Source organism: Heterocephalus glaber, unplaced genomic scaffold (assembly GCF_053883595.1).
Source record: "Heterocephalus glaber isolate CG9 unplaced genomic scaffold, H.glaber_assembly_v1.0 deba00001067, whole genome shotgun sequence".
Taxonomy (NCBI): domain Eukaryota; kingdom Metazoa; phylum Chordata; class Mammalia; order Rodentia; family Bathyergidae; genus Heterocephalus; species Heterocephalus glaber.
In genome coordinates, this window is record NW_028258187.1 from 64,387 (window position 1) to 206,018 (window position 141,632).

Below are 141,632 nucleotides of genomic sequence, written 5' to 3' on the forward strand. Positions count from 1 at the left end.
CATGCACAGAGAGGCCTGGTGTATTAATGAAGTTTAGGGGCAAATATTTTCTTATTATGTGAAGAGACAGATGTGGCTGATCTTTTCTGTCATAGGGTTTGTCTGTAACAAGTATGTCACACAAGACAGAAAAGAACATTTTATATATTTATTCCTTTCTAATGTGGCTACCAACTCATTTTTTTTTTAAATGCTGGGGATTGAACTCAGGGCCTTGCACAAACTAGGCAAGCACTGTGCTACATCCCAGCCCTTTTCTTTTTAAAAATTTTGAGGCAGGGTCTGACTAAGTTGCCCAGGCAGGCCTCAAGTGTGTGCTCGTCCTGCCTCAGCCTTCTGAGTAGCTGAGATCGCAAGTGGGTGCCACCATGGCTGCCCAACTAGTGCCCCATGAAGTAGTTCACTGGGTCGCACTCATGGGTTGTCCAGAATGCCCTTCTCTGGTGTATGTGTGAGCAGATGGAAGAAACTGCATTCACCAAATTCCCACGGCACAGGGGGTGTGCACGTGGGTACTCCCTGGGGAGACCACTGAGGTCAGGTGGGGACATGAAAGCTTGGCACGCAGGTGTCCCTGGACCCTCTAAGGAGCCAGGTCCCATCGCTTCTCGGCCTTTTGGCTAAGATCAAGTGTAGGAGCCAGGTCCCGCTCTGACCAGGCTCTGGAGCACCAAGAGCCCATTTTCCCTCAACAATAGAGAAGCAGAACCCACCCTCTGTTCATTTTCCTGCTCATCATTCCAGACCACATTACCGAGTCCTCTGTCAGCCGCATGACGTCCTGGGGGCACACATTGTGAGCTGGGTGACAGCAGCCTCGGGCCACAGGTGGCAGGATTTCCCAGGCAGGACTGGGCTCTGCAGATAGAGGCCGCATATGGCTCAGGACACTGCTCTGGCTCCCACCCCCTCCCTCTCCCGCACTCACTGTCCCCAGGCACCTGGTGCTGTGAGAGCCCCAAGGACGAGGACATGAGGATGTCTCACAGGTCGGGTTGGGCACAGCCGAGGGAGCTCCATGCTCACAGCTTGAGTCTCACAGGACAGGGGTCTGTGCTGGTCGCAAGGACGCAGATGTGTGTGGGGGAGCACAGAGAAGGGGGCTGTGCATCCTCCCACCAGGCAGAAACATCCACTCCTGGGTGAGCCACAGGTGGGAGATGGGAGTAAGATCGGAATGGTGTGCAGGGTCCGGGTGTGGGGAGTAGTTTGTGACTGGGATTTCAGACACATGGAGAGGTCTAGGGAGGGTGTGCAGGGCAGCTGCAGCCCTGGCGTGAGCGGACACCAGACGCCTGCTCTAGGGTCGCCACTCCACCTCTGGGACCCCACACTGAAGAGTGGGGCCCTGAGGTCCTGTGTGGAGCCGAGTCACAGCCTGGAAAGCTCAGAGCTGGTTCTGCTCCCTTCCTTGGCTCCACACGAGATGCAGGCAACTGCAGCAGCCACTTTTCCAGGTGTAGGGCTTGGACTCAAGGTGGCGACCATGGGGGGACGCGGAGTGGGGTGGGAGACAGAGCCGTGCAGGCAGCAGGGCTCCCTGGCCCCGACAGGATCTTAGGGAGTGGGTGCCAGGCCCCTCGGGGCCCTGCGGACAGCAGCCCCGGAGAACTCCAGAGGTGATTTCACGGTGGGGGCTTGTGCACATCGCTGAGTCCACCATTGTTTTGCTTTTTTGTTTTTTGGTACCGGGGATGGAACTCGGGTCCTTGCGCTTGCGAGGCAGGTGGTGGAACCACTGAGCTACATCCCCGGCCCTGAACCCACCATAGTTGATGATTTGTGGCTTCACTTTTGTTCAGCTCTCACTCTCCAGAGACTGTTAAAGCGTGCAAAGCGGAGGATCTGCAGAACTCCTCAAGTTTCGCTGCATGGAGGGAGGTGCACGGCCCCGGAAGCAGCGCAGGTCTCTGGCTCTGAACATCCCGAAGATGGTGGGGCTCAGGGATGCTTCCGCGCCCGGCGACGCTTCGTCTGGGGACAAGAAAAAAGAAACGATGGGTCCACCACAGACTTTTACGTGGGAGCAGACAGCGTCTCATTAAAAAGCACAGGGAAAAGTGCTGATGCAAATCCTTCCTTTTGGGGAAGCTGATTCTGTCACAGAGCAAAGACCGGCAAAGGTCGGCACACAGGCGGTTATCGGGAAGACTGCGCGCGAGTGTGACGCGCCTGAGCATTGTCAGGCCCAGGACTCGGCGTTTGATCCCCCTGACCATTCTGGACAAGTGGCCCATTTCCCGTTTGTGAAGTGACTCGTTTCACGGGAACACTCCCGGTTTGAGGCCTTGACGGTTCGGCCTCTCCCAAGGCGTGGGGTGAACAGGAAGGTGGGGTGCTCAGGCCACGACGGCCCGGCTCGGGTCTCTGAGGACAGGACCGACCGAGGCAACCGCAGGACCCAGGTGCTTGAGCACAGTCTCCCCTGCCTGCGTGGCCTCCCCGATCTGCTCCTCCCTCTGAGGCTCCCCGCAGCCCCGGGGACGGCGTTCGCTGTCCAGGGCCCCTCCCGACGGCCCTGGACTCGCGCCGAGGTCCTCTCCCCTTTGCCTCTCCTAACCGCCCCCTCCCTGCCCCTTCCTGCCGCGCCATCCGCACAAACCCCGCCCTCCCATCCGTCACAGCCTCTGTCACCGGCCTCCAGGGGGCGCTCGTCAGCACAAGGTGATGCTTGCCGCCGACACCCAGTGTGGGTCCAGGATCTTCCACAGAGAGCGGGGAGCTGGACAGGCAGGCCCAGGCCAGCAGTGGACCCAGACGCAGGGGGACCTCGGTGGGATGGCAGCCCCCAATGAGCCCAGGACCGCCCCACGTGACTTCACCCAAGGGAAAGAGATGCGTCCGACCTAGGACAACCTGAGCTAATATTTTGTTTGTTTTTTGGTACAGGGGATTGAACTCAGGACCTTGTGTTTTTTGTTTGTTGTTTTTTTTTTTTTTGTACCAGGGATCGAGATCATGTCCTTGTGCTTGCGCAGCAGGCGGCAAAATCACTGAGCTACATCCCCGGCCCTCTGAGCTAATATTTTGATTGGAAAATTTAAGGGGTGTGTATGCACGGTTGCAAGTGCGTGTGTGCACGTGTGTGTGTGGCATTAGGGAGTGCACACAGGGTGGGGACAGAGTCAAAGCACACATGTGGTTTTTCCTCTGTGTTAGGCTGTGCGCACATACTTTGGCCATCTGCGTGCTCAGCACACGTGGTGCGAGTCCACTGAAGGTTTGGTGAGTGAATGGAAGAACTCAAAGGCGTAAACAGTGTCTCCTTTTATTTGTCCTCAATGTCTTTTGGGGTCTGGATTTCCTGGTCCTCACCAGCGAGGTTCGGCGCGCAGGCTCGGGCTGGGCTCTGGTGGGTCTGGGTGAGAATCCCAGTGGGGGCCCTGCCTGCCCAGAGCCGGGCCTGCAGCAGGGTCTCCGTGCTGTGAGTTGGCCTGGGCTGAAGGAGAGGAAGTTTCCAGAACAGCACAGTGCCTGCTAGGATCTTTGCTTCTTAGGAAAAGTTCCTAAAACTCCCACAGTGTAAATTCAGAGTCTCACAGTGTGAATGAACTCAGATGTCAGTAACACCCGGACAGCCGGGGATCCGAGAGCCGCGCTGTCGGCCCAGGTGCCCTGGATAATCAGCGGGGGCGTGCGCCTCCTCCTGCAGCTGGCGGCGCCTGGCGCCTCTGCCTTCCTCCTCTGCTCTGACTCAGGGGCGCTGACTCTGGGAGCTGAGAAAGGACCTCTGGGGTCGTTGCCGCCTCTCAGCCAGGAAGCACAGCTGCCCAGCCCAGGGAAGGGCTCGGGGCTGCCAGGCACCCGCGCCAGGGGAGAGGGGCAGAGGAGGCAGAGATGGGGTGCGCCTGAGCGCCTGTGGCACCTGTGTGCGGGTGCACGTGTGGTGTGCGTATCTGGACCTCTGGGCTGAGCACAAGCCTGGCGCTGGGTCCTCTACAAAGCACGACATCTGCTCCCTGCTGTTCTGGAGGCCGTGAACTCCAAGCACACCGCGGGGCGGGGCTGCTTGCTGGGTCCACACCTGGCAGAAGACAGGCAGGAGGGCGAGAGGCCAAACTGCAGTCTCCGCTCCATGTGGCTGTCGTGGCCCCTGCGTGAGCGGGAGGCCTGGAGACCTGCAGCTTCTAGCACATGCGTTTTGGGGCACACGTTGAAACCCAGCACCCGACCTGTGGTCCTGGCTCCATCTGTGAGGTTAGCTGTGTCCGGGCCGGTGAGGCCGTGGGGGCTTCATTTTCCTGCCCGATTTCTAGGGCTCCTGCCCCAAAGCACCTCCACCCCAGGGCTCATGCCTGCAAGTGTGAGATGAGGGGGCAGCAGAGGGGCCCAGGGCCCCAGGAGCCGCTCTCTGCTCAGCCACCTCGCTGCGCCATCGCTGCCCTCCCTGTCTGTGCCCCTGCTCCCCTGGTGTCTGGGCAGCCGGCACCCCACGCCTCCTGCACCCCAGCCCTGCATGCTGCACTGTGAACGCCATGTGCCCTGTGCTGCCCTGGGCAATGCTCTGTGAAGCGTGGGGTTGGGAGCTGGTGGTGCCCAGGTTTGAGTCTGGCCCCAGTGTGAACCGCGTGTGCTCCCGGCCAGGTCTCCTCACTTCTCCGGCCTGGCACATGGTCTGTGGGAGGGCACGTACCTGGGGCCTTGTGCACGATCAGAGACAGCTCCCCGCCACATGCAGACAGCAGCTAGGAGCAGTCCCACCAGAGGATCCCTGGTCTCCCGACCCCAGATGCTGTAGGATGCCACTGTCATCCCAATCTGGCCAGCTTCTCCCCTCTGTCCAGGATACCTCGTCCCCAGGCCACCACCTCTGGGCCCCGGGAGGGGTTTTAGCCATAGGCTGCATGCAAAGCTTCAGAGCTGTGAATCCCTGGCTCTTCACTGTGTGACCTGTGGCAGGCACAGTCTGTTTCCTCCCTGGTCAAATGGACACAAGGACGCCCTCATCCGGGAGTTGGCAGCTAATGTAGGTCATGCCCAGCAGTGCTTGGGCAGGAAATCGTCGGACTGACTGATAGCCACAGTCCACGAACCGCCCCCATGGGATGCCTGCCCGTGCTGGGGTTTAGCTCAGAATGGCCCAGTCTCTCCTGTGCGCAGAGGCATGGAGGTGATGGGATCAGCAGGGCTCTGTCCTCAGCGGTGCATTTATCCACTAGAGCTCATGGCCCAGTTGCGGGTGGGAGTGAGGGCTCAGTGAGAGCTGTCACTACCAGCATGATGCCCCAGCTCCCGCCAGGTGGCTCCTGGGCCTTGTTTTGGTGCCGTGTGGAAGCCTCATTCTTCGGGTGCATGGCCCACACCAGCTCCAGGCGTCTCTCTGTGAGCTGGGGAAAGGGGTGGAGTGCCTCACGGGCAGCCTGAGCTCAGGGCAGGCAGACTGGAAGGACAGGAGACCAGGTGATGCCATCCAGAGCAGGTAGGAGAGGCCCAGCGTCAGCTGTATGAGTCGCAGATGGTCAAGGGTGAGACAGTAGCTCAGATTCTCCATGGCGCCAGAGGTGCTGGAAGAACGGGCCACATCACTTGTGCCTCCGGAGGTGCAGGGTGGGTCCTCGAGGATGGCAAGGCTCAGGCTTCTCCTCAGAGTTTGCACATCAGGAAGAAGCGACACCACAGGATGGCACGTTGGCGACCACTCCAGGCCTGCCGTGGCTGCCCTCGCTGTAGATGTGAGCTTGGGGTTCACATTCCCAGCATGCACCTCGCCCCTCTTCTTGCCAGTGGGTGACAGCTCCCTGACCACACCAGTGGTGAGGTAGGCAGTGCATCTCCAGGTGGGGATGAAACCGAGCGTGTGTGGCAGTGGCTCACTGTTGGGAACCTGCTTTCAGCGCCTGCCTAGAGCACTAACAACAGCAAAGTCCCCTCACTTCCTGGGAAGGTGGTATTCAGAAGTGTGGGGAGCCAGGCACAAAGCTGCTCTGCCCCTCCCTGCCAGAGACTTGTGACCCTGGCTCTGGTTCCAGCCCTCCTGTCCCCTCCCTGCTGCTCCTGTGGCTGAGCCGGCTAGACTGGTGCTCAGTGGGCACTGATGTCCTCCTCCTCTGCAGAGCCCAGAGCCCAGGCCTTGTGGGCGCCTGGCCTGGGCTCTCCTCTGCATCAGCAAAGCAGCAGGTGGTGGTGGGGCAGGTGGACTGGCTGCTGCTCATGGTGCCCGCAGGGCGGCGAGGGAGGGGGTGAAGGTGACCGTGGTCCCAGCTGAAGGCTGCTCGTCACCAGGGCGGACACGTCACTCACTCCGGTCCTCAGCGCTGCCAGGGTACTGGGTTGGGAGTGGGGGCAGACTCCGCCCACAAGGCCCCCTGTTCACAGGGGATGGCGTGGGAGGAGCTGTGTCCTGGGCACATCCCACGAGAGCAGCGCTCTCAGGTTTGAGCAGACGCTCCAGGTGCTGGGCGGTCTGACTGTGTGAACTCTGCCGCTGTGCCACACACCCAGCTGTCAGCTCACGAGGAGGAGGAGTTTGCTGCCTCCCGGTCCATCACCATGGCGAGTGTGTGGCAAAGCCGCTCACCCCAGGGCAGCTGGGAAGGAGAAAGACAGGAAGGGCTGAGATGCCCACGCCCGACGAAAGGACATGGCCCAGTGAGCAGCTTGCTCCCCCAGGCCCCACCCCAAGGCTATCGCCAGTGCGGGTCACCAAGCCCTGGCACAGAGGCCATGGACACCCAGGCCCAAGGGCAGTGGGATCACGCGAAGCACCAAGAAAAGCATAGGAACTGCAGAGCTGAGCCCTGAAAATGACGAGCTCTGTCTTCTCCTCTGCACTTTGCAGTGGGAGGGACTGGACGAAGGGCTCCGTGGCCCCGGCACTTCTGAGCCCATCTTGAGGCAGTGCCCTGCCTCCCTGCCCAGCCTGGCCTCTGGAGAGCGTCATCACAGGTGTGGGCCACCATGCCCAGCTCCAGCTCCCTGCTGCACAGCTGTAACCAAGCATCGGGACAGGAGGTGGTGAGTGAGCAGTGCTCTGCAAGCCCAGGCCTGGGGCCAGAGCCTGAGCAGAGGGAGGGAGCAGCCCTGTTCCTGCTTGTGTGAAGGGCGAGGGCAGGGTGGGTTAGAGGCCACGGGCAGGGTCTGAGGAGCGTCTGATGGTCTCCAGGCCCCGACCTCTTCAGTAAACAGTGGAGACAGTGCCTGGGGCCTGGCCACAGGGGTCTCTAGTCACCTGTGCCAGCCTGGCTGTGGGCTGCTGAGCCAGGGCATTGACGGCAATGGAGTGGCCAGTGTAGACGGCGGCTCTTGTGCCAGGAGTTTAAAATATGGAAAATCAAAAAAGCCAGGAAATAAAGATATAATGAGCACAGACACCACACCGGAAGGTCAGCCAGTGCCTAGAGAATCACCGCTGCTGTTGCCCGTAGCTGCAGGGCAAACAAGCCTGGGCTGGGTGCTGGCACCAGGGCCTTCTTCGGTGGGTGCTCTGCTCGTGGGCTTGGTGTGGCCATGCAGTGGCCACCTGACCACTGCCTGGGGCCAGCTGGAGCTTGAGGCCAGAGGGCCAACGAGGCTGCCTCCTGCACAGCACCCTGGCACCCCGCCCCAGACAGCTGGGGCTGGAGCAGCAGGCCCAATGGATCTCATTCATTTTTATTAATGCTTTTTCTTTCTAGGAATTCTGGGGACTGGCTTCCAGCCCCTAGAGCTATGTGAAATAATTCCCATTGTCTAAGCCACCCTAAGCTATGTGAAATAATTCCCATGTCTAAGCCATGGTGTTGTGTTAGGGCAGCCGCAGCAGACCCACACCAGAGCAGAGAGAAGTGTGCCCAGCCACTGCAGGACTTCCCAGATCAACAGCCTCCACTGACTTCATCACCAGGGTGAACTGAACACAGGGACCTAGCATCAGATTAAAGCATTCAGGGACGCGCCTACAATTTGGGCTGAAACGCTAGGCTTCCTCTCTAGTGTACAGGGAATATCTGAACAAAAGTTTTCCACGAAAGTGCTTCTCACTGGTATTGACAATGAAGTTTAGTACATTATTTCAGATATTATCCCACAAGATCAAAAAACTTAACTATTAAAATGCTTTTATGTGAGACACTAACACAGAACATGGATATTGTACTGTCTTGATGTATAACATGTCAGCAAGTTGCTTTCTCATTTCAGCCAATTTGTTCCTAACATGTAGGATGATAATTTAGAACACAATGTATGCTTACATAGACATGATTAGTTTTTAATGGTATTGAACATTGCATGTTTGAAAAATCTTGATTATATTAAGTACATGCTGGAGTTTTAATGCTTCATGGGTACTTTCTTCATCCTTTAAATTATTTCATCTACATTTTGTTAAGTCTTTAGGATTTTGTTCTTCAAATGCATTATTGTATAAAGCTGATGTTTTGAATGTTTTTCTCATTATTTTGATTGATAATTGGAATTTTAAAAATTAAACCATGAACTTTGACAGAATTTGATTGCCATCCCATGAAAATTATGGGGGATGACTAGTAATTTCGGACTCGTAATTAGGGGGGAAGACTAGTAATTTCTTCCTCAACTAAGTTCTTAGTTGGAAGGAACTTCTGATCAGGAGTCTGGACTTTCAGCTTCTCCAGGCTAGAAAGCCATGCAAGGGACTTGGGGTCAGTCTGTGCCTTTCAGGCCTGCACATTTTGGCGAATTCTTTTTCAAGAAAAATACCTTGCATTTCCTGGGCTTGCCAAGAACCATGCTGAGTTTATTGCCTCCTGCAGGAAGGGCCCTCTTCTGTGACTAGGCTTGGGGTTCACTGGGAACCTGAAGTGCAGCTCAGGGAGCGGGGAGGCAACTGCTGATGAGATTTTAAATCTTCATTTGCTTCTGACATGCTGAACGCAAACGTGAGGTTTCTGGTCTAGAGGAAGAAAAACAACCACAGGTTTTAGTTAGAAGAGACCCTACTTCAAAGACAGATTTGCAAGGAGAAGCAAAGGGAAGTTTATGAACGCTGAGGCGTGGGAGACGCCCAGGGAGGGAGAAGCTCTCAGGAGGTGGCTTTGAGCTCCTGCTCCCACCTGGGTAACATCTGCAAGAAGAGATGGGCTTGGAGAGGGGAACGAGACCACGGAGAGGATGCTGGGGCTCCAGGTGGAGCCCGAGGACGGCTGTAAACAGCAGGTGGAGGCCGCTCAGCACAGCTTGTTGTGGGGACCCCTGGCTCCTGGCTGTGAGGCTCCAAGTGGTCCTCCCTGCAGTCTGGGTTCCTGGGGGTGGGTGGGGAGGTGGGGCGCCTCTGACTTGCTAAGTCTGCAGAGAGCTCCCTGCCTCTGCGTCTTCTTAATCACTTTCTGCTCAGCGACTGTTCCCGCTGCAGGTGACAAATCCCACAGGTCTCAACACGAATGAAGAACGATCTGCATCCAGTATTCACATCAGTAGCACTGGTGGAAAAAGCATATTTTTGTTAAACTAATGAAGTTATTTGGTTTTGAAGGCATAGCAAGTGTTGTCTGAGTTCGTGTGCCTGAGTGTACAAGGGTCGGGCTGCTGGAAGATCCCAGGGCTCTGCTTCCGGCTGACTTTGCCACTTCTCTCTGTGGACTCAGAGATGAGGGCGGATGTTCAATGCAACCTTAGTAGAGGTATCCACTATTGGTGTCTCTTTACTCTAAATTTCTTTCAAATATTTTATTGGTAAATTCTTAAATTTGTTAATATTGAGGCATAGCATTTGCGACATGTCGAGGAACACAGTGCACCAACCATGCACGCCCATGGAGAACCATCCAGAACCCACGGCGGGCGTGTTTCAGGGTGGCCGCAGGAGCGCCCCATACCTGTGGGCGCTGTGTGAGCGAGCGTGCAGAGGCCTCTGTGAGCTGTCCTCGTGACATCCTGGGCATTGGCCTGGATGAACGAGTTTAATTTCAAGGTTAATTGTTGATTGACTTTCAAGGTTAATTGTTGATTGACTTTACTCATTAGCCTGTTACCAATCAGAGCAGAATTCACTCAGCAGCGTGAGAGCCGCCACAATTATACAAAGGACACTGGCTGAGTGTGCTGTAGGCGGAAACAGAGGTCTTAAGACAAAGTCTGGGGAAGGTGCAGCTTTTAGAAGGGCATGGGGCTGTGTCTGGGGTGGGCAGGAGAGTGGAGGGAACCGAAGTGATTTCCTGCAGACCGGGGCTGGGAGATGGGGCCTTGATCAGCGGCACAGCCCAGTGCTGAGCAAGCCCAGCGCAGTGCTGGCCCACCCGCCCACCCTCAGGCCTTCAGCTTCCTGCAAGTCACAGCTTCCCCTGGGAAGGTCGCCAGGAGAGCCAGGGCAGCGCCACTGCTCGGGCTCGGGCTCGGGCTCGGGCCACAGCCTGTTCCCGGGAGCGCGGTCTGTCCTCCACACACAGCCACCCCCGCAGGCAAGCAGCTCTTCGAAGACTCGTGCAATAAATCATACACAGGAACAACAACATCCGGGTGAGAGGGGAAGAAAAAGCCTTTAGATCCGAGTTTGAATGAAGCAGGGGTAAAGTGCGGTTCTGGGAGAAGTGGGAGCCTGTGTGGCCAAGGCTGCTGCTGTGGACTGGGAGGAGGAGATCCCCAAGTCCCCCTCTGCTCTGTGTCCATTAGGGTTTATGAAGGAGGCCATTTAAATGCCCCAGTCCTTAGGACTCAGCCCTGGCAGAGGCCTGGCGGCGGCACAGCGGGGCACAATCCCTTCCTGGGTGGGGCTGGGGGCTTGGAGTGCTGAGGACCTCGTGTGGGGAGACAGACAGGGACCAGGTGGGGCTGGAGGGAGCTGGGCACGGGAGGCCTTCTGGTCTTCTGAGCAGGTGAGGCTGGGGAGCAGGGAGGGGAGGGCTGTGTTCAGCAGCACTGAGGAGCCGAGGTGGGTCGCTTACGGGGTGCCCTGGACACCTGGTGCTCTGCGCTGGAGGAAGTGGGTGGGGTGGGCCATTCCGGGCCACAGGAGGCCTGCAGCCCTCGGTGCTCAGCTTCACACACAGTCAGACGTGTTTCCCTTCAGGCACTGCACATGTCCTGAGGTCTTTGTTGTGGCAGGTGGAGGCAGGTGTATGGGGAGAGCCGGAATGGGGTGGGAGAGGCTTCATTAGCTGGGTGGGGACACTCTGCCTTCACCTGGGATGAACTGAGGTGCTACTGCACACAAGACAGGGAAGGGCTGAAAACTAAAGCCCACCTTCCTCTAAAAGCTCAGGGGGAAAGCCAGCTGTGGTGGTGTGCACTTGTGATCCCAGCGGCTCTGGAGGCTGAGGCAAGAGGACTGCAAGTTTGAGGACAGCCTGGGCAACTTAGTGAGACCCTGTCACAAACAACAGCAACAAAGACACAAAACAGCCAAACAGGGCCAAGAACAGGCAAAGTCGGTGGCAGGGCAGTGGACCAGTCAGACCCACAACCCGCTGGTAACTCCCTACCCACTTCCAGGCACTTCCTCCCGCCCTCCTCTGCTTCCTGGCAGGCTCATCTTAGGAGTGCTGTCTTAGGAGTGCTGTCTTGTGAAGGGGCTGCTGTCTTACCTGACAGACTGGAGCCTGTGGGTCCTCAAAGTGCTGGTGTACGGGGGCATCAACTACAGCTTTTGATTAATGAGCACTAGCCGGGGTTCTTAGGTTCTGCAATCTCAGTCTCCTTTACCCAGATGTTTGTTGTTCTAGACACCAGAAGGTGACACAGGGCTGGGGGAGGGCGGGACAGCAGAGCCCTGACCTGCAGGAGGATTGGAAGTCACAAAGGAGAAAAGTGGATTAATTTTTGTCCTTTGAAACTTCCTTTTGATTCCTGGTAATGCTGAAGTGCTTCAGATCAGTCCTCCCAATGAACCACTTAGAAAGCTGAGTGGAATAGAAGAAACCTTCCTGACAGCATCAACGGGCCAACAAGAGAGGAAGGAGTTGCTGGGGCCGAGCTCAGGAAGTGGCTAGGAGCCCAGAGAAGCGGGCCTGGCCCCCTGGAGTTTGCTAATCCACAGCAGGGCAGGGCAAACTGGGCTTTGAGTGCTTCATGGGGTGGGAGCGAAAGCCAGAGTCTAGGGACCCTGGGCACAGAGCTTGACCAGCTGCCTGCTCTGGCCAGACCTAGAAGGACCTCACCGCACAAAGACGGGGGAAACAAAGGCCTTGAGTGTGGATCAAGGGAATTTCCGAAGCATCAGGTTCCCCAGACACCTGGCAAAGAGGAAGAAAGCCCTCCTCGGGAAAGAGAATATCCTCCCAGCCTCACCAGTCTGGAGACACCTTTGCAAACAATGCTTGGCACACAGCAAAAAATGACCAGACAGGTGGGGAGCTGGCTCCAAAAGGGACCAATCAGAGCCACCGAACCAAAGGCATGCAAATTACCGGAATTCTTGAATTTTCCTCAAATGGGAGCTTATTGTTTTGGTGTGAGTATAACTACACCCATGAAAGGAAATGACCTATGGAAAATACAAAGCACAAACCACAGAGCTAGAAAGAAGCCACTGCTTCGTGGGCAGTGTCTGGCAGTGGCAAGGTAGGAAGTTGAACACTTTTATTTCTGAATTTTCTAACTTTTCTTTAAGGATCATCTATCCTGGAAGAAATACTTTGCGTTCCAGAACCACTGGGCCCAAGAGGTGAGAACAGCCCCAGCTGCCCCAGGAGCCTGCATAGGCAGATACACCGGGGACAGCGGAAGCGCCGGGACCTGCTGACCGGCTGGAGCTGGGCCCTGAGGTTCGGCAGAGCCGGCTGGGACCTAAGTGTCCTGCAGGATGCACGTGGTTTACTGCAAGCTGCTGTCGGAGGGTCCGGCCTCTCCCGCCGGCCCATCTTCCTGTCCACCTAGTGGGCTGGCCGTGCGGGCCGGGTAAGAGTGAGTGACAGGGTGGCGGCCGGCTCGGCCAGGCTCCGCTGCTGGGGCTGTTTGGAAGCCTTTACTCTGGGCTCCGGCCCGGTCTCCCGAAAGGCCGGCTTTCCAAGCTGGGGGTGTTGGACCCGTCCGGTCCTGTAGGACCGGTCTCCCGGCTGGCGCGGGCAGAGGTCGGGCTGGACCCGGGGACCTCGGGATCCACGGCTGTCCGGGCCGGTCGCCCGAACCCGGGCTCGGCCTGGAGCGACCCGGGCTCCGTCTCCGACTCCGAGAAAGCCAGGAGGGCGGCCCAGACCGGCGCCTGGGGGGAAGCGGGCTGCGGCGGGCGAGGAGCGGGCTGGGTGCGGGGCGGGGCAGGGCCGTGGGGTGCGGCTTCCCTCCGGCCGCCCCGGCCACTTGCCCTCCCCACCCAAGGGGAGGGAAGGAGCGGAGAGGGGCGGGGCGGGGCGGCCCCGGGGGGGAGCAGCGGCGCTGGGCGGAGACCCGGCCCCGCCCCAGCCCCGCCCCCTCGGCTGCCTGCCGGGCTGCGCACCTGGGCGCGCGGCGCTGGAAGCCTCGCGGGTCGCCGCGCCATGGCCTTCACCTTCGCCGCCTTCTGCTACATGCTGGCCCTCGTGCTGTGCGCCGCGCTCATCTTCTTCGCCATCTGGCACGTGAGTGGCCCGGGTCGCCGCCCCGGGCAGCTGCAGGTGGAGGCGCCGGGCGGGACAGCGGGGAGGAGAGCTCTGCCCTGCGGGACAGCAGCGATCCCAGGGCCCTCGGGGCAGACAGTTAGGGCCGGGCAGCCTGGGTCCCGGTGGCCAGCGGGGGCCGGAGGCGCAGGACGCCGGGCTCTGAGATCCGCGCACTGGGGAGCTCGGCCAGAGGCCCTTGGCCAGCGCTGGGGGGCACCGTCCCAGGCGTGGCCCCCTGACCGGCCTGCCTTGCCGCGGTGCCCGGGGACCCCGAGGCCAGACCCGGCACCCCGGCCTCTATGCCTCGGACCCCAGGCAGTGAGAAGGACCCGAGCTGGAGACGCGGGGTGATAGCGGGGCGGGCGCCCTGGCGGGGTCGAGTGTCTGTGGAGTGAGAGGGCTTTCTTAAAGTAGAGCTGCGGGCTCCGTGACAGGCGCTGTGACCGCGGGTGGGGGAAGGCGGGGAAGGCTTTGCCAGGCTCCCGCTCCCCCGCCGGCCTCTGCGGTGAGCAGGCAGTGACCCCGGTGCCCCCACCTTCCCGGGGTCTAAGGTCCACAAACGCACGCAGCAGCAGCCGATCCAGGGAGGCGGCCGGGGTCTGGGCTCGCAATGGCTCGTCCCGAAGCAGCAGGGGTTGTGCATCCTCCTCTGCCAGCAGGGAAGCCGGGCCAGGCCGTGTAGGGAATCGAGCCTTGACGTTGGCTGCTGTTGAGGAGAAGTGGAACTTTACCCACTTTAGAATAAAAGGGTTGCAGGTAGGTCGTGCGGAACAGCGCCCGAACCTCTGCCCTGCTCTAAAGGAGCCTCCCCGCTTCACCGGTGCGGGTGCCTTTCGCAGGCTGAGATGTCGCGGCTGTGGGGGGGGGGGGGGGCACGCAGCTCATCGCATCCTGTGGCTCGGCTCTCCAAGGCAGCCCCGAGCAGGCAGGGCCCGGGACCTCTCCCTCCCCACGGGGAGGCAATGCCTAATTCAGGAGCAGGCTGACTGAGTGGGTGGCTGGGGCAGCTGAGCGGCTGAGCGAGCGACACCGGAGAGGCCGTCAGGGGCTCCGCGGTCCGCGCCTCGTCCTCCATCTGAACGCAGCCAACCCCAGTCGGTTCCATGTCTCATCGTAAAATGCGCTTGTGTTCTTCGAATTCAGGTCACAGTCCAGTTCCCCAGGCTTAGTCCTGCTTCCCTCGCCCGGCCGCGCTTTCGCTCAGAAACAGCCAGACTCACGGCACTGATTTGCCTCCTGAGCCTTGAGAAGGGAAATTGCAGTCGTACGGACTTCCGAGTGCACGTGTGTGTGGGTGTTGGCTGCACGGTGGTAATTATCTCAACCAAAACGTGGGAGAGCTGTTCCGTGTCAGCCGCGTGCCGTCTTTGCCCAGCCTCCGTACCCTGGGCCCGCTGGCTGCGCAGCATAAACACATTGGCGCCAGGGCATGCGTGGCCCCGGCCCTGGCCCTCCCCCGCCTGCCCGGCCTCACTGGGCTGGCCGACAGGAGATGCCCGCTCCTGTGCTGCTTCCCGCTCAGCAGGAAGGGCGGAGGTTGCTGCTGATCAGCGCCCCTGTGGGTCAGCCTCTGCCACCCACGCCCACGGGGACTCCCAGGAGCTCCTCGGGGGTCACTTCCTCCCCCGGGTTTAGCAGCAAGGAGGGATGTGGCCGCTGTGACACATCTCCTTTAGGGCTCATTTTTTATATTGGAAATTTGTCTCTTTGTTTTCAACTGAAATCATTTGAAATCAGCGACCACCTTTGAGTGCATTTGTCACGCTTGGAAGGAGCAGAATAACACTGCGTTTCTCACCGGTGGCTCCGCACACCTTCTGTGCCTGGGCTCTTACCTCCATGTGGCAATTTGGTCCTCAGAACGGATGTTTTTCAGAAGAGGAAGTTGCGGATCACAGAGGTTATAACACGAGCACAGCAGCACAGCGCCTGGCATGTGAGACTCCCGCCCCAGCCCCTCTTCCAGCAGCAGTCGCTGTTTCTGGATTCTTTGACTTTGATGATGGTCTCTATCCAAAGGGTTACTTATTTTCTATATATTTTTGTGTTGGAATTTCTGATTGGAGTTATATGACTAATCAGACTGGAAACATTGCATATTCTTTTTAAAAAGAGGGATTTCTGTTTCTTTTTTAAAAGTAGGCTTCTGTTTGTAAAATGATGCAGGTTCATTGCTATGCTTTTGGAAAATGCAATGCCACATAATGAAAGGAAATCAGTCTTACCTTCCGGAGGGTCTGGGTGCCTGGGTGCACTTTAGAACATGGAGCGTGGCTGTGCATGAGGAGAGGAGAGGGCTGCAGAGGTCTGACTCGATTCAGGGCCGGTGTGCAGGAGCAGCGTCTGCTCTGCTGGGAGCTGCGGCCGGAGTGGACCTGGTGCCACCATCTCCTTAGCAGCTGGGACCAGCCCATGCTGTGGAAGATCAAACTCAGGCTGTTCATATTTAAGGGGCTGGGTTTTTAAGGTTTTTGTATCTAGAGTCACACTGAGTTCTGGCAGTTTACAAATAAAACTCATGTCCAGTTAAAGATTCCATGTGCACCTCCTCTTGAAATTGCCTTGGACAGCAGCGTTTGCCACTGGGGCAGTCTTCATGGTGAGGAATCTGTCTCACAGAGGGCTGCTGGGAACCTGGGGAGCATGCAGGTCCTCAGGGAGCCCCCGAGGAGACCAGTGTCAGGCTTGTGTGGAACGAGGGTGCCTGGCTGACGGGAGCCCCCTTTGCAGAGGCCCTCTGCCCCCCATGAGAGCCCCGCGCCCTGTGCTGGCCTCTCCGGTCCCCACGCTCTGTGCCCTGGCCCTTGGCTCCCCACTGGCCCGTGTGGGGGCCTCAGCCCTGCCCGCCCTGCCTGCCGCTCCCACCTTGGCCTCCCGTCACTGCTGGGCAGGAGGGTGCTGCAGGGCACGGGGGCAGGGCCCGTCTGGTCCCCATGTTCTCCTGGGCCTGGCTGGAGCTGGACAAGGCAGTGCTTGGTCAGTCCTCACAGAAGCCACCCCTGTGCTCCGGGGCTGACATGGCGACTCACACCTGATCTGGCCCTGTTGGTGTCTGGGGCACCACTCCCCGGGCAGCCTGGGCACAGATTTCCCTTGGAACCTGACACTGTGTCTGCCACGGAGAAGCCTGGGTGTCACGGTGCAGCCCTTCTGAGCGTGGCTCCACTGCACAGCCAGCCCCCTCTCAGGGACACTGCCCTTGCTGGCGTCCAGGTGCTGTTCCTGGAACGGCCACTAGGGGCACAGAGGGATGAGAGAGGTACGGAGTTCAAGGACCACACAGGGTGCTGTGTGGCCTGGCCTCGAGGCCGATGCTGGGGACCTTGGCGTTGGCTGTGGGCAGCTTTTCTCTGACGTGTGGGGATGGGCGCTGCAGCTCTGGCCAGGTGTTTGCAGCCCTCTGCCAACCTGGGAGGCGTGTTCGGCACCACCTGCCTCCTCTTCGGTTGCCCACAGGGCTCTGCGCCTTCTACTCTGTCCCTGCTTCCGCCAAGGTCTGCAAGTCACTTCCTCAGGCTCCTGCCCCCTGGGGTTGTGCTGTCTTTGGAGGATGCCCGCTGCCCTTCCACCCACCACCTCTGGCTTCAGTGTGCCAGTCCTGCCTCCTTCTTGGTGCGTCCTGACCCTTCTGTGTTGTCCTCCAGGGTCACCTGTGTGGCCTTGGGGCTCTGAAGCCCTGGCCTGGGCACCCTGTGAGTCCCCTCTGCCCCACCGTTCACTCTTGGCCCTGTGTCTGCGGGCGCTCTGTGTGGAGCCCGAGGGCCCTCGACAGCCTGCCCCTCCCCTGGGGCTGGTGGTATCAGCAGCTCTCCGTCACTGTGACCGAGTGCCCGAGACAGGAGCTTGCAGGGAAAGGTTCCCTCAGCTCCCAGTTCTGAAGGTTCCTGTTGGATGCAGCGGCCCGAGGGCTCTGGGGTCACACATTGCGGAGGGAGAGTGTGGCAGAGCAAACAGAGGAAGAGGAGGGTTCCAGGCCCCGCAGCCCCCTTGCAGCCGAGCCCCATGACCCCCAAAGGCTGCAGCAGCTCTGGGGACTCAGACCGTGGCCCCTGTGGCCCCTGCCCCTCGGCCCCAGGCCTCACAGTCCCACTGTGGCTCAGTCTGGCCTGCGCCCCTCCGAGCACTGTGACCGCTCCAGCCTGGCCATGGTCATGGACCCAGCCATAGTCAGACCCAGCCACAGAGGGGCTCTGACGCCTGTCAGAGCGGCTGTCCGAGGGCCATTCCCACATCTGGCGTTCTGCTCTGTCCCTGCAGGACCAGGCCTGGCTCTGCCTCGAGGATGCCCTGCCTCCAGGGTGCATGAAGGGGCCTGCTCTGGCTTCTGGGGTGGCCCTGCCCAGGCCACATCCCCTGGGAAGCACTGTCCGTGTCTCTGTCTCCTGGTTTGTCTCTTCCATGGCCCTTTCCCATGTGGGGCCCCTGTCCAGCGCCCTGACAGGCTCAGTGGCTGCAGGATAAACAAATCGGGCAGTGCTGCTTTCCCATGGCTGCCCAGGTTCGGCACACGGTGCCCAGCAGTGCCCCAGGTGTTTGGGCAACAGCAGTGCCCAGCAGTGGCTCCGTGGGGGAGGCTGGCTGGTTCGGTGTCCAGGCAGGGTCAGCTCTGCTGGGTGGAGGCTGGGTGGCTCAGCAAGCACTCAGCGATGCCTGTCAGTGGCAGCATGGTACCCGGGCTCCCTGGCGTCTGAGGGCTGGCTCTGTGCTGCGGAGTCACAGTCTCCCGCGTCTGGGCGCCAGTGTAGGTGGTGTGCTGTGGCTCAGGTGAGGCTGACACCCACCTCGCACTCGGGCTGGCGGGTAACGGCTCTGAGCCACTTCCCTTCTGTGTCCCGCGTCCCGGGAGAGGCAGCTGAGAGCGCTGGGTGGGCACTGCTCTGTGGCCTGACCGTGGCCACGCCAGTGTCTGTGTCCCGCAAAAGCCCGAGACCTGCCTGCCTGCGCTGCGGGGCCGGGGTGCATTAACTCCGAGAGGTCACCCACAGTCCAAACGCACAGTTAAATCCCAGTGTGGAGCCTGGTGATGAGGTGGAAGATGTTTTTAATTTGGCAGAGAAAGACAAAACACAAGGCTCTCTGCACATGCTGCGCAAAGCCACACTGCAAAGCTCTAGAAAAGGCACCCAGCAACGAGCAGGCTGACCACGGTCAGGGGCCCTGGCACCACGTGCTCAGGTGGGATCCTCACCCTGGAGGCTCTGAGTACCTGGCAGAGAGCCCTGCTGCCTGTGCCCGAGCCTCCTGGGCTCCCTGCCTGGCTCTGGCACCTGGGAAGGCTGCGGTGACCCTGGAGATGCTGGCCCTGGCCCTCGTGCACTTCCGGAGCCCCTGCTCTCGCCAGCCCCTGCCCGGCCCCACTGCCCTCGGCCCCCAGGTCTGGGCGTGCAGCACATGCGCCATTTGTGCCCTGACAGCATCCCCGCTCCCACACTCATGACCCCACACACGCACACGTCCAGGCTGCCAGCAGCCCTGTGGCCTGGTCTGTGCCCTCGTGGGCCTCGGACACGGCGGAGCATGCAGGGCTCATGCTCCACGTTGCTGGCTCTGAGTGTGCAGCACACACAGCCCTCTCTGGCGGTTCGTGGGTGGTAACCCCAGAAGCCCGAGCTCTGGGACAGGGGCTGTGTGCTGAGAGCGGTGAGGACTTGGTCTCAGCCCAGGCTCCCAGCCACCTCCAGGCTCTGAGGCTGACGCCGCTGCCAGCGGCAGTGGCCTCCTTCTCCCACCCAGGCCCTGGCTCCTGCCTGCTCCCAGGCCCGGGTCTGGAAAGAACAGTGACGGTGCTGCAGCGGGCCAGGCGGCCTCCGCCATGTGTGGGCTCAGGCACTCAGGCTGGAGCCAAGCAAAGCCTCCGACAGCTTTCGGCACGGTCCACCCCGCCGCATCTGCGCCCGCCTTGCCTGTCTCCAGCTCCAGCCCATGGAGCCCTTCGCCGAGTTTTTCAGCTGCCTGAGAAACAGACCTCGCTTAGCCCTGAGGTTTCGGCTATGGGCTCTGTCTGGCTCGTCTCATTTTAATTAATTTTTCTACGGTGCTAAGATATATATAACATTGCCTCCTCACCTCAGCTGCTCCTCCGTGTCCACTGGTGGTGTGAAGGACCTCACAGGCGAGTGACCAGCACCACCATTCACCTCCAGGTGGAGAGCTGCTCCCTGTGCGGGTAGCTGAAGCCCCTCTGCTGGGCCGGGCAGGCACACAGGGCACAGGAGCAGTGGGGATGCCGCCCTGCAGGTGGGGGCACCGTCCACAAGGCTGGGGCCCAGATGGGAGGAGAGGAGAATGGGCGCTGGTGCCCGGGCCTTCTGGAGCCAGTGGACGAAGAAGTATGCGGGGTGAGGGTGGACGGACGACAGGACAGCGGGTGGGTGCCTGGGGACAAGGAAGGGTGACGGGGGGGCAGGGCGCCCTTCGCAAGGTTGTCTGGTTACCGGGAGGTCTGCGGGGGCAGCGTTCCAGCCGGCGAAGCAGGTGAGACAGAGAGAGATGCCGAACGCCAAGAGTGCTGCGGTTTCTGCTTGGCCAGGGACCAGGACAGTGGACTCAGAGCCCCCAGTGGCTGCCCGGCCTTCGTCCTTGGCCCAGGCTGGCCGCTGCCCCCAGCCTGAAGTTTCCAGCTCCCGGGGCCGGGCAGCCGCTGGTTCTCACCTGTCCAGCCTGCGCCCCGCTTCTGGCTGTGTGGTGCAGCCGGCAAAGCCCTCTGCCAGCATCACGCCCCTGGTCCTGCTGCCCTGGAGGCCCTGCTTGGCACGCCACGAGAGCAGGGATGCATTCCCGTGGCAGTGCTCTTCCGTTCCTCATGTGGGTGCTCGGGCATGGGCTGCAGGGTCAGGGTTGTCCCACGCGGAGCAGCACCTCAGTCCTCAGCCCCGCCCCTTCGCAAGCCCTGCCCGGGGTGGCCGTGACCCCAGCCTTCCTCTCTGGATGCCCCAGACTTCCAGGTTTGCACATTTGCTCTGGCGTCCGCTCTGTCTTCTATGTGAGCAACACAGTTACCACCTCTCCGTCCGAGGAAATTAGAAGTGGTCCTTAAAGGAGGATCTACCAGCGATGACTCGGGCATCGCCAGGGCTTGCTGGTGACAGCACCCTCCCTTCCGAGGGTCCCTCAGGAAGGTGGCCGTTCCTCCCGCCCTGGGGGTTGAGGACAGAGCCGTCCCCAGACACCACTGCTGCTGGCGCAAGGCTCTCGGCCTTCTGCCCTCAGCTCAGTGTGGGGCCTGCCGTCCGGTGGGCACTGAGTCGCTGCTGCCCTTGCCCTTTCCCTTGTCCCGGGCTGGGACTGCGGTTGTCACCTCACTGGGACAGCTTCGAGGGTGACTTCACTTCTGCGTTCTTTCAGCTGCCTTAAGTCACAAAAGTGGTTTAAAAGCTGACCAGATTTGTAAGAAAGTAATGTTCTCTCTCTCTCTCTCTCTCTCTCTCTCTCTCTCTCTCTCTCTCTCTCACACACACACGCACACGCACACGCACACATTTCTTCAGTGCTGCGAACCGCACACGCCCTGTTTTGAGGGCCAGAGCTTGCTCTCTCCTCTCTCCGGCTGTCGCTGCGTGGGCAGCTCGTGTGCACACAGGTTTGGGTGGAACCCAGTGAGCCACACAGGCCCGGCCACCTGGAGGCCACGCCATGGGCTCCTCTGTTCGAGAGTCGGTCCTTTCGGGGCAGCGTGGAGCCGTGGTGGCTGTGGAGCCTGAGGTCTACCTCGGGGCCTGGGTCTGACTGAGTGGCCCCTCTCCTCCTGCCCCAGAGCAGGGCCCCTCCCTCATCGCTCGAGTCCTTCCCAGGTTTGTCTCATTTCCTTCCTGTCTCGTGGAGCAGCGCCGAGGGCTCCACCCCTCCCCGCCTGGCTCTGGGTCTGGGACGCGATGGTCCCGGCTCGAGGGCTCTCCCTCTCCTGGGCTTCCCCACTCCTCTCCTGTGCACGTGTCGTGGGTGTGGGGCGGCTCCGCGGCACTCAGCACGGCTGTGGGCTCAGGGCTGCTGCCACCCCGCCCCGCGGCGTCTACCCCACAGGCTGACATTTCCAGAGCTGCAGTCCTAAGTATCTTTTCTGTTTTGTGTTCACATGGTCCTTTTGACTGTGGCATCCAGTTTTCCTGCTGAGGAAAAGTGCAGAGGAGGAAGGCAGTCTTGGCAATAACTTCTTCTTTTCTTTTTTGGCAACTGATTCATGAACTCTAAAAAAAGAGTTGACGGCAACATAGCCAGCTAGCAGTGGCAGCCCAGATGGCCCTTATGGAATAGAGATATTTGCATCTTGGATAAAACATATTCAAATGTATTCTGTGAGCCCTATTAGGGTAAGGGATTAGCAGCTGCACTCAGGGCTTCGGGTTTGAAAATAGTGGACTGATGAGCCAAGAGGCAGGAGCAGCACGGGGCCAGGGACAGGAGTCCTTTGGGGGAGGTGGCTTTCCAGGCCACGGCCTGCATGGGGAGGACACAGCTGGCACCCTTGAGCATGTCGCAGCATGCAGCCCCGTGTGGACATGGAGCACCTGTTCTGCTTTTGCATCCTCTTTGCAGCTCACCAGGCCCACGAGCAGCCATTTGTGATCTGGCTCCAATCTGCCCTAATCAGACAGCAGATGACCCAGCTTCCCAGTCCTGTCCTTTTTCCGTGGTCCACAGGAAGTGACCCAGGCCACATTCGTAGGCAAACCTGTGTCTGCCTGACGTCTTCTCAGACTTTCGCTGCTCTCATTGCCACAGGGTGGGTGCGGATGTCCTCCCAGGACTGGGTTCTGAATGGCTCCGGCAGCAAGTGGTGTCAGGAGGAGCAGGCAGGGGGCCGGGATGGATTCACAGGATCCACAAGAGGAGCCGCACGGGGTGGCAGGAGCTGCTGTCCCTGGGAGCATGGGGAGTTGTCAGCCAGATGCACTGCTCGAGGCCACCCCTGCCACCACGGCTGCTCCATTCCGGCGCTAGTTGTTCTTGGTGGCTCTGGAGGGTGACAGGCAGTTGGGCCGAGGCCAGCAAAGCGTGTGTGCTGACTGGAGGGAAATGTGCCAGTCCTGGCATCCTTTTATTTCACTGGCTGGCAGATTGGAACCGAAAGCCATGGCCTAGAAACGCCCTGGTGGGGCTGGGGCTGCGGGAGTGGTGTTCTCGGCAGGCTTCTTTAGCGGTCCTGGCAGCTCCCTGGCCCCTGTGTCTCTTGTGTGTGAGACAGAGGACACCGGAGCTGTCACTGGGACCCCATGCAGGGCCATCTCCCTCCCTGCCATGCCCCCACGGCAGAAGGACAAGCCCTTGGCCTCTGCTGGCAGACTGTAGCCCGAGGGGAGAAGGAATTCTCCAGGGCAAACTGGACCGGAAGGTGCCAGGCCTCCAGGCCAGGACCCTTCGATCTAACTTTCTCCTGTCACCGCACCTGAGCTGGGGAAGCAAGCTCCCCTCTAAAGTCAAGGTAGCCTTGCTGTCCGGAGGCGGGCAGGTGGAAGAGCCAGTCACTGGGCTGTGACCTGGGGAAGGCTGTCTCCCTGCCTAGCTCCCCTTCTCCCTTCTTCCCGGCCACCATGATGTGAGCGGTGCTCCTCCGCTCGGCCCCTCTGCCCACCCTTCCTGCCTTGGAGCCAGCCAAGCACAGACTGTAACAGGAGCCCAGATGAATGTTCCCATAAGTGGTGGCTGCTGGTTATTGTGTCCCAGTGATGGGGAGGTGTCTGAAACAGCAGCTCGTGCTCCATGGAGCACCCCAGCCCTAGCCCCGTTGCCACTCCCCACACAGGCCTTGCTGCAACCAGGGCTGGGCCCAGTTTGTTGCTCCACGCAGTAGGGGATGGGACGTTGGCCCCTCTGTTAAAATGAATTCCTCTTCCCCACCCTAGGAAAGCAGCAAGGAGCCCCAGGAGCACTGGTGTGCTGGGGATCCAGGCTGGAAGGCAGGCAGGGGGTGCATAGCCTTGTCCAGAAATGAGCATGCAGGGCTGTCGGGGACAGAGGTGCTAGGCCTGAGAGGGGCTGACCCCATCATGGGCACACAGCCCATGCCCTAGCCCCAGGCATCAGTGGCCTGTGCGCTGCACAAATATGGGTCCTGCAGGGAGCCGGAGCTGGTTTCCTCCCAGGTTTCCTGCTCTCATAGCTGGAGCCCAAGCAGAACATTTTGCACAAGAAAGGAAATCATAATTCCTGTGGTGAAGCTGGTGAAGCCAGGGCTCGAGGCAGGGCTCCGCCAGCAGTGGCTGTGGCTGCTCCCTGTGAGGCACTGCAGCCCCTGGCTGGGTGGGCTCCTTTGCTCTTAATTTATCTAATACCCGAGGGAGGGGTCCAGGCACGTCCCCCCACAATCCCAGCATCTGAACTCCTGGGCTCAGCTGGGCACTGCCTTCTCACTTGGAAATGGGGGTCCTAGGCCCCAAGGGTGCTGGGACTGGCCAGGGCCACACAGCCGCAAGGCCAGGGTCCCCTCCGGCCCAGGAGCTTCGGGGATGACCCTGCTGTTCACGCCTGGGAAGCACACGTGTGCCTGCCGTGTCTGCGGCTCTGCCTCCCCAGCTCGCTGTGGGACTTGGTGACGTTGGGGTGTTTTCTAGAGGCCAAAGCCAGCTGTCGACTGAATTCAGAACAGAGCACAGCTACAGTGTTCACCAGGCCCCACAGGTGCGGTGCTGCATGCCTCGAGGGAGTGGTGGGAGGGCTGCGTTAAAGGTGTGCTCTATCGTCCGTCCGTCCGTCCATCTGTCTGTCAACCTTTCATTTGCCTGTCACTCTCTGTCCATCCACCTGTCCATCATCTTCCTGTTAGTTTTGAGGTGCCCCTCTCTGGTCAGTTGCTTCTGCTGAACCCCCGGTGAGCACCCCTCACTCGGTACCTGGGTCGGGCTGCATGGCCTCCTGGATTTGGGCTCTGGAGCCCCAGCTTTGCCTCTGCCAGCTTCCTAGGTCCCGCTTCCTGCCATGGGCCCCTGCTCAGTGGTGAAAGGAGGGTGGGAGAGTGGCCGGGCCCCACCGCTGCTCCTCCTGGTTCCCAGGGCCCGGGCATGAGGGTATGATGAGCATCTGAAAGGACTGGCTGGTGTCGCTGGGTCTCAGATCCCCTCATTCGCTCCAGGACCGCAGTGCGGTTCACCACCTCCACTCTGTTGCGCTCCTCGGTCCCACACCTGTCCCTTCAGCCGGTCAGGGTTCCCTTGTTTGCACTTCTGCTTTCTAACCCTCTGTGCTTCGGAGTTCCCTGCTCCCCCAGGAATTTCCCCAAGATTTGCTCAGGCGCTGTCCCTTCTGACAGGGACCCGTCTCTCCTGGGTGATATTATCTCAGGGGGAGCGAATCTCACTGTGCTGCTGGGAAATGACTCTGCCGGGTGCCTGGGCTGAGCTCTTTGCAGCAGGAAGGTGGCCCCAAGGAGCTCCCCTCCTGCTGGAGCCACGGTCCTGGGTGGCTTTGCCAGGCTTTCTGGGCCTCAGCTCCGTCTTTGAGGTAGACGATGCCGGGTGCCTGGTGCCCCCTCAGAAGCCCACTCTGATGACACCAATGTGGGCTGGACGCACACCCCTCGGGAGCCACCCTTCGGCCCACCTCGAGACCTGTTTTCTTGGGGTGCTCTGTGTGCAACATGGGTCCCTTGTGTGACCTGGCGTGGCTCTCCATGACTCCCGTGTATGCCACGCTCTCCTCTGTGAAGCCAGGCGGGGCCAGAACTTTGCTTCGAGTCTGGAGGCCCTGGGTGCCAGGGTGCTCAGGCTTTCAGTGTCTGTGGTTGCTGATTGACTTATTGACCCAAAGCCTCCTGCCTGTGGGTGTCTGCCCAGGATAGGATGAGAATCCCTCCAGGGCTTCCTGGAAGCTGGTGTGGTGGCGGGCAGTCCACACCCATGGCCGGGGTCCCGGTGTGTGTTGCCACCTTTGAGGGGGCTGCAGTGACCTGGTTCTGTGAATGAGTCGATGTCCAGCGTGGTGACCCCGGACTCCGAGGCCTGTTTTCAGTGGAAGAGGGACACAGAGGCTGCGACCTGAGCCGCTGAGCGGTGTGGGCGCCTGTGGGATGGGGCTTCGTTCCCGGGACACACGCCACGTGACTCCTGGCTGGGCCCTGGGGTCCCCGCTGTCACGCGCAGATGCTGCTCTCACTGGCGAGCCGGGGTCTCACAGTCCCTCCTGACCTCGCCTCCAGAACCAGCCAGGGCCCCGGGGCCGCCGGACGCCACAGCCCTGAGACAGAGGGACGGAGACTGCGGGAGCGCACAGGGCCCGGCGAAGCCTCTGGCGCCAGTCTCGGGGCCTGCGTTGAGCCTGGGCTGCCCTCCACCCCAGGGCCTCTCGCTCTGTGCTCTTCCCCCTTCCTGCTGCAGCTCCGAGCCTGTCACAGGGTGGCCGCTGCCCACGCCCAGAGCTGCCTGTGGCCTGGCTCCCACCCGGGCTGCAGGCTTCACTCCGTGGTTGGTCAGGAAAGGAAGAGGAGGTGACAGCCTCTCCCTGCCTTGCCCTGCTGCCTCCTCTGCCTCTCTTCATCTCTGGCCTTGGGGCGCTGAAGAAGGAGGTGAGAGGTGCTGAGCAGCAGGGGCCCGCAGGGGCAGGGAAGGTGCCCTGGACACTCGCTGTCCCTGGTACCTCAGGCCCTGTGCTTCTGCAGGCTGCTTTGAAGAGTGGCAGCATGGAGGCCAAGCTCACAGCAGGTGGATCCCCGGCAGAGGTGCATTGCCATGGTGAGAGGAGGCGGAGACTCGGGGAGCCCGGCAGCTGGGTGTGCAGGGTGCCCACTCGGCAGCCTGGCCAGCCTGGTCCATGCAGGGTGTGCCCACAGAGCAGGGGTCCCCGGGGCCTGGGATGGCCAAGGCGGGTGGAGCCACTGGCAGGGGTTCTCTCCAGGACGGAAGGTTTTAACCCAACTGAAGCAGTGTGTGTGCTGCGTCCTGGAGGGGAAGTGATTCCCAGGCACAGACAGCACCTGCACTGGGCCCCGGCGGAGCAAGCGGGTGTCGGGAGATGAGGACAGAGTCGCAGAGCACCCAGCGCTGGAAGCCTCCTTCCTGTGGGCTCCGGAGGCGGCTGGGCGTCAGGAGAGGTTTCCCAGAGGCTCGGTGCTGGGCACGTGGGGCTCAGGTTCTGGAGATCCGGACGGAAACGACCTGGCCTCAGTGACAGGACAGTGACGGTGTCAGCTGGGAGCTGTGCAGTTGGATGTGGAAGGGCAGGGCCACAACCCTGCTCCACTGCTCTCCGTGGAGGCCTCTTTCACTCCAGGCCCTGGTGTTCTTCCGCCCGTCCTGAGCACAGATGCGCACGGCGGGGAGGAGTTTGCTGCGGGAGATGCAGGTGCACCGCCTCGGGTGGTCCCGGCTCAGTGATTTCCCCTGTGGACTCCTGTCCTCCTGTCATGCACACGGGCCCTGCCCACAGGAGGCGGGCTGCTCAGCTGCAGGCAGACCTTCACTTCTGTCCTGCACATGCCCCTTGGGGAGAAACGGGAAGATGCAGGATTCTGATTTACCCCGTCGTGCACGGCTGCCAGCCCTTGGGCCTGGCGTTTCTTCTTTCTGGATCCTGGGCTGCGACTGTTGGTTCTTTCCTTATTTATGGTGCTCACCAGTTGCCCAACTGTGGAAAGCTGAGTCGTGGTCCCTAAAGCATCCCCGTCCTAGTCCCCAGAACCGGTGACTGTGTGGCCTTGCAGATGTGACTCAGCTAGGGATCTTGGCAGAGATTGTCCTGGGACAGGGTGACTCAAGGGTCTTCCTCAGTGACCGAGGGCAGTGGGGCCTGTTGGAATCAAGGTGGCTTCATTTGGGTCTCTGGAAACTTGGGGAAACTTTGTCCAAACAGAGAAACTGCAGCAGCTCCTCCCCTTCCTGCATGCAAGATGATTGACTGCAGCCCAGGACCACGCTGTGCTCACACACGTCACACTTGTCTCTCTGGCTCTGGTGTGCATGGTCCCTAGCCAGGAGGCATGACAGCTGAATACGACCGTCGCTCTGTGGGACCTTAGACGCCTTGGCGCTGTAGAGGCCACGGTAGGTGCAGGTGACTGCTGCTGTCCCAGGGACTGGCAGGACAGGTGCAGCTCCCTGCGAGAGGCTGTTCTCAGCCCAAAGTGGTGAGTGGCGGCAGCAGGGGGCTCTGCTTCACACACAGCCCGAGTATCCTGCACACCAGGCCCATGGCCAGGGTTGCACCTGGGGTCGGGGTGCCTGGGTGGGCTGCTCCAGGCCACAGGGAGCCACGCCAGGTGGACCAAGTTACACGGCCCTGAGGCGCCACCCGAGGAGCTCTTCCCAGCGGGTAGACATTTCCTGGATTCAGGCGCAGAGGGAGGCCCCGTGGCCCCTGCCAGGAGGCTGCTGGAGGAGCCAGTGTGAGCTCAGTTCTCATGGTGAGGCCTGTGGGGCCTGCACGGAAATGCAGGCAAATCAGTGTGCGAACAGGAGCCCGGCATGGCCTGGCCGCCCCTGCTGCCCGGGGCCTGGCTCTGCACAGCTGTGGGGCTCAGGGTGGTTCGGGTGGAGGCAGTGCCAGGAGGGAGGGTTCCAGCTAAGACAGACACGGCCAGCAGAGTTCCGCCACTGAGCGTCACGCTGCTCACAATAACGCTGCCCACCCGAGGAGGGTCTTAGAGGCTTCATGGGCTCCCTGGAAGGAAGGCAGGGCAGACCATGACGGAGAAGACCCTCTGTGCCCTCACGGAGCCCCTGGAGGTGCTGCTGGGTGCAGGCAGGGTGGCTCCAGGCCCCTGGTAAGAGTCATGGAAAGGAGACAGCAACCGTCCCGGGTCCCCGGTAGACCCTGCGTGATGGGGCCGTGGGCAGCAGGGCCAGCTGGGGGCTCCGGTTCTGCAGGAGGCGGGTGTGAGGCAGGGGTGACCGGGAGAGGGAGAGGAGCTGAGACTCCTGAGCGCTGAGCCGGGCAGCGGCCTCTGGGGCAGTTGATTTGGTGGAGGGAAGGGAAGGCAGTCAACCGTGAAGAGCGCGGGGCGTGTCTCCCGGTCCTGGGAGCTCCTGTGCCGAAGCAGAGCTGCAAGGGGGAGGGGTGGGGGTGCCGCGGGTCCCGCCCCTGCACGGGCGACTCCCCCAGTCTCAGCGGGGTGCTACAGAATCGGTCACGTGTTCTACTTCCTTGCCCCCGAGTTTAAGAAGTCGTGGTTTTTTGCTTCCCCGATTCCTCCGACCATGGGCACCACGCCCCTCCTGACCTTTCCCTCCCACAGGCCGTCGGTGCCCGCATGCTGGCGTCCTGCCTTCACGTGTTTTTCCATGTTCCTGTGATCACAGACACACACGGTGCCTTTCGGGGCGGGGGGTCTTGTTTGTGGTTTTAAATTCTCTGCATCATGCTTTGCTCACTGAGTATTGGCTCAGGGAACCCCTTTGAGTTAACCAGCCTAGATCTAAATCAGGGCTGCATAATAGTCCTTTATTTGAGGGCATTGCTGTTTATTCAGTCTTAGGGTTATGGTTGGGCATCTGTGTTTCCAGTTTTTCGCCATCTCAGACAAGGCTTTCATGGCTGTCCTTACCTAGTGACGCCTGATTTCAGTGGGCTGGGCCTTAGGTGGGATTTCTGGGTGAGTATGTATCCATTTTTCCTTTTCCCTCTCCATGTCTCTTTCTTTCCCTCCCTTCCCTTCCTCCCTTCTTTCCTTCCTCCTCCTCCTCCTTGTCAAAGCTGGGCTTGAACTCATGATCCTCGCATCTCAGGCTTCTGGGTGGCGGGGATTACAGGTGTGTACCCTGTGCTTGGCTTGTATTTATTGCGTTGCTTTCCCAAGGCTGTGCCTGCTCACATAGCCCTAGCACTGTGCGGCTGCACTCATGAAGCGCGCCTCCTGTCTGGGGGGGCAGGGTGCCGCCTCCTGAGTTCTTAGTCATTGTCGAGGCTGAGAACCTTCCGTGCCGCCATTGAGCGGCTGGAGATTCTTGAGGAACAGGAGCACTGGTCTGGAAGTTTGACCCGGGAGTTTGGGGCTTTGAGGGATGCCCAGTGGGTGACCTGTGGTCTCACCCAGAGGTGCCCTTCCTGTGAGCTGCTTCTGGCCAGGTGGGAGCAAGAGGGACTCAAGCTATCAAGCGGACTGAGGGTGAGTCAGCTCCCAGAGCCGAGCCTGGCCATAGTGGGGTGATGTCTCGCATGGTCCCCAGGGCCACAGTGTGGCCCTGGGCAGGCAGGACCCAGCCTCTGGGGAGAGCTGCCAAGAGCTCAGTGCGTGGCTGTGTCCATGCCAGGGTGCCAGACCTGTGCTGGTTGGCGGCACAGGGAGAGAGGAGGTGGGGTCGGGGAGGGGACTCAAGGCCCCAGGGAGGGGTTAGGGTTAGGGTTTTTGTTTAGGGTTTAGGGTTAGGTCTAGGCTTTTTGACTTAGGGTTAGGTTTAGGTTAGGGTTAGGGTTAAGGTTAGGGCGGTGTTTAGGGTTAGAGCTAGGGTTAGGGATAGGGTTTATAGTTAGGGTTAGGGTATTATCAGGGCTAGGGTTAAGGCTAGTGTTAGGAGTTAGGTTAAGGTTTACCGTAGGGTTTAGTGGTTGGGGTTGGGCTTAGGATTTGTAGTGAATGAGGTCCCCAGCCAGAGGGCTCAGTCACAGCCTGAGAATCCTATATACCAGCCAGCAACTAGGAAGGAGTTTGGCTCAGGATCCATGTTGTCCACAGAGAAGAATCGGAGGGAATAAGACAGCTCTCAGATGCCCAGTGCACTTCTCGGGACTCCAAACTCTAGGCTCGGGGAAGCAAACTGGGTGAAACGGGGGTGTGTGGACTGATCTTTGGGCATCTCCCTGCCCTGTCTGCGTCTCAGCAGCCCTGGTGGTGGTAGGATGGGAGAGCTAATGTCATGCTCATGAGTCAAGCAGGGCTGCACGAATTCGTGCTCCCCCTGCTGGGGAAGGTCTGCTTGAGGAAGGGACAGTTTGCACCACACAGTGAAGGGCCATGAAATCCGAGTGCTAACATAGCTGATCTGTTAGGTTACATTTTTTGTCTCCATCATTGTTTGGTTGATTGTGTTTCAAATTAGGAAGGTTTCATTTTGAAAAGTGCCTGTCATTTATTAGACATTGTGTCTGAGCTTCTTGTGTTTGTGTCTTAAATTGTGAGGAATGTTAGGTTTCTCACGACAGTGTATTCCAGCAGGAGTGCTTGGGTTTTAGGGGTTTCTGTGTCTTCATCGACTGTGTTCACCTGCTCCCTTCAGATGAAGGAGACACTTAGCAATTTGTGTCTCTCTCCACCTCTCCCTGAGCTGCACAGCCTGTGAGGATCTTAGATGCTGTTGCTGTTTAGTCTACTCTGTGACACGGCATAGCAAACCCTGCCGGGCAAGTGCTGTGCTCTAGCCCTTTCTGTACCTCTCTATCTGTCTCTGGGGCCCAGTCCAGCCACGAAAGTACAGCTGTATATTTTAAGCAAAGGCAGCCATGCTTCTTTTGAAACTCAAGCATGAGGATTGCAGATGTCCTCTGGGTCCAGACGCATACCTCCTTGTTGCAGAGCTTGTCTTTGATTGTTTTAAGTGAACAAGATCTTTATGCTGATGGCACAGGTTTTTCCCCTCCTTTTTTCTTTTGGTAATAGACTAAGAGTGGCCTCAGTGGACTCCTATTAGACCATAGCCTAAAACCTAGTGCTAAAATAAGAATCAGCAATGTTCTGCAAACTTTAATTGGTTATGTCCAATAACTGCACTCAGCAGGTCACTTCCTGTAGTTATACTCGGGGACACACTTTGCAAATAACTCATACTGGAGAGTTCATTAGGAAGCTGCTTTGCTTGAAGCCAGATATTTCACAGCAGCATTACTGGGACATTTTTCTCTCAGTACCTCTGCTGAGCAGCTATGCAGTAGCTTGAGCACTCGCTTGGAGATCTTTCTAGGCCAAACCATTCCTGTCTTGCTGGTGTGGTATGTGAGCCTTGGGCAGGGCTGGAGTTTTTCCAGAATATGTAGGAGATGCAGCTGGAACTAGACCATCCGGGCTCACTGGCCCTTGGAAACCGATGACGTCTGGCAAAGGGGTAAATGAGGAACTATTGACAGGGATGGGGCAGGGCCAAGTTGCTGGCAGAAGAGGTGACAAATAGGGTGGGCCGTGGCCAGCCCTGGGCATAATGGGGTGAAGGAAGGGGCCACTGCCTGAACCTCACAGGTGCTCTGGGTGACCGGTGTCTCAGAAACAGCTGTGCTACCTACAGAGGAGCAGAGATGCTGTCCCCACAGTCCGGCAGGTGGGAGAGGAGAGTGAGCCCCTCCCGCGCGTGTTGCCTGAGGGTCTGACACGATGGGGCCAACAGGAGGAGGGCAGAGCCAGCCACTGGAGCCTGAGTCAGCCTTCTCGGGGTGGACGCGCGGGAGCTGGGGTGTGAAGTGGCACCTCCTCAGCCGTCTCCCGGACACCAGGCAGGAGGTGGGGTCCCACCCGGATGTCTCAGCTTCCCCCGGGGTGACCCGTCTCAGTGTGGGGCTGAGACGCCTGCACCCGACCTTGGGCCCGCGAGAGCTGCACCCTGGCTGGCTTCCGCAGCCTTCCCAGTGCCAGTGTGAGGCAGAGCAGTGAGGGAGGCCTGGAAACACCTGACACTGGGACGGTGCCATCATGCGCCGCTGCCTCCTCCATGCGGAGTTTGACAGGGTCTCTGTCCTGTTGGTTCCCAGCCAGGAGCCTCACTGTGTGGCGCCAGTCAGGGATACAAGGCCCATTGCTGAGCTCACTGGGGGGTGCAGCGCTCTTGCTGGCACACAAATACCCTGAGGCTGGGTTTGGCTCCCAGCACTGCGCTGCCCACAGGTTTTCAGCCTTCGCGTCGAGGACCGAGCCCAGGACCTCGCCCATGCCGGGCAGGTGCTCTTCCTCTGAGCTGCAGCCCAGTCAGCACCTTTTAGGAGCATGGGAGTCGTTTCCCTAAGGAACTGGTCTCCCTTTTCCTTCATGGACCCTGGAATTCTGTCGTAGCTGGTTTATTTCTCTTTTCACTTGAGCTTCTGGGAAACCTAGATCCAAAATGTCAAGCCAGCAGGTTTCTCTCTCTGGAGCCCTTGTGCTGTGTGTGTCTTTCTTCGTTTTTTGTTCTCATTTAGTTTTCAATATCTTATATATTTTTAGTAAACCACCTGTGTTAGTCAGCTTCCCATTTCTGCAACCAAATACCTAAGAGAATCAACCCGTGATGGGGCGGGGTTTACCTGGCTCGTGGTTCTGGAGGTTTGGCTGTGGTCGGTGACCCACTTCTCCCAGCCTGTGGCAAGGCAGCATTTCATGGCAGGGACGCGTGAGGGCCAGCCTGCTCACCTTGGGCCCGGGGCTCTGAGGAAGGGAGGAAGATGATGCCCGGGTTGCCATGGCTCCCTTCAGGGGTCCCAGGGACCTAGGACTCGCCACCTCTTAAACTTCCGTAATCTCCCAGGACAACCTCAACATGGGGTTTGGATCACTCAAGGTCCAGATCCAAGGACCATGCAGCATGATTTCTCATAGAGTAGAGGACTGTACACCCATGAGTTTGGGTGTGTTCCATCATGGTGACAAAATGCCCAAGAAGTCAACCTAAAGAAGTTTAGTGTGGCTCAGGGTTTGAGGGTTCAGTCCGTGATGGTGCTGGCCTGAAGCAGTACAACATGGAGAGCTGTACAGGAGAGAGGGCTGCTCAGCTCCTGGTTGCTGGAAGCAGGGGAGGCCAGCAGGGGCCCGTCGGAATCCCCTTGCAGCGCAGCCCAGTTGCCTCCTTCCTCCAGCCTCGAGGAGTGGAAGCTGGCTTGAGCATCGCTGTGGCCTGCGCACAGCACCTTCAGCCTGGTGAAGGAACCACAGCCCCGGGGCCATCCATGCTTTGCTCTGCCCGGCCTGCAGTGTCATCGAGTGCGGGCAGGATGAGGGGGCGGGAGGCCACCTGGCTTTCCTCCTTCCACAGCGCCTGGCCCAGCAGATGCTCAGCGTTCACTGGAATGGATAACTTGGCTCCTCATGGACAGTATCTGGGTGCTGGGCATGCACGCCCCAGAGCTGTGCAGCTGGCCCTGGGCACACAGGCCCACGTGCTGGAAGAGGCTCTGCTCACCCCAGAACAGAGGCCACTGGGACCAGACGGAGGGAGGCAAAGGTTTTGACCCCCAAAGGTGCCAGCAAGTCTCCAGGCTGTGAGGCGGATATGGCACCTGCCACCTCGTGCTGAGAGCCAGGGACAACAGAGCAGAGCTAGCTGGAGGAGCAGGGCCGAGGCTGGGGATGCAGCCAGTCACTGGGGCTCCTGGCTTCCTGGCCTGTGGCGCTGGGGCTGGGTGGGCCCAGGAGAGCAGATGGGATGCAGCTGCTGCTCTCCTATGGCCCCCGGCCTGTGCTGTCCACAGTGCCTCGTCACCCATGCGGTGAGAAGCCAGCAGAGCACAGGCCTCCTATCATCCTCCCTGCCTGGCTGTCACCCTGGCCCAGTGGCTCTGCGAGGCGAGACCTCCCTGCCTGCTGCTCCCTTGGCTGAGGCCCGAGGTGTAGGGTGCAGGTGGCTTTGCTCTGTTACCTGAGGGCCGAGGACAGTGATGGCGGAGCCTGCCCGGAAGGTGGCAAGTCAGTGTCCCGGGTCCACACTGGCATGGGTTCCAGGGAGCCGTGGCCTCCCAACCTGGGCACTGTGGACCGTGCCCTCTGGCCTGTTCCTCGGCGCTGTGCCTCCACTCCAAGGCCCTGCCAATGACCCCTTCCTGGACCTTCTTCCCAGGGCTCTCTCTCCCTGTCGGCCCCCTGGCCAGGCAGGTCCTACAGCTGTGTGACAGCTTCTCGAGGGGCTCCCAGGCCCCTCACGCGATCCACGCTTCTCTCGGGTTTCTTATCGATTTGTTCAGCATCTCCCACACCCCTGCCCGGACTGTGACCTTTCTGCTGTGTCCTAGAGCCACGTGCAGTGCCAACACATCCTGGGGTCCTCAGGACTCCGAGTTCTCTTCTTACCCTTTTGGGGCATGGGAGGGGCAGCTGCCAAGTCAGGGCTCAGATGGGGTCTGCGTGGGCCTTGGGGCCTCACTCCTGGGATCCTGAGAGCAGCCTTCTGCTCTCGGCCTGAGGAGGTGCGGGTTGGGGCTGCAGGGACTGGGCTGGGTGTGTCTGGGTTGGCCTGAGTACGTGACAGGGACCCCGGGCTTCAGGTAAAGACGCTTGGTTCAAAGCCAGCCTGTGACGTGGCCACAGGAAGCCCGTGTGGGATGGGCTACCAGAGGCATGGGCTGCCAGACAGAGGAAGGTTGGTGCCGCCAGCCGTGCCCTGGACCAGGTGCTGGGTGTGGACTCACACTGCAGGCTCGCTGTCCTGCCTGTCCTGTCAGCGAGGACAGTGGGTCGGGGAGGCACTTAGCTCTCCTTTGTGTGAAGAACAGCTGGGGACACAGCGCGGCAAAGAAAGAGGAGCAGGGGTCACCACGGCTCCCTGGGGCTCAGGGATTGGGCTGGCTTGCAGAGCCATCTGCAGGGACAGAAGTGGTACCTGGGCTACCTGACAGCTAGCACATAGACGTAGGGTTTTCAGCAATTAAAATATGACTACGAACTGAAGTTTAATTAGTAAACATTTACATCTGAGTAGCCACATCTGGCCAGTGGCTGTTGTCTTGGCTAGTGCAGCTCTCGACACCAGAGTAAGACTGGGCCGGCATCAGCAGGTTCTTCCCGTGGAAGGCACGAGAGTAGACGATTTGGGCTTTGTGGGGCCTGGGATCTGAGTTCCGCCACCCCATGCTGACGCAGTGCGGATGAAAGAAGGATTGGACTGTGTTCCGGGAGGACCTTAGGCTCTGAAACCTGCAGTGGTATCATTTCACATGTCACAGAACACTCTTCTTCTTTTGATTTTTCCCATTCTTTAAAAACATGGAAACCATTTTTATACGCAAGGGTGGTAGGCTGGGTTTTACCTGCAGGCTGAGGTCTGCTGATGCTGCCTGCCCACGGGGGGCTCCTGGAGTCCTGTGTCTGATCAAGGAAGGAAGGGCTGGGTGGTTTGGGGAGCCAGAGATGGAGCGAACCTCCCTGGTGGGGGGTGAGCTGGTCCCGCAGGGTGTACACGGGGCAGATAATTACGGCCAGCGAGGGTGGCAGAGGGGAGTCCTCTCACTACGGTGCCTGCTGCATTTGCTCCAGCCCTGTGCATGTGCTGGAATCCGGACACTCACGCCTGCTGTAAAGTCACGCATGGTTTGTAAGGGAAGCCACTCCCCACTTGCTGCTTCCTCTCAGCCGTGTGCTGCTGGGCTGGGGCACCTAGGGTCACGAGCTGACTGCCTTGCTTCAGCTGTGTACCTCAGACCCCTGGGCTGTGCCTCGGTGGGCGGCTGCTTCCCCATTTTTGCTCAGTGGGTGTGTCAGTTAGCTTTCCATCACTGTGACAAAAAGGTGACAGCTTCTAAGGGGTTGTTTCAAAGGTTGCAGAGGCTGGCCTGGTGCTCTGGGCCTGAGCCGGCCCAGCACATGCCAGTGGTGTGATGGAGGAGGAGGCCTGTTCACCTCAGGGGCCAGGGACAAAGAGGCAGCCAGGAAGGGCGGGGTCCCAACCTCGCAACCAGGCCACACCTGGTGACCTCACTTCCTCCAGCAGGACCCGCCCTTCAAGGCTTTGCCACCTCCCAGGGGCCTCTGGGGAAACTCCAGATCCAAACCACAGGGGGATAGAGGTTTTACTGAGAGCAGTGAAGGCCGCCGTACCTGTCTTACTTTCTTGTCATTGGGACACAAAGGTCTACACCCAAAACTTAATAGAGAATTAAAAAAATCTGAAAAGGGAGAGGTATATTTTGGCCCATAGTTCAGTCCATGGTTAGCTGACTCCAGAGGGGAATCGGTACGGCAGAGGGACCTGGTGGAGGAGGGGCTGCTCGAGTCATGGTGGCCAGGAGGCAGGGAGAGTCCAGAAGCAGTGGAGGACGGTCGAGCTCCCAGTGACTACCTCCCCCAGTCAGGCCTCACCCTCAGCTCGGTCCGCTGTGGCGCCTGTGTGGCTTAGTCCTCCTCTGGAAGCCCTGCCTGGGAGCACCTGGGGCTCCTGGGGACATCTAGATAGAAACACAACACCCTAGGGGAGCACATGCCCCACCCAAACACAGTCCCACTGTCCTGTCCAGTGGCGGACGGGGCTGGGGTTCAGATGTGGGCTGCAGAGCCTTCTCCTCAGCTCCTCTTGTGGGTGGCCATGCCCATTCTGTGGCTGGAGAAGGCCACCATGGCCCCTCCGACGCATGGGGAAACTGCTGCTCCCTGGGCAGTGCTGAGGCTGTGGTTCTTAAGGACCCCTGGGACAGAGTCCTGGGCACTGAGCACCAAGGAGCCGACCAGCCGCCCTCGTGCTCATCTGGAGCCATGGCCACGCATCTTCTAAGCTTCGTTATTTGCTCTTTCTCCCTTTTCCATTTTACTTTGAATTCGCTTCTCTGCCAAAGCACATGAAATATACACACCCCTTGCTGCCTTCCAGTAAAGGAAGGGGCTGACAGTGCTGATTTGACATTTTAAGTTTTTGTGCCTTTAAATCCCAACCCTCACCACAGATTTCTCTACCTTGTTGGAAAGGACAGATGACTTAAAGAAAGTCACATGGAGACTTTGAGCCTGCCCAGCGGGAGGGAGGTAGTCATCAACCCACGTGCCCATCAGCAGCATCGGCTCCTGGCCAGGCCAGGTCACCACCTCTCCCTCCCGCTGTGCCGCTTTGAAGCTGTGACCTGGGGTGTGGACTTGCCTGCAACTGACATCTTGATTCTGTGGGTCTGTTGCAGATAATCGCCTTCGATGAACTCAGGACGGACTTCAAGAACCCCATAGACCAGTGCAACCCTGTTCATGCGGTAAGTAGGGGTGCCAGGGACAGGAAGGTTGTGTCACCACGGGCCACCTGGGGCTCGTGGAAGAGGGCAGGTGTGAGGGAGGGAAGAATTGCCCTTCACCTGGCTCAGGTTGCTGAGAACTGTCCTGCCCTGGACGCTGCTGGGGTCTGAGATCTCTTACAGGCCAAGGTCCCAGTAACCCAGGGGAGGGTCTGTTACACTGTGTCCCCAAGACCCAGTCCCAGTGCCTTTTGGTTCTTGTCACTGAAGAAAAAGGCCCCATGTGGCCTGCACACTTTCAGGTGAGGCTAGAAGCATGCGGGTACATCATCCTCTTCCCTGTACCTGGTGCCAGGTTTCTGTGGAGGGTGGGCAGTGCAGAGTTCCCGATCCCCTGTCCCCAGCCTGTGTTCCTTCAGGTGGTTCTGTCACCAGCCTGTGTTCCCGACAGGTGGTTCTGTCACCAGCATGTTCTCATCAGGTGTTCTATCGTTGTTGTGTATTCTTGTCAGGCAGTTCTATCACCAGTGTGTGTTCCTTCCTGCCAGGCGGCTCTGTGGCCTGAGGCTGGCTCACCTCCCTTGGGGAAGCTGACGTGGTGTGCTGGACATGGTTTAGGCTCTGGCTTCCTGTGTGACTGACTGGCTGGCCCTGCATGCTGCCCTCCCACTGTCCTGGCTGTGCCCCTGACCTGTGGAGGGAGATGAAGGGGTCTGGAGCGGGGAAGTGGGGACATCATTTTTGATGGGGGACAGTGGGTGTTGGCTGTTTGCTTCCGTGGTCAGTGCAGCCTGTGTTCCAGGCCAGGACCAACCCTTAGGAAAACCCTCAGACAGGGCTTTCCTGAAGCATGGCGCTCACGCAGGGCATCCACATGGGCTCACGGCCACATTCCTCGGGCTGTATTGAGTTTGGTCCTCTGCCCGTGGTTCCTGACTGTCTGCGGAGCCCTGTGGGTGTTCTGGTCAGAGGCTGTAGGGAGAACATGGGCCCTGCCTGCACGACGCCATCCTACCCTGACAGCAGCACTCACCAGGGAAAGGGCCACTGAGGCTTCTCCGCAGCTGTGGCCCCTGGAGAAGGGAGCACTCTTGTGGGGCTCCAATGACGCATGGTGGGGCCAGGCCTCTGTGGCCCTCCCTGGGAAGTAGCGTCAGCCCAGAGCTGTGACTTTGCTTTAATTTGTGCGGTGTGCTAGGAACTTTGCATTCATCACCTGCGATCCTTCCCTCAGCCCCACCCGACAAGCTCTTACCCCAACCTGCAGCTCACAGAACGGTGCCGGTGCTGGTGCCTCTTATCCAACAGCACCAGGCCAGGAGAGGGCCTCGATCCTAGGCTGCCTGTCTCCCATGCCTGGGTTCTGACCACCTGCTCAGGACGACCCTTTGGAGACTGGATTTTAGAGTGTCTGAGGCACCCTTTGATTCTAGTCTTGGATTTTACTAAACAGAGCCAAACCCTTCCCTGTCAATTGTGTAGAGCCAGTTGAAAGTACCCTGAAGGCCACTCGAAAACTCAGTGTCTTGTGCCAAGGTTGTGAGCACTAGAATCCATGTGGCTGCCCTCTGCCAGCCTGAACTGAGATGCACGGTGTGAAAGGACACGGCCGGGACATTTCGGGCTTGGCAGCAGGCTCGCACACCTGGCCTGCGACCCCTGCCGGGTGGCAGCCCTGGCCCAGAGCGAGCGCCTCCTTTTCAGGAAGCAGGAGCCGGGAGCCCCTTCCCCCTGGCCTGGGCTCACAACAGGGGGAGCCTCTGGGTGTTTTCTGGCTTGATCCAGAGTGGCTGCTGGTGCGGAAGTCTGCTGCCCCTCTGCCATCCTGCCCATTCCTCAAGGGTGGCCAGGAGCCATGAAACCTTCTTTCTGTCCCTGTCTGGCTTTCGCCGGCCCCTAGAGTAGAGGACGAGGAGTCCTGGGGCCTCTGTGAAAGGCCAGCGTGAGCACAGAGCTGCAGCCAGCGGGTGCGCAGGAGCCCTGAAGGACCGAGCCGTGTAGCAGAGCTGCGGGCCTCGACTGTCATTGTTTTCTTCTTCCTTTGGGTGCTGGGCTGGAACCTAGGGCCTTGCGCTTGCTGAGCAAGTGCTCCACCGCCTGGCTGTGCCCCAGCCCTGTGTTTTAAAACTCCCAGCGGAGCTGCACTTCAGGCTTATTGGCTCCTTCAAGGGCCCGGGCCTTCTGCAGCCAAATGCCTGGGGACGGAAGAAGCCCTGGGTGCTTCTGGGCGCATCATCATCCTAACTGGGGAGCGCAGACCCCAGTTCTTAGGTGTGGCTCCTGGTGGAAGTGAAACACTTTGGCCCAGGGTTTGAGCGCGTCCTTCCCTGGTGGTGGCTCTGGCCCTGGGAGAGCTTGATCACAAATGCTTCTCACCTGCAGTTTGCATTTCTCACTGAGCCTTTTTCCTTTTCCCGCTCTGTGCCTGGGATTGAACCTGGGACTTTGTGCATGGCAAGCAGTTCCCCCCTGCCGCATCCTGGTTCCCATTTAGATTTAGGATGCACTGAAGCTGCAAATACCCTCGGACCGCTCCTGAAGGGCTGGGCAGAAGGGGCGTGTCCTCTCCTCTCCTCTCCTCTCCTTCACTTCCTTTCTCTTGCCGGAAGGCCTGGGAGGTGCTGTTCCTCAGGGCGTGGCTTGTGGAGAAGGAGCAGCGTGTGGCTCTCGCCTAGTGTGCCCTTCGTGTCTGCACATGTGTGTGCCTGTGTGTTGAGGAGGGTGAGCCTGTCCTTCAGCTTCATGGGCCTCCGGGATGCATGGGAGTCGCTGTCTTTAAGTTCAGTCAGGGAATGTGGAGGGTCCCGGTCCCGTCCTCTCCAGAGCCCAGTGGATCTCATTTCACCCAGTCTCCAGCAGCCAAGCTGCCTTGGTAACGAGGCGCAGGAGACGACACAGCTGTGTTCCTGTGGCTTTGGAAGCCGACACAGCCCTGCAGGAAAAGGTGGCCAGGACCCAGGTATGCAGTGAGTGCTCCGTCAGCAGCGGGGACAGTGGCAAGGACGGCCAGGGAGTGGGCTGTGCTCCGGGTCCTGCTCCCCCAACTCTGTTCTCTTTCCTCCCCGTGCACCCAAAGAGGGAGCGGCTGAGGAACATCGAGCGGATCTGCTTCCTTCTTCGAAAGGTCAGTGGGGTGTGGGCAGCGGGGACTCTCGGGGCCAGATCCCGGGCGGGGTGTCTGCTGCAGCCCTGGCCTTGCCCGGGGGAGCCGATAAACAGGCTCGAGGGGCAGGAGGATGCTAATGTGACGGGGTTGCTGCTGCTGCAGGTGCCTGGCTGGTGCTGAGCTCAGGACATGCGCTCCCGACCCGATGTGGGCTGTCTGTGGGAGGTCCCGCCTGGCGGTCAGCTCTGTGGTGCAGGGCAGTGGGGTGTCGGGCCGGGCGGACACATGGGAGCCCTGTGAGTCCACGGACGCAGGCCGTCGTTTAGCACGCGCTGCAGCATTCTGCAGTCAGGAGGGAGCGGCTACAACCCTGAGTGCACAAGGACTCGGGGAAAATAGGCAGCAGCCAAGGCTTTGAGCCTGAGGCCATCCCTGAGTGCCAGGCCACACAGAAGTCACCGCCACCAAGGGCGTTTGACCCTTACGTGAGTAGAGGAACCAAGGGCTAAGCCAGTGCCGACAGCAGGGGACTCCACCACACGGCTTGAAGTCTCTTGTGGCTTGCTTTCTTCTCTTGTTTTATTAGTGTATATTTGCCGTATGTAAACGCATTGTGGGAACTGGTGCGCATACGTACCGCATTGTGATCCTTTGCTGCGCTTCAGCAGTGGTCCCTTTCACTGGGAGAGGAGCTGCCCTCTGCCGTGTTCTGAGAAGTGCGGTGTGCTGCACTCCACGTCTTGCCTGTCATAGCAGGACCTGGGCCCGGATGAGGCACACACGTGAAAACACGGGTCTGGGCTGCGGAGGGCTTAGGGAGCGAGGCACACCTTGAGTGTGCTGTGCATGTAGCTCTTCTGCTCCGGTGGTCACAGCACAGCTGTGGGCTTCCTTGTGCCGACCACTGAGTGGGTCTCACCGACCGGGATGGAGGAAGTCCGGGCTCAGCTTGGCCTCCACCTCGCCCTTCTCAGCCCCTGCCTGGGACCCCCCCCCCACCGCCGTGTCCGTGTGTTCAGCCCTGCTCTCCCCATGCTCCTCCGTGGACTCTGGTTGGTGGCACAAAGGCCCGGCCTGCCTGTGCCCGGCCCAATGTCCCCGTCACACTGCCCAGCTTCCTAAGGGCAGAGCCAAGGGCAGGAAAATGAGCAGCCGGTTGGGAGTCAGCCCAGCGCTGGGGGGCGGGGGGGTTGCACTCAGATGCGTGCTTCCTCCGTAAACAGCAGGCGGGGCAGCTCCCTCCAGGAGCGCTGCACCTGGCACCTGTTCCTGGCTTGACATTTTCACCGCGCAGGCTGCTCCGTGCCCAGCCCCTGCCTGTTCTGTCACTAACACTTCTGCTCCAGACGGATGCATATCAGGGTGCGGGAGCGATGGCCACATGGCCAGGCCCCCACAGCCTCAGTGCTTTCAGGATCTGGGTGCCCAGTGCCCCGACCCACTTGAGGAAGCACAAGCTCCATGTCACAGCTTTGTTCTGTGCAGAGCTCTCGCTGGCCGGAAGCCGGTCTGGCCCTGAGCACTGGGCTGGGCACCCTCTTGTCTGCCGGTGCTGGGCTCCTGACCCCACATCCTGAGGTCAGTGCAGCTCCTTGCTGAGTGCCATTCAGGATGTCGGCACTGTCTGGTGCTCTCTGCGACTAGCATCCTCCAGCTCCCTTGGGTAGCTCTGTGCCATGCTCAACTAGATGTCCAGGTCCTGGCGTGTGGCCTGTCCCCTCCACTTTGGTCACTACCAGAAGGTCAGTGACTCCGTCCAGCACCCCAGAGCTACTGACACAGACTGCAGCGAGGTGGCCTATAGGGCACTGAGATGCTCATAAATATGTTCTGTGTACTCGAAGGGTGAGGGTAGGGCCTGCACTCTGCAGTCTGAGCCCTCTGGTTAGGACCCTGGGGTGGTGGCGAGCGTCTCACTTTATTCTAGCAGTGTCCGGGAGGCGAGCAGGATTTACATTTTTATTACATTCACTCTTTATATAAGTCTGGATTTAAATCAGGTTTAACTCTTAATCATAAGCATTTCTGACATGAGAGACCTCTAGCCCAGGCTCTCCTGTTCCTCCCATGTGGTTCCCCCTTCCCTTCCTGCATCCTGTTTCATCTTCCCAGTCCCCTGTGGCTCTGGGTGCCAGTCCTGCAGAGAGCAGAAGGATGCAGTCGAGGTGCACACCCTCATCCCCACCTCAGCTATCCCCACTGCCCCACATCCTGGGGGCGGAACCGGAAGCACCCTGTCCTGAAAAAAGCCCAGCCCTTCTCAGTTTTTATTTGAAGACAGGGTCTCATTAAGGGGCCCAGGCTGGCACTGAACTCGCAAGCCTCCTGCCTCAGCCTCCTGAGTACCTGGGATGATAGGCATGCGGCCCTGCAGCTGGCGATACTAAATGTCCGCATCACACTCTGACCTTTGCTCCTGCCTGAGGCTTTGCATACCCCACTCTGGCCCGGTACGGAGCTAGGCTGTGGTGCCCTGGGCTGGGGCGCCCCCCTTGGCACCCTCTCCTGCCTTAGGTGAGAACCTCTGGCATGGACACCAGGCCTCTGCCCGTCTCCGTGGGGTTCCAGTCCCCAAGCTGAGCATGTGGGGTGTGGGAGGGTTCATGGGTCTGGTTACCGTCACCGCCTTCCAGGAAGTGTCTCGGACCTGGTCTCCCAGCGCCGGCCGTGATGCTCGCTCCTGGGAGAAGGGACGGGGTCTCGGAGAGGATCGTCCAGCTCTAGTTCTCAGAGACGATGCCCTGTGGGTGCTGTCTGCACGGCAGGGTGCTGGCGTGGATGTGTGCTTGTGACTCAGATTCTGTGTGCGGGGCCCCTAGCTTCCCGCAGGCCTTCCCTGCCAGGTTGTCACAGGCTGGAGGCCAACGCTGGGCAGGATGCGTGGTGGAGGGCATGACGTCCCTTAGCCCGTCCTAAGCCTGGTCCTAACCCAGGTTCTGGGGCTTGCGTGCAGGCCCAGAGCCTCCGTGAGAATAGGGAAACCTGTATCTCAGGCGGTGGCTGGCAGCCTGAGATTTGTCTTCCCGGGCACAGGAAGTGTCTCTCCTCAGACCCTGGGCGCAAGCCAAGGCTGAGCCGGCTGTGAGTTGGCCTGAGCCTGTCGGGTGGAGCTCAGTGTCGGATCTGGAACGTCCCTAAGGAGAGCTGTGGGCTCCCCAGTCCAGGTCTCCACTCCCCAAGTGTGTCCTGGTCCCTGGAGGTTTCCAGCGCCGGTGGACAGAAGAGCTCTCATGGATGGATTCTCAGGCCCCCGTGACCTGGCAGGGTGGGCTTGGTGGCACCTCCTCCTGCCCAGCCACACCCCTGTGGGCAGCAGCAAGGTCTAGGCAGGAGTCCAGCCCCGGGGCTCCAGACCCAGGGCTGGCGGGGGATGCGACCTTCTGCAGGAGAAGTGGGTCTGGCTCACGGGAAAGATCGCATTGCTCTTCCCTCCCGTATCTGAAGAAAGTGACCATGTAGGGCCCCACAATATTATTGGGCATTTCAAGAAGCTGACCATGGATTTCAACCACAGCTGGATCCCTTCCAAGCCAAGGCCTATGAGACCTCGCAGGTCATCCAGTCCTGCTGCTGGCCCTGCCATGTCCACAGCCTTCACCACGTGACCCTGGGTTCTACCCGATCCAGAGTGCAGCTCCTCCCACTGCTGTGGGCTCTGCTGTGGGACAGACGTGTCCCGGGATGTGGCCCCCTATGTGCGTGTGAGGCCCTAGAACCACGGAGCCTGCTGAGAGCCCAGAGGCCCCCAGGTCCATTGTTCCAGCCCCTGTAAATGTTCGAGGAGGCGTAAACAGCTGTTACTGCAAGGCACGGTTTGGAGTGATTTATTTATCATAATACACAGCTCCACTAGGGCAAGAGTTGTATTAGTCAGCTTTCCGTCACTGTAACAAACCATTTGAGGCCATCACCTTGTAAAGAGGAAAGGTTTACTTTGGCTTAAGGTCAAGTGACAGCAGGTACAGCAGGAGCTTGTGGGGAGCATTCACTCACCTGGTGAGCCCGGAGAAGCATGAGGAGGAAGGGGCTGGGTCCCACAGCCCCTGGAGGCACCCCAGCGACCCCCACCAGGCCTTACCTCCTAAAGGTCCTGTGCAGGGTGAAGCCTTTAGCACATGGGCCTTGGGGCACCCAGCCCCCAAACTGCAGCCCACTCCTGTAGGGAGGATCTTCCATTCTAAGCGGTGTTATTCTGTGCCAGAGTCCAGACTTGCAGATTCTACAGACTTCAAGTGGACAGTTGCGAGCTCTGCCCCACTTTCTGGAGCCAAAGAGGAAGCTACTGAGTGCGTTATGTGCCAGAACCTTGAGAGAGACCCAGGTGCTTCAGTGCACACGTCAGCCGCTGTTAACTGCTAGGGAGCAGAAGGCGCAGAGACAGCGCCTTTGTGCCTGTGGGTGCTCCCAGCCCCAGGGAGTTGAGCTTGGGTCTTTCCAACTGCCAGTCTAGTCTTCTCTTGGACTCTGTGGGAAAGGAGGGCTTTCATCAGGGAAGTCATGCGGCGGGGGAGACACAGAGCAGTGCATGGGGTGCCTGGGAGACCGTTGAGATGCGGTTCTAGGTCAGAATTCCCCTGCGGGGTGAGGCATTGACATTTACTGAGTGACTGCTGTGCGTCTTGAAAGTGTGGGCTCTTCAGTCTCCAGAGCAGACGGGAAAGCGAGGTTGTGCGCATGCCTGGCTCTGCGGCCAGGTCTGTGTGACCGGCGTCCTCGCTCCTGGTGCTCCGCACACCACTGGCAGGGCCGTGCGGGCTCCTGGAGGCACCTTTCCAGTTCTGCTCCAGTTCTATGCTCTCAGGGAAGTAAAAATCCTGGGGCAAAACTCGCAACACATAGGTCCAGGCTGCTCATGTCACATGTAATTTATTTCCAGACTCTTCCTGCAGCAAGCTCCTTGTCAGTCAGCGGGAAAGACTGAACACCTCTCACGTGACAGGGGTGCTCCAGGTCGCTGGACCGACGGCAGAGGGGCTGGCGTGGGACACTAGGGCGTGCAGTGGACTCCACACAAAAGCACTGGCTCTCCTCTCGCATCAGAGCAGCACTGGCCCTGTCCTCGCTGTGCCTCTGTTGTCACCACTGCTCATGACAACTGTCCCTTGAGTTCCTCTGGGTCCGTGGCCATCTGCTTGGGTGTAGAGTGCACCTCTGGCTCTTGCTGGGTTTGTCCTCGGCCCTGGCTCTGCTCCACCCTCTTCATCCTACCCGAGGGTGGCTCCCCGGTGTCCCGGGAAGAGGTGGGTGCTCTTCAGGCCTTGGTCAGCATCACACCTACGCGCATCCTAATGCTGAGGGGTGGTGTGGCCGAGCGCAGGCCAGCACGCAGGGAGGACTGGGAAGGCCCAGGCTCAGCGTGGACATCCAACCTGTGGTGCCTTCACAGTGCTGGGGAGCCACAGGCCCGGGAGTCTGGAGCCTTGGTGTTTGTCATCAGTGGAACCGTGGTTCCTAGTCTTTTGCTTAGTGAGGACTCCACACACACTTGTGGAAGAGTCGCATCTAGAAGGTTCTGACCAAGCAGGCCTGGGAGGACCACACCAGCTGTTATCCTGAAAGCACCCATGGGTGCAGGTGGAGAAGCAGTGGACGGAAGATACCTGGTGGCTGCATGGTTGCTGGTGACCGACGAGGGACCGGAGCCAGGTCAGAGGACTCCCTGTCCTGGGGCTCCGCCGCTGTCAGGGTGTTTCCACGACCCGATGGTCCCTGTAGAAGTCACTCTGCGATGCCTTCCAAGCAGGAGGATGGGGACGGAGGAAGAGGCTGCTTCCCTGAAGGGCCCAGCCTGGTCCAAGCGCTGACCACTGTGGAGTCCAGTGTGCTCAGCTGGACGTCAGGGCCTCGACTCCAGAAGGAAGGTGAAGGGACCCCGGGAAGCAGCCAGTGCCGGGTGCACGGGCCCCACAGTCCCGGGGCCCCACGCAGCCTCCACGGGCCTGGTGAGCAACCCGGGGCTGCACGTTCACCAGGCAGGATGCGGGCTCGGCCTGTGCAGGCCACGTGAGTGCGTGCGTGCGTACGTGGGAGGCGGCTGGGAGGACGCGTTCGGCCGCTGAAAGGTGGCCTGCTTCTCTCCGCGTGTCCCCAGCCCCTCGCAAGCCTCTTTCGGTCCCTGCCTGGGCGTGAGCGCGCAGCTCCGGTGCCATGGCAGTGCCGTGCGGTCTGACGCATGTTAGCAAGCCGCGTGCTTAGGGAGCAGGAGGCGCCAGCCACCGGGCAGGGGTCGTCGTCTTTGCATCCTGCGGGGCGGAGGAGCCCTTGCCAGGGGAGGCGGAGCCACACGGAGGAGAGCAGAGCACCCGGTGGCAGGCAGGGTGGTGGGCATCACCCCTGCCTGTGGGCAGTGGCCCCCAGCTGTGCTCAGAGCCCCTGCTTCAGCCTCAGCTGCGTACATCAGGGTCACCTGGGAGCTGGAGCACACGGTCCTGGCCCGCTGTCCCAGCCTGGGCTTGGGGTTAACGGCCCCTGGGCAAGCGAACATCCAGCCGGCTGCAGACAGCCACTCAAACAGCCGAGCTGGAGGCTAAGCCAGGTCAGGGACAAGGCGTTTCTGTGGTCTGTCCCCAGGGCAGGATTTCCAGAGCCATAATTTTGTAAATGGGCCCAGAGTAAAGGCAGTAATTTGCCTGAGTGCATTGAGAGGGCTCGGCTGTGTGGTGAGGCCTCAGCCTGGGGATCCACGGGCTGCAGGCTCTGCACAGCTCTTCCAGATTCCACTTCCCAACTCCGCATGCTTACCCTCCCTCTCCTTTGTCCTTTCCCAAATTGCGGAAGAAGTAGGAACCGTTTACAAGCAGTGTGTCTAGGCCACAGAATCGCCCACGCCACCAAGTACTCCCGTCCTCTTGCCCTGGGCAGCTCACCCACCTGTTCCTCAGTGGGGTGCCAGGTTGTGCACGTGGGGCCTGGCAGAGCTGTGCTCTGCCCATGGTGCCCTTGCCCCGGCCGTGTCTTCCCCTGTGGAAGGGCCGCCTCACCACGCTGTCACGCTTTCCTGGGATGGTGGTGGTCAGTTCTGGCCCTGGTCCTCCTGTGGCCCAGCATCTGCCTGTTTGTCACCTGCGGCTGTCTTTGTGGACAGTCAGCCACCCACACGCGAGCTGTCTTTGTGGACAGTCATCCACACGTGGAGGTGTTTCATTCAAGTGAGACTCTGCAACGGGCAAGAAATCACACTGACCTGGCGCACATGCAGAGCAGTTGTCACAGAGAGGGAAGTGGCCGCCAATCCCTTCTGTCTCCATGGCCAGAGCAGCGATGGGAGTCTGGACCACGGACCCCATCATAGCACAGGCTGGGTGGGGGATGCACAGGAGGGACAGCCCTGCCGCTGTGGCCTTGCGTGGTGACATCTCTGCCGTCACTGGCCAGGACATCAGCACGAGGATTGCCTGTGCAGCCGGGTCCTGTGGGAACCAAATGTCAGAGCCACTCTGGCTGCTGGGAGTCCAGGGCCCTGCAAGGTCGGGACACACTGAGGAAACCACACACAGTGTGCCCTCCTATGAGAGGTCTGAGCCCCTCTGTGAACTGGGCCCTCCTTTTTTAACAGTTCTGGGGGCAGAGCCCAGGGGCTTTTCACTGAACGACATCGCAGCCCTTTCTTTCTGATTTTGAGACAGGGTCTCAATAAGTTGCTAACTTGCCCAGGCTGGGCTCAAACTTGTGAACCTCCTGCTTCAGCCTCCCAGAGTGCGCCTGACACGGGTCTGAGGCAGACTTTACTATGTGCCATTGTGGCACTCCTGGTGTTTCTGACTAGGGCAGCGCCAGCTTCGTCGTTTAGATGTTGATAGAGTACTTCAAGCACAGCTGTCCCAGCTCTGAAGGGACTGTGTGTGTGTTGCAGCGTTTGACGGGGTGCTTGCTTGTCCCCTGCAGCCCGGGAGCAGTGAGGACTGCAGCTGTGTGTCTGGTTTGCTCTCAGCGCTCTGCCCTGGCCTCGTCCAGGACCCAGCAGACCAACTCCAGCTCCTCCCCTGCACTGGGGTTCCCACCGTCACCCCGCAAGCTGACATCCTGGTTGCATGTTTGTCATTTTTCATCACAGGACCCCCTTGGGGCTGGATGGTTCCAGCACACCAGGCCCTGTACAGATATGTGTCTATAAAACCACATCTTCTCCAGTGTAGGAAATGGAACAAACCCAGGGGAAAGTGTTTTAAAACAAGCGCATTAATGTGATCTTAGGTATTACTAAATATAGCTGTATGGAGACAAATGTCATGCTTAATTAGCAGCACATTGTGAGCTACCTACAGCCCGCTTTGAGACAAAGCAGTATTTGAACACATGAAATAATGTTTCTTCATCTCTTCTGTCTTCATTTCTGCTGCTACCAATTTAGATTTTTAAGTCTTTTCACCTCTTGAGCCAGCAGTTTCCTTCCTGCTGATCCGTTTGTCCTGATGCTCCTGACTCATCCTGCTCGGCCTGCTCTGCAGGTCACTGGGGCTCAGGACTCCTCCTGGCCTGATGAGCCAAGGCCCATCTGTCCCCGGCCGTGACTCTGTTTCATCCCGCTTGAACTTGGGCCATTGCAGCCAGAGGAGGACCTTCCTCTCAGCCCAGTCCCTGACTGCATCCTGGCCACGCATGCTCAGCATTTAACATCTGGGTGGCTTGGACACCGCAGTTTTGTCATCTCATGGGCAGCAGCTCTGGGGCAGGCACACCAGGGACCCTGTGGCCACAGCCTGAGGTCTCGTGCTGCTTCTGTCATGGTATTTGGGTGTCTCTCCCATTTCCTCCGAGACTGTCCTCTTCCCGAAGGTGAGGTGGTGCCATGAAGTTCCCTTCTTTCAGGTCCCAGGTGGGGTGTTTCTCAGACTCGGTGTGTGCATTGTGCGTGTGTGTGTTTGTGTGTGAGTATGTGAGGCTAGAAGGCCCACCCGAGCAGACAGTGCAGTAGGGGTTGAGGGAAACTCGAGGGGAAAAGGACCCCTTCAATCCCAGCATTTTGTGCAAGGTGCAGGAGATAATTAGACTCTGGGGAGTCAATGGAAATCTTTTTGCTTCCAGGGTCAAAATATTCCTTGCAGATTGAATTACTTCCACTTTGGGATGCTCATGTTGGCGAGAGTTTTCATGTGTGCGTTATTACTTGGTTCCTTCGATGCGGCTCTCTGATCATCAGCTGGTGTTGTTAAAATAAGGCATTCCAGCTCTCCCAGAAACTCATCCTGGGGTTGCTCTGGAAACCAGTGGCAGCTCTGAGAGCTTCAGCTGAGGTCGCCACACTTTCAGGCTGTCTAGCGGAGGCCATGATCCAGCAGTGGCCTGCGTGATGGGTCCATGGAGGGGCTCAGTGCAGCGGCCGAGCCCCTCACCTCCGGGAGCCCCAGTGTGCTCAGCCTGCCCTGCCGGAGCCCTCTCTCCGGATCGCGCTGGTTCTGAGCTCAGGCAGAGCGGTCCTGGAGCTGGGCACACGTTGCCGGACCCTCCCCTCGCAGATGGCTGTTTAAACCAGGACGCTCTCTGGTCTCATGCTCACTGAGGAACCAGGCGGGGAAGCATCTATCTATCTGCGAGACCCACGTGGGGCTCTGCTGGCCGTGGCCGGTCTGCTGGGTCCCCAGCGTGGCACAGACCTGCAGCCCCGTGTGCCTCGCTGCGGCACGCACGTGTGACTGGGTCCATCCCCTGATCCCCACAGCTGCCGGAGTAGGCAGGCGGCGACCGTCCTGGCTGAGTTGCAGGCGGCTGCGGGCCTAGGGTCTTGTCCTGTCCCTGCACCATCAGTGGGACTTGCAGCCACACCTCCCTCCGCAGGAGTCCTGGCACCGAATGGGGCTGTCTCTGTCTCTGTCTCTGTCTCCGTCACCCTTGCCGGGCTTCCGGGAGGCAGGGAAAAGCCCTCCCGGCTCCTCACCGGCGTGGAGTCCTGCTGTTGTGCTCGGCTCCGCAGCTCGGTTCCTCCAATCTGAGCGTGACTTTTCCCTGGTCTGAGAGACGGAGGATGTGTGTCTGTGGGGCGCCCCTGGTCAGGAGTGTTTGACATGAATAAGGAGGAAGAGGCACTCTGGACAGCAGCCCAGGACTCCGGGAATGAGCGGGCTAAGTGAGCAGGTCTGCAGGACAGCGGTCGGCAGAACACTGGCTTTGGCCCGTGTGTTCCACATTCTCCCATGAGCTCGCCTCAGTTAGATGTGCAGCTGTACGTCACGAGCCATCCTGCTCCCTCCCTGTCCCTTGGCGAAAGCTCCTGCAGAATCAGTTTCCTGGACAGACTTCTCATTGGCAGGGGAGGATGCCAGCGGCTGAGGGGAGGAGGGAGGAGCTGTCTGCCAGCGTCGCAGAGCTGGGACCCTGAGAACCCTCTGCAGCACTGTGTGTGTGGAAGGACACTACGTCCTGTACCTGGTGCAGGCAGTGGTCTGGGGCCGGCAGTGCCTGCTGCCCAGGTGGCTGGTGGGGAGCATGTCGCTCTGAGTCCTCAGTGCTGCCGTCGTTCACTCCTTCAGACATGTGATGCCCTCCGGAGAGGCCTGGGGCTGCTGGAGTCACTGCTGTCCCCAGGCTGTGCATGGACGGCCTGCCCGCCAGATGTCCCCTGCCAGTGGTCACAGGAGACTCAGGCCGGTGTTTGGGCTCAGGCCAGCCCAGGCTCCTGTCACCCCGGGTGGTGATGGGTGCCTGCTCCTTGTAGCAGCCCCCTCCGAGGACACAAGCCACGGTCGAGGAGAAGCCTGGTGCTGTGCTGCTGCCTGCGTCTCCCTGCTCTCTCCATGGGCCTTACTCCCCGTCTGCTTCTCCCCTGTTCCTGGAAGCAGGCGAGGCCCGGGAGTCGGGGGCCCCGCTGTGTCTCGGCTTGGTCCTCACTGTCTCTGCGAGCCCAGGGTTTATTTCTCCTCCTGCAGTCATCTTGGTGCACCCAGGGACAAATGGGGTCCCCACCTGGGGACGGAGTGGCTGGGGCTGGGAGGTGCCCTGGGAGCAGGAGCAGAGGTGTGGGAGGCAAAGGTGCTGTCTGGAGGGTCCTGCGGCCCAGGAAGGGAGGAAGGGGCTGTGCAGAGCGGAGGGACTGGGCGGAGCAGAGGAGGCTTCTGGAGAAGATGACAGCGCTGTCCCTCCTGCTCCCGGCCCTGCTCGCTCGGGCCCCAGGACCTCGTGGGTCACTGCCCGGTGCCCAGGCCTGGGGCATCGAGCCTCCTCCCGAGCCCTCAGGGCTGTGAGGACGGCGAGGCGCCAGCATTAGCTGTCTGTGGGGACCTCGCTGAGCATCCCTTGCGGAGGCGTTGGGGGCTCCTTGGCCCCTCTCTGGCCAGGTGAAATCAGCAGCTGGTCCTCAGCAGGGAAGAGGCCAGCGGAAGGAGCTCCATCTTCCGTGCCGTTTCTGTCTGCAGGATGTGCAGAAACAAGTGACCATGTCACAGGCTCCTGAGAGGCGGCGAGGCCCCTCGGGAGTGGCCTGTGCCTCCACCCCCTGCCCTGCAGCAGAGTCAGCCTCCCTCCCTGCTGCGTCCTGCTCGGCCCCTCTGCCCTGCTGCAACGGACTCTGTGCGGGTCCCCACCCACAGTGTCCCCTCAGTGCTCTGGGGCCACTAGCGAGGGGCCCTTCAGCCCCTCCACAGGCTCCTTGGACCTTGACCCTCACCCTCGGGGTCTGGAACATGCCTGCCTCTGCCTCCCCTCACCGAATGGCTCTCTGTTCTGAATAGGATTCTCACTCCCTGCTCTGAATTCAAGGAAGGAGAAAAGGAGTGGACCCTTGAGTGTTCATAAATTGTGGCATTCGGGAGGTGGAGAATTGGCCACGGTAGTGGGGAGACCGCTTTGTTCTCACCTCCTCCCGAGTGGGCTCATCGAGCTGGGTGTCCTGCAATCCCAGCGCCTTGATGCTGAGGAAAGCAGCTGTGAAAGGTGACGGGGTGGGCTGGCCCAGCGGTTTGTTGAGGCGGAGCTACACCCTGCCAGACTGGACAGTGGGGTAAAGGGGGACTGGAGGAGGTGGGCGGAGCAGCCTCCACCTGGGGCCCTGGGACCCAGGCGCCGTCCCTCTGCGCGTTGACTGTTCGTGGGGCCTCTGCTGGAGACCCGGACCTCGAAAGGCAGGGGGAAGGTAGCTGAGAAGGCCTTGAGGCGGTTAGGTCTCGACAGAGGGACCAGGCGTGCATGGTGGTCTGCTCAGCACGCAGAGGCTGTGTTTCCACCCACAATGCACACGTGTGTGCGCGTGACAGGCCGTGCAGTCTTGCCTTGAGTCCAGGGGGACTGGTCGGGAGCCCTGTGGGTACTGAGGGTACACAGGTGCCCAAGTCCCTTGCAGAAAACGCCGTGTCGCGCACGCGGTTCCTCCCTCTCTGGATTTCGTGCACTATCAAATGCAGTGTAAACGCTCAGTAAATCGTTGTCAGTCTGTGTCGTTTGGGGAACAAGAAGGAACCCCTTGCGTGTTTTCTGCAGACACGAGGCTCTTTCTGTTTATGTTCCACATCTCGCAGATGTGAGACCTATGGTCATGGAGGCCCCACGTGTCCCGCGCTGTAAGCAAAGTGGCTCGTGTTCTTGTGGTCGCAGGATGCCTTCCCCACCAGTGCACTTGCTGGCTGCGGCCGCCAGCTTCCCCTGCGGCCGTCTGGGCGTGCAGCTTCCGGGCTGGCGCCCAGTGCCCCGCCCGCACTGTCCTGGGCCGCTGTGGCTTCTCTTCCAGTGCACCCTGGCCTGGGCCTGCGGGTGGGGCTCAGCGGGCAGGGCCCCAGGGCCGTGCGCGTGCGCTGTCGCTGTCACCCGACGCTGTCTGCTCTCCCCAGCTGGTGCTGCCCGAGTACTCCATCCACAGCCTCTTCTGTGTCATGTTCCTGTGTGCTCAGGAGTGGCTCACCCTCGGCCTGAACGTGCCCCTGCTCTTCTACCACTTCTGGAGGTGAGTCTGCAGGATGGGGAGGGGCCAGACAGAGCGACACTAGCCCCTCCTGGCCCTCCCTGTGGGACCCCTCTGCAAGCCCCGCCCACACCGTTGGCCTGGGGCTCCTCCCACAAGGGGGGCCGGCCGGGGGGGGGGGGTCGAGTGAGAGCAGCCACAGGGCTGAGCAGCGGGGAGCAGCCCAGTCCCCTCAGCTGGAGGATGGGTGACAGAACCAACGGAGTGCATCCACCTACGCAGTGGCCCTGAGAAGGAATGAAGGGTGGATTCACGCTGCACGTGGCTGGAAACACCAGTTGAAGAAGCCAGACACAATGGTCGCATGCTGCGTCATTCCACACGTGAGACGCGCACAGCAGGCAAACCCAGGGAGACAGAAGGCAAAGCAATGGTTGCCAGGGGCTGGGAGGGAGCAGAATGGGGTGGGTGTTAATTTTGCAGTTTTCTTTTGGGTGAGGGAATGTTCTGGAACTGGGTAGCATGATGGTTGCACAACTCTGGAAATGTACTAACACTCACCAAGTCGTGTCCTTTGGAAGGGCGAATTCTGTGGCCTGTAAGTTATATCTTAATTTTAAAAAGCACTTAGCAGATGGGCTGGGTTTTCTGGGTCGTTCTATTCCCTGCTAAGACCACTTGTAGGATTGAGAGATGTGGACTTGTTATAAAATACCCTCTCCGGGCGGTGCAGGAGCTGGGTAGGGGACAGAAGCAGTGGGGATGTAACTGGTCCCCTTGGGCCGGAACTCCAGCCACCGAACCCTCTCCTCATTGTTATTTTGCCGTGGAACAAAGCCTTTGTTTAGCCACATCTAGGGCGTCTCACTAAAACATGTGGCAAACGTACCACCTGCTAGGCCAGGTGGGAGGATCCAAGAAGAAAACCACGTGTAAACTTGACCCTTTCCCCGAGGGGCACCCAGTGCAAGGGAAATGGACTCCTGCGGGATGGACAGGCACTGTCCACCGGGGGTGCAGGGAGTAGAGCATACACCAGCCCGCAGAGTGCTGGACACGCACACGTGTGGCCATAACGTGCATGCAGCTGAGGGCCCGGGGCGAGGGACACCGGGGTGCGTGGGAGCAGCGTGTGTCCAGGGCCGTGGCATCCAGGTTCTCAGAGCAGGGAGAAGACAGCTGCAGGGATGGTGGGAATCTTACGGGGACCACGGCATCTGTCTGTGGAGGAGTTGGCAGTGATGAGCTCTGTAGGGAATGGGGAGCTATGGAAGGGGTGGAGGAGCAAAGCCGCACAGCGGCTCTGACTTTAAGAGAGGACCCTGGGGTCACAGTGGAGTCCAGGTAGGGAGAGGGCAGCCCGGCCCGGGTAGCCCAGGCGGGAATGGTGCATCACAGGACTGGCCTTGGGTGCAGGGGGTGATGGGCAGGGAGCCTTCGCCAGGGCGGGAGGTGGCAGTGCGATTGACCAAGCACAGAGGGCAGAAGCAGCCCGAGGCCTGGAGGGAGGGGTGTGACTTGGCTGTGTAGCTCCACTGTGTGTGAGCTGTCAGCTTTCTACTCCTGCAACAAAATGCCTGCTGGAAGAGGGGAAAGGGTCACTTGCGCCTGGAGCCTCCACCCGTGCGGGTTGGGCCTGTGGTGAGGCGTTCTGTCCTGGCGGGGGCCTGCGGCAGAGGAACCGCTCACCTCATGGGGCCATCGCAGGAGGCTGAGCCCTGGGCAATGTCCCGGCCAGGGTGGAGGATGGGTCCTCCAGGCTGCAGTCGCTGCTCCGGCGCCGGCATTCCTGGCACGTGGCTGTCCTGCCTGGTTCGCCGATGGTGAGAAGGATGTGGCCGTGGCCTCCTCTGTCCCACTCCCTGTGGAGGCCCTGGGTCCCTCTGAGCAGGAAAAGAGGGCCCTGGAAATGCAGCCGTGCTCCTGTGGGATTCAGGGACTCACTGCCCAGAGGGCCGGGCAGAGGCCGACCTAACCCTAAGTCACCAGTCTCAGGAGGAATACGGGCACAAAGACGTCACGGCCGTGCGGCTCCCGGCCCCCACCTCACTGACATCTTCCTGGCACCTCCTTGGATCACCAGGGGCTGCCAGGGGCTGCACTTCCCTTCTCTCCCGAATCGGGGCATATGATGCCCGTGGCTCTGACTCAAGGACGTGTGCCTGCACGGGTGCAGAGCCCGGGAGTGGTGCCTGCCGCAACCCAGGCAGGAGGGGGCCCGGCTGTGCGGCCCGGATGGCCTGGCCTGGCCGGCGTGGCACGCATGTCCTCTGTCCCTGCAGGTACTTCCACTGCCCGGCCGACGGCCCAGAGCTGGCCTATGACCCACTGGTGGTCATGAACGCGGACACCCTGAGTTACTGCCAGAAGGAGGCCTGGTGCAAACTGGCCTTCTACCTGCTCTCCTTCTTCTACTACCTGTACTGGTGAGCACCGCGGCAGGCAGCCTGTCACACTGGGCCAGGGCCGGGCCGGGCCTGCAGGAGGCGCTCGCTGGGTAGAGGTGAAGGAAGAGTAAACGAGAGGGAAGGAGCAGAGACAGGCTTGGGGCCGGCTCCTCTCCCGGGACAGGCGCAGCTGTGGGGTGAGCAGGCCTGGGATCGGACCCTGACTCCCTGCTCCCTGTCGGACAGATGGGCTCCTGGCTCCTGACCCAGCAGTCTCTGGACGCCACAGCTCAGAGTCCCCTACAAGCGCAGTGCCTGGCCCCTCCCGGGCTCTGCCCAGGTCCCGCTCCCGGCACTCCCAAGGCCTGGAGTCCTGAGCGCAGCAGGCCAGGGCAGCCTCTGGGAAGTCACGGGGTTGCTATTCCCAGGGGCTTGCCGAAGACCTCGCCCACATCCCCGCCACGAGGACCCCAGCAGGGCCAGGTGTGAGCACCTGGATCGTCAGGAGCTGAGAAGAGAGTGGGAGTGGGTGCTTGGGGCAGTCGCCGCTCCCAAGGCCATGGCATGCAGTGCCCACTTCAGCGTAGGAAGCAGAAGGGGCTGGCAGGGAGGCCCAGGACAGGGCCCAGGGAGACGCCCGAGGCGAGCCTTTGCCAGCCTCTCCCGGGCACCAGCTCACACGGGCTCCCACTGAGCCCCTCTCCCTTTCTCACCAGCATGATCTCCGCGTTGGTGAGCTCCTAACTCCAGAGTGGGACGCTGCAGAGACAACGAGGAGGTGGAGGCCGGAGTCCGCTTCCACTGGTGACCGGAGCTGGGCCAGAGAGGGGCTCAAGGAGAAGGCTGGGCAGGCAGCGACTAGGACAGTGCAGCAGTGGCCTGGGGCGCTGTGGCCATCTGCTGTCCCCTGTGCATCAGTCTGCACTCACATCCCACACTGTGGGGCCCTGGAAGTAGGGGACAGACACTGAGCTCCACCAAGCCACAATTGCTACTTCCCGAATCCACCACTGTCGAAGAGCTCCTGGCCCTGGGAACAAGTGGAGGCGGGAAGGGGCCTGGCAAGGACCGACGCCAGCCGAAGCTGTGTGCGTGCCCAGGGCTGGAGGACACTGGGGATGCCGTGGGCCACTAGGGATGCTCGATTCCTCCTAGCTGTGGCCCGGCCTGGCCTCTGTGCAGGGCTGGGATGTGGGTGGCTGGCCAGGGCACTGCCCAGAGTCTGTGTCCCTCTGCTGGGTGTGGAGGTGGCTTCTGGAGCAGCTTTGGGGCAGCGTATTGGCACAGAGTCCTGGCCAGTATCGCCGGGCAAGCTGGGGAGGCAAACAAGGGAAAATGGAATTTAAAAAATATTTTTGACACATTCAGGTATTTGTCCTTTAACTTCTCAAGGTGTATTCTGCTGTCGCCAAAACCATCAGAGTAACAAACCAGCCAGCCAGCTTTAGAGCTGCCTTTTCGTAAAAATCCCAGAGCAGTTCGCAGCCCGGCGAACCCCACACAGTGGCCGCCTGGAGCAGACCACGTAACTGCACCTGCTGCTTAGTTCAGTGGAGACTTCGGCGAGTTTAGAATCTTCCTCGTGGGGTTCTCTCCATTTGGGGTGGGTGCGGTGTGCAGAGTGTAAACAGTGATAAGCTGAGCTTGTTCTGCTGTTTGAATCAGGCACAGTGGTGCTGACCTTGTTCCCCTGACTCTGGCTGAGACAGACCAGTGCTGCTCACTATGCACCAGCTGCGGTGGGGAGACCACGACTCAGCCGGGCGGGGGTTCGTGGGGCGTGCCAGTCTCCCCTCTGGGCCCCTTCAGTTCAACCCTGCCCGGATGGGACTCACTGCATATGGTGAGCAGAGGGGGCGGTGGAAAAAGTGGTTTCAACAAGGTTCAGTGCTTCTAAAAATTCTACAGAAAACCAAATGCAGGCTTCTGGTGCTGAGGCGAGGGTCTGAGCCAGAGTGGAGAGTGTGCTGTGGTGTTTCAGAGCAGGTGCAGGTCCTCTCCGGACGCCCTGGCTCCTGACAGGTGACTGCTGTGGGTCCTGGAGCACTCTCAGGGCCACCCGGCCCCACTGGCTCCAGTCCTCAGTCACCTTCACCCCGGAACCAGCAGGCCTGACCCTGGCTCCCTGATGTGGCCAAGGCGGAGAGGCTGCTCTTTTTCCATTCCTCGCCTCCTTCCCAGCGGGCTGGGGGTGGCCTCTAACAAGGATGCAAGTGCCAGACTGCGGGAATGGGATCGGAGATGCAGACTTACAAGCGAAGGGTGGACGGCAACTCCGCCTTCCGAGGGCTTCCTGTTGGTGCGGTCAGCTTCAGTCCGCGCTGTCCCTTGTGGTGAATGGTGTTGATTCGAGTTTACACACTGCTCACAGGTTGCTTCCACACCTCTTGGGACCCTCCTCGCTCCTTTTCCCTTTGTTGTAAGGGAGGAAACAAGGCTCGGTGAGGGGTGAGGGGTGAGGACCTCCCTGCGGCCCCACGGCAGTTGCAGACCTGCGTTTGAACCCACACACCTGACTTTAACCCACGTCCTTTGCCTCACTCTGAAAGCCCCCTGAGCAGCTCAGGGTCCTGCTGCAGCGCGAATGGCGGCACTGCCTGAAGAGGGATTATAGAGCCAGAAGTTTAGGGGAAGTCTTGGGGCGCGGTCATCTTGTGGAGGGAGGGTCTCTCGGGTGGGCTGCCAGAGCCCGGGGCCGCTCGTGGCAGTGGGAGAGAGGCAGCCAGCATTTCTCTGCCCCCTGGCACCTGGTGGGAGTGAGTGAATTTTTAATGTCTCTCTTTTTTTTCCATTAAGTTTATTGGTCCATTTTAGGTCTACAATACAGTTGCATTCATCACTGGGATCTTGTACCTGTACATGATGCATCTTGGCTCTCATTTTTCCCCATTCCCCTGCCCTCCCTTCACCCCCTCCTCCCTTCCCTATTTGCAGAGACTTTGTTTCCATTTTTTCCTCTTCTCATATTTTTTCTTTTCCCTTCTTTTCTGTCCCCTTCCCCTCCCACTTCCCCTGCTCCTTTAGACCTTTTCTTTCTATTTCACATTATCTATTATACATTTTAATCCTTATTTACACTTTTAGTTTTTCACACCAGAGAAACTATTCAGTATTTACACATGCTGTCCTGTTTATTTCACTTAAGAGTAGGGCCTCAATATGCATCCACTTAGCTATAAATGTCTCTAGTTTCTCGTTCTTTATGGCTGAGTAATACTCCATTTTATTAAAAAACCACATCTTCTTTATCCAGTCTCCAGTTGATGGGCACTTGGGCTGCTTCCAAGCTTTAGCTATTACAAACTGTGCCGCTATAAACACGGGTGCACATATATCGCTGTGGTATGATTCTTTTAATTCTTTTGGGAAGATCTCCAGCAGGGGAATAGCTGGGTCAAATGGGACCTGTAGTCCTAGTTCTTTGAGGTCTCTCCATATGGATTTCCACAGTGGTTCCACCAGTCTGCACCCCCACCAACAAGGGAGAAGGGTTCCTTTCTCCCCACACCCCGCCAGCATTTGTTACTGGTTGATTTCTTGATAGCAGCCATTCTTTGTGGGGTGAGGTGGAATCTCAGTGTTGTCTTCATCTGCATCTCTCGAATGACCAGTGATATTGAACATTTTCTCATATATTTATTTGCTGCTTTTACTTCTTTGAGAAATGTCTGTTCACTTCAGATGCCCATTTTTGAATTGGGTCTTTATATTTGAGGGGTCTAATTTTTTTGAGTTCTTTATATATTCTAGATAGTAGACCTTTGTCTGAGGAACAGCTGGTAAAATTTTTTTCCCATATTGTAGGTTATTTCTTAGTTCTGCTGGTGGTTTCTCTTGCAGTGCAGAAGCTTTTTAATAAGATGAGATCCCAGTTGTTGACTCTTTGTGCTAGCTCCCATGCTACTGAGGTTTTGTTCATAAAGTCGTTTCCTATGCCAATGTCTTCAAGAGTTCTACCTAACTTACCTTCCAGCAAATTTAGTGTTTCTGTCTTAATATTTAGATCTTTAATCCATTTGGATTTCAGTTTAATGCATGGTGATAGATATGGGTCTAGTTTGAATCTTTGGCAGGCTGAAATCCAGTTTTTCCAACCCCGTTTATCAAAGAGGCTGTCTTTCCTCCAGTGAGGGTGGTTGGCTCCTTTGTCAAGGATGAGGTGGCTGAGTGTGTCTGGAGTTGTTTCCACATCAGTGAACTTGAAATCTCAGGGAGAGGTTTGGGGGTGAAGACGAGGTTGCAGAGACGAGGGTCATAAGTAGGTGGAAGTCAGATGTGGTGAGCTCATGCCCAGCACCTGAAGGGTGCACAAAGGAGGTTAAGAGAAAGTCTCGAGAGAAGGGAGGGGCCTGAGGTGGGCTGCGCCGTGTCTCTTTGTCGGGCTTTACACAGGAAGGCGAGCACATCTCAGGCCACTCTGGGCCAGGCTGAGGCCGGCCTGTGGGGTTGCTGATAGCTATCTGAGAGGGAGGCGCAGCACGGAGCGGGGTGTGCGAGCATCACTCACTTCAGCTTACCTGTGACTCCCAACATAGAAAGAGCAAAAAAGCGTCTCAGGGAAGGGGCAGGGCAGGATGTCCCGGTCCTCACTGTGCATCTGACGTCTTACCTAGGCTCGCTCGCAGGTGGTGCTCATGCAGTGCGGTCGCACGCTGCCGTCTGCTCCAGGGAGGCTGCAGGCCTGCTTCTCTTCGGGTTCCTCCCCAGCCACAGTTTTGATGTCTGGTCTTCTGCCCTGACTCCGGGGGCCGTCCCTCTCTGGTTGCCTCTTAATTTCTAAGCTGTCTGTCCACAATAAAGGGTGGCCCACAATCGGTTGAGGTGCTCGGGAGCCATGGACGCCTGCAGCCGGGAGTGCTGCCTCCTCGGTCAGGCATGTAGCTCCGGGAGGTTGATGGGACAGGACAGAGGACGCTGACTGACACCAGGAGAGCGGCCGTCCCTGGCGAGGGCGTCGCTGGCCGTAGGGGTCTCTCGGCAGCAGCTGGGCATGTGTGGTCAGAGGGCTCAGCTGTGTGGCCCCTTGGGGTGCTGTGATTACAGAGCCAGCTGGGCAAGGCTGTCTCAGCAAGTGTCCTCGGATGGCGCAGTCCGCACACAGCAGCATCCCTTCCCGAGCTGCAGGAGCTCCCCACAGCAGCAGAGCAGCATGGCTTCCTTCCTCCACTCCCTCCATCCTGGGCCACGGTCCCAGCCACAGGATCATGGGGTTGACAGAGCTCAGCTGCCCAGGGAAAATCTCCCTTCTGTCCTATTTTCAGTTTGGTAATTGCACCGATATTGAGTGAAATTGTCCTGGTTGTGACAGCTTTGTTCTCCCACCAGGAGACGAACACACCTGCAAAGTGCTTTGACGTCAATTAGTGGCACTCACGCTGTGTCCACACATAGATCTGCTCCCTGACCTTTCTTCTGTGGACTCGGCTGCTCTGTTCCACGCTGAGCTCTGCAGAGGATTTGGGTGGAGCCTGAGTCCTGGGTCCCCAGGCCGGGCTAAAGGCTGCTGTCACTGTGGGGGTGCAGGAGGGAGGACCCGGGTGCCCCTGGGCTCTGCTGGTCCCAGGCATGGGGCAAGGGCTGGGCCAGTGGCTCCTGGGAACACAGTGAGTGGCACTGGGGGTCAGCGCTCCCCCGTTGGGGCGGACGTGTGCTCTCTGGGAGTACAGAGGGGCGACCCCAAAGTGTGCCTGGGTTTCAGCTGCTGGAGCAGAAACAGCAGGGGTCAGGGCCGCCCAGCAGATGGCGTTTCCCAGGCGGCACCCATCACCCCGGTTGTTCCTTGCCCTCTTGGTCCTCCCGGCATCTGGACCCCAAGCCCGTGTGTGAAGGAGGCCAGCATGGGCCAGAACGGGCTTGCTCAGGCTATGGGAGCCAAGGCTTTTGCTGAGCGGTGGTGACACACAGCTGTTGAGGCCAAGATTATGCAAGTGGACATAATTATATCAAAGACAAAGGCAGAGCTCATCACTTCCTAACCACGGTGACACACGTTAGTGCCACCCAAGCTCCTTGGGCCACACGGCCTCCTGGACGAGGGCCACTACGCTGCGGGGCGCTGGGGCTGTGCCTGTCCCCCCCTGGAGCTCGGCAACGCCCCTCCAGCAGCTGCAGGCGAGCCAGGGTGTTCACCCACGGGAAGAGCAGATGGCCCAGGTGTATGACACGCCTGCTGGCACACACCACCGCCTGGTACTGTTGGTTTTGGCCTGGTGTGGGCCCTCACAGGGGAGAGCTCCAGATGGAGCAGAGCTGCCCGCCTCATCTCGGAGAGCAGGAGAGAGAGGAGCAGATGGGTCCCTGAACCCTCAAGGGCACCTGACACCGAAGACCCCACCCCTAAGTCTCCACCCCCTCCCAGCAGCCTCGCCTGGTCAGGGGGACATGAACACCCAGACTTCAGCAGGAGGACGTGGCCTGCTAGGGCTCCTCGGGCCTGGGAGAGGGTCAGCGAGGTTCTTTGCTGGCCATGGAAAAGCTCCTATTTTAGACCCAGTGCCACATCCGTGGGCCACTGCCCCCCCCATGGGGCTGTCCCTGAGCTCCCAGGTCCCCAAACAGGACACAGGACCTCGTCTTGATCCTGCAGGGAACAAGACAGCACTCTGCTGTGTTGCCTGCCTCCTAGGGGTTTTCATGTGAGGGACAGCGTGCCTGTGAGGGGCTGTCCGTCCATCAGTCCGTGTGTGTGTGCGTGTGTGACCCGTCCTCATGTGTGCATGTGACCCATCCTCGTGTGCACATGTGTGTGACCCGTCTGTGTGTGCATGTGTGACCCGTCCTCGTGAGCATGTGCATGTGTGTGTGACCTGTCCTCGTGTGCGTGTGTGTGTGCGTATGTGACCCGTCCTCGTGTGTGCATGTGACCCATCCTCATGTGCACATGTGTGTGTGACCCGTCTGTGTATGCATGTGTGACCCGTCCTGGTGAGCATGTGCATGTGTGTGTGACCTGTCCTCGTGTGCGTGTGTGTGTGCGTATGTGACCCGTCCTCGTGTGTGCATGTGACCCATCCTCATGTGCACATGTGTGTGTGACCCATCTGTGTATGCATGTGTGACCCGTCCTCGTGAGCATGTGCATGTGTGTGTGTGACCCGTCCTCATGTGTGTGTGCATGTGTGTGTGACCCATCCTCGTGTGCATGTGTGTGTGACCTGTCCTCATGTGTCTGAGGTCCCCATCCAGAACTGGACACAGGACACAAGCTCCATGACTGTCCCTCGGGCGATGCACACATTCTGCCCCTCCCACCTGCACGAGGCCTCTTCCTCCCTGTGCTGTGCCCCCTCCGGCAAGTCCAGTTTCCCACTGGACCCCAGGGACCTCAGACACTGGCCTTTTGGTTTATAGATGCAGCAGCCCCAGGAGACTGTCTTGTTCTGCCAGCCAGCAAAGAAAGATGTAAATCCCATCACAGAGCCACTGTTCAAACGTCATCCCAGGCTGGCCAGGAAGCTCTGTTCTTTTCAGAAATGCTCCACACACCAGAAAAACATCATCGCCTTTCTGACTGGAAGATGTCTGGTGTCAGGAGTGGGAGAAGTGGAGGAAATGAGCTCCCCATGAAATACCAGTCCCCTCATCAAACGGGTGAGACCTGTCACCTGGGCCTGCCTGGGGTGGCCGACCTGCACCACCATGGCGGCAACAGCAGGCAGCACAGGGGTTTGGGACACTTTCCCAGGTGTGGCCCACACAGCCTGGGACAGACAGTCACTCTGAGAAGGCCAGCTGCAGAAGGACGAGGAGAGTTGGAGCAGCGGCCAAGTGAGTGATGTATCCTGAAGTGATGTATGACTGGCTTACCCAGGAGCCACGGTGGGGTTTGTCCCAGCCCTTACGGCTCCCCCTGAGGAGAGCTACTTCATTTATAGAGGACACGTGCTCCGAGGGGACAGTTTGTAGACACGTGCCCTGAGGGAACAATGAGAGACTGGAACCTCCCTAGAGCAAGGAGTCTAGAATCCATGTCATGGACCAGACAGAGAAGGTTCTAGAAGATAGTCTTTAAGGAATGCCAGAGGCAGAGGACAGAAATGGTGGAAGCCTCCCCTTTCCCTTCCTGTGGTGTTGGGGCAGTTGCTTCCTGGTGAGGCTTCTATAGAGTACAGCTCTATGACCAGGCACACAGCAGGCTCCCTAGGCTGTCTCTGCAGGGCCTGGGGAGACAGCTTGCAGGGCTCTCTTCAGGGTGCAGCAGAGGAGGCAGGAAGAGCTCACTGGGGTTCGTGTAAGGAGTGAGTGTGCCATGGGACAGGGTGGGCCCCACAGCCGCATCACCAGAGCCACTGTAAAACCGCAGGCCATGGCCCAAGTCGGACATCAGCTCCCACAGTAATCGATCTTCATAATTCAAAGGCAGCAAAAAGAGGAAGGGGCTGAATTGAAGAGGTTATAGGTTCGAGTCTCTTTGAGGACAGGTACTTAAGTATCTCTGGAGCTGGGCTCTGTCTTTACCAGGCACAGGATAAATGTCTGCCAGGCTCAGCTGAATGTTGGGGGAACTTGAAATCTGCAGGATTGGAGCTGACCCCGGTTGGAGGGCCGGTGTCCGGCGAGGCGCTGGGGAGAGGACTGTCCCGAGGTACCTGTGGTCATCGGTGTCAAGGTGGCCCAGGCTCGCCGGAGGTGCTCCCTGCTGCAGCAACCACCCAGTCATGGTCTCTGAGTCACCAGGGCCCTGAGGGAGGAGAGATCCTGAGTCTGGGTGTCTCTGGGCACTAATGCTGTCACGTCTCAGAATGACGTAGAAACCTCCATCCAAGGGAAGAGAAGGCCAGGGCTTCTGGGCAGTATTACTGGTTTAGGAAAGTCGGGCTAGGGATGGAGCTGCATCCCGGGGAGTGACTTCCAGGCCCCACACTGGTCCCTGGTTCCTCAGGGGGTCTGCAGTTGGGCCTGGGTTGGTTCCTAGCAGGGCTCCGGACAGAGGTGGCTCGGGGCTCCACTGTGTCCACAGGACCTTGGGGGCTCTCGGGGCCGTGCATGGAGGGGAGAGCAGAGCTGGCGACAAAGGGGACAGTCACCCTCACCCCACTTCTTCCTTTGTTCAGGCCCAACCTTCTGGGTCCTGTCAGACTGGCCTCGAGGGACACCGCCTGCCACCCAGAGAGGTCAGGGGCCTGGTGCTGAGCCAGGGGTGGAGAGTCATTCGAGGGACTGTGCTGACTCCCCGCTCTGTCCTGTTCTGGAGTGGTCGGGGACTCCGGGCCCACAGTCAGCTGCCCTCCCTGGGCTCTGGGTGCGGCTGGGGCTGGGATATTAATTCCGCCATCTGCGACCTCTCACATCATTGGCTGAGCCCCGGCCTTGGAGTGAGAAGGACTAAACTGGAATCCCGACTTCACCTCTTCTGGGCTGCATGAGGTCGGCCACGTGTTTTACCCCTCCTGAGTCCTAGTTTGCTCAACTGCGCGATGATAGTGCTAATGCATAATTTCCAAGGAGGATGTGGATATTAAGTGAGATTATTTACATAAAATCAGTTTGCAGCTTGAAAAGTCCAATGCCACCATGAAGGCTTAGCACTGCCGTCATCACAGATGGAGTTGGCTTTTGTCTGCTTCATGGAGATGCTTCAAATACAGCTGGATCTGAGTTACAGGGTGAGGGCTGAGGGGATGGGCCCAAGAGGTGCCCACCTGGATGCAATGTGGCGGCCACAGAGTTTCTACATGGCAGTTTTGACCCCACATCTAAACATGAGAACTGTTCCAGTGCTGGTAACTTTCCCTGAGAGAGACATTTCAGGAGCAGGCACCATCAGGCCAGTTTAAATCCTTGGACAATTTTTAACATGGCGACATTAGACTGTTTCCAAATTTTTCCATTTCATCTTCCTAAAACTATTTTTGCTGAGGTGAATGACTGTCTATACAAAATTTATGAACAAGATTAAATTTATTAGTTTTCTAAAATTGTCACTTTGCCAGTGTGAGTTTCACACAGAACCACTCATTTTACCAAGTCCAAAATCTCCCACGTCAAATTCCTCAAGACAGAGTTCTTAGATCAGTGTGCGGTCATCCTCAGAGTTCATGATGGGTGCCACCACCCCGGACGCTCAGGTGGTGCTGAAGGTCTCACTACATTCATTTTCTTCTCCACACCAGGTACTGCTGCAGCCTCCCTGCTGTCTGTCAGCAGTTCTTCAGTAAATTCACCTGGCACTTGGGCTGCTTACATGGATTGACATTTACATGGGCTGCTTTAGACACTGTCAAAGTTATGTTACTCGGGTTATTTGCACCAGAAATGTTAGCTATCACGGGTTTGGGAATGATAGCTCATTTTTATTTCCCGGCGAATGCATGTGAATATTACTGGCAGCTGTCGGTGGGGCGTTTCTCACCAGCTTGGCCACAGGCTGCCATTCCAGTCTGCTGGGCCCTTCTGGGTGGGTCAGAGGGGAGAGGCCAGAGCCAAGGTGAGAGTCGCCAGGGTGTCCTGATGTCCAAAGCTCCGAGAGGAGGTGGGGACCTGTCTGGGCTATGCTTGCACAAGGGCCACCGTGGCTCTAGTGTGGAGACGGCGATGCAGATGGGGTAGGGAGTGCAGCGATGCTGGGAGGGTCAGAAAGGCCTGCGGAAACCCAGGGGAGGTGCCCTGCAGCCCCCTTCACACGGGAGCCTGCCCTGTGCCCCGAGCCTCACTGTGCCATGGAGAACCCTCTTCACACCCTCTCTGTGCCTGAGGCGTCGTCAGTCTGGACAACCGGACCTAAATTCAGGCCAAGGCTGGTCTGGTCCCTGTCCGGAGATGGAACACAGTGACAGACAAACCCTGCACATTGTGCATGGTCGGCCGGCATGGGAGGGAGCTCGAGGCCCTGCCTTTCTGCACCTGATGCTCACCTGCGGGAGGCTGTCCCCAGCCACAGGAGAGGAGGAAAGGAAGGCAAAGGATGCAGAAGCGGCTTGGAGGGCCAGGCCTGTACAACAGTGCCACCCACCCATGGGCCAGGCAGTGTAGCCCAGGGGTCACTGTGCATGTGGCGGGCCCTGCCACGGACACTCAGAGCGTGGATGTCAGTTGGTCATTGATTTAGGATGCTTCCGTGGGTAGAAGGTAGAGGGGTGTGGCCGGAGCTGTGACTCCACAGATCACTTTTTGGGTGATGAGAGGAAGGAATGCAGAGGAAGGTGAGCGGGAAGAGAACAATCTGTCACGAACGTCTGACTTTCATGCTCCGGGATTGTGTCCTGAATGTCACCAGCAGTCAGGGTTGGGTTGGGGAGAAACTGAGCAGGAAGACACTGAGTACCACTCCATGTGAGTCAGAATGAGCAGCTTGTGCACACATGTGTGTGCACACACACCCCCATACATACCCCCCATGCACACACAGTTTTTAAAGACCTGGCCCCTGAAGTTCCTGCCCTCCTGAGCTGCAGGCTAATTGGAGAGCGTGAATGTCCGTTGGGTGTGTCAGCCTGCTATTGTAGGCATGTGAAGACCCCCCACAGTTCACATGGGATGAAGGTAAAGGGGGTCTGGTGGGTTTTGTTACCTCTGAGAATGCAGGACTCCAGCAAATTCAGAGCCCTGACCCAGAGCAGGATTTTGAGGCCTGACTAGGGTGATACTTGCCAGGGCCTGCCAGGTTGGCAGCTGGCGTTGAAGTGATCTCCTCTTACTGAAATTCTCTACCTGACTCGGAGAAAGTGCAGCCAGGTTGAGCTAATCTGCAGCAGCCGGCACCCCCCTCCTGGGCCCACATGACCGACATGACAGAGCTGCAGTCTGTGTGGCTGAGTCAGTTTCCTGGCAGAGGCCTTGATTTCCCCAGGAGCAGCCCAGATACTTGGAGGACAGCAGCGTGTTCCCCTGAGTGCCACTGCAGCCTCAGAAGGATCCGGAGCACAGCAGTCCTGCATGCAACCTCTGCTCAGGCGGTAACATCGGTGCCTTAGCGGTTACATCCATGCTGCCCCTGAGTGGATGGCAGAGAGTCAAGGCAGAGCCTGAGCGATTGTCTGAGGAGGAAAGCATTGCTTTCTTGAAAGGATCCATAGATGGATAGATAATCTTCTGCAACCCTAAATATGTAAAAACTCATGAAATAAAAACACACAGTTCAGGTAGACCATACCAGGAAATGGACGGGTAGAGTGCCTGTATTAGATTATTACTTAAAGTGCATTCCCCTATGTGTTCATTCTTATATTGTTCACTCATTGTATTCATTTATTCTGTAAAACCTTATATACCTTGTATCATGTACAAGATTAAGTATATAGTGGTGACTAAGAGGAAGCCTTGGATCACAGCCCTTAAGGAGCCCATAGGAGCCCTCCCTTGTCTATTTCTCTTTTGTCTCTATTTGTCCATCCACCCATCCATCCACCCACTCATCCACCCACTCATCCATCCACCCATCCATCCACCCATCAACTCATCCATCTACCCATCCATCCACCCATCCACCCACTCATCCATCTACCCATCTACCCATCCATCCACCCATCCACCCACTCATCCATCCATCCACCCATCCACCCAACCAACCATCCATCCACCCACTCACCCATCCATCCATCCAGGATGCCACTAGGGTATCAGAGCCCTTAGAACACTCAGCTGAGCCATAATCCACAGTACCCCAGCCCTGTGCAGCCCCTGTGTCCCTGCCCTCCTCATCTGCTCTCTACCCCTGCTTTTTGCTGCCTGGACAGCCCTCACTCTGTACATCAGTGTGGACAAGGCCTCGGGTCCTACCTCTACAATGCATGTGCCACACCTGTTTTGCCAGTTTACAATTTTACTGCAGAGATGGGGTGTAAGGAGCTAAGGGAAGAGCCCTATGGAGCCCTACAGAGGAGACTCTGACCTCCACCCCGTGCCTCTCCCTACTCTCACCTTCTTCTGTTTCTTCTCCAGAGGCGAGCGCCACCTCCACAATGAACCCTACAGTCTTGTGCTGAATAAACCATGCCTGGAGGCTCAGCTTTTATCTCAAGTCAGATGGTCAAAAACACTCCCCCACAGGAGCTCTAGGGAGAAAAGCGATTACTTCTTCCTCTCCTATGTGTCCTATTTTTCTGTCTGGAAACCCTTGTGTTAAGGCAGGGACAGATAGAGAGAGAGTGATTTGAGAAAGATCGACAGATGGAAAACAAGTGGCAGATCTTAGAGGCGGGGTCAACTCCCACACATCTCAGAAAAAGGAAGGTAAATACACCAGCAATGACAGTTCTGTGTGCAATTCTGTCTCTTACTGAATTCCTTGGCCCGCGCCCATGGACTGCAAGGCATAGACCATGTGCAGGCTGGTTCTCTAAAGGCATGGTTCTGGTGCTCTGCATGCATTGCCCCACAACTCAGGCTTGGGAAACACGAGCACTCACCCCTCAGTCTCCGAGGCTGGGAATCTGGGACCGGCTTGGCAGGTGGCTCTGGCTCAGGGTCTCCTGAGGCTGCAGGCCTCTTGATCAGGTTGGGGATTTGCTCCCAAGAGGCCTCTCCCTGTGTGCTGGGGCGACCTCACATCCTCATAGTGTCCACTCTTCTCGCACTGTGGCACACAGCTTCCACCAGGATGGCCCGAGAGGGAGGAAGGGAGAAGTCATAGTGTTGTGACCCAGGCCTGGAGGTAAGGCAGGCTGCTCAGGGCCTGGTTACTAGGGGTGAACCTCATGCAGGGGGCTCTCAGGTACAGCCGTCATAGGCATTTTCTTAGGGGAGGTTTCATAAACATTGGAGAGAAAAGTCCAGAGGAAGCAGGACTAGGAGGTGGGGATGTGTGGTGCCTGCCTCTCTAGTCCCAGTCCTTCCTCTGGTGTTTTCCACCTGATACGGCCACTCCAGGCTCCACACACCAGGGGGACCATGTGTACCCTTCACAGCAAACCACTTCATACTGGTCATTTTGCAGTGGTGACAGCAAGCAGCAGTTCTGAGTCCATGCAGCACGCAAAGTTCGTTACCTAGCGACTATGTTTAAATGCAAGATCATTGGCCGTTTCACAAAGGTGGAAGTGGAAATAGTTCTCGAGGTCCTGAGTGGACTCCACTCTGGGAGGCGGCAACTTTCCCTCCAGCAAACAGCTAGAGACGTGACCAGGACTCTGCCTGTGCAGACTGCAGTGGACCGAGCCAAGAAAGCCACACGGGTTTCCTCCGAGAAAACAGTGGTTCAGACGAACTCTGCTGCTTCTCCTAGGAACCTTCACTGCTCTGTGGCTGGCTGTACAGCTCCTGAGGAAGCAGGAGGGGCTTTGAAAAGGGACTCAAGTGAAAATCCTAGAGGATGGGCTGTGGGGATGTTTCCCAAATATGCAGCCAGCTCCCTCTGCCAGCAAAGAGGAACAAGAAGCTAGCAATCCCCATGAAAAGCAGAGATCACACTTAAATGCTACGCACCGCATCCCTCTCTCGTGGTGTTGTCTCATCCCATCCTTTTATATTCTTATTGTTTCTCAGAAACCCAGGCTGGTGAATAAGAAGAATGTGTGTAAGTAGGAGTCAGAGGAGAGTTCATTCACACCTTCAGTAGTCACTGTGGCGGTTGTTTGGCGCGGTCAGGCTGCGTAACCGTGTTTAGACTTCGTGCTCTGTCCTGGCTGGTGTTCACTGAACGCTTGCATCTCCTGAAACCCTGATGGTGTTTTGGGGCTTAAAACAAAGTAAGATAAGTAAGGCAAGCTCCTTGCTCCTAAAGGACCTGGAAGTATCATCTGGAGAGAGAATTTACTTGAAAAAAGGAACAAAACAAGAGAGAAATAAGTTTGAAGTTCTGTGGTGGAGTCCCTGGAGCTCTGGGGCGAGATGGGGCGCACAGGATGTGATGACCTTGGGCCATGGAGCAGGATCCCCTTGGCTGGCTCTGGGGCCTCAGGGTTCCCCTGCACAGCTGGTCATGTGGGTGTGGCAGGACTTTCATTGCAAATACTGACACGGTCTGAGGCCAGGTTGGGAGAATTAGGCCCCACGTGTGCCGCCCTGCTATGCTGCCCTCTCTGTCCAGGCAGTCACGGGACCCCGGGACTGAGCGGGTCTGTGGAGAGCTCACCTGGGGCAGGTGACCTGCGTGTGGGAAGAGCCTGGTGTAGCAGGAGCCGTGTGCCGTGCCGGGCCTGGAGGGAGGGCCACAGGGCCAGGGGCAGAAGAAGGGGGCCCAGCGCAGGGCAGGCACAGGGAGGGTGGCCGTGCTGCACAGGCTCAGCTCGGACACCGTCCAGACACCACCAGGCACAATGGGTGGCCACAGCCCTGCCCTTCGCCCTCACGCCTGTGGGCAAACACCAGCCTTGCCCCGGGGATTCTGCCAGTGAGGACTGGAAATATTTGCAAAGAAAAAACCACGTCTGTACAGAACATATCAAACTGCCCTGGGCACTTCCTGCAGGGTGCAGGCGACAGCTCCTCTCTCTGCTCTCTAGGAGGATGTGTGCAGCTCCATGAGCTCGGAACCACTTCCTGCGGGGGCCCCAGTACTCGAGGACCGAGGTGTGGCTGGACTCCTGGACCCCTTCCCTGGGAGCCCCCTCGACCGTGCCGCTGGCCCCTTGGGCCCTCAGGCTTGCGCTGAACAAGGCTGCCTTGTTAAGCGGGAAATCCCTTGGACAAGTTTGTCTCAAGCAGGAATGGTTTTGATTTCACTTCAACACCTATGCACGAGCGGCGCCTCACCTCACGCCTCACCTGGATCATCTTACTCAGCCTTCCAACACTCACACGGGCGAGGCCCCAAGCCCCGGCCTCACATGCAGGTGAGGAAACTGAGGCCAGGATGTGAGCTCCAGGCTGGTGAGCAGCAGACCCAGCTTGGGGCCCAGCCTCTGAGCCGGGGTCTGGGGTAAACGCCGACACTAGGGGCTCCAGATTCTCCTCCACTCCAGGGATGTCCGGTTTCCCCAGTGACACAGCTGATCAGTTAACCATCAGTGACACTTATGCGTGGCTCATTTCATCAGAAGTACAGAAATTGCTCAGAGTGACCTCTGCTGGTGGTGATGTCGATTCTGGTTTTTAAAGATATGACCAGAAAGAGGCAGATTTTAAGACAGCATGGCCCAACCCTCCTTTACTAGTTTAGGTGCGGTTCTTCATGCTATGGATGAAAGGAGCCAAGCTCAGGTGTGGGAGGAAGGAGAGCAGTTCGTGGCCAAGCTGCTCACTTTAGGAGACACTGCGACGGCTTCCAAGACGGCAGCTCCCTGGCAGGACGGGGTGAGTGTGGGACGTCCGGGCCTCATCATGGGCTCTAAGGGGCTCAGCCAGCCAGGCACCCCAGGCTGCTTTCCGCTGCAAATGTGGCCCGATTGCCCAGGACAAGCGGGGCTGGAGACCATGGTGACTCAGCCGTCCAGCTGGCGATGCCCAGAGCATCCAGGGAGGGGGACACTGGGTCGTGCGGCCTCGGCAAACCGAGGAAGCTTCTGCTTCTGTTGCTGTGGGCTCCGCAGCCCTGTGCCGTTTGAGTCTTGGGAATGCACTTCTCTGGTTCTGTGCCCTGTGCTCCAGGTCCTACAAGGAGACAGGGACGTCAGCCAAGGAGACGTGGTCCCCACACTCCACGGCCACCAGGAGCTTCCTGTCCCCCAGGAAAGTGCACACATGGAAGAGTGCGACTGCGACCCAGCCCGGCCCTGTGATGAGGGGCGCAGCGGGGCCCCTAAGCCAGCGGGGTGGGGCGCTCAGGCCGAGGAAAGCTTTGTGGGGGACGCTGAGGTCTGAGGTGTCCCTGGGGTGAGCTCGGGCCCTGCCATCCGCCGGAACTCAGCTGCACCTCACTCTGCTGCCACAGCAGATGGTCTAGGGGCCGGTGTCCAGTGTGGTCCTCACTGCTGTGGCCGCTGCTGTTGGATATGGGCTTGGCTGTGGAGGCTGCCATTGACCCTGGGAGGGGGCTGTGCAGCCCTGTTCCTGTCCTCGTCCCTTGGCTCCGCACAACTTCCTGCAAGTGGTTTTGCCCCACCCTGAGCCCCTGCCATAGCTGCTTCCCTTCTCAGAAGCCCAAAGAGAAATGGGCCCGATGCTGGGCTGGAACCCCCAGAACGCTGAGCCAGGGTGACTCCTCTCTTCAGGACTGGGCTGCCTCTGGGATTTGTTGCAGTCACCAAAGCTGACGAACACAGCTTCCGCATGGGCACCGTGGGAAAACAACAGGAACTCTGGATGCCGCAAGGACTAAAGAGAGCAGTGTGGGAAGCTCTGCATGTTAGTTGTGGGGTCGCTGTGGCCGTGAGGTGCTGCCCTGGGGCTGCTGAGGTCTACACTGCTGTGATTGGTGGAGGGCTGCTCGAACTGGGAGGTGTCTGCACCCTGCATGGTGGCAGCTGTGACTTCAGGAAAACTCAGTAGGGCATCTTTCCTCAGAGCAGTTTCTACAGTCAGAAGACCATGAAATGGTGAGGGGAAAGGAAATTGGGCACCACACGAACTCCACATCCAGCCTTCTCCAGTGTTGCTTAGCAGTGGTGGTGACTGGGAAGACACCGGCCAGAGCAGCCTGCAGGTCTCTCCCTGGTGGCACGGGGCCGGTCCCATGGCCCTGGGGATGCGTTCAGGCTCCTGGGGAAGGCCTGCTCCAGCCCTGGGCTTGCTGGTCTCCGAGTCTGTCCAAGCAGAGCCCAGGGACGTGGGTCACACGATGGTAACTCTGCGGCCCAGGATTCTGTCACCAACAGCAGCTGAAGGCCGACAGGGCTGTGGGTTCTTCTTCCACCTCCTCCCCAGGGGGCAGCACCCGTTCCTGAGTCACCACCCACTGACTGCTTCCTGAAGTAGGCTCTGAGAGGTGGCCAGCCACTCAGGAACTGCCCCAGCAGGCCCAGTCCTGGCCTCTGTTCCGGTGATCACAGCCCTTCCCTCAGGGCCCACTGCCCTGCCCGGGGAGCTCGAGTGTGGTTATCCAACATGTGGTGCGGGCAGCAGGGACAGCTCTGGACCGGAAGGGCTGACCAGCACTGAAATAGCAACATCCCAGGTGAGAAGTGGAGAGTAAAAACAAGCTGTGCTCATGAGCTCTCCTCGCCCTACATAGCTGCCCGGCACCTGCACCCACTCCCCTGCTGCGCATGGCACAGGTGGAGGGAGGGAGTCGGTGGTGAGAGTCCTGTCCTGGCTCATCTTGTCCAGAGGCTCAGACGCTGTCCGAAAACCACAGAAGCGTGGGAGCTGCCCAGAGCGAGCCATCGTCCCCTGCTCCTCCCACCCACTCCATGAGGGTTTACTGTGCTGGGCAGATGGGAAGTCCGCTCACCAGGGTGAGCTGGTGGCTCAGGGTCGAGCAGGGACAGAGATCCTGGGAACCAAAGCCAGGTCACTGGGCCCACTGCCCGTGCTGGCCAGGAGGAAGTGGCCCTGGTGTAGCTGAGGCTCTGTCCCTCGTTGCTGTCCCCAGTGTGGCTGTGCCCCAGGGGGCAGAGCTCTGGGGAGGCTGTGCAGGAGGCCAGGCTGGGACTCCATTCCCTCTGCCTGGTGGGTCCTGCTGCCCCAGGCTGGCTCTTGGCAGGGCCCACCATCATGACAGTGGTGACACACTACGTGCTGCGCTGCCACTGAGCCCAGCTTTCCTGGAGTCAACAATCCCAGTCTCGGGGTTTCGAGCAGTGGCCCCATTCCCTGAACCAGAATGAGAGAGAGGAAGATGGGCCAGTGTCACCTTGGCCACGGGCACAGGCACTAGGTGGAGGAGGTGCAGACCATGACAGCAAGGCAGGGCTCGGGCCTTGGCTGGGGAAGCAGATGCTGGGTAGACACCACCTTTCCCAGGTTCACGGCTCCCTGTGGGAGCTTGGAGCCTGGATGGGCATAAGGGGACAGAAAGAAGCCAGGCTTGCTGCCGCCTGCCCACCCTTCCATGGACTGTCTCTCCTCAGCAGTGCCACCCTGCCCTGGAGCCAGCTGACTATCGACTGAAACCTGGACAAACTGAGCCCAAATAACCCTCTCCTCCTTTAACTTTGGATGTCTGGTATTTTGTCCTAGAAACGAGAAGAGTAACTAAGACAGTGTACAAGGCAGACTTTGCTAGATTTCAGACAGAAGATTTGCACTGGGAAAGGAAGAGAGAGGATGGAAAGTGGAGCAGCTTTCTCCCTGAGAGGAGTTCCTGCCTGCACAGGGAGTGGAAGAACATGGCAGACCTGGGACTGGTGGGGGGCGTGGACTTCATCTCCATTGTGAGGGGGCTGTAGGCCAGCGGGGCTCCACCCTCACGGTGGGTGAAGATTGTCAGCCATCATTAGGGTTTAGATCTGGAATGTTCCCAAAGGCTCAGGGGTTTGGAGGTGGGCTTTGGGAGGTGACTGGAATGGGGTGGTGCTGTGCTCAGCCATGGATTAATCCATGATGGACTCCTGGCTAAATGTGTGGTAGGAGGTGAGGTTGCAGGGGTGGGTCACTGCGGTGTGACCTGGAAGGGTGTGATCTTATCCCAGGGTCCTCTCTTCCTTCTCTGCTTCCTGGCTGCCCAGTGGGGAGCAGCTACCCCTGTCGGCCCTTCCACATGCTGTTTCTGCCTTGGAACCAGTTGACCTTGGACTGAACCCTCTGAAGCCACGAGAGAAAATAAACCCCGCTTCCTTTAAATTGCAGGTGTCTGGCTTTTGTCCCCACGGTGGGAAAGTGACTCAGACAGTGATCCTCATGGGAGTGGGGCAGTTACCTTGGAGAGCTGAGTGACGACGGCAGAGGCCAGATGCCAGCATCTTCATATTGGCTTCCTGCCTCCAGAGCTCTATGAAATAACTTTATAAATAGAACATTAGCAAGTGAGATGAAACGTTACTCCTCATAATAAAGTGAGGTGACGCAGGAAGTTAGAAAACCTGAAATCAGCAAATACGCGAACCAAGCTTGTGGGGATCTGAGGGGTGCTGGGGTGCGGGGACTACAGAGAGGTGATGGGGTCACTGTGGCTTCAGGGTGAAGACTGAACTGCAGCTGGGGTGAGTTGGGAATGAGGTGAGGGGCAAGGGCTCCCCAGGAGTGTGACGCGCAAATTCACTCTGCAGACAGAATTGTGATTGCTCATGAGATGGGGAGTGACCCTGGGCTGTCTAGGTGGGACCAGCATCATCACAAGTGTCCCTGGAAGTGGAGGAGGAGTGGGTGGGACAGTGCCTGGGCTGCAGCATCTGCTGGGAAGGAGCAGAGGAGTAAGGGGATGTCTAGGAGAGGAGGCAGGGCCTGAGGGGTCAGACGCAGGTCAGGGTCGGAGTCCCCCAAGAGAGCTGGGGGTGACTCAGAGAGAGGCAAGGCTAGAAGGGAGGACTCGGATGAGTTGACTCAAGAACTAGATCTGGTGACACCGTAAACACTGGCGTTGCTTTAGATGAAAACATCTTGTATCCTGTGACACCTTTGTTCCTACTCCTATGCTACCTTCTCCTTCTCAAAGTGTAAGCCCTAGGGTTTTCAGCCCGTTCTGTTTCCCTGGGGGGCTGTAAAGATGGAATTGTATTGCCTGACCTTGAAACAGTGCATCCTTTCTACTGCTGATGAGAGTGATCTCAGCAAGACAAAAAGGTCCCAGCTTTTTTATACTATTCTACGTCATAGAAATCATTTCAGGTCTAAAAAGAGGAAACTTGTCAAAAGTCAGTCCTGTGATTCTTAACAGTGAGCTTATGGGTAGTTATTTGTCCTGGTGATGGGATAATGTTTAATTTTATCTCTATTTTCCAGAAGGTGTCACTGTTGTGAGTTTGATAAGCCATAAGAGGACCTTGGCACTTTCTTATTCCATATGAGTGGACATGAAGATTAAAAGTTAAGATTCTGTTACGTTTCATAGTTTTGATATAGGACCTCCAAGTGATATAGGGGAAATAACTCCCAATCTACCAAGTGTCAGCTACACTGAGTTTGTGTTCCCCAAAAGCAAAGACTGAATTCTAAGGCACAACAGAGGAAAAGGGCAGGAACTGTTTATTGAGAGGGAGAGATTTTAACTCCTGAGAGACAGGAGGGGACCTGAATTGGTTACCAGGGACCCCACTTCACAGGGGAAGTCTTGTAGAGCAAAATCATGAGTTGGGTACAATGCGGGACAAAACTCGGATCAACCAATGAGATTACAAGTAGACCTGAGTAGGTAATGTTGATCCAATGAAAAAACAGGTTACGTAGCAAGTGTACATGGAAAGAACAAAGAACTTTTTTAGGAAGGGACCGGTCCAGAGGGCTTGGTCACCCACTGGGCGACTGATGTCTACCTAGACTTTATTGGGCCAGGTGTTACCACTTATCTTATCCCTTGAGGAAGTACGCAGGCCTGGTCATGTTGACTTTATCTTGAGGCCTGGCCTCCAACAGTCTCCAGCCACAGTTGTAATTTTTCATCCTTTGCACTGACTCTCGAGCACCCAGCCCTATCTGACTGCCTATAATATTTCTACCTAACTTAGCTGTCTATAATAGTGGGAAGTCTGGGCCTCTGGCCTCTTCCCTCACTAACAACTGCTTTGCGGAATTGTGTTTCCTGGAGCAGGACACAAGCAGGACTGAGACCACCAGGGACATCTGGAGAGAGAGCGGGGTCCTCCCCACCTCCCAGGAGAGAGCGAATGGCCCAGGGTTTCCACCCTCACTGTACCCTGAGCCACGCAGATGCGGAAGCTGGAGAGGACTGGAAGGGGCAGCTGCCTCCTGGGGCAGCCCCCCTGGGCTCCTGGAGGCCTGTCCCCAGCTGGGCCCACACTACTGCCTAGGCCTACTTCAGTTCTTCTTTTTATGGTCACATGTTTGCATTGTATAATGCCCGCACTCCCAGAGGGGAGCTGGTGCAGGCGCAGAACTCACCTCAGTTCCCTCTAGGTCCCCTCCACTCCCCTCCCTCCATCTTCCTCCCCTCCCCATTTGCAGAAGATCTACCTTTTTGTTTCTTATTAGCTGTTTATTTTATTTTATTTTTTTCTGTTACCTGGATTTGAACTCAGGAACTTCCACTTGCCAGCCAGGTGCAGCACTGCTGAGCTACATCCCGGCCCTTTTTCCTGGTATCTGTTACTTTGTTGTTTAAATTACTCATACTTTGGATTTTCCTATAAGAGAATAAAGCCTCTTTGAATCTGAGCACTCATGAGGGCAAACCCAGAGGCTGTAGCCTGTGCTCCCCAGGTAGGAGTAGCCTGGGCCCTCGGGGGACCATGAGGAACACCTTCCCAGCACTCTGTGCATCTCTCTGTTGCTCCTGGCTGCCGCATTGCCGTCCTGTAACTGACGATGGACCGCTCCACCTTACTGGACGTCAGGGTCTCGCTGCCCTCTCACAGATGGCCCTTCCTCCCAAGGTGACCAGGGTGACATGGGCCTGGGCACATCAGAGGCCGCCTGCAAGTGTGCTGTTCACACAGCCACCAGTGACCCATGCAGCCGGGGGCTCGCAGGGCTGCCACACGCTGGACCAGCTCTGCCCTGTCGTGGTCCCTGGGGGCCCTGCCCCAGGGTGGCCGAAAGTACCCACGCTAGCTGACCCTAAGCCTGCTGACCCCCTCCTGCCCCTCCCACAGGATCCCCCATCGGCCCAGCCCCTCACTCTGGCTGCCTGGTGTTCCACCTCCCTTCGTCCCCAGATGGGGTCACCAGCCTGCTCCCCGAGGCAGTCCTCTCTCTGCTCTTGACATCACTGTTCATGAGTGATGAGTCCCAGGCTCTAAAACGCCCTTGGGAGCGGGGATCAGAAGTGTTGAATGACGGACACGGAAGTGGGCAACACTGCCCCTCGGGGCCCTCGGCTTCAGCTGCGAGAAGATGCTGACACTGACTAGAAAACTATTTCACAGGAGGCCTACTCCACACTGAGTAAACGTCAGATCCAAGTTTATTTCGCATCTCAGATCACCTCTGGCCAAGTCCTCCCACCATGCCCATCAGGCCAGGCCACACGAAGGCCCAGGAGGACCACGTTGTGCCAGGGGTGAGGCGTGCCTCAGATTTGCCGATGCTCTGCGACTCCAGACACTGCAACCCCTTGTCCCTTAGAAACGAGTTCCGATCCTCTCAGGACTCCCAGTGTAGAGCTGTGCGGCCGGGCGCTCTCTCAGGAACCAGGAGCTCCCGGTTGGATCACAAAGCTGTTTCTGCACTTCCCAGGGGCTGAGTCTCCATCCAAGCTGCTTTGCACAGCTCCAGGTGCCACCAGGGCATCTGTGAGCATTGCCGCACTCCACAGAGAATCACCCAGCCACACACTCAGTGCCCAGTGGGAAGCTGACGCCCTAATAGGGTTGTCATCTCACTTGAAGGGCGGTAAGAAAGACATCGGGGTTGCAGGTTAAATTCAACAACTGCTCCTAATAAAAACTCTTAAAAATTAGGGATGCGCGGTGACTTTTTTAACCTGATGAAAAGAGTCATACTTTACGATCAGCTAGCATCGTATTACACAGGAAGATAATGAAGACCTTTTCATCACACCAGGAAAAAGAAAGGCTACTCATATCATTCTTCATTTTCTTGAGGCATTCTGGCCAATTTGGTAAAAATAGAATAGAAAAGAAAGAAACAGATATCCTGAAGGAGAAAAATGCCGTAATTATTTGCAGATAGGGATGCATCTACTCGAAGGAGCAAAATAAAAAAGTATGAGGATTAATGAGCTTAGGAAAGTGACTGAACACATAAAAGTCAGTAGCTTGCTTTTATAACATTAAAAACAAGTTATAAAATATAATGAGAATCAAGATTCTGATTATAATAGCTGTAAAAATATGAAATGCCTACAAACAACCTGAGCATTAGAATGAAACAATATATTTGTAGAAAACTACAAAAATGTTATTGAGCGGTATAAGGAAAACTTTGATGGAATTACAGAACATGTTAAAGACATCTATTTTTCACAGTTGAATGCTTTTTAAATTCAATAGTGTGGTGTGATATTTTCCTAAGTTAAAAAAATCATCCCTACTTTCACCTGGCAGAGTACACAAGCTAAAGAATAGCAATGAGTTAGGGAGAAGATATTAATTATTAGGTAATAAAATCCAGACTACTTTTGTAATTAAAAGTGTAATATCTGTGCAAGAATAAATCAGGCACTTTTTCTAGGAGCAATCATCAAAACCATCCACTCTTCGTCACAGTGAAGGATATTATAGTTAATTAATATTATAATTAATCACTGACTTTGTTTAGTAAGTCTGTGTCATCCACAACAGCATCCAGACTCTTAGCATTAAACACACAGGAGGGGCAGAACAAATAATTGCTAAATGAATAAATGAGAAGAGAAAACAAATAAACACATTTAGTCTAGTATCTCTCCATGGTTGAGGTCATATCTGCACCAAATGGATTCAGATTAAGTGGTCAGGAATTTGAGAGAATTTAGTTCATTTCTACCTCACAAACTAAACTAAACTTGACACCCAGTCTTACACACTGAACTGAGTTCTTGATGGAATAAGGAGTCAGATATTTTAAAAAGTCAAACTAAAGAAAAAGAAGAAAAGTAGTTGGATATTTACCAAATTTCTAAGCTTAGAGTAAGGGAAGACAGCTGTTGTAACATCAGCCACAATGTTTTAGGTCCCGCAGTCATGCAAATAAATGAATTCATGAAATTAAAAGTTTCCAAACTCTGGAAAAGATGGCAGAGGTAGCAGGGCACCCTGCGCCCCGACCCTCACCCGTATTTATAGCACAGAGCTGGAACTGCTGGCTCAGAGGGAGGGGGCCGGGGCCCCTGGCCTGAGGTTTGCTTGCTGGACTAGCTTTGCATCTTAGAGCAGGAAGGAGTCGGGGCCTCAGTTTCCCCATCGTCAAGAGAAGATGCAAGCAGGAAGAATTCCTGGGGAACACCAAGTGCTCAGCGAGTGAGCATCAGTATTACTGCTGCTCTTGCTGTTTGCACCGAAATCTGCCTGAGATGGACCCAAGTATGGAATTAGCTTTGTGCACAAGGAATTGACATGGTTATCCACAGCGGAGCGTCTTTCCTGTCCTGCCGGAGGAGCAGCCGAGGGCACAGTCCCCTCATGGGACTCTTGTCCACCCTGAGCATGGACAGCTCCACGGGTTACGGGACCTCATGGGGACCAGTGCGTGCCAGCACTTGGTGGGAAGGAAGGCTGAGAGCGAAGCTGCACTGACGGTACGTTCAGAGTTTGTAAGAGGAAAACAGTGCATACACGAGCAAAGCCTGGAGGAAGTGAACTGCGAACAGCAGCTGTCTATGAAGACTAGGTAGGAGTGGCTTGTTTCTACCATTATTTTCTGTATTTCCAATGTACAAAAAATGAGTGTGGAATATTTTTTAAATCAATCTATACATTAAAGAAGGAAAAACACACTGAACATTTTGCTTTTGTAATCTGGACATTGTTAAGGGCCAGTCATGACTGAGGCTCTGACTTCTCACCTTCTGGGGAGTTCTGGAAAGAGGAAAATAACCTAATGGTCCAGTTCTGCAGGCTGTCCTTGGACACAGAGGGTTCAGACGGGAGTCGCTGGGTCGTCAGCCCTCATCACTGCAGTGAGAAGCCGGGAGGAGCTGCAGCCTGGAGCAGAGCGGCTCATCCTGCAGGGGCACTTCTCAGCCGGGAGGGAAGAGAGGAGGAAAGACAGCCCTGGGCCCCACCAGGCCGTGCACAGCACCAGGCTGGGAGCTGCTCTCCCCACAAGGACCTCTGGGGGGGCACAGTCATCCGTCTGGTCTCTGCCCTCCTGCACGCACCTCCCAGGCAGGGACTGAGCTTCCTCTCCTCCTCCTGAGCCCTGGGGCACAGGCGGGGCCCAGTCTCCCCTTCAGTCGGTGAGTTAGCTCGGAAAGGGGAGATGCCAGCTTAAGGAAGAAAGGGAAACAGAACAGGGCAGGGTGGGTGCCTTTGAGGAAAGGAGGAAATAAAGACTGATTTACGGTCCTTTAGAGGAAGAGAGACAGAATTCTTTCCTCCCTGACACTACGCAGGGATAAAGTCAGATCCTCTCTCCTCTCTCCCTCCGTGTACGTTCAGAGTGGTGACAATGACAGGGACACGCTCTGTGGGGTGGAACGGGGCTCCCTGAGCTGGGGGTCCTGTCTGTGTGGCTAGGAGCTCACCTGTGCCCCCGCAGCCGTGCCCAGAGCTGTGGGTCAGGGAGCTGACGCAGTCCACTGCCGAGAGCCATGGAGGTGACGGGTGGACGAACAGTCCCCGGATGGCGGACCCAGCGTGCTGCACCGGTCAGACTTCTCCTGTGTGACCCCGGGCGGCTCCTTGGCCTCTTCTGGCGCAGTCTTCACGCCTGAGAAGTGATGTGGGTGCAGAGTGGTAAACACCAGGGCCGCGGTGCACAGCGTAACCTCCGACACGCTGTGGTGCTCCACCCTGCACTGCTGACTTGCTCTTTCTCATGACAGAAATCATGTTATGGGGCCGGGGATGTAGCTCAGTGGTTCTGGCGCCTGCCTCGCAAGCGCAAGGTCCAAAGTTCGATCCCTGGTACCAAAAAAAAAAAGAAATCATGTTACAATTTTCTCAGCCACTAGAGATACTCACTGATAACTCTTACAATTTCCAATTAAAATTAAAGCTCTTTTAAAAATAAAATAATTTCCTTTAAAATCCTTATTAAAATTAATAATAGATGCTTTCTCAAAGCAAAATTAAAATACTTGCATAAAATAGTTCTTAATATGTAAAGTTATACAGAAACACACAAACTAGCTTACTGAGCATATAAAAATCTTATTTATCTTAATTTCTCAGAGGACGAAGGGGGGCATTTATTAAGACACAATTTGCAAGCCCCTTGCCATGCACTGCATTGTCTAACAGTGTAAGGGATTTTCTTTATTATCTTGTGAGGGAGGAAACACAGGCTTGGAGATCATAAGCAATGTGTGCAAGATCTGGATGTGGAACCAAGACTTGAGCCCGAGTCTGCCTGGGCGTGACAGGTCCTAGGAGCCCTGCTAAGGGCCTGTGTGCCCTCACCTCGGCCCCAGGTCCCTGCCCCTTCCCACCTGCTGTGGGCTTCACCTGCCCTCCACCCTCCAGGGGCCACCCAAGTCCAAGAGCAGACTTCTGAGAGGTGGAGACGTGTCAGCCGACCATGGCCCTGACCTGCCAGTCTGCCGGTGGCCCCTCCAAACCTTTCTGCCTCACTCACTGATGAGCCTGGATCTCCTGCAGTGACAGGAAGCTGACAATAAGCGTGAAGAGCTGAGTTCCCACACCCGGGCTGAGAAGGCCCTGTGGGAAGTGCCGTAGGGCGGACGTCTGTTTGGAGCATGAGCAGGGCACGGCGTCCCTGGGAAATGGGCCTCCCACGACCTCGTGGCTCAGAGGAGGCTGGGGACACCCGGGCTCTGGGTGCCTGACCTCAGGATCCTTATGTGGCTCAGAGCTACGCAACTTGGGGATCTAGGACAGGGATGCATGGGCAAAGGCCATGGTCCCCACATGCAAGGATGGTGTTGCAGGACAGACAGGAGCCCGGACACTGGAGTTCACATTGTTGATCACCACCAATCCTGCCTCCTGGAAGCTGTGTGTCCAGTGTTTCCTTGGTGTATTTCTGATAACTTTCTCTTCCTGTTCATGTTGCGGTTTACTCCTGTGGCCCCAAACCAAAATAGCTTAACAACTATTAATTTAACAACTTTTAATTTATGTCACAGAGGAAAAGAACGTTATATGACACCAGAACTAGGAAGCTGCTTTTGAGTTGAGGTGGAGGGGTTCAGCGGATGGCGACGTCACTGCAAGCTGCCCCTCCCACTTGAGGGGCCAGCAGGGTGGCGGGGAGGTGGGCGCCTGCTGACAGCTAAGCAGAGGGAGGTGGGGTGGGGGCTGGGATGGGTGAGGGGCTCCGCCTGACAAGGGGAAGAAGCTTTTGGCCGACCACTAGAGCTTCCGGAGAAAGAGCCCAAGGGAATTCTGAGAAGGCGGATAATGGGTTTAATTACGGAGTGGCTTCCAGGTGCCTCAGAGTGAGGCCAGGGTCCGCCTGGGCCAATCCACAGACCTGAGTTGGACGATCACGGGCCCAAGGCTGCTGCTTTCACTGCACTCCCCTCACACTTCCAGGTGTGGTCTGGCAGGGCTCGCTATAATGCACAATTTCCGTGTGCTGCAGCAGAGGTCAGGACAGTGAGAGCCTCTGCCCAGGGGCTCTGTAAATCTATTTCTGATTTGTATCTTGGGCTGTGTGGGTTCTGAAGGTCTTTAAATCCATCCCCAGTTGTGTGGACAGATCAGCTGCTTTACAAAGAGCTACAAACACTAGGACTGTTAGCCCGGAAGAGTTCCAGATACCAGCAGCCCTAGGTCCTGACCACAGGACATCTGGCAGCAACACTGGGCAGTGACTGACCAGCGGTGCTGACCAGCAGCGCATCGGGGCTGAGGGCTGTGACACTGGGGCTGAGGGAGTTGACACTGAAAGGCTGGGGCCACCAGGCTCTCCTGCTGTGTGTGCCACCCCCACTATGGTGACACTGGCCAAACTAGGCCACCACAGCTGTCACTCCCTCACTCCATCTCGTCGCATGGGGCTTGCAGCATCTCACACCACCCAAAGAGATTCTAGTACAGCAAGGTACTGAGAGAGACCCTGTTTGCATCCCTGTCCCTACAGCGCATTGTCATAACTGCTGTTTCATTACTTCTCGTCACTGATCTCTTACTGCACCTAGTTTATACATTAACTTTTATCATAGGTACGTCCAGGGGAAAACAGCATACAGGGCCATGTGCTGCCTGTAATCCGGGCACCCACAGCAGGGTTTGGAAGGTTCCTGTCTTGTCGGGAAGGTCCCGGGGACTTCTGGCTCCCTCCACGCACCCTTAGCTGCATGGCTGAAGGGGTCCTGCCAGCAAGGCCAAGCTTGGAGAGTACGGTGAGTACAATCTGCTCTGCCAGCCCCACGGAGCAGGTGTGAGGTGACTGCACTGCCGTGGGACCATGAGCGCTGCGGGCTTGGTGGCACCGAGCTCCAGCCTTCTTGCCTGTCCCCTCTGTGTGGCTGTAAGGATGAGACACCCTTCCCAACTTTCCTCCACTCAGGGGCCCCAGGAGTCCTGCAAAGAGCTCTGGGTGAGCAGATTCGGGTCAGAGGCTGGGGCCCGGCTGCTGGACCCTCCTCACAGGGACCTCGCTGTGCCCGGGGCCCACCCCCTGTGGCAGAACTGTACCGCCACTCTGGCCCAGGGAGCTGGACTGAGCCTGGTGCCCTGCCTGGTGGCAGAGGAGGTGCAGGGCACAGATTACTGGGAGCTTCAGTGTGAGGACTCCAGAGAAGATGTACTCATTGATGCGCTATGGGATGAGGAGCCGAGGCATGGAGACGCCCCTCGCTGGGAGCCAGGCAGTCAGGGCGGGGCTACCCTCCCCACCCTGAGGCGCCATCACCTCAAGCCCCGCCAGCCTTCTGGGGAGCTCTCCGGTCCCCACAAGGCGGCGCCTGCTCTCCATGGCCACGTGGGCAGGGGCCCAGGCCGGGGACTCCTGTGCAGAGCGAGCGGCAGGGCGGTTTCTCTAAGCACAAGTCTGGGCGGGCGAGGCAAGGGTTCTGTTTGTTTTGCTTCCCCTACTCTAGAGTCCCACCTCTCCCGCGCTCCTCAGCAGTTGTCAGCAATGGTAGCAAGCTGGTGAGGGACGCCGGGGAAGGGATGATTTACCCCTCTCCACCGCTGCTGAGGACAGCACCTGGCCTCACAGACAGCTCTTCCTGACGCAGGGGAAAAGGCCAGTTCCGCCCGGCCCTGCCCATTGTTGGGAGGGAGCCGAGGCTTTCCCAGTTTCTGCGCTGTCTGCACGATGCTGGCCCAGGAGCCTGACTGGTCACCATGGCTGTCACACAGGTGCAGCCACTGGAGGAGGCTCCTCCGGGAGCTTGGAAACCACAGGGCTCCTGCCTGCTTCCTTGCTTTGCTTTTATTCTTGGTTGAGGGTCCACCTGGCTCCTCTCTGCCTCAGCACCACACCTGCAAAGCCTCCCTGGGATGCAGCCCCTGGCGATGTCCTCACTGACAGCTCCCGAGAACAGTTCTAGGTTGCACAGGACTGTAACACTGATCATGCCCGAGGCAGGCCGTGAAGAGCCAACCCCACAGCCGGCTTGTTTATAGAAGTGAGTCCGGCCGAAGCCTACATGCCGAGGTCAGCGTAACTCGCACCCAAATTCCATTCCCACAACTACACCTTCAGACTAGGACAATGTTCTAATTACAATCATATATTTTGTCTGTTCTGTTCCTAGTTAGAGAATGCTTTGTCTTGTCCTTCATGAGCTTTGTTTACATTAATTTCCATAGAAACCACACGTTGCCTTTACCCCAATTGATTGCCAATAAAAGTCAGTGCCTGGGACTGGCCATCATTTTCATTGCACTGGCATTGGTCATCCTGGAATCCCACTTTCTTCCTCTTAGTTCTGTCTCTTAGTGTATTCTTTTTCTTAGGCCTACGTTGAACATTGGGCAGGTGGGTTCTGGAACCTGACCACAGGGGTCTCCAGAGCCAGGTCCTATCAGTCTGCTGGCTCACTCTGTGAAGGGCAACGGCGAGTCACATGCTCAGGAGCCAGCACTGAGTCTGCAAAGAAGTCCGCTCTCTGACTCTGTGAAGTGACTGTGAGGGGACCGGGTGTCTGGGGGCCGGCACCCTCACATCAGACCGCCAGGTTTAGCTAATAGAAACACAGCCACAGTTAAATTTGAAATTCAAATGAACAAGTAATTTGTAAGTTAAAGTGCACCCCTGCAATGTTCGGGACATAACTGAAACTAAAGAAATTATTTGGTGATCCCTGGAATTCAAGTCTGACTGGGTTCCTGCAGCTCCTCCAAGCAGCCCTGAGACCACCTTCACGTCGGGTACACACAGAGCTCGGAAGCCGCACAGCCCCGCGGGCTCACTGGGAAACAGTGCTTCCTCCAGCGTTGTCTTCCTCATACCTCACCGTCCCCAAACCGTCCCAGTGAAAGGCTGGAGGTCTGGCTCTGCTTCTCTGGATGCCACACAGGTGTTGTGACATCTTGGTCTGTTTCAGCCACGACGCTGGCTTCCTTCCTGGGAGAGGAGGACTTCAGTGCCCAGTGCTGCCCCTCAGTGGTTACCCCGCAGCTCCGCCCAGCTCCATGCGTGGTCCATGGACATCCTGCTCAGAGCTCAGCCTGTTACACTTTTGGGGACATAACCTTGTGTAGTTTGGGGGGTGAATAACTGCCTTTGCTTGTTCAGTTTCTAAGCTGCTCAGCACTGACTCGTTGCCCAAATTCTCACCATCCTGTAAATCTCTTAGTTCCACCAGAAGTCTTTGTGACCAGCTGGCCCTCTTCCTGCAGCCTCTGTTGAGGGGGCCGTTCCCTTGGGCTGGGGTGCGGCTCCCTCCTGGGCTCTCCCTCACCTGCCAGCAGCACCGGGATGATCAGCTGATGAAGAGGAAAGGTTGCTGTGGCTTGGGTTCCAGAGGCTCAGCCCATGATGGTTGGCCCTGCTGCTGTGGGTCCATGGCACTGGGTCTCTCATGAGGGACATGCAGGGCAGGGTGAGGGGGCATAAGAGGAGGCCCCTCGGTGGGCGCCCCATGAGCTGTGGACCCTCCTCCCCATGCCCAGTGGGGCCCCAGCCCTCAGCTCGTGGGCCCAGAGGACATCCGGTCCCCAGCCACGCCATCTCCACCTGGGAGGCCCTGCTGGCCCCATGTTCTGGCTGAAAGGGTCCCTGGAGGTGAGGTCTGCTCTTTCGCGGGTGGCTCCCTCAGCCCGATGCGCACATCTTCTCCCGAGCCCTCGGTAACTGCTGTGAGAAACACCAGGGTACGGTGAGGACAGGGGGCGAGCTGGGCTGCCCCTTACTCAGCCAGAGTTGCTGTTCAGATTTTCGCCTCCCTCCCTCCTCCGTCCTCCCCTGCCTCATCCTTCTGCCCCCCAAAGCAAATGTCAGGAGGCCTCCACTTTTAGGCAACGCTCAGGAAACAGCATTCATGAGCCAAGTTCCACTGGGATCCTGGGTGCCCTGCTGTCCACACTGCTGAATGGCTCAGCACCCGGTGTGGGCCGACGCCCTGGCTTCCGACAAAGCTGCCTGCGTTAGGAGCCACTGAGGAGCCCTTAGGAGCAGCAGGTGCTGAGACTGAAGCTGCACCCAGAGCGGCGAGTGGTAGAGCCAGGGGACCCTGGCTTCATTTTTTCTTATTATTATTGATTAAAGTACCTGGAGATTCAGTGCTGTCCTTCCTCACAGAGTGTGGATTGTTGACAAGAGCACAGATTCGGTCTCTATTTCCAAGTTGTCTCTTGATAATGTGTTCTGATTCCAAGTCTCAGTTTTCTCTCTTTCATTTTCTTTCACCCAATAGAACACATGTGGCGCAGAATGGGAATCTGAGTTCTTCTTTCAGAGGGCCGTAGATGTGACCTGGACACCCCTGCGTGACTAGAAGTGCTGGGCACATTTGTCTGGCTAACCAGAGGGAAGCCCATGAAGCCCAGAGGCCCCTCGCTGTCTCTAACACAGCAAAAGGGAAGCTGCTACGTGGCACCGAAAGGTTGGTCAGAAAAGGCAACAGGAATCCAAACATTCCACGGACCCAGGTTTTGTGACAGGCGCGAGAGCCAGGAGCACTGTTAGACCCACGGCCTCTCCACAGCCTGTGTTCAGGGGGCTCTCAGGAGCTGCTTATCACGGCAGCGCCAGTTGTTGGGGCTTGGTCCGCGAGCTGTCAGGAGCCGGGCCGAGGGAAAGAGGGACTCACCGGGCTCACTGGGCTGTGCCTGGGGGTCCCTCTCCCTCCCGGGCCCTCCCTTCTCTCTCTGCTCCCTGGTCTCTGTGACAGGAGCGGCTTTTTCTGTCATGCCTTGGAGCCCGCCAGCTGTGGACCAAACTCTGAGCGAAGAGAAGCCTCTCCTCCTCCTCTAGGCTGCAGCTGACAGGGTTTTGTCGCAGAAACGGGATCTAGCACAAGAACCAGTCTGGCAGAGAGAGAGGCTAAGGCAGAGCATCAAATCTGGTTGGGAAGAAACATGGAGAATTTCCTCTGGGACAACATAATTGGATGAAAAGTAGAGACTGGCTGATAGCTGAGGCTGCACATTTGGAAAATGGGTCCATCGGTTTTCTATTGCTGTGACAATATCCACTTACGAGGGAGAACCATTCATTCTGGCTCATATTCTCAGAGGCTTCGCCCGTGGTTACTTGGCTCCATCATTTCTGGGCCTGTGGTGAAGTGCAGCGTAATGGAGGGAGCACCAAGAGGGGAAAGCTGCTCACCTCATGGCAGAGGGTGAGAGGGAGGAGAGAAAGACCCCTGGAGCCCACTGTCCCCGTGAAGGTCCCAGCCCAGGGACCTGCTTCCTCCCCTAGGCCCCAGCTCCTAAAGGTTCTAAGACTCAGATTCAACACTCGGCCTTTAGGGGACACTCAAAATCCACCCAGAGCAGAAACTTTTTGAAATGGCGTAAGTCGAACAGTTGTGATGAATACTATACATTTCCACTTGCTTTGGGAAATAACTGTTAGGTATACCTGGGCGGGTAGAATATAGCTCTGTCCTGATTGAAGGAGAGAATCTGGGTAAAATGAATTTATTTTAAGAGCTCTATAAGAAGTGTTTAGCTGTCATTGATCGCTAACAATGTAGTTCTACACCTAAATGGAAACAATTGTTGGGCAAAGTATTTTTTAATTCTATGTCCAATTTCAAAAGTTGAGTTTGTCTTTTAGGCCAGCAAGACAAAATGGTCATAAACTTTTTCTGATGAAAGAGGAAGAAAAAGTTTTAAAACCCAAAGGAAATAAAGGAAGGAAATAAAGAATGAAAGGAAAAAAGAATGGAAGGAAATAAAGGAAGGAAAGAAAGAAATAGGAAGGAAGGAAAGGAAACAAAGAATACAGGAAGGAAATACAGGATGAAAGACTCTTGGTAGCAGATATTAGATGGCAGGAGTGTTTAGCCACAGTATTCTTTAAAATGGCAGCAAGTCCAGTAGAGACCAGGAAATGGTGGCTGTGTATGGGTAGAAATGGAGGAGCCAGTGTATCAGTCACTTTCTTATCACTGGACACAATCCCTGATGCCCATACCTGGAAGGAGGAGAGGTTTAACTTGTGTCATGGTTTCTGTCCATGGTCAGCTGGCTGTAAGACAGAAACAGCATGGCGGACGGGCATAGCTGAGCAAAGCTGCTCAGTTCATGTGACCAGGAAGCAGGAGTGGGGGGATCACCAGAGTGGAAGGGACCAGAGATGAGATATGCTCCCCAAGGTCACACCCCTGTGACCCACCTGGACACACCAATCCCCTAGGCGGATCCCAAGGCTAATTGAGCTGGCACTCCACCCTCACCACCAAAGCCAGCAAATACCCAGGATGTGGCCGGTGCATCCCTGACCAACATGGCTTCCATCCTTTCTCTGCCTTTGCTCTGAGTCTTTGTCAAGCAGGTGCTTCCTTCCTGTGCCAGTGGGCAGCATGACGCCTACTCTTGGATGCTCATTTCACACCCCTTTTCCCCAGGGACCTTCCAAGGCCACCTGGGCACTGCCACATCTACACTCACCTTCAGCCGAACCTCACTGGTTCAGCTGACCACCTTGAACCTCAGTGGACCATACTGCTGCCTCCTGCTAGGAGCTCGGCCTTGGAGACTGAATCATTTCACAGCCCAGGTACAGGCCATGAGGCTTGCAAAACAGTACAGATCTGGTAAATAATTGCTGAGTGCAGTAAATGACTTTGTTATAGTTAATAGTCAGAGCTTGCTTTTGAGTTGCAATTTACAATTTTCACAGCACATGCACACACCCTATTTTATTTGCTTCTTGGAGCCCACTCTAAAGTAGGCAATAAAATGTACCAATAAGTGTTTTGCTATTACAAAAAATAAAGTAGGCAAGCATTAGCTTTGAAGAGGGCTGAGAAACCAAATTCAATCACTTCCTTTTAAGCTTTTAGGTACAGCTCAACTTATATTGTTTGTTGTGCAATGAGAGAAAACAGGAATATTGTGTGCATGATCAGAATCCCTTTTGTGGGATTCTAGAAAAGATGCTAGGTGCTTTCTACAGTCTTTTTAAGCACCTTTAACTGTGTGAAGATAGATGGCCTTGTTCCCGGAGTCACTGATCGGAAGCCCAGGTCCGTGGGTGCAGAATTCTCTCCTGACCCAGTCACACCAGTCTCACTGCCCAAGCCTGGGAAATGAGCCCATTTCTCATCCAGGTTTGGACTGGTCCTTTGTCCTCGGGGCACCCAGGAGTTGCAGGGCCACCTTGGGCACATTTGACACTAGACAAGGCTACGATGGCTGGGAGTCCTCAGAGTGGGTGGCCCCTGAGCCTTCATGTAGCTGTGTTTGCTCTGGGCTGCGAGAAGACGCTGTAATACTAAGAATCCAAGAGGAAAACTGAGAGACAGGAAATGGCGGCTAACTGAAGACGTGGGACTTCAGGCTTCGGTGTCTGTTTTTACTCCCCCTCCACTCCTGCAGTCCTCGGGTTTGGGCCCGGGGCCCTGGAGAGTAGGACCATGGGGGACATTGCTGGGGTGGCCGCTGACCTCAGCCTGGCCTTTCATGGCCCCAGCCGCCTGCTTGGAGTCCCAGGTGGAGGTTGTGGAGCCTTTGCAGGGGAGGCCCTCCCTGAGGGGACCCTGGGGGCGTCCTGTGGGCTGGTCCTGCCCGAGAGGAGACGGAGCCCAGCAGGAGAGGGGGAGGGAAGACATCTACTTGGCCTCGGAGCCCCGGATATTGTGTGCTAACGTCAGCTCCGCTCACCTTGAATTTTTCAGTTACATAAACGAATACTTACATAACAAGCTAATAATCCCTTCAAATCAGTCTCAGTTCTATTTCTGGTTCTTGTTTGTTTTGGGGACTCAGAATCCTGGGGAAAGTATGCAGCCTGGGGAGAAAGCATGGCTCACGTGGGCAGCGTGGGCTCCGCATCCACCAGCCCCAGGTGGACAGCAGGAAGGAAGAGAGATCAGAGTCCACACACCCTGAGAGGGCCCTGTGGGTGCCAGCACAGGGGGCAGTGGCTCAGTGGCGTGAATGGTGCTGCAGGGTGCTGACCCAGACGGTTTGTAGGATGCATGGTTGTAGTGGTCAATAAGGAAGCAGAGGGAGGACGCAGCTGCCATGGCTGCTCCACATCCAAGGGCCTTCCTTTAGGATCCGTTATCAGGAAAGCCCAAGGCAGGCTCCCCTGGCCCCTCTCCTGCCCTGCTTGTCCAGGAAGGAAGAGGAGGAGGTGACCACATGACAGAGCTCACCTGGGGCCTCTCACCTGCGGCCGCAGCGGGCTCCTGCTTGGCGGATCCCAAGCCCCTTGGAGTCCAGTGCAAACCCTGCTCATGGGTGCATGGCTGGGAGGAGAGCATCCAATGCTCCCGAAGAGAGGAGGACGGAGAGTGACAGGGCCAGGGTGGCTTCTGGCCGGCATCAAGAGCAGAGCTCGAGACCTCCCAGGCCAGTGTCCGAGAGGCCAGCGTCTCTGTCTCCTGCAGGAGAAAGGTGAGGGGCGTCAGGGTGTGAGGACAGGAGACCCACGCCCCCATGAAGGCGCCGACCCACAGACCTTGCCAGGCGCACTCCTTCTGGTCTTGGCTCAGAGGCCTACTCTGTCCTCAGTATCGTCCTGCTTCACTCCCTCCCCTTCTCCGTAAGCTGTGGGTGGTTTCAGTTACTTGCAAATGAAAGAATGAAGCAGGGAGTGACCCGGGAAGACGTGAGGCTCATTCTGGAGGAGGAAGGGACAGTGGGTCAGTTTCCTGCTTAGCTCTCACCAAGTCCCTGTGTGGGCAGAGGAGGAAACAAGTCTTGCAGGGTTCAAACCCTTCCCAAGCTATGGAGCTGCAAGGAAGAAATTTTGTTTGTTGCGGTTAAATTTGATGACTGTCTTTTTATTGCAATGACGGTGGTTTTAGGGTGGGACAGCCACACTGCTTTCTTCCTGGGTGTGATTAGCTCCGTGGACACATGGCCGTGTCCTGGCGTTTCCTTTCCTGCAGTCCCTGGCTGGCCACAAGACCTCCAGCGCACCTTTAGTCAGGATCACTTTCTTCTGCATTAATTTTAAAGTGAGCATTGTCTTTTAATAACTACTTTAATTATTAAAACTTATATGGCAATCATATGAAAATGTGAAAATACAGGACCACAGGAGCAGAAATGAAAGCTACTTCCCACCACCCCAAATTAGCCCCTGCAGATATTCAGATGCATTTCGCATGGCGGATTTTATTGCGCTTGCCCTAGTGTGTCTTGTGCTTTGTGTCTCCTGTAACTCGGGTGTGTGTCGTGATAGTGCTTCACCAGGCTCTGACATCAGCAGAGCTTTGAGTCCTTGGCTGTCACTGCCACTCTGTTTTTCTGTTCTTACCAGTGCTACTGCTGTTGTGTGGATTTTGCAGTGTGCCTTATATTTATAAAATGCTTTCACTTACAGAGTCTGAACCGATCTTCAGAATTCTGTAAATGAGCTGAACCCTTCTTATGTCCGTTGTGAGTACAAATGTGGTACACAGCAAGAGAAAGCCAGACCAGGCAGGGTGTTTCCGCAGGGCTCCCTCCTCCCACCTACCCTTCCCCAACCCAGGATACCCCGGGCATCTGGAAGGAGCAGGCTCAGGGTTAGGGCCCTACCGTGCCTGGGGCTCAGGGCCACATGGAAAGGCGGGACCGTGTGTGTTACTGTGCTATCATCCGCTCTCTTCCTTGTGCTGTTTGTCACCCATTATTTCTGTGTGATTCCAAACCCTGAATGATCTGCATCCTCCCTCCCGGTTGCCATGGGGCAGCCAGTGGAGGCAGAAGTCTCCAGCGGGAGGCGCTGCGGGAAGAGCTCTGAGCCGAGCCGGGGTGGGCGTGGGGTGGGGGGGGGGGGAGGGGGAGGGGGGTGGGGGAGGGGCCCTCCCAGTGGAGCTGGGTCCAAGGCAGAATCAAGGTCAGGTGTCCAAGGAAGTTTCCACAGAGCCCTGGGATATTTGGGGAAACGTCTCTCTTTGAAGAGGCAGTGTAGAAAATAGAGCAGGTTGGGTTGGATGGCCCGGTGGCTTTCATGTGTTTCCCGACATGGCCCGTGGAGATGTGTTGTGACCCAGTGCATGCGTGGGGGTGGGTGCATGCGTGTGAATGCAACAAGTTTCAGCAGATCGTGCTTTCATTACACTGTATACTCTGGTCCTGCCTCTCCAACCCCTCCACTGGGATCCACTACAGGGGCTAAGGAGCTCAGTGGGAGGGGTGTGCCCAGCCTATGTGTGGGGAGAGCTTCTGGGTTCCATCCCCAGAATCAAAACCATAAATGAATGAAAACGTGTTATGGTGACCCTGGAAATACATCTGACTGCCCACAGCCCACAGTTGGGGTGCATCCCAAGGGAGCAAGCAGAGGGGCCTCAGCCCCAAAGTGGGAAGGAGGTGACCACGTCTCAGCCTGGTGGTTGTTAGTGAGGGGCTGGAGCCGGGCCCTAGTTTGTCACTGTGGTGTCTGCAGCTTCTTCTCCAGAGCTCTTATGCTGTAGTGCTTGGTGCGCCATGAGGAGATCCCGTCCTCTGGGTCACTAGGAGCAGCATCCGAGGTGTCCCCTCCTGCCCTGGGGCTGGGGCTCCTTCCTTTCTTCACCCCTTGCCCCAGGCTCCTGTGCCATAGGGCATGGTTGTGCCCAGGGCAGAGTCCCCTCCGGGTCTCATGCCTCCGGCTCTCTGTTTTGGAGGATCCCTGCACAGGGACATGGGGAGCTGACCCCGGGCCACCCTCACTCTGAGAGGCTGTAAGTGACAAATGGTCTAAACTTGAGAAGACTCCATTATTTTCTTACAGGCTGAGTTTGTCAGCCTTAGCTCCAACTGTGTGCATCAGGGTGGGCGAAGAAAAGCCAGTAGGGAAGGCCCTGGGGAACCTGCAGGCTCTGGCACCATCATCCCGTGAGCACCAACGCTGTCGCTGCCTGAGGGGAGGTGTCTTGTCCCAGCACAGAGCTGCACTGCTCAGGCACTTCGTGCTAAGTGGGAGGCAGGCAGAGACCAATGGTCCTGTCTTCAAGGTCCCCGCTGAGCCAATAGGAGGTGCTGAGCCAGGGCCCTGCCCTGAAGATCCCAAGTCCAAGAGGACCTCGGGAGGCAGGGTCCTCCCCAGCCAGAAATCAAATGGGAGCCCTGGGTCTTCATCAGTCCCCGTGACCATTGTCTAGGAACAGGGTCCGGCTCCCAAGGGTCGCCCACCTCGTGGTCAGCTGCTGGAGGCTCTCTAGGCAGGACTTCCACGGGCGAAACTTCTAAAAATGACGTCATTTGACATTACCCTGAGGAAACCTATGTAGTCCCACAGGCCAAGGGCCTCCAGCCCTGCCCAGACCCCAGGCAGGGCAGTGGTCACCCAGCTCTGCTAAGGCCAAGACAGGGCCGACCCACTCTGCTAGGACCCAGATGGTGGCTGCACAGCTCGGCTGATCTCGGCAAACGGCTTTGCTTATTTGAGTTTGTTTCCTTGTTGTTGAAAATGAGAAGTTGGATTAGTTCTTCCGAGTCCTTTTCAGAAGCAAGAGACTGGTTTTTTATTTTTTGACAGGAAGATTTTCAGGCTTATCATTAACGAACTTAACAAATATACATCAAAATGGCAAATGGTGCGAAGAAACTACATCACATCTCAGTTTTAAAACCATTTTAATGCCGTTTGCCAGATTAAAAGTTCCATTCTAGTCAATTTGCATGGTAATGCTTCAAAAGGTGCCTTGGTGGTTAATGTGAGACACTAACGTTCATGCTACATTTTTTAGCTGTTTATTTTGAAATAATTTCAGGGTTAGAAAAAGAGCAGAATAAATTCTCTCACACTCTTTAGTCAGATTTCCCAGCCAACATTTTACTACAGTTAATGTCTGAGTTCCTCTCTCATCACTGGATACAATGCCTGACACCTGTAATGAGGAGAGGTTTGTTTAGCTCAGTTTGCAGAGGTTTCAGCCCACAGTCGCCTCTGGAGCAGGTGGCTCGGCACAGGGTACGTGGAGGAGAAAGCTCTTCGTGTGGCGGTGGAAGCAGAGGAGGATCAAGGAAGAGGAGGGAGGTGGGCCCTGCAGGCCATGCCTCCTGCACCAGCGCCACCTCCCACATTACAGTTGCCTGTAGACCCATCAGTGGTCTAATTCACTGAGTGTCACACCCCTGATCCAGTCACCCCACAATGAGTGCCTGAGGCTTTGGAGAGACATCTAAATGTAAACCTCAACCTTTACTCACTTGTTCTCTACACACACAGACATATATACAATTATTTTTACTGAGACTTTGAGACTTGTGTTGACTTGAGTGTATAAAGATCAGTACTTTGCTAAATTTTCCTGGTGTGTGACCACCAATTGTCTCTCTTTAGTCCTTTCCTCAGGACCTTGAAACTTTGGAATTTGTTCTGTAGAATATTCCTCAACTTCGGCTCATCTGGCTTACATTTAAATTATGCATTTTGGCAAGAATACCAAAGGGAAGCTGTGTCCTTTCCAGAATCTATCAAGAGGCAGGTGATGTCAAATTTTTTATGAGGAGTGATTTTTTTGATCATGTGATTAAGATAGTGTCTGCCAGATTTCTCGTTGTAAGTAACTGATTCCCTTTCTAATTAATAACTATTTTTGTGGGTAAATATTTTGAAACTATTGAATAATTTCCCCTTTATCCTGCTTTCTCCCCCTGTACTGATTCTTCAGTGATTCTGATATAGGGGAAATAGATGTAACTCCCAAACCTACTAGGTAACCAAAACGAGAGTTTGTGTTCTCTTAAATCGAAGAATGAATTCTAGGAACAATAGAAGTTAAGAGTAGGAAAAATTTATTAAGAGAAAGATAGCTTCTGTCTAAGAGAGACAGAAGGGGGCCGGAAGGTGGGTTGCCCGCTGACCCTGCTTCTCAAAGGTGTTTTATGGGGCAAAGCCACGGGATGAGGTGGGTTCAAGGTGGGACAAAACTGTAGTCAACTGGTAAGATTGCAAGTACAGTCGCTTAGGTGATATTGATCCAATGAGAAATCACAAGGCGGACATGAAGTGGGACAAAACTATGATCAACCAATAAGATGATGACAAGTATAGTTGCTTAGGTAATGTTGATTAAATGGGGATCCAACGGGGAGCAAGTCACGTAGCAAGTGTACAAAGATTTTCAGAAAGGATGGGTCAGGGATCTTTCCTGAAAGGGGTGGGTTAAGGCCTTGGTCCCCCACCCAGGTGACTGATACCTACTTCAGAATATCGACCACTGCTATTATGCCTAGGGGAATCACGTGGGTGTGGTAGAATCTCTTCTTTTACAATGCTGGTGTTCAGTGAATGTCTTCACTGTCCTCCATGTTGGCTCCTCGAGGGCCGGCCCTGTCTAACTTCTACAAGATAGCTAATTAACTTACCCATCTACAATAATTCCAGTCTGTGACCTTCCCGAGTGCTGTGACTTCCCAGTGGTGATTTTCTTCTTCCATCATCTCTGCTGCATGTAATGAGCTGGAAGAGATTTTCCTTCTCCTCATCTATTTATTTATTTACATCAACATGGATCCAGGAATTCTGCCTATGGAGGTCACCCATTACTTTTTTTTCTTTCTTAAGTTCTTTTATTGGTACATTTTAGGTATACAATTCCTTTACTTTTATCATTGGGTGCTTGTACCTGTACATGATGTATCTTGGTTCTTATTTTTTCCCCATTCCCTGTGCACCCTTCACCCCCTCCACCCTTCCCTATTTAGATAGACATCATTTCCATATTTTTCTTTTCTCATAGTTTTTCCTTTCCCTCCTTTCCTTTCCCCTTCCCCTCCCTTCACTCCGTCTTTGGACATTTTCCTATTTCAAATTATCAATTATTCATTTTAAACATTTTAATCCTTATTTACACTTTCAGTTTCTCACACTAGAGAAACTATTCGGTATTTACACATGTGTGTCCTATTTCACTTAAGAGTATGGCCTCAATGTGCACCCATTTAGCTATAAATGTCTCTAGTTTCTTGTTCTTTATGGCTGAATAGTACTCCATTTTATAAAAAAACCACATCTTCTTTATCCACTTTCCAGTTGATGGGCACTTGGGCTGCTTCCAAGCTTTAGCTATTACAAACTGTGCTGCTATGAACATGGGTGCACATATATCACTGTGGTATGATTCTTTTAATTCTTTTGGGAAGATCCCCAGCAGGGGAACAGCTGGGTCAGATGGGACCTCCAGTCCTGGTTCTTTCAGGTATCTCCATACTGATTTCCACAGTGTCACCCATTACTTTTGTTATTCCCACCGCCCCTCACTTGGCCGGGGGCACTTTGAGCTGCTCCTATGTCTAGTAGCCACCCTTGCTGCCTGCAGGCCCCTCCTTCCTGTCTGGCTCACACAGTGTCTGGGCTTGTGTTTTTCTGATGCCTATCCCCACAACTGCCATTTCCCGAAGGGTTCTGGGTCTTCCTACTGGGAAAAGGTATTTGGAAGCCATGCTCTGGGCCCTAAGTATGCTCATTGCTTTTTCTCATGCCTAGGCCCCCTCAGCAGAAAGAGGTAGAAAATATGGTACTGACATATGTGTGACAGTTAGTTTTCCATCACCATGACAAAATATATGGTGCGATCGAAAATTATGGTAAATGTTGAAATTAAAAAATGTATTACAGTAGAAGACACATGCATGAATCCACCTCAAAATCCTCCCCTCACTTCGAACACACTTATCCCATTGTTCTTGCCACTTTCTGAAGCAGCTCTGCCAGTCCTCCTTTGTGTCTTAAGGTGCACCATTGTAGCTCCTCCATGTGCTGAAACAAACTGACCCAAAATGTTTACCTTTCAAGGTTGTTGATTTTTATTTTTAATAAAGGTCTCTCTTGAGGGAGACCTGGAACCCCGGAAAGCACCGACTTTTAAAGAAAGAAAAGGAGACAGCCTGGGGGACGAATAGCAGTTTAATTCCCCTGGCACTGTTCGACCATCACAAAGGGAAGAAGCAAGGCTGTTATACGTGTAGGAAAGCAGCTTAGTTATTCTGGCTGTCATCTTTCTGATTTTCACCTCTGAGGATAACCACTGACTGACTCATAAAAGCTATAGGAGAATTCACAAGTCCCCTGTTTCCATTCACCAATCCCGTACATCAAAGAGCACACCTCAGCCCTCTTCTTATCAGATAGTATCCAGAGGGCAGGCCCACCATAAACATCACAGATGTGCATAGTGAGTCATATCTCTCTTACCAGTCTCTCTTACCACCCGTAGAGTCACTGGGTCAGGGTCCTCTGATCCTGGAAAATGGTAAATAAGAAAACTAGGAAAACCTGTTTTTCTCCTGTGAGACTTTTACAAGGTCTCAAAGTTTTCTGGCATCCTTTTAACAAACAGACTTGTGGAATTTCCCAGAAACAACTTAATTCTCTTAGTTAACGAACTTCTTGTGATCTATTCTTACAACTAGATAGCTGAATTCTACCATTTCCCACACAAGGTGACATTCTTTTGACTTTGAGGAAGAGGCAGAAATTGCACAGGGCCACATCTGTGAATAAGACGGATGAGGACACACAGTCACGTTGTTATGAGCTTGCCTTTCTGTGGGATGGTGTAGGGAACCTGTCAGGGGACATTGCCAAGATCTCTGCCGTGGGTCCTGGCCTTCTGTGAGCCACCACAGCACAAGGCGAATTCAAGAATAGACAGAAATGAGACTTAAGAGTGGAGAGGCTGGGTCTTGGGTCCTGGTCAGTGCTGCTGATGGCAGCAAAGACAAAGGCCCCCAAGCGCATCCAGTACTTATTGAATACAACCATGGGAAGGAATAGGGGGCAGGGGAGCTTTGAAGGCATCTAGTGAGACACTGCCAAACACCTGGCATGACGCCACCTGGCAGGGCTGTCAGGGAGTCGACCCTGCTTATCTTGCTTGGATAGAATGGACCGGTACTGGGACTGGGTGCAATTGGCAAGCAACCCATTGGGTCAGTGAGAAGCCATAATTCAGGGGAAAGGGTTTTAATTGGGGTCACACTGACCTCAGCTGCAGTAACTCAGCAGAGCCCTGCCACTTCACAGACCAGGGCCCAGGTCTCTGTCCAGCCATGGGGGGGGGCTATGCCTACCAGTCCGCCACCTGACACACCCATGAGTCACGTAGAGCTTCGGTCTGACTCCTGATATAAAACAGTGTAGCTGAATTACGGAAGGCAAGGAGCAGGTGCCACTCGTAGCCCGCTAGTACCGAGCAGAGATGTCTTCTACATTCACCATTCTGGAGGCAGAAGCCCAAGATCAAGGGGCCGGAAGATTCTGTGTCTGGTGAGGACCATCTCCTGGCGTTTATGCGACACAGAGGATCCTCTCCAAGAGTTCTCCAAGACCTCTCTCATAAGGGCACCAATCTTATTCAAGAGAGCTACACCACCAGGTGCTGTAGCCCATACCTGTTATTCTAGCTACTTGGGAGGCTGAGGCAGGAGGATCGCAAGTTCAGGCCAGTCTCGGCAACTTAGACCCTGCCTCAAAATACAGTTTTGAAAAAGGGCTGGGGGTAGCTCAGTGGCCCAGAACTTGCCTAGCAGGTTCAAGGCCCTGGGTTCTTTTTGGTGGGAGGGGTTCCAGCTTCATGATTGAATGAGACCCCAAGGCCCTCCCCTCCTGATACAATCACATTAGCAGTTAGAGTTTCAACAAAGGACTCTGGGGAGGACACATGCGTTCAATCTGTAGCAATTGTTGAATACCTAGAGAACTCCAGAGAATTGAAGCACTGCTATAAGCAATACAAGATTTTAAATTAATATTCAATAATCTGTTGTTTTTGCATTCACAGACACCAGTTAGAAAATACAATGGAAAAAAACCTCATTTATAATAGCAACCAAAAGTATAAAATATACAGGAACAAACTTTATTACAAAATACACACTACAAACTATAAAGCTCTACCAAATAAAATGTGTTATTTAGAAAACAATATTCTAAAGATATCAATTTCCCCAAGTTAATCCATGAATTTAGTATAATTGCAATTAAAATGCCAGCAGACTTTTGGAACTTTTCAAAATTAATACTACACGTTTAATAAATGTTATAACTTCTAAGTACAAAATAAATCATAGGGCAGAGGAGGGAAATGTTTGCAAATATGTACACATCAGTGGGTAGGGCCGTGGGGCACCAGGCTGGCTGCCAGCTGTGGGCTTGGACTGAGCCCCAGCACTCTTGCTGTGGTGTGGGAAGTAACTGTAACTGCAGCTGCAGCTGACTCCCTGAACATGGGCATGTGCCAGAGGCTGTTCTTAGGGTGCTCCCTGCGCTAGGGCCTACGTCTAGCAGCAACTCTGAGATGAGCATCATTGTAACCTGCTCAACACTCAAGGCTCAGACTCACCAGTCAGCCAGTGAGTGACAGTGTCCAGGCAGCCTGGCTGTCCCTCCTACCCCAGCGGCTGCAGGAATGGTGGACAAGACCCCACTCGCTGCTGAGACACAAACACATGCCTACAGTCTGAGCATCCATGAACTCCCAGTGGTCTCTTGGCTTGCATGAAAATTTCCTCCTCAATCAACTGCATCCTTTCTTCCTTTTTTTTCCCTTCCTTTTAAAAACTGGTCTTTTTGTCTGTCTGCACCCAAATATAAAAAAATATTTCTGAAAAAGACCTAGGAAACTTTGAGAAAAAGAAATAGTTCCAGAATTTATGAAATCACATGAGCATTCATCAAAACATTACCTTTAGACAGTGCAGTTCCTATCATATAACAGACATCACTTGTGTTTAATTTAATTGACAGATACTGCACTTTAATATTAAATAACTAGGTCAGGAGTAACAAGGGAGGAGTTTCCTCAACAGAATCAACACCAGGCAGATGAGCAGGTGAGCAAAAATAATATCTAAATGTGCAAACAACTGAAGGATTATTATGGGGGAACCAGGAGTAAGTAAATGATGAGAGTAAGCGCACCAAGAGTAGCTAATGGGTATATTTTTGTAAAATTTAGGTGTATGCTTTTACCTAGTTACATCTTAAAAACGGGAGAATTACAAATCACAATAACCGCAATTCAGTCTGTACAATTAAATTAATATGTCATGTTGAGTCTCTATGCCAAACTTTGTGTGTTAGTCAGCTTTCCATCACTGTAACAAAACACCTGAGACAACCAACTTAAGAAAAGAAAGAGGTTATTTTGCATCATGATTTTAGAGGTTTCACTCATGATCACTGGGCCCTGCTGCTTTGGGCCTGTGGTGGCACTGTACATCATGGTGGGAGCAGGTGGCAGAGGAAGCAAAGAGAAAGGGAGGCTGGAGCTAGGGTCCTAATAGTCCCTTCCAGGCCATACCCCCAGTGACCTCATTTCCTCCTACCAAGCCCCACCTCCTAAAAGGCCCCTCACCAAGCTGGGCAACAGGCCTTTGTTACATGGGCCTTTGGAAATGTTCCAGATCCAAATGATCACATCCTCTCTTCAGAGACTTTGAGAAGACATAGAATCTCCCAGAAACACAAATAATGATATAAAGATTAATTAGATTGTAAGACACTCAGGAGATAATTTCAGATAATTTATAATTACTCTTCAAACCACTGTCATAAACAGTGTGTCAGGATGGATTTGACAGGGCTGGAGGTTCATCAGAATTTTAAGGAATAACAGGGGTTTATAATCCTTTAAGGAAGAGCCCAGCCACAAGGAAGCCAAACCTCAGAGATAAGGCATCTTAAGGAATACATGGGATGTGTGGAATGACCCAGTGTGGCTGAAGAATTACACAATGAAAAGGAACAGGAAAGGAGATGAAATCTGGAAGCAGATTGGGGTCAGGCTGTGGAAGCTTTTACTGGCAATGCCAAAACTTTAGACTATATCCTTAGTCAATCATTTACATAAGGATTTGCCGAATTCTTTTGATCAGGGATGTTATTAAGATGAATATGAATTTAAGGAAATTATGTCATGAGTTATTCATGAAAGTACATTTTCTATGGGTATCTTGGGGATAGCTCAATGGTTGCTTCATCCTAACTTCAAAAACTCACTCCTCTGGCCTGCTCAGAGTACTCTCTTAAAGAAAGAACCTACACAAAATATTAAAAAATTGAAAAAATTGATGAAAATTCAGGTGCTAGAATTGTAAGAAAGCCTGTTGAAGAAGGAAGATAGCATCATAAATTACAAACTCCAATATCAAGGAACCATTTCATTTCTACAGTGTGTGTTTCCCCTGATAATATAATCCAGCCAGCCACCGCCATTCTATGCTCCTAGGGCAGAGAAGGTGAGCCAGTCCCAGCACCCGGAAGGAGGCTCCCCTGCTGCTGGAGGCTCCCCTGCTGCCATTCCACACTCCTAGGGCAGAGAAGGTGAGCTGTGCAGGTGCCAGAAGCACCACCCCCCACCCCATGGAAATGAGAAGACATGTAAACAAGCCTCAAAAACAGACTTCTGGATCATCTACAGCAACTCCAAAGGGAACTGAGGTGGAACAATCCGACACTCAACCACCTGGACTCTCTGAACTGGCAACAAAAGAGGATCTGGGAAAAATGAAATCAGAAATAATTTCTCAGATAACAGCAAAGATTGTGCTTATAGTGCAAGACATGATTAATAAATCTAGAAAGGACACAGATAAAAAAAATAGAGGAGCTGAGGAACATGATGGAATCCCAACATAGAAAACAAATAGAATCCATAAAACAGATGCAAACAGATTTCCAGGAGATTAAAAACTCCATCGAAAGTCTGCACAGCAGAATGAACCAATGTGTGGATAGAATTTCACATATAGAAGATAAGATTGCAATTATTGACCAGGAAAAGAAAAATTGCTTTAAAATTATAAGGGAACATGAGAAATCAATCCAGCAGCTGCTAGATGATGCAAAGAAGAATAACATGAGACTGATTGGAGTCAATGAAGAAAGAGGAGAGAGTGCAGATGACATAAAAAAAAAACTGTTCACAGAAGTGATGGCAGAAAACTTCCCAAGCAGGGGAAAAGAGCTTGACATACAGATAAGTGAGGCATATAGGACTCCAGCTAGCCTTAATCAAAAAAATCTACACATAGACATATAATAGGATTCCAGAAACCCAACAGAAGAACAAAATTCTAGAAGCAGTGAGAGAAAAGAAACAAATCACATACAAAGGAAAGTCCACCAGAATCACAGCAGACTTATCAATCCAAATCCTCAAGGCAAGAAGAGCTTGAAGTGATGTATTTCAAGCCCTAAAGGAAAACAGCCTCCAACCCAGATTGATGTACCCTGCAAAACTATCTTTCAAAATTGATGGAGAAATAAGATACTTTCGTGATAAAGAGCACCTCAGGAACTTCATGAATACCAAACCAGCACTCCAAAAACATTTTAGACAGGGCCAGAGATTTAGCTCAGTGGTTTTGCCATCTGCTGGGCAAGCGCAAGGACCAGAGTTCGATCCCCGGTACCAAAACAAACAAACAAATAAACAAAAACATTTTAGACAATACCCTAGGAAAAGACCATGAGGATCACAACCCCAGGAAACCCAGCAGAATGAATCCACTGGGCCTGACAAATTAAACACAAAGAGAGAGAATCCAACAAAAAGAAAAAGTCATGACAAGGCTTTTAAAACTTTTAACTTCATCTCCCTAATGAGTGTATAATTCAATCTTGTTATTGTACTGATTAGTATTTTTCTGATTCTAGTGTTGTACATATTTCCTTGTGCTATACTGGCTACTTATCATCTTCTTATGTCTACTTTTTAATTGGGTTGTCTATTAATGAGCTGTAAGAGTTCTTTATATATTCTGGTCATAGATTATATGCATTGTAAATATGGTCTGTTTGAGGACTACTTTTCATTTTAATGATGTCATTTAAAGTTCTAAATTTTGATAAAATCTCATTTATCAATTTTTTTCTTTTATACATCATGTTTTTTTGTATCCTAGGAAGTTCTTGCCTACCCTAAATTCATAAACATTTTCCCTTATAATTTCTTCTTAAAGTTTTATACTTTTAGGCTTTCATATTTAGATTCATAGATCCCTTCAAGTTATTTTTATGTATGGAAATAAAAGGTTGAGGTTAATTTTTTATGTACAGATACTAGGTGTTCTACTGCCATTTGCTGAAAATACTATCTTTTCCTCGGCTCTTGAATTGAGTTTATATTCTATAAAATGCTAATGTTAAATAATCTTTCAAAACTCAGTGGACCATATATGTGTGGTTCTATTTCTAGATTCTCTGTTTTATTCCAGTGATCTATATGTTTTTCCTTACACTAACACTGCCTTGATTACTGTAGCTTTAGAAGAAGTCTTAAAATTAGGTACTAAATGTCTTCCAACACTGTTGGGTTTTTTTGAGTTTTTTTGTTTGTTTGTTTTTCTTTTCACTTTTCTAGGTCCTTTGTACTCCTACATAACTTTTAAATTTCAATATCCAATTCTTCATTCATAGCAAGTATACACAGACCTGAATTTTTATATATACCTTGTGTTTTCTAATCCTGCTAAATTCAAATACAAGTACTAGGGGCTCCTAGAGATTTCTTAGTATTTTCTCTGTAGATGATCATTTCATCTACATTTAAAGATTTTACTTCTACCTTGCCAATCCTATCCTAATTGTGTCATTTTATTGCCAGACTATTTTGGTTGGGCCTAGGTTTCAAAGTTTAATGGACAGATGAAGAGTAAGCATATCTGCCTTTGTTCCCCACCTTAGGGAGAAAGCATTGTATCTTCTCCATTCATATAAGGCGTTCTCGCTGGAAGTATGGAGTACATGTCTTTAATCTGTTGAGAAGGTTCTGTTCTACTTCTAGTCTCCTGATAGCTTTTACCATGAACCGCTGTAAAACTTAGTTCAATACTTTTTCTCCAACAGTGACAGGATCATATGGCTTTTTCCTTTCCTCTGTTAAAATGATGACTTTTGGGGGTGGATCTTCCAATGCTGAACCAACACTGCCATCCCTATAACAAAACCACTTTCTACATACTGCCAGATCTGACTTCTAATCATTGGTTTTGTTAAACAAATTTCTATCTATGTTCATACTTTTTTCTTCTATTATCTTTATCCAGTTTTAGGATTAGCACAATGTTGAGTTCCTAAAATGAGGGGAGAAGTGTTCCTTCTTTTTTCTGCTTTAAATGTTTGATATAATTTATCAGTTAAAATGTTTATGAGCCTGCTGTTGTCATATAGGTAGGTTTTCAAGCTAGGAATATACTTTTTTTAATAGGTGCTATTCAAATTTTATAGTTCCTCCAGAGTTAGTTTCATTAATTTGTCTTCCAAGGTACTTCTTAGAAGTTGTCAAATTTATTTCAAAACAGATTTCTGAAATATGCTTTCTATATCCTTTTAAATTCTGTAAAATCTATGGTAATGTCTCCTAGGTCTTGATATTTTAATTTTAAAAATATATACCTGATATTGTGTAATAGGAAGTAAAGGTCTAAAGGAGCAGGGGATTTGGGAGGGGTAGGGGAAAGGAAAGAAGGGAAAAGAAAAAATATGAGAAAAGGAAAAAAATGGAAGCAAAGTCTTTGCAAATAGGGAAGGGTTGAGGGGGTGAAGGGAGGGCAGGGGAACAGGAAAAAAATAAGAACCAAGATACTCATGCAATGGTACAAGATCCCAATGAGGAATGTAACTGTATTGTGTACCTAAAATGGACCAATAAACTTAATGGGGAAGAAAAATAATCCATCCAGGAAGATTTTTCCGGATGTGAAGATGAAGTTGTTATATACTGTATTTATATAAGTGACAAATTCTTGAAGCAAAATAATAGAGGTTTTTTGCAATAATAAACTCATTGTTTTTCAGATTGAAGAACATTTGCTGTCTTTGCAAGCAACCTACAAAGATGTTCTTAGTGAGAAACAACTGTTAGCAAATCGGAGAAAACTGGCCACCAAACGCCTGCAGTGTGCATCTGTCCTGCTAACTCTCCTGGGAGATGAGCAGGCATGGCTTCCCCTGGCTGCCTGTGCTTTGTCTGTGCTTCCCGTGATTTCTCTCAACTTCCCATAGCCTTCTGTGGCTTCCTGTGGCTTCCTTGTGGTTCCCATGGCTTCTCTTGGCTTCCCTATGCTTCCTGTGGCTTCCCATGGCCTTGCATCTCCTGCATTGCCCATCGCTGGACAGCAGATCCCAAGATGTTTCTCCCCTGCAAGCTGTGTTATTCACCTGTTAAGCTTCATTTACTAGCCAACTTCCTGTTGAGACCAAGGGAAAGTCTTATTCAGGCAGAGTAAAGCGATCCTGTTCCTGTGTCTTAAATCAGAAGTAAACCAACTCGTAAGATTTGAGGCTTTTTCTCTTGTTCTCGAAACATCAGCTCCATTGTTGTGTGATGAGCCCTGAGGCAGACTTTCAAAGAGCAAGCCTGAGTTTCCTCCCGGGACACAGGAAAACCCCAAGCCGAGTGTGCAAAACGTGGACGCCGGGAGGTGGGGAGCAAAAGGAGGTCACGTCATCAGGAAGAGCAAAGAAAATGTCATTTCGTTCTGACCATCTTCTGGCCCATTTTCTTTCTCTCATTTTGAGTTTCTCCTCTAGTCCATCTAGTTTCCGTGTGTTGGATCCCTGGTAAGCTGGCTAGAGTCTTGGCTTAGCTACACAACTGTCTCGCAGGGTATTATAAAATCCTCAAGACAATTTTTAATTTTAATTTAGTTGGATGGTGTTAATAAATCGCGATCATGGAAGACTCTTACAGGGCAGGTTACCAACCCGTGAGTGACGATGGCCTTTAGAAGTGGGTTGAAGTCCTGGGAGCCATGTGGCTGAGAAGCAGGGGATATCCTGCCCCAGAGCCAGGGCTTTCCCCTGTCCCTGAAGCACACACATGACCAAGGATGGAGGCGCCACCTCAGGTCCCCACTGCCCCCAGAAGCTCGGCCGTCTCCAGCAAGCTGTTTAGCTTCTGCATCTTCAGGTGAATCAGACTTTACTGAACAGTGCTGAAGGTGTCAAGTCAAAGGGCTGGAAAATGAGTAAAGATGCAATAAATATTGGTCATTATTGTTGTCGTTATTATTGAACTCCATTAATAATATAATAGATTGATATTTTAAAGGTCATCCTGCTTTGTTACACAAGGATTAGAAATGGCTATGTGATTCACCTTAGCAAGTAGGACACTGGACAAACCCAAGAATAGGGCTGGCACTCCTCCCCAGAACAGTTCCTTTTCAGATGTTGCCTATAATTAACTTTCATGCCACTACATCTTAGAACAGTAATTGTACAGCAAGGAGAGATGCCACACAGAGGCCATCAATTTTTACAATGTCTAATAATGTGATTTACATCAAATAACCACTTTTTATTTCTGCACGTAGACACAGTGGCAAGCATCAGTCAATGGTATAGACCACAGGCTGGATGGGGTCTTGGGTGACTCCCTGCTGTCCGCAGCCTGCATCGTCTACAGCGGGGTTCTCACACTGGAGTTTCGCCAGCTCATCATGAATTCCTGGGAGAATGTTTGCATGGAAAACAACATTTCTTTGTCTTCCAACTTTTCCTTTATTGATGTGATGGCCCCCCAAAATGAGGTAGGAACATATTTCTGTTACCTACTGTCTGTTATTGTTGACTGGATTTGGGTGTGTGTGTGGTTTTTGGCTTGGATCTTTCTCCCAGATTATTTTTACAAATGAAAATATTGAAGTTTACTTCAGGCCTTAATTCATTTTTTATAACTCATAGCTCTAGTATCTCAATTTCTCTTTCTCTTTCTCGCCCTCTAGGTGTAATTCACAAAATGCTCTCTCACTATAATTCTGCTCCCTGCCCTAAGGAACACAACCACCACCACCACCACCCCCGCCAACTCCTTTCATTAATAAAATTGTAAGCTTTTTGAGCCACAAGGGCATTCTTAGCCACAGCCAAAAATAAAGACCTACACTGAGCAATTCATCTATAGATGTTTGTTGTCTACTTATATAAATCTTATGCTGATGTCTAGAAGATTAAAAAATGTGCCTACTTTCCTTAATCCTCATAGGATAAATTAGTTCCCTTATTGATAATTTTACTTAAATGGACCATCCAACCTATGAAATCTCAGAAACAAATATTGGCTTCTCATTCTCATAATGCTAATAACCAGTTTAAACCCAGACATACCAGTAATTACAGTAGATATAAGTGGACTGTATACTCCAGTTTAAAATCATAAGGCTATGTAAAAGCACAGAACAGAGGTCATATGTGATTTAGAAAGGACACATCTAAAGCATGAAAATTGAGAATAAAAAATGGGAGAAAATTTACCATAGATACCAAAACGAGAAAATAAACTTTGAGGCAAAAAGGATTAGCAGGATTAAATAACCTTGCTTTACAGTAAGAACTGGTTTAACTCTCCAAGAATATGTTAACAATTCTAAACTTGTACACAGTAACATGATCTCAAATATTCATAATTCATTTAAAGAATTACAGGGAAAAAAACCAAGTAAACCTGCAGTCACAGTGAAAGATTTTAACACCTTTCTGGAACTGAGAATAAGCACACAGAAGTGTGCAGAGGAGATTTGAGCAATGTGACCCCAAGTAGCTTTCAGGGTCCCATGATGCTGCCACCCCTGCAGCTGACCATCCACCCAGCACGGGCGACCCTGACCGCAGGAGGCCGTCAGCCAGGTTAACACCGGGCAAAGACCTGAGACCACTCAGCACCATCCGACCAAAATGCAGCCAAACTAGAAGTCAGCCATCAAGATACTTTGAAACTGTATTCCTAAATAACCATAGCTCAAAGAAGAAATCAGAATTGAAAAGTCACACCCTGGTAAAAGGTCTTCCTTCCAGATTGGGGAATGATAAGGGCTGTCCAAGCCTACACCCGCATTTGGCACTGCTAAGAGTACAGCAAGGCAGGGGGAACAAGATGCCTGGATCAGGAGGCAGGAAAGAAAACACACATTTCTGCAGCTGGTGTGTGGATCAAAATCCAAGAAAATCTATAGGGATATCATCAGAATTAATAAAAGTTAGCAAAGTTTCCAGAATAAGTCAATATACAAAACTGCATTTCTCTCCTCCAACAAAAGTGTGCAGTGTTTGCAGATACCATTTATCAGTGCTTCAAAACAATCTATCAAAAGATGTGCAGAACTTACACAAAGGAAACCAGAAAGTTCTGAGAAAATTTGTAAGAAAGAAAAAGTTATGTCAAATTCATGAATTGGTAAACTCAGTATTCTGAAGCCACCAGTTCTTTCCAGATTGATTTACTGATGCAGTGTAACCCCAGTCAGCACCCTAGCTGGTATGTGTGTCCTGAAAAGCTGATTTTAAAAGTTATCAAAGGGGAAAAAAAGTTACCAAAGAAAAGTGAAGTCTCAGAAGATGATGCTGATGAACAAGTGTTACCAAGATATAAAGTATCAAGATTTGCTTTAAGGAGCTGGGGATTTAGCTCAGTGGTTCAGCCGTCTGCTGCGCAAGTGCAAGGACCCAAGTTTGATCCCCGACACCAAAAAAAAAAGTTTCGCTTTAGGGCTGAGTGATCAGCACAGTGGTACTGTCTGTCCATGTGTCTCCTCACACAAGGACAAAGACCCTCAGCAGCAGAGCAGAGCTGAGAGCCCAGTTGAATGTGCCTTTTGAAAGGAAATTTGACTGCTACTTCATACCACATATAAAAATTAATTTCAGTTAAATTTGATTTCTAAATCTGCAATACAAATTAATGAAGCACAATTTAGGAGAACATATGCATGACCCTAAGTTAAAAAGATCTCTTAAACAAAGTCCAGGGGGCCTAAGGGGAAGGGGAGGAGGAGGAGAATGAGGAAATGCGTAGAGTGAAGCCATGGCAGGCACAGGGCCGAATAACCTCAGTGAGCGTGGACACTGCGTGCCATAAACATGAGCTGGGATTAACAATGTCAGCAAGAATGAAAAGGTGAAGGAAAACTGGAGGAGGAGGGAGGGCACAGGAGTTTTCAAAGGACACCAGCTGAGTTACTCACCTGTACCAGCTGCCCAAAATGATTTTAAAATGCATGTGCTGCAAACACATGCTAATGAAATTTTTTAAATGACAGTTAAAAAAACCCCAAAGTAACCATAAAGGAAAAAATGTGATAAATTTAATTACATTGAAATTTAGACCTGTTCATCAAAAGATTCTTTTGAGAGGATGTAAAGAAAGACAAGCCGAAGAGGATTATTTACAATACATATTTTAAACAAAAAGCCCTATCCAGAACATAAAAAGAACTGCTAGAAGTCAACAAGCAAATAAAGTAGGAGCATGACAAGAGCAGTGAGCAGACAGCCCAGAAGAGGAGCGCATCCCACCTCAAGAGGTTCAGCAAGGGATGGAGATTAAATCCAAAATGTGACCCACAGGTGCCACTCCCAGCCTGGCAATGTGAAGACTGTCAGAGCTGGTGGGGAAGGGACAGCAGTCTCGGAACCACGTAGAACCCTGACATTAGCTGCTAGTGTTACAAGCACGCAAGCCTGTGGCCCATCACTCCAGGCCTGCTTTGTTTACCTTAGAGAAACACGTGCATGACTTGATCAAAAGAAATGCAGAAGAAGGCTCGCCCAGCTCATTCCTAGGAACCAACTGTTGGAGCCATGCAACGCCCTTGGCATGGAACAGGTCCCTGGGTCTCCAGCGTTCAAGCAGTGGCTACTCTACAGCCCCACGAAGGGGCAAATACCACCCACAGCATGGGCAGAGCAGAGGCACAAAAACCCTGCAAGAGTTCATTTACCTCAAGCTCAAAATCAAGCAAAGTGAACTACAGTGTTTTGTCGCACATACTTAGATAAGATATAGAGAGAAGCATGACATTGGGAGAACATTTTGTCTTTGAATCTGGGCCCGAGGATTCTGCTCACACCCTGGCCTCTGTGTGCTGTGTCAAAGGCCTTCCACACCACAGTGGTAGGAGTGCCCATCTCTGCAGCGTGCTCATCCACTTTCATGTTTCCTTTGATGCACAATTCAAGACTATGCAGTTCTTTACAGATGTAAACAAATCCCCTTCCTCTATTCCAGAACCCAGAGGTGCCTTGGACTTTTCCCAGGGAGCCCCCGCCTCTGCCAGAGATTCCCTGGCAATTACTCACCACAACAAAAATTTCAACCAAGTTCCTTAGTCCTTTAAAGACCATTTACTGTTCTAAAGACAGGGGCCGGTAGGACCTTGTCCAAGCTGTGAAATGCTACAGATATGACAGCCCCGATGCTTCTGCCCAAGTCCGACGGTGGCACAGCCAGCGGCTGCCCCTCGGGCGGTGGTCCACGGAGAATGCCATCCTGATGAGAAGCGGGCAGCAGTGGCCACTGCTAATCCACCCACACTGGCAGGCGCTAGCCTGGATCCGCCAGGTGGAGGGGCCCGGCTGCAGGAGCTCTCCACAGAAGACAGCCTCCTCCCCAAGAAGCTGGAGACTAGCGTGGAGATGGGGCCAAGTGTGCTTCTGCAGGGCTGGGCCACAGAACCCGACTGCCCGTTCCAAGGCAGCATGGAGCAGAAGGATAAGTTTTAAGTGACAGGTCACACTTCCAGAGAAAAGAATTTACATTCACATGTATGCTTGCATACATGCACAATATAAGGCACGTGTGCAGGTGTGCATGTACATGTGTGCACACACGCGTACAGTGCATGCGTGCCTAGGCACACATGTGTGCACATGTATGCGTGCACATATATACATAAACACACATGCATACACATGCAGAGATATAGCACGCCTATACACGCACACACAATAGAAATAGCATACACATGCATGCATACTCACAGGCATGCATATACATGCATAAACACCCATATACACATACATACACAAGTACATACATAACCCACCCATGTGTGTGCGTGCACACACACACAATACACACTGGACACACACTTATACATATGTACCCACATATAGTGCACACACAGTCAGTTTTCAGTGTTGAATCTTTGACTGGTGTTGATTTAAATGTATCTTTTCAACCAATTTATTTGTTTTTAAATGATTTTTCTTATTTTTTTCCCCAGATCCTCTCTGAAACACTTTCTCCAGTCTTAAAGGTAACTTTGAAGAAGGATATCTATCAGAAAAGAGGGCAGTATTTCATAAGAATTAATGATTCTGAAATTGAATACAGTTCCCAATTCAGGTAATATCTCTCCCAGTTGAACTGAGTCAAATGTCTGTGTTTCTGAAGACCTACAGTCTTGAAGCCCTCCTGTTTGGGTCCAGTGAGCTCCTTCCTAGGGCAAGGCGGTAGCCCTGGCCTGCTGCCTCTGAGCTCTCCTGGGTGCAGAGCGGGGAGGGCTCTTACTTGCTGCAGGCTCCTGAGACGCCCTCCAGGAGGATCCAAGGTCTGCCGGGCTGAGGGGCTTGGCTTAGGCCACTTGCCTAGCATGCTGTTTGGGCGAGACCGGCTTCTGCTGCTTTGAAAACCAAGCTCTATATTTTATATCTAGAGGAAAAAGAGATTTTTGCCTAGGGAGGTAAAAGCCTGATGTCTGTGTGCCCAGCAAGAAGTGGCCAACCTCCCAGAGAACTGTTGCACAGTCAACCCCATCCCAGCAGTATCAGAGTTCCAAGGAAATGCAACATTTGTGCTGTACACCCAGACACGTCCCATGCTGGGCAGGGTCTCTCTCCACTTCTTACTCCTTAGGATTCTCTTTCCTAGTCTCCTTCTTTCTGTTAATAAGACGTTTTCCAAAGCACGTTCCTCAAAACAGCATTTCCAGGGAGGTAGCAGGTGTCCCTCAAAATAGGTAGCCCAAGGTTTATGAAAGCAGTGGTGCAGACAAAGCTCCACAAGGCTTCCCTGCGGGCACCAAGCCCCTTTCCTTCTGGACCCTGCTCTGGTGGTGGACACAGCAGCTCTGCAGGGGGCTCCCTGCCAACCCACCCTCCTCTCCCTGGGGAGCATGATCACAGAAACCCTAGATCTAGAGTCCCTCGTGAAGCTGCATTTTCCCGAGCTGACAGTTTGGTTCCCCGCACCAGACATGCGTGTGCTGAAGGGGCGGACGAGGATGCTGCTGTGGAAGACACCGCCCCCTTCTGTCATTTCTGTCCATGTCACATGGGTAGTTTATTTGCCTTCTCTAAGCATCAGTTCCCTCTTTATAAATGGAGTGAAGAGCTGTCCCTGCTTTATTTGATTGCCAGGAGAACTAAACAAGATCCGGAAATGGACCTCCTTTCCTCATCCCACTGGCCCTTCTGGACCCCAAGCCACCCTTGTCTCTTCCACCCCAAACAACTCATCTTGCTCCCTCTGCTCCGCCCAGCAGCTCTGGAGACAGCAGCCAGAGGGGTCGGGTCAGAAACACTGGGTCTCCTGACACCCCACTGCCCTCTCACTCACCCTGAGTGGAAGCCAGGGTCTCACAATGACCGGCAGGTCAGAACTTCCATTTAGCATTCTTCTTTAACTTGCCCTTATGCTTAAACCAAACATAACATGGACAGAATTTATGGTTGCATTTTTTGACGTTTTAAATGCCAAACTTCACATATTGTAAATTGAGAGCCTACTTTGTATGGGAGATTGAGTAACACTGAACATTAATCTTGTTCACTTCCAGGAAAAGTATATTTTGAATTACTAGATAAATTGTTTTTGTTTTTCCCTCTGTGTGTTCTTTAAACTGTCGGTGTCTTTCTCGTCTTTAGGTTGTACTTATCTACAGAAATAGACAATCCCCATTTCCTGCCGTCAGTGTACAACTGCGTCACTATGATCAACTCCACGGTAACATTCCAAGGCTTGCAAGACTGGCTCTTGTTCACCGTGGTAAGTTACCAAGTGCCTCATTTAGAGGAGCAGCGCTCTCAGTTACTGGAGTGGATTGCCCTCGATTCAATAACACTTGAAGAACTAGAAGAGAAAACACTGAACTTGCTGCAGGATTCCCGGGGTGAGTAGAGATGTCTTGTGACACTAAGAGACCTGTATTAAGATCAGAATAAAAAGCTCTCAGTATTTTATTCTGAAATGGAGCCAAAAATACAAGATCTCCATTTCTGCCAGAAAATTGAGTAACATTGGTGAACCTGGGCCCTGAGAACTGTGGCAATCCTCAGTTCACACTATGCTTTAGCTCATTGTCTGCTAAGACATTTGCTCCCCACGAGCGAGCTAAGTCCTAAGCAAACCTGAGAGGCTGGTGCGCAACTCTGCGCCTTGTATCCTGGGCCCGACGCTGGCAGCAGATCTCTAGCACGGTGCAGACAAAGAAAGAGGTTCTCCCATGTGTTAATACTACAGGGGCTTTTCAAAAAGGAAATGATCCAGTGACTTTTATGTATAACACTAAAATATGCTATTTTTTTCAAGAAACAGAAACAGGAACTCTTTTCCTCTTTACTGTCAGAACTATCTCAGAAATCACAGTCTTTACCGCAACTAACTTAAATTTAGGATAAATTCTTGGATCACACAGATGGGTCTGCACTTAATGCAAGCGAAATAAAGTACAGGGGTCCATAACAATGGCTCACCTTTCTGTTTTAACCTGTGATTTATTGGGACTTTAAAGTTTCCCGAATAACTTTGATTCTCAGTTAAGGCTATATATAAGAATATTCTGCCCATTTTATTGCTTTTTCTTTCTTTCTTTTCCCTACAAATATCCAATGAGTTCCACCACGGACTTAACTGAACCTGAGCCCCTTCAGCTGGGCCCTGGGTACGTTTACTTTGAAGCTGTCTACACAGTGTGGGTGCTCACCCCCAGCCCACTACCTGTCTAATTGGAAGCTCTGTGGTCCGGGGTACAAGCCCACATGACCAGCTGCTTAGGAAGATAGACGGAAAATCAGGCTTTTTAAAAAGGCAAAAATGTATAAATAAATAAGATTATAATGTTTTGAAAAGGCCAGAAACAGAAAGCATAGCAGGGCACGAGGCAGCCTTTCCCAGGAACAACGCCACCAGCACCAGGGAGCTGAAGCACTGGGCTCTGGCTCTGCAGCGCTGTGGGCAGCTGCACTTCGCAGCGACCTGCTGTGTGTTTTGTGCATTACGGGAGGGCACTTGGTGGAGGTTCCAAACCCTGAAGAGCAGTGAGGAGATGGGAATGCAGTGGTGCGCACCCTGGTTTGCTGGGCACCCACCCCACACTGCACCTCACAAACACCGACAGTCCTTCCAGTCTCTTAGAAATGTTTCAGAGTCTAAGGAAACGGACATGCTAGCTGCGCTGACCTGCTCATTACACACTGTGTCCTTGTGTAAAATTATCATACTGTGCTCATAAATATGTACAATTGATGTAAAATCATTTAAAACAAAACACCAAGCCTCACCAAATAATGTATCAGATAGTGGAAGAAGATCTGAGGGCAACTGCACAGATTCCATGCAACCCAAAATTAAAATGTGTATCTTAATCTTTCAAAAGAAAAAATCAGCTCTTAGTTGCTTCCATTAATCTTTCAACCTTAAGATGTTTTAGGAACTGATCTCTATTGTCATCAAGAAATGTTTACCTGAGATTCAGCAATTCTATCAGTTGTTTTTCTTAATTCTAGTAAAGGCCAATTTTCTAGTCATTTAAAGCCAGGCATTTGTTGTAGAATTCATTTCTCATTTAAAAATGCTGCTCATCACTCATTCCTGATCTTTGGGAAGATGCTAAACACGTGGCACTGCCGGTGCCGAGAGCCGTGTTCAGGGTGCAGCTTGGGCTTCAGGGCCGAGTGAGCCCTTCCCTCCAAAGCGTGGGCCCTCCTCAGCTGGGTGTCCTCCTTCCCATCGGCCGCCCTTCCCTGGCAAAGCGCCACAGCCACCAGAAGAAGAGTGACCTCCTGCAGTCTCTGGGCTGTGTGGAAGCACTGGCTTGTTCAGGGGGGAACACAGAGAAAGGGCTTGAAGTCCACTTTGTCTTGTACTAGAAATGCAGGCAGATCTTCCCTCAGAAGTGCATTTGTTTATTATGATATCTTAAATACATATTTACCCCTAGAAGGACCTTTGCTCCTTTTCTGCTCTTTGTGCCTGACAGCCAGTTTCTTTCTAGCACAGGGCCGAGCTGTGCTCTCTTGGTGACAAGGCAGGCAGTTGTGTGGACAGCCTTCCGGCTTCTCTTGGGAGAGCGCAGCCTTCCCGGGAGCCTCCTTGCCACAGCTCATGAGGGCTGGAGACACAGCCACACTCTTGTCTGGGGCCAGCGTGGAACAGAGGTCACATTTTGCTATAAGCGCTGTAGAAATTGGGCAAAAGATTGGCCTAATGAGCTCAGGGAAAGCGGATTCTGAGGATTCTGTGCTTTTATTCTGCTCTGGTGTTTATACCTGATTCTTCCTGGGAATGGCGTTTAAGGTATTTTTAAAAGACTAACATTTTACTAATAGTGGCTTTAATAAAAATTTTCCTTGAAAACTCTAACTAAATAAAGCCTTGTTGGGCCGTGGGCATAGCTCAGCAGTAATGCCTGTGACTCCCATGTAGGAGGCCTTGGCTTGGATCCCTAGGGGAAAAAAATCCTCGATTCTAGACAAGACTCCTCCTCCTTTCTAAATTTTAGTAACACTGATCGTTGTCATTGTCCCTATGGAAATATTTTGTGTTTTGTGACTCCTCATAGCACAAATTGGCGGGAAACAGTGTGCTGAAGGGAACTCTAAGAGGTAACCACCGCTTGGGGCCAGATGTTGTTTAACTGGCTGTCTAGATCCCGGGACATCATTACCCCACTGCCTGCTTCAGTGGCCATGTCAAGCTGAAATGCTGTGCTTGGCTCTGGGTGCCACCTTTTAAGAAGGCTTTTTTCCAACTAAAGCCTGTCCAGATGTGAGCACAGAGGATGGTGTGAGGGTTCGGAAATAAGCAAACAGCAGTGGAGGAAAATGAGAGAATGTTTGGCCCGTAAAGATAGAAGACTTTAAAATGGAAATTTAAGGGCTGCCTCAAAATTGCAAAGAGAATTATGTGTGTCTAGAGCCGTGGTTTTACAAAAAATGACTTGCAACCTGTTACTACTTGAGGAAATCGTATCACTGGTCATCATCAGTTTTATTTGTTTAACAAAATGAAATAGAACACAAAATATCAGAGTCTGTCCCAGGAAGTGATTGTGTGGCTCCTTTCACGTCCCATGTGCCCAAAGGTCATGGTGCAGATGTATTCCCTAGGATCACTGGTCACTTGGGTTATGCCTGTAATAGAAATCAGATCCACAAAAGCCGAAGTGATATGGAGAAGACGTGGGAGTGGGAAGTGAAGCCTGCCCGCTTTTAATCTCTTAGAAACAGGATTGTCTCCTTGGAGCCTATCTGCAACACAAAACCAACACAAAGCCCACAGGAAAAACTCACTCAGAGACAGGATGCGGAACCAGCCACTCAGAATCACACAGTCTTTATTTAAACTCACTCTTTGTCTTTATGATGCGTATTAGATGATGAGGAAAGTATAGATACCTTAAGAAAATGCAAAATGACTTCAAATGAAATTGCAAAACACACTAAAGCAAGAGAGAAAGCAGAAAGCGAAATCCAAGCCACTCGTGAGAAGTACCTGCCGGTCGCCGTCCGAGGTGTCTTGCTGTACTTCCTTGCAGCCAGCCTGGCCCCAGTGGACCACATGTACCAGTTCTGCCTGGGCTGGTTTGGCCAGGCCTTTGTGTCACCAGTAGTTTCCAAAAACAAAAAGCAACAGCATGGCTTGAAAAAGGAGAGGATGCCTCTGGAAAGTTCCTGAGATTAAGAATATCTCAGAAGGACCTAATTTGGAAAGTGAGAAGAATCCCCTAGACAAGCATATTAAAAATGCGATAGATACACCGACAGGAAATATTTTTAAGATGAGAGATGTTCTTTAATGAAAATCCTGGGTACTAACTCTTATATTTTCTCTGCAGGTGGTTTCTTCAGCTCTTAGCTCTGTTCAACCAACATAAACTCTGCTTCTCCTTCCGACTTGACTTTGCACTACAATCATGCAAAATAATGCTGATGGGAACCTCAGGCCCGGTGGCATTGGATTTCTACCAGAGGAAGAGTGGAACCTCTTTCTATGTTCCAGTATCCTGATAAACATTGAAAATATTTTCTCCAAGCCAAGATTTGATCGTAAGAAAAAGCAACTTCTCTGAATGTAGTAGAAGCCCATTAAAAACACATTTCCATGTTAAATACTGAAATGTCTCTGAGGTGCTCCAAGTCACTGCTGCTTAACTGAGCAAAGCAAAAGCAGCTTATGGCCAACCACAACATCTGGCTCCTCACAGTTCTCCAACAATGTTGAGCACATAACTGACACTCAGTAATTTTTCAACAAATGAATAAATGCATGGCAATTAGTATGGTTATGGAAGTCCTAATCTGCAGACCAAAGTATCTAATGGCAGTGTCTTTAGGATGCATATGTTCACAGGGATGCACACACAATGTGAGTATGAAACACCACTGGAGTTAAACCCCAGCCTTGCCCTCCATTTCTTAGGAAAATCCTTTGAAAGTTTGAGCCACAAGACCATGTTTACCTAAAAGTTTAAGCAAAATCACTCAAGAATTAAATCTTTGCAAATACTCCTGTTGTATATTTTAAAATATATTTTAGTTGTAATCAAATATACATAGATTTATCTACCATCTTAATCCTTTGTAACCACTCACTTAAGTGCCATTCACACTGTGGTGCTGTGTCTTACATTTCAAATCACACGCATAAGGAATTTCAAGAAATCTGCCTTCACCCAGAGAGAGGTGGTTTGGATTAGGCTTTATCAAGCATTTGGGCCCATGGCAAGAGCTGGAAACCAGAATGCAGTCACAGGGCCGTACTGTGAGGTGCACCAGAAATACAGGCAGCTCCACTGCATCTGACTTCGTCTTGTTTTCATCGAAGTCAAAACATAGCACCTAGTGGATGTTTGGTACATGATTACTGAATCAATGGGTGATCTTATGGATTTATTATGATTCTTTTGCTTACAGAAGAAAGAAAACAGAAATAGCTTAAAATTAAAAATAAAAATTTTGGATCGATTCTGGGATATTGCAGAAAAATCCAAAGAAAAATGTAAATACCAAACACTAATATGAGGACCAGTAACTACTATTAACATAACTCAGCTTTGAACAGTGACAGAATCATCAAAGCAACAAGAGAAAAATGATTCATGTGTACAAGGAAGTTTCTATGTGATTATCAGCAGATTTCTCAGGAGAAACTGTAGACCACAGGGATTGGGATGATATATCCAAAGTGCTAAAGAAAAGAACTGCCCTATAAAAAATGTTAAAATGGGGCCAGGATTTAGCTCAGTGATTCCAGTGCCTGCCTCGCAAGCACGAGGTCCCAAGTTCAATCCCCGGTACCAAAAAAAAAAAAAGTTAAAACGGAGTCATCATATTACAGTGATCCATGCATGCCATGTTTATAGCAACACAATCACAACAGCTAAATCTTGGAAGCAGGCTGTTATGTCCATGAACAGGTGAATGGATAAAGAAAATGCAGTATTTATACATAACAGAGTACTACTCTGCCATAAAGAAGGATAAACCTTAGTCATTTGTAAGAAAACAGATGTACCTTGAGACAATAAATTTAAGTGAAATAAACCAGACGCACAAGTTTGAATACTGCATGGTTTTTCTTATATGAGAAACCCAAATATAAATAAAGAGCAAAACAGATAGCAGGAAGTAGGGACACAAAACTTGCAGTGCAAAGGGGACTAAGATGGAGAAGGAAGGGGATGGACAAGACTTGGGAAGTGCTGTCTGTGCACCAGCTCCTTGTGAGGAGTGAACATTGTGTATGGGGATCACGTATTAACAGACAAAGATAAACATTAGTTTTCATTTGTCCTAGTATTTTCGCCTTTTTTTCACTTGAATGGACAAAATGAAAAGAAACGGGATATTCTATCTAAGAGCTATTCCTTCTTTAGACCTAAAGAAACCTGTAGGCAGAGAGGGAAACAATGGGAAAAGGTAACCAAAGAGAAGAGGAGGGTTGATCATAACTTCAGACAAATTATACTTGAAATAAAAACTGTTACAAGAGATGAAGACATTATATGAAGATAAAAGGGGCAATTTGCCAAGAAAATATGGAGTAATAAAGGTTTCTGCAGCAGACTTCCAGGTCTCCAAATATATGAAGCAAACTTTGACAGAACTGCAGGGAAAAGTAGCAACACAGTAATAGTAGAGGAGACTTTAATATGCCACTTTTAATAACTGATAAAAGAATCAGACAGAAGATTAATAAGAAAAAAGGGAACTTGAACAACACACTGATCAATTAGACCAAACAGAATCAGAATGGTCTGCTCAATAACAGCAGAATGTACACTTGACTCTCAAGTTCACATGAACATTCTCCATGAAAGACCACTTTAGGCCACAAAGTAAATCTTAACAAATTCAAGAGGTAATCACACCAAACATCTTTTTCAAACACAATGGATGAAACTAGTAATAGTAGCAGAAGGAAAAGTGGAAAATCCACAGACATGTAGAAATTAAATAACACACTCAAACAACCAATGGATCAAAGAAGAAACCACAAAGGAAATTAGAAAATACATAGGGACAAGTGAAAATGAAAACATCATATATTGAAATGTATAGGATGCAGAGAAAGCAATGTTAAGAGGGAAATTTATAGTTACAAATGTGTATATTTTAGAAAGAAGAAAGATCTCAAATCAGCAATACAATTTTACACCCCAACAAAGCACGAAAACAACAAACTAAATGCAAAGGTAGCAGAAGGAAACAAATAATAAAGATTGATGCAATAATAAAATAGAGAACAGATAAGTAGTTGTGAAAAATCAAAATTCAGAGTTTGGATGTTGAAAAGATCAATAAATATTGAAACCTTTAGCTCAATTAAGAGAAAAGAGAGACAATAGAAATAACTAAAACCATTAACACAACACATTTGTGGGGACATAACACAAATGCTACAGAAATTTTTTTAAAAGTATGAAACCACTATCTATAATTATGTGTCAACAAATTGGATAACCTAGAGGGAATGGATGAATTCATAAAACATATAATATATCAAGACTGAATCATGAAGAAATAGAAAATCTGAACAGACCAATACAAAGTAAGGAGATGGAATCAGTAAACAAAAACTGACTAAAAAAATATTCCCTAACCAGATAGTTTCATTGGAGAACTCTATTAAATACTTAAAATGATTAATGCAGATTCCTCTGAAACTCTTCCCACCAAACTGAAGAGAAGAATACTTTCTAATCCAGTCTGTGAGGCCAGTATTAGTCTGAAGCCAAAACTGGACAAAGACACAATAGACCAATATTCCTGATGAATATGGATGCAAAAACTTTCAACAAATTACTATAAAAAAAATTCAACAGCATATGGAAAGGGTTACATGCCATATGCAAGTGGAATTTGTTCATGGAATGTAGGAAGAGCCAAACCTACAAAAGCAATAAATGTAATACAACATCAACAGAATGAAGGACAAAAGCCATACAACCAGCTAAATTGATGCAGAAAAAGTATTTAACAAAATTCACCATCTTTTCATGATAAAAACATTCAATAGCCAAGCATAGAAGAGAATTACCTCAACATGATTGAGGTCATTTATGAAAACCCTAAAGGTAACATCACATTCAAGAGTGAAAAGTTGGAAACTTTTTCTCTAAATCAGGAATAAGGGAAGCAAGCCACTCTTACCTCTTTTACTTAACATAGCATTAGAGGTTGTAACCAGAGCAGTTGGACAAGAAAAAGAAATAAAACCATCCAAACTGGAAAGGAAGTAAAATTATCTGTTCACATATACCATGACACTGCATGTAGAAAATACTAAATATTCCACAAAAAAACACCTGTTAGAACTAAATGAATTCATCAGAGTTTCAAGACAAGAAATAACAACCCAAATCACTTAGGTTTCTATATATTAACAACAATTTCAAAAGGAATTTTAAAAACTTCAGTTTACAATAGGATGCAAAAGAATAAACCTAACCAAGAAGGTGAAATACTTGTATGCTGAAACTACAAAATATTTCTCAAAAAATTAAAGATGACGAAAATAAATGGAAAAACATCCAGTGTTCCCAATAGGAAGACTTCATTGTGAAAGGATGACCCTGCTATCCAAAGCAATCCAAACCCGGCGCCATCTCTGACAAAACCCCAAGGGCTGTGTTTGCAGGAACAGCACATTTCTTCTGACCAGGAAATGGTGGACTGGAGGCAGCCTACACCCACGTGTCACCGCAGCGTATTCATCCGAAACAGCCGGTAGGTGGCGGGTGGGGAGATGGATGCCACAGGAAGTCACAGGACTAGCGCCGGGCCAAACCTGAAACCTTGGTATACAGAAAGCTAAGTAAGTTAACTGCAGCAGTGCACTCCGGAAATGAACGGGCTGCCGGTCAGCCCGGGCAGCAGTAAGAGCAGACACTCAGCAGGCTCTGGTAAGCACTGGCTCTGCTACTGCACCAACACGGCCTGGGCAGACGGGAGGTCTGAGTGCAGCCAGGTGAGCGGAGACAGGAGCTGCCGTTCACATCTTTTCTCTCAGATTTAGATAGGGCTAGACTCTGGGCTGGGGGGACGTCGGCAGGACAGGTGGACAGTGTGAAAGCGCTGTGGGTGAATATAATGGCGGGCAGTAGACTGAGCCATGCAGGTTTCGTGGTGGAGGAACTGGGTCTGGGGGTTCCCTGCAGGGAACGCAGACTCTGCACACTGCCTACCTCAGACCCACTCAGGCATTCAGGGTAAAGAACAGCACACCAGCACTGGCCAACTATGCCTCCCAAAGCACAGGCTGGAAAGAGAGTTTGGTTCACACTGCAGATCTGCCCATGGACTAGGCAAGTGACAGATTAAGTGGACAGCCTGGATTTTCTTGGCCCTCTCATTCCCAGGTGTGGAAGAGACTAAGTCGTCAGGAATGAGCAGTCCCACTGCGCAGACTTACCGAAGTCCCCATACACAGCCACAGGGGCAGAGCTCAGCCTGCTGTCCCCTCTGAGTTCTCCCTGCCCCTCCCCGGAGTCACACCGCCAGGCAGGCGGAGCGCCACGGAGCCACATCCCCAGCTAAATGGTCTCTCTTAGTTGGACAAAAGCAGAGAAAAACTCTGGACCAAAAAACTTACAGATTTTCACACTTGCCTTTCATCAGGCAACATCCAAGAATTTACTCTAGTAGAAACAACCATCACAGGGGTGAATATTGAACCTGTTTTGTTTGTTTGTATGTATGTGTTTGTTTTGAGATGTTTGTTTTGCTTTGGTTGTTTCCTTTTGTATGTGCCTGGAGAGGTAATGTGTGTTTGAATGTGTTTACAGGTACTAGTTATTGCTTTTGCTTCTGTAGTGCCTTACCTTATTATTTTTTGTTCTTCCACACCAAGGGCTGTTTCATAGGGTTTTCTAAATTTGTGTTTCTGTTATTCAATAATTGGATTCAATCTCCTGATATTTTCTGTCACTTTCCATTTATATTTCCTCTTGTCTCCTTTCCTTCCCCTCCCATACCCTTGCAAATCTACCCTCCTTCCTTCTTAAGTGTCATCAAAACCTAACTGTTTTATTTTTGTCTTCCTTTGTCTGTGTGTAACTGCACATGGACTAGCTGTTGATTTTGCTCCTATAGTGCCTCACCTCGTCTGGTCATGTTCTCTCATACCAAGGATTGTTTCCTGGGTCTTCCAACTTTCTGCTTCTGCTAGTTTATTCACTGGATTCAATTTCCCTGTATCTTCTCTTACCCCCCTTTATATTCCTTTCTGTGCTCTTCTTTCTCTTCTCATCACATAACCTCTCAAAACTCCCTTCCTTTCTCCCTTCTTTTCTGTTATATAAATGTTACACCCAGCGAGAAAGAACCAACCAGAGACCGATATTAAATCCACACAGGAGTTTATTACCAGCCTGGACCCGAGCCCAGGAACAACTCGAGCCTCGACTGGGGGTTGACAAACATGTTTTATACACCTTTGAGGCCAACAGTTTCTAGGCCCCCCTATGGGATAGAACTAGTAAAGCAAGCAGAAGGTACAGAAGCAGAACGTCCTGCTGTTAGAACATTTGTAAAACAATAGTTGATTAATTGTTATTTCTAAAGAGACTTTCTAAGGGGAGGAGGTTTCTAAGCTTCCTCCTGAGTTCATCTAAAGGGCAGGCAGGTGGGTCAAGCAGCAATGTGGAGTCTGTCTTGCTAACTAGGGTCCTTCATAAATATTATACTAAAACCTTTTTTCCCTTTCTCTTTTTTCTCTTGCTTTTGAATTTTTATTTTTGCTCCGCCCCGCCCCCACCACTATCCTATATTATTATTCCTTCATCTTTCCAGGCTAGTGGAACAGTAGTTTCAAATTATATATATATAATATTTATATATCTTTAAATTTTATTTATTTTGTTGTTGTTGTTTTGCTTTTGGGGGGGTACTGGGGATCAAACTCAGGTCCTTGCACTTGCGCAGCAGGCAGTGAAACCACTGAGCTAAATCCCCAGCCCTCAAATTATATTTTTAAACAAATTTCAAATTATATATTCACATATAGTTGGCTCTTTGGGTGCTATTTCTGGTAGTTGCTCTCTCCTTGCAATGCAGTCGTGGGGACTGAAGCTGGTACTTTGAAAGTGTTGAGTGGGTGTTTTCAGAATCATACCCAAAGGCAAGGGCGTCACGTCACAGGGAGAAAGCTACCTACTAAAAAGATCTCCATACAATAGTGGTAGAGGTTGCTGTCCTGACTGCTCTACACACTTCACACAAAAGTACAAGAAACATGAGAAAACAAGGTAACAAGATGCCTACAGACATTTATAATTACCCAAGAAGCTGGTCCCACAGACCTGAAGTGGATAAAATACCACAGACAGAAAAGTTTTTAAAAACTGATACTTAGCATAATCAAGGAGATCAAAGAAGAGACAAATAATCAAATAAATCAATTACCAAAATGGTCAATGAACTCAAAGGAGACACAAGCATCTGAATGAATTAAGGAAGACGAGGCAGGATATGAAAGAACACTTCAGAACAAAAATGTTGTGAAAAATAATCAAGCAGAAGTCCTGGAAATAAAAAACTAAGTTGAAAGTCTCAACAGCAGGCAAGTTTATCCCGAAGTAACAATATCAGGACTTGAAAGTGTACTAGAACATACATTCTGTAAAAATGAAAATAAGAAACAGTGAAAAGATTATTCAAGAACTTCTACACAACTCTAAAAGAACAAATTTCAAACCAATAACAAATGCTGGCAGGGCTGTGGGGAGAAAGGAACCCTTCTCCATTGTTGGTGGGAGTGCAGACTGGTGCAACCACTGTGGAAATCCGTATGGAGCTACCTCAAAAAACTAGGACTGGAGGTCCCATTTGACCCAGCTATTCCCCTGCTGGGTATCTTCCCAAAAGAATTAAAAGAATCATAGCACAATGATATATGTGTACCCATGTTTATAGCGGCACAGTTTGTAATAGCTAAAGCTTGGAAGCAGCCCAAGTGCCCATCAACTGGAAACTGGATAAAGAAGATGTGGGGTTTTTTTATAAAATGGAGTACTACTCAGCCATAAAGAACAAGAAACTAGAGACATTTATAGCTAAATGGATGCATATTGAGGCCATACTCTTTAAGTGGAATAAATAGGACACACATGTGTAAATACCGAATAGTTTCTCTGGTGTGAGAAACTGAAAGTGTAAATAAGGGTTAAAATGATTAAAATGAATAATTGATCATTTGAAATAGGAAGAAAAGTCCAAAGGGGTAGGGTGGTGGGAGGGAAGGGGGAAAGGGAAGAAGGGAAAGGAAAAATTACGAGAAAAAAAAAATGGAAACAGAATCTATGTAAATAGGGAAGGGTGGAGGGGGGGAAGGGAGCACAGGGAATGGGGAAAAAATAAGAACCAAGATGCATCATGTACAGGTACAAGCACCCAATGACAAATGTAAACGAATTGTATACCTAAAATGTACCAATAAAAGAATTAAAAAGAAACTAAACAAAACAAAAAGAACAAATTTCAGAATCCTTGGCCTCAAAGAGAGTGCTGAAGTACAGATTAATGGCATTTAAAAATCTGTTTACTGAAATTTTTGCAGAAAATTTCCCAACCTGGAAATTAAGATGAATAATCAAGTAAAGGAGGTACTTAGGGCACCAAATAGAAATGGCCAGAAAAGAATCTCCCCACAATACATCAGAGTCAAAATGCCAGAAATTCAGAACAAAGAAAAATATTAAAAGCTGTTAGAAGCACCAAATTACTTATTTGCAAACCCATCAGAATAACAAATTTCTCAAAAGAAACTGTAAAGGCCAGGAGGGCTTAGAATGAAGCTTTCAACCCCTGAAAGATAACTGCCAACTCATTATTATATCCTGCAAGACTTTTCTTCAAAGGAGAAATAAAGAGGAGAGACTAAAGAAATTCATAACCATAAATACAGTATTGCAGAAAATACTTAAGAGAACCCTAACGATGATGGGGACAAAACCACGAAGCCAAGGGAAAGACTAAACCTCATTGCAAGAGTAGTTCAATGAACAAGAAACAAGTGGATTTGAACGCTGGAAAAACAACAAAGTGACAGGAATTATTGTATACCTTTCCATAATAACACTTCATGTAAATGGTCCTAACTCTCCAATTAAAAGATGCAGACTGGCAGATTGGCTCAAACAGTAAGACCCAACTATTTGCTGCCTGCAAGAGGTACGTGTTATCTAAAAGACACACAGAGACTGAAAGCAAAAGGATGAACAATGATGCTCCAAGCGCTGGAGCCTGAAAACAAGCAGGAGTAGCTAGCTGTACAGTAAGTCTCTGACTTACAGCTGAGTTCTCGTTCCAGGAGAATGTTCATAAGTCACATTTGTTTGTAAGTCTGACAAAGTGAGTCTTATACACTTTTGACAGAAATATACAATGTAAAGCATGCCTTCCATAAATCCATAGCAACAGATAGAAAAATGCTAACTACTAGCATCTTGGAAGGGTGGGAAAGGGAAGTTGTGCGATGTGTAATGGGCATAGAGTTTCAGATTTGCAAAATCAATTTCTGGAGATGTTTTTGCAACAAGGCAAATACATCATTACCGACCTGCACACTTAAAATGGTTGAGAAAAAGTTTATGCTACATTTTTTAATAGCAATTTTTTACGTATTAGTTTTATACAAAGTGATTCTTTCCTCAACAACAAATATTTGTTAATCATTCACTTTGTAAAGAGTAACTAAAAGGTAGAAAACTGAGCTCTTCTAATGTGATCATTTTTCCTTTTCTATTAGACATACTTGAAATGTGTAAAAATCAGCACCTTCCATGGCTGTCAGTGTCGTGGTGGAAGCAGTGCCAGCACATCAGCCGGCAGCTGGAGCCCTTCTCCCTGCTGTGCAAATCCCTCCTGTCCAACCCTCCACAGTGGGGTGCATTTAAGAACAGCAAGGCTGTGTATTCTCTGATGAGCACAGCCTTTTGCTCAGAGACTGCTCCATCAGAGGAAAGCATGAAATCCCCAGAGGAAAGGAAGGAACCATTCCGGGTTGTACTCTAACTTGGGCGAGGGGAGGAGTAATTTTCAATTTATAAACGTAGTTCACTACCTTACACTGAAAAAACTGAAGGAAACAACATAATTATGACATGAGCACACATGTGTTATCCTATGTAATCATAATAATCTTGTAAATAATCTTATTGTTACGATGAGAAACTGATGAGCTATCAGGATTTGGGAGAGATTACATATACCACAGTACTCTCTAAGCTACGCTAGCTTTGAACCTTGAATCCAACCAGCCCTATACAGAGCCTCTATTTTATGTAACAGATATGTGTTCTAAAAATTACATGGAAAATGGACCTTACTTTAAATGACTTGCTATTTTTGTCTTTTCCCGTTTCTCTTTCTACTCTCCTCTTCATCTTTCCCTGCCACTGCTGGTATTATGCCTACTCAGATACAATCAAATCTGTTTCCTTCCACATTTTGCTCCATTTTTGCTTCCAGAAGTTGAGTTACTAATTGACAGTAAATCATTTTTTATTAATAATTGCTGCCAAGCTGATTTCTTTAAACATTTATGATAATGTATATTTTCACAAGCAATAGGAGTGCCCTTTTGCCAACAAGAAAAAATCATGTCAATCTGAAAAGTTCTGAATATTTTAATTTTAATTTAACTATTAGCAAGTTTAAGTTTCCTTTTGGGTGTTTATTGACCATTTGGATTTGTTTATTCATATTCTTTACCCATTTTTCTACTGGATTGTTTATCTCCTTTTCAGTCTTTTGTAAGAATCCTATTAATGTTTTAGGTAGTTAAATCTTTGTGTCCTTAAGTATTTTTCTGTTCACTGTCTATTGGATTTGTTTATGGTTTCTGTTCTATATAAATGTTGGAATGTTTGTTTAGTCAACTATGACTATTTTCATAGCTTCTTCATTTCCATTTCTAATTAAGAAGGTCTTTTCTACTCCTGGAGTTTTTTCTTTAGGTGATTAATGTTTTATTTTGTTGTATTCATCACAAAACTATTTTAATACAAGAATCAATAATTTTTATTTTAAGGTTGTTATTGACCCTTTTTGTAAAGTATCTTTTCATTTCACAGTTAACCCCAAATTTACCCATTTATAACTAGATTTTCATGTGCCATGGAATTTTTTTTAAATCAACACGCCAATATTAGCTATATTCAAAAAAGCTATTTTTATAATAAAATTATAAAGTTAAACATTGGGAACTAACGGTGGAAACATGAGGTAGGTGGAGTTAACTGTGTCCAGGAGAGTTGCAGGTGAAGATGGGGCGGTGCAGGACAGGGGGTGGTCAGCAGGAGGGCAGGAGGAGGCACAGGGATGTGTCTCCCTGGGCTCCACTTCCTGTGGCTCCCAGGTGGGTCACCGACCCCGGGGAGTGCTTAGCTGTGAAGGGGTGACTCTCAGCACACAGCAGCCACTTCAGCTGGACTGAGTTGGCATTGACTCCGCCTTCAGGTCTACTTCCTTCAAGTACCAAGGGGCATTGCTACTGCCTCAAATCTTACAGAAATAAAGCTCAAAATTCAGCTATGTCTTTAAAGAACAAAAACTATAATGTTATAACAAAAATGTGTATTGTGACATCCACTAGTGATATAAAGTATTTGATTTTTAATCTCTCTCTAAATAACAGCTAGCTGAGCTTTTGAATGAAAATGAAGAAACATATAATCCTATAAATTTTCCCTGGGAGAAACCAACTCGATTTCAAAGACTCATTTTGGTAAGATGCGCTATGAGAAAACAGTAAGGTTCTAAATATTTCAAGCCCTTTGTTAGTAACTTAAACCTTTCAAACTAGAATTTTTTTAAAGAAATATATTGATTTCTGAAAGCTAAGCTTTACTGAGCATTAGTGCTAGAGGGAAGCCCTCAGTCACCATCCTGGATGTTTCCTTGCGTCCTGTCAGAGCCACAGTCTGGGCCTCCCTCTGCCCCTGGGGAGGAGAGGACTTACACACTTGGGAGCTCTGAGACATCAGCAAGCGCAGGGCCCAGTCCTGCCTGCGCAGGGCACTTTCTCCTCTGCTCCTGCACATGCTGTATATGTAGCCCGTACCAAACCAGCACAGGCCCTGGTGCTCTCCTCCTACCGCACCTCTGCCCCTGGCCAGGAAACAAGGCCGGGCCTGACTGTCTGTGCCCCCATATCCGACTTCTCAAGTAGGTCATCCGGAATTGTGTCTACCACCATGAAAAAGCTTTTGACTTTCACTTAGCCATTTAATTCAGTGAGGGGGAAATTCCTCATTTCCTCCCTCTCTTGACCTTCAGGTATCAGCGACCTGGACAACCAGTAATCCTCCTTGATTTCTGCCTTAAATTTTATTTTTGCAATACTTTAAAACTCACAATAGATAGAGATTGCAAAAAGTACCACATCTGGTATATAGATTTGTTTTAGTTTTACAGTTTTATTTTTTCAATTTTTCAAATGCAATTTATCCTAAAACAAATGAATTTGAACCTATGAAAACCTTTCTTAGACTCTTTCCACCTTAGTCCATTTGGGCTGCTCTAACAGAACGCCTTAGACTGGGTAATATACAAACAACAGAAATGCATGGCTCACAATTCTGGAGGCTGAGGAGCCCAGCATCAAGGGACCCGCACCTCCGCGTCTGGCAGGGGCTGCTCTGCCTCACAGATGGCTTCTTCCGGCTCTGTCTTCCAAGGCCGGAAGGGACAGAGGCTCCCTGGAGCCTCTTTCATAAGGGCACCAGTCTCGTTTCCGCCTGACCTGATCTCTTCCTGAGCCCGCCTCTTACGTAGCACTGTTGCTTTGCGAATTAGGGTCCGACTTAGGGATTGGGGGCACCAATATTTAGACCCGAACAACTTCCAAGTCCTTAAGTAAAAATAACTAAAATAAATGCCATGCACTATTTTTAAAATCCCGCATATACTTATATCTTAAGGTGAATTTTTATCGGGATAATATATGCATGCATTTGTTTCATTTGATCCTCATAATTCTTTTTAACCCTTTCTAAGTGTGCAGTTCCACAGCATTAAGTATATTCAGTGGACAGCCGTCAGCCCCATCCGTTTCCAGACCTTTGCCATCACCCCAAACAGAAATCCTGTAATTATTAAACTGTTTCCACTTTTTGGCTATTGTGAATAATTGAGCTGTGAACATCAGTACATCTTTGGGGTTTTATTTTGCTTTTGTTTGAGTGTTTTTTAAATTTAGAGATCAAAATTTTCAAATTGAGAACGTCCACATAAAACCCCAGTTTTCTGGATTTTTTCGAAAATTGGAAGCTGAAGCACCAGGCAGCCACAGTCCCCAGCAGTGGCAGGAACTAGAGCTGAGTCTGTGACCTCGGTCCTCACTTGCAGGTTGATGTTCTTCTGCCACCTAGCGTCACACTTGCGCCTTTACTTTTCCTGTGAAGGACAATTTCTACCCGACCCACTTCTCTGATTTGTTACCAACCTGGTCGCTGTAGACAGGTCGATACCTCCACATGTGGACTGGCATACTCATGGCAGGAAGTGTATTTAAGTTATGTTGGCAAACGCAGAATGCTTAACAGTCTGCAACTCCACTTGAAAAAAAGAGGAGGCTGGATAGAGAGGCACTTGTTCTGTGCAGGGAATATCTGTAAGGAGCCACGAGAAACACAGTGGTTGCTGAGAACCTTGACTTTTTCGTTCACATCTTTTTGTGTTGTTGAATTGCATGTGGCGCGTATGTTTTACCTGAATAACAAATTGCCTAGCGGGTGAGCCCCATGCTACATTGCCTCCCACAGTGAGCTCCTGGTGATTTTGTTTTATGAACAGAAATTGAGCACAGTGATCCTCTTTTCCAAACTGCAAGTTAGCAGGTGAGATGTCCAGGCCTGGACCAAGCAGTAAGAAGGTGAGGCTGAGGGCCACATCAGAGAAAGGAGGCCTGGCCTGGAGAAGGAGAGGCCGCGGAGCTGCGAGGACTCAATCCAGTGTCGCACCTGTCTACACTGCCAATCCTCGCAGACAGAAAAGTGGGAGAAGGATGACAGTTGGCAGAAGGGGACATTTAGAGACTTCTGAGGCTACTTAGAACAGAGCTCGTGAAATTGACTTCGACAGGCTCCAGTTTTCTATCTTCCGTCTCTCAAAAGAGAACAATCTTCAAGGTTAAAAATTCCAACAATGGAGAGATTTAACAAATGTCTGACGGGTCAGATAAGTGAAGCCACTAGCAGCATGGTGGTGAGGAAGGTGCCCACCTGGACTCCGGTGACTCACCACTTCCTGTTGACTGCACATAGTGGGTCTGATTATGAGAAACTGGATGAGCTCTGCTATTATACCCGATTCTTTGTGTGCTGCTCATTTTCACTTTAAAAATATAGACTGCTTTTAATTGAAAGAAAATTTAGGATTAATGACTCGTAGAAGGGGCCCTGCCGTGGTTCAGCCTGGTCCATGCACACAGACCCGCAGACGCCTGCGGATGCTGCTCACTCGTTCTGTAAAGAAACAGCAACTTGGCGATGGTGCCCCGAACAGTGTCCCCGGGAAAGGTGAGCCTCTGCTTGCTACACGCACACAGTCCCCTAGGCCTTCCGCCCACCGACTGCTGTCCGATCTGTGCCCACTCCCGCAGACCCCCTGAAGAAGGCGCTCTGCGCTTCATTTCCTGCAGGCGGATGGTGCTGGCGCTCCTGCCCCGCCTCGCCGTCTCCTTGCTCTAGACCTTCCGGCCGGCCGGGAGGGAGGAACCCCGGAAAGGCCTTTCTGCAGAGCCGGGATACACCTGGACCCCGCCGTCGAAGTGGGGTCCCCAGGGTGGAGCGCGGCCTGGCGCCCGCAGGCTGTACAAGGATCAGAGGCCCCCGCGTGGGTGGGGCCCAGCGGGGCCACGGCAGAGCCGGGCTGGAGGACACGTCTCTAACACTTCGGTGTTTAATTTCATTTTACCATGGGAAGAGCCCTTCTTTTAAGTTAACCTTGTCTTCCTGTTTTCTTTTTCAGAAAAAATTCTGAGACCAGAAAGTTTAAAGAAGTCAGTGAGAAACTTGGTAACTGAAAAAACGGGAAGAGAGTGTGCACGGAGGTGGGGTTAACCTGAAGGATCCGTGCGTGCGGAGTCCGCTGCCCCGACCCGCTAACCCCGCTCCGCCCCAGGGTGGGCTGTCCCGGGCGAAGGCGATGTCCAAAGCCGGCCAAAGCTGCAGGAGAAGCTTGAGGGCCTAGGCGTTCCTCAGAAATCCAGTCTGCTACTAGACAAGAATGACCGGGCCAAGCCCTCGGCCGAGAGCTGCTGCTGCTGAGGGGCAGTGGGCGCTGAGCACAGAGTCCTTCAAAACCAAGAACACACTTAGGCCTTCAACACAGCCCCCTCTTCTCAACAGACATGGATCTCTCACTGCCAGCTGCCAAAAGGAACCCCGCCCCGCCCTCCACACACACACACATACACACGCGCGCACACACACACAGACACACACACACGCACGCACGTATGCCAGCCCATGCCTTGATGGCCCACAGGTCCGCCGCCCTCCACGAGCCTGGCAGCAGGCAGGCCGGCTCCTGTAGAAACCGTTCTGGCGTGCAGTCAGCATGGGAAGCGTAGGCTTGTTATCCACTGGAGAGAGAACTGTTTACAGTTGATCTGTGTCTAATTAGTTGCCTGATTTTTTTTAACGGTCTTGTGGTCTTTTTACCCGCCCTGACCCCATGTCCCCGAAGGCCCCTTGGGAAGGCTGGTGCCCCTGCTCATCCCAATGCACCCAGTCGATCGGGCTGAGTTTTGTATGTATCTGTTAATGCTTGTTACTTTTAACTAATCAGATCTTTTTACAGTATCCATATATTATGTAATGCTTCTTAGAAAAGAATCTTATAGTACATGTTAATATATGCAACCAATTAAAATGTATAAATTAATGTAAGAAAAAACATCCAATTTGCTGTTTGGGTTTTCTCTTTTAAATTATCTTTATTTTTTTACTAGCTTTATTTGCTGTTTTCTTTTTCTTTTGTATTCTATTGGCATATTTTAGGTATACGTATTTTAGCATAAGGAACTTGTACCTATACATGATATATCCTGCTGCTTTCCCCTCCCCTCCCCTCCCTTCAACCCCTCTTCCCCTCCTTATTTACAAAAACTTTGTTTCCATTTTTCCTTCTATTCTCTTTTTCTTGTCTCTTTCTTCCTTTCCCCCTCCCCTTTCCCTTGTTCTCTTTCTCGTTTGAACATTTTCTTCCCGTTTCCCAGTAAGTATTACGCATTTGGGTCCTTATTTACATTTTTGGTTTCTCACACCAGAGAAACAATGCAGTATTTAAACATGTGTTCAATTTATTTCACTTAAGAATATGGTCTTGGGGCCGGGGATTTAGCTCAGTGGTTCCACTGCCTGCCCAGCAAGCACAAGATCCTCAGTTCAATCCCCAGTACCAAAAAAAAAAAAAAAAAAAAAATAGAATGTGGTCTCATGGTCCATCCATTTACCTAGGAATATCTCGACCTTATCTTCTTTATGGCAGAGTACTCCATCTTATAAATAAACCACAACTTCTTTATTCATTCATCAGTTGATAGGCATTTGGGCTGTTTCCAAGATTTAGTTTACAAACTGCCACTATAAACATAGGTGTTCATATATCTCCGTGGTATGATGCGTTTAATTCTTTTGGGAAGATACCAAGAAGGGAAATAGCTGGGTCAAACGAAACCTCTAGTTTTCATTTTTTGAGGAATCTCCACACTGATTTCCACAGTGGTTGAATGAGTCTACACTTCCACCAGCAGTGGAGCAGGGTTCCTTTTTCCTCACAGCCCTGCCAGCATTTGTTATTGGTTGATTTCTTGATAATAACCATTCTTTCTGGAATGAGATGGAATCTCAGTATTTTAATTTGCATCTCTCGAAAGACCAGTAATGTTGAAATTTTTTTCATATATTTATTTGCCATTTCTACTTCTGCAAAGTGTCTATTCATTTCAGATGCCTGTTTTTGGACTGGGTCTTTAAATTTGGGGGGGTCTGATTTTTTTTTTTAGTTCTTTGTATATTCTAGATATCAGTCCTTTGTCTGCAAAACAGCTAGCAAAAAAATTTTTCCCACATCATGGGTTGTGTCTTCACTCTGTTGGTGGTTCCTTCTAGTGTCCCAAAGCTGTTTAATAAGATGAGATCCCAGTTGTTGTTGATTCTTTGTTCCTGTTGATTCTTGTTCCTGTGCAATCAGAGTTTTATTCATAAAGTCTTTGCCTACACCAGTGTCTTCAAGAGTTCTACTGACTCTGTCTTATAGCAGATGTAGTGTTTCTGTTTCAACATTTAGATCTTTGATCCATTTCAATTTTAATTAGTGCATGGTGAAAGATATGGGTCTAAGTTTAATCTTTGGCACGTGGAAAGCCAGTTTTTCCAGCACCGCTTATTAAAGAGACTACCTTTCTTCTAGTGAAGGCATTTGGCCCCTTTTGTCAAAGATAAGGTGTCTGAGTGGATTTAGAGTTGTTTCTGCATCTTCTAATCTGTTCCATTAGTCTTCAAGTCTGTTTTTTTGCCAGTACCATACTGATCTTATCACTGTAGCTTTGTAGTATAATTTCAAGTCAGGGATTGTGATGCCTCCTGCCTTGCCTTTGTTTGCCCAGAATTGTTTTTGCTATTCTAGGTCTCTTCTGGTTCCAAATGAATTTTAGAATTGTTTTCTGTAATTCTGCGAGGTATCCTATTGGTATTTTGATTGGGATTGTATTAAATCTGTATAACAATTTTGAAACTATGGCCATTTTCTCTATATTGGTTCTTCCTACCCAAGAACAAGGGACATCTTTCCATTTTTTGATATCCTCTTTGATCTCTTTTTTCAGAGCACTGTAGTAATTTTCAATGTAAAGTCTTTTACTTTCTTCATTAGATTGGTTCCCAGGTATTTCTTTCTCTCTCTTTTCTTTTTTTTTTTTTTTGATGCTATTGTGTTATTTCCCTAATTTCTGTCTCTGTGAGTTTGTTATTTCTTTACAGGAATTCTATTGATTTTTGAGTGTTGAATTTGTATCCAACTACACTATTGAATTTGGTTATTAAATGTAGAAGTCTTTTGGTGGAGTTTTTGGGGTCTTCTGTATAGAATATTATGTCATCTGCAAATAATGATAATTACGTTCTTCCTCTTCTATCCTTATTCCTCTTGTTTCTTTCTCTTATCTAATTGCTCTGGCTAATGGTTCCAGAACTATACTGAATAAGAATGGTGATAGTGGACATCTTTGTCTTGTTCCTGATTTTAGAGTGAAAGGTTTTAGTTTTTTTCCATTTAGTATGATGTTGGCTGTTCTAGGTTATTTAGAATTTTTATATCTTCTTGATTCAGGTTTGATAATTCATATGTATCTAGGAATCTGTCTGTTTCTTCTGTGTTTTCCATCTTATTAGCATACAGGCTCTCAAAAAAAGTATTGATGATCTGGATTTCTATAGGCTCTGTTATGATTTCACCCTTTTCATCCTTAATTGCATGGATTTGAGTCTTTCCTTTTTTATAAGATTGGCTAAGTGTTTGTCAGTTTTATTTAATCTTTCAAAGAACCAACCCTTGAATTCATTGATTCTTTGTCTTGTTTTCTTAGTCTCAATTGCATTAATTTCTGCTCTGATCTTTATAATTTCCTCCTTCATAAGAGCTTTGGGCTTGACTTGCTTTTTCTGGGAACTTGAGGTTCAACATTAGGTTCTTATTTGAGCTCACTTGGTTTTTCTGACATGGGACTCACCACAATAAATTTCCCTTGTAGGACTGCTTTCATTGCATCGCATAAGTTCCAGTATGTTGGATTGGCATTCTTATTTGATTGTAGAAACTGTTCAGTTTCTTCTTTAATTTCATCTGTGAACCATTGGTTGTTCAGGAGGGTGTTATTTAATTTCCATGTGTTTATTATGAAGTTTTTGTGGTTTCTTGTGCCATATATTTCCACTTTCATTGCACTATGGTATGATAATTTCATTTCCTTTGTATTTACCTAAGCATATTCTTTGAGTTAGTATGTGCTCTATTTTAGAGAATATCCCACATGCAATTAAGAAGAACATCTATTCTGATGTTGTGGGGTGGAACACTCCATAGACATCTACTAAGTCCATTTGTTCAAAAGTTTGGTCTAGTTGTTTGTTTTGTTTTGTTTTTTGAGACAGGGTCTCCCTATGTAGTTCAGGCTGGCCTCAAACTCATTGTGTAGCCCAGGCTGGCTTTGAATTCATAGCAATCCTTCTACCTCAGCCTCCTGAGTGCTAGGATTACAGGCGTGCGCCACCATGCCTGGCGGTTCAGTTTTTATATTTCTTTGTTGATTTTTTGTCTAGTTGATCTGTCTATTTGTGACAGTGGGGCACTGAGATCCCCCCATACAACTCTATTGGTGCTTAATTAGTGCTTGATTTTTCATGTCTGTTAATATTTGTTTTATATAGTTGGGTGTGCTGGTATTTGGTGCATATATATTTATGATTGTTATCTCTTCCTCTTGGATGTTCCCTTTACAAGTATGTAGTGACATTCTTTGTCTCTTTTAATCAGTTTTGGCTTGAAATCCTCTTTGTCTGCAAATAGAATAGCTACATCTGCTTTTTTGTGGGTTCCTATTGCCTGGTGTGTTGTTTTCCATCCTTTGACTTTCAGTCTATGAATTTCTTTTTTAATCAAATGTGGTTCTTGCATGCAGCATATTGTTGGATCTTGCTTCTTGATCCATTCTGCCAGTCTGTTTCTTTTGATTGGTGAAATGAGACCATTTACATTGATGATTATAACTTGATATGTATTGACTTACCCTTGCATGTTATTTTCCTGTTGTTGATCCCCTTTTTTTCCCTCTATGTTTAATTACTTGCCTTGCCTAGTAGATTCCTTCTATTGGGGTTGATGGAGATGAAGTCCTCACTATTTGTTTCTAGAATGCCCTTCAGAATATTTTGGAGTGCTGGTTTGGTGATCATGAATTTCTTCAAGAGTTCTTTATTATGGAATTATCTTATTTCTCCATCAGTTTTGAAAGATACATCAATCTAGAGTACATCAATGGAATACATCAATCTGGGCTGGAGGTTGTTTTCTTTTAGGGCTTGAAATACTTCACTCGAAGCTCTCCTGGACTTGAGGGTTTGTGTTGAGAGAGCTGCTGTGATTTTTATGGGCTTTCCTTTATAGGTGATTTGTTTCTTTTCTCTACCAGCTTTTAATATTCTGTTCTTGTGTTGAATTTCTGGAATCTTGATTATTATATGCCTTGATGTAATTTTTTTTATCATGGCTAATTGGAGTTCTAAATACCTCACTTGTCTGTAGGTCAAATTCTTTTTCCAAGCTTGGGAAGTTTTCTGCCATTACTTCTTTGAATAGTGTTTTTATGTCATTTGCGCTATCTCCTGCTATTTCATTGACTCCCATCAATCTTATATTATTCTTCTTTGCATAATCTAGCAGCTGTTGGATTGATTTTTTGTAGTCTCTTACTATTTGTTTTGTTTTGTTTTGTTTTGTTTGGTATGGGGGATCGAACTTGGGTCCTTGTGCTTGTGCAGCAAGCAGAGAAACCACTGAGCTAAATCCCCAGCCCTTCTTGCTATTTTTAAGAAAACTTTCTTTTCATGATCACTAGCTGCACTCCTGGGTTTTTTTGGTTTTTTGGCTTTTTGGTTTTTTTGGCTTGGTGTTTAATTCATTTTGTTCAGGGTATGATGTACCTGCCAATCCAGTTTTCTATATCTGATATTCTGTCCTCACATTGGCTCATTCTTCTGTGTATACTTTCAGTGAAATTTTTAATCTGGATAAATGTTTGAATCTCTTTCATGGATTTCATTTCTTCCCTATGTTGGGTGTTCATAGTTTCCATCATTTTCCTAAGCTCCTCTCTTTTTTTTGTCTGTATCTGCTCTAGATTCACTAACCATGTCCTTCTTTTTGGTCACCATCTCTGTAGTTATCTGAGAAATTATTTCTGATTTGATTTCCTCTAGAGCTTCATTCATCTGCTTTTTTTACTTCTGGTGTTACCACTTCAGAGAGTCCTGGTGGGTGGCTTTCAAGTTGTTCTACCTCATTGCCCCCTAGGTTTGCCTTTGGCCAGCTGGAAGACTGGTGTTACAACTTGCTTCTGTGTCTTCTCATTTTCTTTTTTAGTTTAATTCCTCTGTCAACACTTGTAAATTGTTTATGGCAGGTTGCTTTATTGCTAGCATCAAGAACTCTTAGGAAATGATGTCTTTTGAGATGTCTTCCAGGTGTAGCTGGCTTTTGGATTTTGAGCCTGTTGAAAGATCCTACCTCTTCAGTTTATTGGGGATGAGAAGTTGCTGCCTATCTGGCCTAGCCCTTGGTTCTTTGGCATTGACCTCAGGCAATCTCAGTCTTGTCATACCAGGAAGAACAACTAATTAGAGCAATTATTTCACCTTGGCTAAAGTAGTGCAATAGCATCAAACACAGCCTAGAAAATCACAAACTGTGGTAACTATTAATTTGCTACTTTTAACCATATGAACTAGATTTGTGGTTATATAACAAAATCTAAAACAAACTAGAAAATTGCATACAATAAATATGCCCTCAATATGGCACTTGGGGAAGAAAATTTAAAAGGGATTGGGGAAAAAAATAGAGAAACAGAAGAGAAAGATTAGAAGCAAGGCCGGAGGACAAAGTGACATTACACAAACTTTGGGAAAGTGATGAAGACAGGAGGGAAAGAGAGAAGGAAGAAATAAAAACAAGAACAGAACAAAACAACAACCCCAAAAAACTAGAAACAACGTTCACACTCATAAAAACAAAAACAATCAAGAAAAAAAAGGAAGAAAAGTAGAAGAAAAAGGTCCATTTTAGAATGTGTCTCTGTTGTCACTGGTAGACAGAGTGAGCAGACAGAGCCCAGCAGGCCAGGAGTAGATTTATGGTGGGGTGGTAAATAATCCTAGCAAGCCTGCACCTTTAGTTCCACTTAAGGTTAGGCTGGCTTCTGTGAGGTTGGAGCCCGAGTTGTTCAGCCTGCAACACTTCACGTTCCTCCTGACAACCTGAACTCAGCTCCCTGACCTCCTCCCAACTTGAACTCAACTGCACTTCACCCTGACACTGAGAGCCACTAGATGGAGTCAACCTGATCACCCCCTCATGGGGGATACCTCAACCTGAATAACTTATCAGCCACTGCAGTCTGCTGTGTCCACTGCTCTGTTCCACTGGGGCATTTCTCCATGGAGGCCTCTGGGGTTGCCAGTAGTCACCTTGCATCTGCAGGTTCAAGCTGCTCCTCCCACACAGCAAGCTAGGGCTCAGGGAGATAGTGCTACTTGCCACCGCCTTCTACATTGAAATCCCTCTCTTTGCTCTCCCATGGGCTTCATTTCTCCCTTCAGACCCTTGCTGGGTGTGAGGGACCCACTTCCCTCCTTCTCTTTCTCACATTGCTATATTCTGGTGTCTGGACACCAAATCTGCGAGAGGCTCTTTCACTGCTGTTCACCACTCTGCCATCTTCCTGAAAGTCCCCCTATTTCATTTTTCTTGTCTTTGCTCTATGGGGCCTAAGTAAAATATTTTCTCCTAAACAGAACATTTTATTCATTTACTTTTTGATCTTCACATTCTCCAAATCACATTCTCCAGAGTTCACCATTTCCCAGCTTTGACCCTTTAGGCTGAGGGCTTATCTAGAGCTGCTTCCCCAGGCTGCTACGACCATCCTGTGCTCCACACATGGTGGAGTGGAAGGAGGAACACAGGGCTCCCCCTGTTTCTCAGGAGAAAGCCAAGGTTTCACAGGACACCTGTCACTAAAACTTACAAAGCCTTGCTGCCTGTGCCCAGCTGCAGGATTGGCCAGAAACATGATGTTGGAGCTCAGCACACAGCACCTTGAGCAGCCTCAGGCTTGAATAATGGGCCAGCTGTGAGAGAGAGGGACACGTAAATGCAGGTGTGGATGGCCAGTGTCCCTGTGGACATGGCTCGGGATCAACCAAGACAGCACAAGTGTCAAAGGCTCTAACTCCACAGCCTGCGGCCTCCCCACTACCACCCAGTAGACACTGGGCCCTCCTTTAAAAGAGGAATTGAGTGAGTGAGCTTTTTTTTTTTTTTTGGTACCAGCAATCAAACTTGGAACCTTGGGCTTGCAAGGCAGGTGGCAGAACCACTGAGCTAAATCCCCCACCCAAGGGAGCTTACATTTTTTCGTTGCCTCTCCACAGGTCATGCAGGGCTTCACCTCACCAATATCATCCTGAGATTTGCGCAAGAGTTGAAAGGAACAACACACCACATGTCCACAATTTCCTTGGGCCGGGGCCAGGTGGCCGAAGCAGGAGAGCTCCTTGTCAAGGCTCTGGGCACAAAGCAGCAGTGGGTCTTCCTGCAGAATGGCCGCCTGGCAGCAGCATTTATGCCACAGCTTTGTGCTATTGTGGCATCATAAGCATTCTGTATTTATTTGTAAGGGATCCAGTTAACTATCAAAACCATGAAGTAGCTGGCTGCCATGGTGCACACCTGCAGCCCTAGTGCCAGAGCCCACAGTATTATGCCCAAAACATGCTGTAATCAGTGCAGTCTGCAAGAAGTTAAATCCCTCAGTTGGTTTAAGAAGTGAGTCTGACTGAAGCTATGTGACTCACAGAAGTATCTCATGAGCACTGCAGTAGCACGCAGGTTAACAT

The 141,632-nt window shown here is 52.4% G+C and overlaps 1 protein-coding gene across 3 annotated transcripts; it reads left to right on the forward strand.

The window, feature by feature from the left end:
* Window positions 1–13,274: 13,274 nt before the first annotated feature.
* Window positions 13,275–74,463, forward strand: Cnih3 (cornichon family AMPA receptor auxiliary protein 3). Of its 3 annotated transcripts, XM_004867458.3 has the most exons (7): window positions 13,275–13,445; window positions 37,155–37,223; window positions 40,279–40,326; window positions 53,064–53,176; window positions 55,417–55,560; window positions 56,238–71,691; window positions 71,986–74,463. In XM_004867458.3, exons 1-6 carry the CDS (start codon window positions 13,365–13,367, stop codon window positions 56,263–56,265), a joined length of 483 nt encoding a protein of 160 aa, XP_004867515.1. In that variant the 5' UTR covers window positions 13,275–13,364; the 3' UTR covers window positions 56,266–71,691; window positions 71,986–74,463. The 3 variants fall into 3 exon arrangements, with proteins under 3 accessions (XP_004867515.1, XP_004867517.1, XP_087065925.1); XM_004867460.3 differs by lacking the exon at window positions 40,279–40,326 and having other exon boundaries at window positions 13,279–13,445; XM_087209799.1 differs by lacking the exons at window positions 13,275–13,445; window positions 37,155–37,223; window positions 40,279–40,326; window positions 53,064–53,176; window positions 55,417–55,560 and having other exon boundaries at window positions 56,264–71,231; window positions 71,558–71,691.
* The last annotated feature ends 67,169 nt before the right edge of the window (window positions 74,464–141,632 follow it).

Excerpts from the sequence above, each read along its gene's own strand:
- Cnih3 (XM_004867458.3), top strand. The coding sequence starts at position 13,365 with ATGGCCTTCACCTTCGCCGCCTTCTGCTACATGCTGGCCCTCGTGCTG. Across the intron at positions 13,446-37,154 it reads TCTTCTTCGCCATCTGGCAC|ATAATCGCCTTCGATGAACT; the intron begins GTGAGTGGCCCG and ends GGTCTGTTGCAG. Across the intron at positions 53,177-55,416 it reads CTCTTCTACCACTTCTGGAG|GTACTTCCACTGCCCGGCCG; the intron begins GTGAGTCTGCAG and ends CTGTCCCTGCAG.